Source organism: Chanodichthys erythropterus, chromosome 10 (assembly GCF_024489055.1).
Source record: "Chanodichthys erythropterus isolate Z2021 chromosome 10, ASM2448905v1, whole genome shotgun sequence".
Lineage (NCBI taxonomy): Eukaryota > Metazoa > Chordata > Actinopteri > Cypriniformes > Xenocyprididae > Chanodichthys > Chanodichthys erythropterus.
The window spans coordinates 22909837-23054015 of record NC_090230.1 but is presented as its reverse complement, the minus strand read 5'-3'; the positions used below and the strand labels follow the sequence as shown (position 1 = coordinate 23054015).

Genomic DNA, 144179 nt, shown 5'->3' with positions numbered 1-144179 from the left:
TTATACCCGGATGCCGGGGGAGGGGCCCGGCATGTAAATCTCACAGGCCAATTCCCATTGGCTTGTTTTGTATCCTTGGAGGTGATTGGGCTCCCTAGCGAGACCCCATTACGTCAGTATCGACGTAACGTCTCCGTTCCCTCCTTCTGGGAACGGGGGTTACATTAGTAACCTAGACGTTTCCCATCACTATCAACAACAGAAACACTGAAGCTGTTGTGATTCTTCTGCTGCTGGTCTGTAGTTTATAGAGTCCAGAATCTGTGGCTCTGATTTTCCTGATGTGATGGCTGTGCTTTGTTCGATTTTTCCCTCTCAGGTGAAGGGAACCAAGGCTATGAATCTGCAGGAACTCAGAGAACATGGTTATTTTTATTTTCTTGATTCAAAATATTACAAACATTTTGAAGTTGTCTTATGATATGTCTTATGAAAGGTTAAATGGTGAAGGTGAAGGTTAGATGGCATTATTTTCAAATAAATGTTTTTGTTTTTTTCTTTTCTTTCTTTTTTTTTTTTTTTTTGGTAGCTTGATATAGATGTATCAATTTCAAAAACAAAACAGCAAAAAAATTTTACAAGCTAAACTTGTGAATGACAGTATTAAATATTATCATCTGCAGATTAAAGAGTCTTTTTTTCCCATGAAGAAACTCCTTACCTAAACAAATTCACTAAACGCCCCTTCTCAAAAACCAAAAACCCACAACTGGTTTCAGTTTGACTAAGAAACTGCATTTCAGTAAAAAAAAGAAAAAAAGAAAAATGCATTTCACAGCAGACAGTTTTAACTTTGCACACAGGCTGCTTGTTATCAGTTAGACGTTCACTAAACAACATAAAATGTTTCACACGCTTGTTTTGTTTGTGCTATTGGCATCTGAACATTTCTGATTAATAAGATCCCGTTAATTTGTGGATCAAATTAAATTATTTTAATCTATTGTGTTCAAATCTGTATTGCTATACTCGAAATTCAGAGATGCAAATCCTACCCAAACAAATTTCTAAAAATAATAATTTTAAATACTGTGTATTGTATACTTTGGCAAGGCTTCATAATTAGATTTTTTACTATTTTTACAAAACGGTATAATTTTCTCAGGTTTGGTGTTGTCACGGTAGGAAATCCATTGTTTCCTCCGTGTCATGTTTTGTGTTGTTGTTGTACTCACGTAGTCTCCATGTGCTCGTTTGGTTGATTGTTGTCACCTGTGTGTTGATTGTCTCGCTCCAGCTGATCCTCATCTCCACTCAGCTACATATACTCACTCATCTCTCTGTCTGTTGTCAGATCCTCATTCATGTCTCCACTGCCTAGTTGGTTTACCGTCTTCCGTGTTCGTGTGCTGGATTGTATTCGTGTTGTCGTCTTCGTGTCAGTGTTCCGGTCTGTTCCTGGTTTCATCCATTGACCGTCTTCACCTTCACCTGCGACTTCACCATCCAGCTCTTCTCACGCCACCGTAGACCTTCGTTGCCATTGCCTACATTCTGGACTCTGATTTCAATAAACTTCTTCTGATTGCCTGCAATTGCTTCCTCCTCTTTTACCAGCCGTCACAGTAGGATCTGACCATCATGGAAGCAGCAGGCGATCGCTCCCCATCTCATCTAGAGGAGTTTTTGCAGAGAGCCGTTGATCGCATGGATCACCAAGACAAGGCGATAGATGAGATGGGTCGAGCTTTCCAAGCAATGGTGACGAAGGTGTCCGAGCTCGCTCTCCAGGCTCAGCGACAACAACAACCGCCACCCGCTGCGCCTCCCACGCCACCCACACCGCCGATCGTCTCCGGAGGGATTTCCCAGTCCGAACCACGCCTCCCCATCCCTGAGAAATATGCGGGTGAGCCAAAGTTTTGTCGATCATTTCTGTCTCATTGTTCTCTGCACTTCGCCCTGCAGCCCCGCACGTTTCACACCGAGGAAATGAAGGTGGCATTCGTCTTGTCACTACTGACGGGGAGGGCTGCCCTCTGGGGGACGGCGGTGTGGGAGAACCAAGACAGCTGCTGTGCCTCGTTCCACGCCCTTTCGGAGGAGATGAGACGGGTCTTCGACCGCTCCGTCGCCGGGAGGGAGGCGGCTAGACTTCTCACGGACCTACGTCAGGAAGACAGGTCCGTAGCCGACTATTCTATTGAGTTCCGCACCCTGGCGGCGGAGTGTAAGTGGAACGAAGAGGCGCAGTGGGATCACTTCCTGCATGGGTTGGCTGACCGCATCCAACAGGAGATCCGCGCCGTCGAGCTCCCCACTTCTCTCAATGGCCTGATCGACCTCACCATCAGAGTAGACAACCGACTCGACCAAGCCGCCAGACGGAGGGGGAGAGCAGTTCTCGCGACCAGACCGGAGGCTCAGCGTCAGCGCTCAGAGGTTGCGGTCAGCCCACCGGGAGATCTTGAACCCATGCAGGTGGGGCGAGCTCGGCTCTCCCGGGAGGAGAGGATCAGGCGGAGATCCCTGGGACTATGTTTATACTGCGGCAGCCAAGAACATCACATCCAGCGCTGTCCGGTAAAAGACCAAGCCCGATAGTAAAACGGAGGCTACTATCGGGTGGGATCTCTGCCAGGAAGACCTCATCTACATCGACACTCCTTCCGGTGAGTCTACGGTGGTCCACCCACGCACTTGATCATCACGCTTTGTTGGATTCTGGGGCAGAGGGTAGTTTTATGGACTGTAAGTTGGCTACTAAACTCAACATTCCTCTCACCTCCCTCAAACACCCCATTGCACCTTTTGCACTCAACGGACACAGACTGCCAGTCATCACACAGACCACTGTACCGGTTTCTCTCATCACATCTGGCAACCATACGGAGGAGATTTCATTTTACATCACGGACTCACCTCAATCCCCCATTGTTCTAGGTCACACCTGGCTCCAGAAACACAACCCCAGGATCGATTGGCGCCTCGGATCGGTGGTTAGCTGGAGCGAGGAGTGTCATTTGTCTTGTCTTTTGTCTGCTGGTGTTAATGTTTCTGAGTCTGTGTTTCAGGGGGAAGCAGTGGATTTGGCTAACGTGCCCGCGGAGTACCACGACCTGAAGGAGGTGTTCAGTAAGTCTCGGGCTGATTCTCTTCCTCCTCATCGTCCCTATGACTGTGCGATAGAGTTATTGCCAGGAACTTCTCCGCCTAAGGGCAAGTTATATTCTTTGTCTATTCCAGAGACGGCGGCCATGGAGAAATATATATCTAGTTCTCTAGCAACGGGGTTCATCCGCCCTTCTTCTTCTCCAGCGGGGGCGGGGTTCTTTTTTGTGGGAAAGAAGGACGGATCCTTGCGACCTTGCATTGACTACCGAGGGCTGAACAACATAACGGTAAAGAATACCTATCCTTTGCCGCTTATGTCTTCAGCTTTTGAGAGGTTGCAGGGAGCGTCCGTTTTCACTAAATTGGACTTACGTAATGCTTATCATTTGGTCCGTATCAGGGAGGGGGATGAGTGGAAGACTGCCTTTAACACCCCTAGAGGCCATTTTGAGTACTGCGTGATGCCTTTCGGGCTAACGAACTCGCCGGCAGTCTTCCAAGCACTCGTCAATGACGTGTTGCGAGACATGGTCGATCTGTTCATATATGTTTACCTGGATGACATATTGATTTTTTCTTCGTCTCTCCAGGAACACGTGCAACACGTACGACGAGTGCTTCTGCGGTTGCTAGAGAATGGATTGTTTGTCAAGGCGGAGAAATGCGTTTTTCATGCACAGTCTGTTTCCTTTCTAGGACACATCATTTCGACTGAGGGTGTTCGCATGGATCCTGAGAAGGTTAAGGCTGTGGTAGATTGGCCATCCCCAGAGTCTCGCAAGGCCCTGCAGAGATTTCTGGGGTTCGCCAATTTTTACCGGCGTTTCATTCGCAATTTCAGCCAACTAGCCGCTCCTCTGACCGCCTTGACCTCCCCTAGTTTGACGTTCAGGTGGTCAAGCGCAGCCGAGGCTGCGTTTGCCAAACTGAAAAGCTGCTTTGTTTCAGCTCCCATTCTCGTCACCCCTGATCGCTCACGTCAATTCATAGTGGAGGTCGACGCATCAGAGGTGGGGGTAGGAGCAGTGTTGTCCCAACACGCATCCTCAGACGGAAAGGTGCATCCTTGCGCGTATTATTCTCACCGTTTATCTCCTGCAGAGGTTAATTATGACATTGGCAATCGAGAGTTGTTGGCAGTCAAACTTGCACTGGAAGAATGGCGTCACTGGCTTGAAGGGTCGGGTGTACCTTTCATTGTATGGACGGACCATAAGAATCTCGAATACATTAGAACCGCCAAAAGACTTAACTCCAGGCAGGCTCGGTGGGCATTGTTTTTCGGTCGTTTCGATTTTACACTTTCTTACCGGCCGGGTTCCAAAAACATCAAACCCGATGCTTTATCCCGTCTTTTTGAGCGTTCCGATCATACTGCTACTCCCGAGCCCATTTTACCGGGGACCATCATTATCTCCGCACTCAGATGGGAGGTCGAATCGAAGGTGTTGACTGCCTTAGAAGGGGTAACGCCCCCGACTCGTTGCCCACCGAACCGATTGTTTGTGCCGGAGGGGTTACGGTCAGACGTTCTCCAGTGGGGTCATTGTTCCAGTGTTGCTTGTCACCCAGGGGTTAGTAGAACTAGGTTTCTAGTCAAGCAACGATTTTGGTGGCCTGGTATGGCTCGTGATGTCCACGACTTCGTCTTGGCTTGTTCAGTTTGCGCTATTGGTAAGACTTCCAATCGACCTCCAGATGGGTTACTCTTACCGCTGTCTGTCCCTTCGAGACCCTGGTCCCACATTTCGCTAGATTTCATTACCGCCCTCCCGCCCTCTAAGGGCAATACGGTGATTTTAACCGTAGTGGACCGGTTCTCGAAGGCGACTCATTTTATTCCCTTGCCCAAATTACCATCAGCCAAGGAAACAGCGGTAGCTGTCATTGACCACGTCTTCCGTATACATGGCCTTCCGACAGACGTGGTTTCTGACAGGGGTCCCCAATTTGTGTCCAAATTTTGGCGAGAATTTTGTAAATTGTTAGGAGCGACTGTTAGTCTTTCTTCCGGGTTCCATCCCCAGAGCAATGGTCAAACCGAGCGAGCCAATCAGGATGTCGAAAGGGTTTTGCGATGTTTGGCTTCCAATAATCCTTCGTCCTGGTGTCAGCAACTCTCAATTGTGGAGTACGCACACAATTCTTTACCAGTGTCATCTACGGGCATGTCTCCATTTAAGTGTAGTTTAGGGTACCAACCACCTAATTTTGTCAGTACGGAATCCGAGGTTTCGGTCCCCTCCGCACACGCACTAGTCCAGAGGTGTCACCGCACCTGGACCAGAGCTCGCAGAGCTCTGCTCCAGGCTAGGTCGCGCACCAAGGCTAAGGCCGATCGCCACCGGTCGAAGCCTCCCCGTTACGTCGTCGGTCAAAGAGTGTGGCTTTCTACCCAGAATATTCAGATGCGTTCCGTTTCGAATAAGCTTGCTCCCAAATTTATTGGCCCGTTTTCTGTTACCAAAATCATTAATCCGGTAACAGTGCGTATTAGCCTTCCTCCGGCGTACAGGAGGGTTCATCCCGTGTTCCATGTGTCCAAGATTAAACCGGTAATTTTTTCCCGTCTTAACCCGCCTGCCCCGGTTCCCCCCCCGCCTCGTATCGTTAATGGGGAAACCACATATTTGGTTAATCGTATTCTGGACTCTAGACGGAGGGGACGCGGATTTCAGTACTTGGTGGATTGGGAAGGTTACGGTCCGGAAGAGAGAAGGTGGGTTCCTGCTCGGGACATACTGGATCACCGCCTTATTGATGATTACAATCTACAGGTAAAGCAGGCTGGGAACGTCAGGTGACGTCCTAGGGGAGGGGGTACTGTCACGGTAGGAAATCCATTGTTTCCTCCGTGTCATGTTTTGTGTTGTTGTTGTACCCACGTAGTCTCCATGTGCTCGTTTGGTTGATTGTTGTCACCTGTGTGTTGATTGTCTCGCTCCAGCTGATCCTCATCTCCACTCAGCTACATATACTCACTCATCTCTCTGTCTGTTGTCAGATCCTCATTCATGTCTCCACTGCCTAGTTGGTTTACCGTCTTCCGTGTTCGTGTGCTGGATTGTATTCGTGTTGTCGTCTTCGTGTCAGTGTTCCGGTCTGTTCCTGGTTTCATCCATTGACCGTCTTCACCTTCACCTGCGACTTCACCATCCAGCTCTTCTCACGCCACCGTAGACCTTCGTTGCCATTGCCTACATTCTGGACTCTGATTTCAATAAACTTCTTCTGATTGCCTGCAATTGCTTCCTCCTCTTTTACCAGCCGTCACAGGTGTGTAATGTTTGAGAGAGAGAAATTATACTGTACTACAAATCTTACCTCTTTATTAAAGGGACAGATCACCCAAAAAATCATCATCATTTACTCACCCCCAATTTGTTCCAAACCTGTGTAATTTTTTTTTGTTCTGCTGAACACAAAGGAAGATATTTTGAAGAAAGTTTGTAACCAGGCCACTTTGAGACACCATTGACTTCCATAATAGGAAAAAAAAAATACTATGGAAGTCAATGGTGCCCCAGAGCTGTTCGGTTTCCCACATTCTTCAAAATATCTTCCTTTGTGTTCAACAGAACAAAGAAATTTACAAAGGTTTGGAACATCTTGGGGGAGAATAAATGATGACAGAATTTTTATTTTTGGGTGAACTATCTCTTTAATCTTGACTTGTGTGTTTTTATGGGCAAGTCAGAATGAACTGTGGCGATAAGAGACTCACACAAATGTGCCAAGGTCAGAATTTTCATTAAATACATTAAATTTCATATCGTATACCCCCAGAACAATGGGAATATACGACATGTGACCGATGTAACAGAATAAAAGGCATACAATACAGCATTAGAACAATAGTGAGTAAATAACAATTTTAATTTTAGGGTGAATTATCCATTTAGAATAGAATAGAATAGAAACTTTATTGTCATTATAAAAATATAATGAAATTTGTTTAGTAGCACTCAGAGACCAGCAGCCTCAGAAAAACAAAAACAGAAAGAAAAGTAGAATCCACATAGTATAAATAATTACAAAATAATATCACAGTATGCAAAGTATGCAGTGAAATTAAATAATGCAAACAACACAGTGCAAACAAGTTTAACCAAGTATCAGTACATTAGCAGCAACGCTTAAGTGTGTCACTGTTCAATCCAGTCTGCCACAGCTATGTGTATGTATGTATGAAACAGGTGTGATACACGCTACAGCTCTGGGAAAAAAAACTATTCCTCAGCCTGTTTGTGTGTGTTCTAATTGCTCTGTATCTTTTCCCTGAAGGAAGTGATTCAAACAGTCTATGACCTGAGTGAGTTGAAGTATTGATGATGTTGCTAGCCTTCTCATGCAGACGGCTGGCATTAACTGTGTCCAGATTGGGAAGCTGGATTCACACAATCCTTTGTGCAGTCTTGACTATCTGGGCCAAATCTCTTTGTTTCTGTGTATCCAGCTGGTGCAGTATCACACAGTAGGAAAGAATGCTTTCTATTGTACTCCTGTAGAAATCTGCCAAAAGCTGAGAAGGTACTGTGGCTTTCTTGAGTTTTCTCAGGAAGAAAATCCTCTGCTGAGCTTTCTTTATTACATAACATGTATTAACAGTCCATGTTAGATCGTTTCTTATAAACAGGCCCTGGAATTTGATGTTGCTTCCAGAGAGAGGGGAAGTTGACGTTTTCCTGGTTTTCCTGTAATCTATGACAATTTCCTTTGTTTTGGTGGTGCTCTAAACCAGGACACAGTATCTGAACACCACTCGACTGGATGTTGAACCTCTTCTCTATTTCTAATCAACATGATGACCGTTTAAGACTGTGATCAGATGGTTGGCCTTAGATAAAGGTCAAAAGATGAATCTTAAAACATTTCTAGAATAATCATTAGTTGATATTGATTGAACTGTTAAATGGCTCCATCTGGTGTGTTTTTGAAGAACTGCAGCTCAAACTGCTTCATCACTGTGAAATCAACAGAAAACAGACAATATTATACTGCTGGTGTTCTGACTGTATATGAAACCAATCTGCTACCGACACTATATATAGCCTACATGGTTTATGGCTAGAGTTATGGTCTACACTTTGATTTACACTTGTATGTTTTACAGTTTTCAATTTCATATTAAATTCAGTGTGTGAATTTGAATGTGTTTTAGAGTGAAAATGGAGCATTAATATGCAAGATGCACACCTTTTTTTTTTTTTTCTAGTGTACAATTATAAATGCTACTTAAATGTTATAAATGCCTTAAAGTGCGCTGGTTCCTTTCTGCATTCTGAGCTGCTGTACAAATTTCATCGACAATAAACTCAAGCTCATCAGCTGCATCCCACACATTTATATTAAATGTGATTAATAGTGAACATATGCGTAATTTATGGGCGGGACATATGAGACATGTCCCCACCAATTTTTAACAGGGTTGATAGCAAATACAAATAAAATATCTCTAGTTAAATGTGGTCGTTTAAGTAAGAGTTTATTCGATAATTCAGTATTAGCTTTATTATTTCTGATAACACACAAAAAAATTAGAGACACACAGATTCCAGCCAATATAAATGAATGATGTTTTTAATAACATTTATTATACAATGATTTTGCAAGTTTATTGCCTTTGTTTCAGAAAACAATTATGTAAGTTTTATTTCAAGGCACATTTCCCCTTGGCTAATATAAAATGTAAGGAAGACAGAAAAACAAATGTATAAAAATATTCTACCCAGAGTACAAAAAACAAAAAAAACAAACAAAAAAGAAAACACAATATTTGTCTTTAACAGCTTATTTTTATAATAATAAAATAATTAGTAAGAAACCTTTAGTGCAGGCTTTTAGCATATATTAGTTTTGACACATTTGACTTATTTAAAACATTTACCTAACATAAACTTCATGAGACACTCTATTGAGGCTATTTATATATTTATAATGAGCACCAGATGAAATATAAATCCAAAAATAAGAACAAGGACAAGCATAAGTCTGACTAGAAGGCCAAACAGAGTATTTAAATGAAGGCAATAAGATAATATAAGATAATAAGATAAGATAAGATAATATTCTACAAGACAAACACAATCACCAACATACAAAAATGCCATGAGTTTAAAAAGACAACAGCTGAACACTAAAACAGACACAAGACAGGTGACATGACAGGTCTTCATCTCCTCGCATGTCAACAAATAAAACTAATAAGCACCTCATAAAATGTCACAGATTTGTTCACAACTTCTGGTAAAAAGACTAAATGTTGCTATTTCCCTGCAAGTTATTTTTGCACATTTCAGCAGCAGATAAAGATATATATCCAACAAACATGTTAGGAACCACTATAAATGAATCACATTGTCAAGTATTAACACATTAAAGTGTTTTTCAGTTTTAACGCCAGAGTAACAACATTTAACACAGCCTGTATCACGTACAGAACAGAATAAATACTCAAACTTATTAAGGTAGGTTTTGTTCGGAGAGTGTTTTCTGATGAAGACGGAGTAGGAGTAGTGGCACAGTATGATCACAGTATAGTACAGACTGTCCTCCAGTATAAGACTGTGTTGAGTTTGAATTCTCTTCAGTGTCCCTTCAGTGTCATTTGTATTTTATCTTCTTTTTTTCATTTAGTAATTAATTTGTAAAATATAGTGCAGCGCGGGACACTCATAGGAAGATGCCATTTGGGACAAGGCCTAAAATGAATCGCAGGGCACAAGCATAGGCAGATTTTCTGTTTATGACATGTTTTTGCAGGATTGAGCAATGAAGCCAATAACACACATATCTGTTGATTTTTTTTTTTTTTTTTTACGCAATAGCCAATCAGAGGGGTTTAAGTTAGAATCCCCTCACTGTTCAAAAAGTTTTTCTTCAGTTCTGAACGTTGCATGCTGGCGAATCCTCGGATTATAACAAAGTGTAGTCAGTGGAGCTTTGTGAGATGAATTGAGATATCACCGTTTTAGAGATTACAAAGGGAGCGCTATCAGCATTTATGCAAGGATTTGTAGCTTGTAGCTCAGCGACGTATTCATAGATGACAGCTGTATGATACTGATGTGACACTGTCATATGTGAAAAAATCATTTTATACTTTATATTTGTTTAAAGGAGTATAAATGAGCGTTCTCACTGATATACTTGTTGTGTTTCATAGAGCTTTGACATGTTTTATAGACTCAGAATTGTTTCTTAATTATTTCTTAGTCAGTTCTTCCTTCTCCTTCCCTCAGCGACGGCACGTCAACGGAATACAATTGCCACTGTTAGCAGCATCAGCATCCTATTGTAGGAAAATACAGATTCACAGAAGGTTTAAAGAAATGAAGTGGATTGATAATAGAGAATTACAATTGTTTTTCCTGTTGGTTGAGTTTTTCTTTTACTAAATACTAAATATAACTTTATATTAAACAGCATCAAACGGTCATCTTCTATAATACAGTCATAGAAAATTTAAGTGTTACAATTTTACAATTGCATCTAAAATTCTTAAACTGTTTTATTGCTGTTTTCCAATAAGACACTTGCTCTCTGAAAGTTGCATTGTTTTTATATGAATTGTTACTAAGTTTATTAAAGGGTTAGTTCACCCAAAAATGAAAATAATGTCATTAATTACTCCCCCTCATGCTGTTCCACACCCGTAAGACCTTCATTAATCTTCAGAACACAAATTAAGATATTTTTGTTGAAATCTGATGGCTCAGTGAGCCCTCCATAGGGAGCAATGACATTTCCTCTCTCAAGATCCATAAAGGTACTAAAAACATATTTAAATCAGTTCATGTGAGTACAGTGGTTCAATATTAATATTATGAAGTGACAAGAATATTTTTGGTGCGCCAAAAAAAACAAAATAACGACTTATTTAGTGATGGTCGATTTCAAAACACTGCTTCAGAAAGAATCGGATCATAAATGAATCAGTGTGTCGAATCATGAATCGGATCGCTTGTCAAACTGCCAAACTGCTGAAATCACGTGACTTTGGCGCTCTGAACAGCAGATTCGACACACTGATTCATTTATGCTCTGAATCTTCATGAAGCAGTGTTTTGAAAATCGGCCATCACTAAATAAGTCGTTATTTTGTCGTTGTGCACAGCAAAAATATTCTCGTCGCTGTATAATATTAATGTTGAACCACTGTACTCACATGAACTGATTTAAATATGTTTTTAGTACCTTTATGGATCTTGAGAGAGGAAGTGTCATTGCTCCCTGAAGGCCTCACTCAGCCATCGGATTTCAACTAAAATATCTCAATTTGTGTACAGAAGGTTAACAAAGGTCTTACAGGTGTGGAACGACATGATGGTAAGTAATAAATGACAGGATTTTCATTTTTGGGTGAACTAACCCTTTAAGGAGTTATTTGTTTCTGATTGTTTTGATTCTGCCTGTTAACTCTGCTTCTGTATAGTGTTAAAATAAAGGATAAAAGTAAAGGACAAAAACATTTTGTAATTATGCGTAATTTTTATTTTTGCACAGTAAATCTCATAGATTGTGTTAAATCTGCTGTATGTAAAACTTACAGTCTGTGGTACTTCTGTATGGCTCCTGGAGCGACAGTAGTAAAACACAGCAGCTGCAAACACCAGCAGAACAACAGCAGCAACAACTATTCCTGCTACAGCACCTGAAGACAGACCTGAACCTGGAACAGCTAAAGACATCATTACTAGAAAGTGAATAATTATACACTCAGTACTTAACAATATTGACTTATAAATGTATATACATTGATGACTATTCATTTTACATTGCTCATCAGTTGTGTGATACTGGTTTAACTAATAAATGGCGCCATCTGGTGTTCTTAGCAACAGCAGCTAAAAGCATGGCAGCACTGTGAGATCAACAGAAAACAGCAAGTGAACACCTGAAAACTTGACTGTATGCATTTTTTATGCTAACATTAGTCAAAGTGTTATTGACCCTCTGGTGTTGTTTGGTCACTTTAGACTGGATAAAAAAAAAACGGATTAAACCCCCCCCTGCTATTTCATCAAAATGGTACAAAACTCTATGATGCTTATGGCAATCGCTGTGATCACAAGAATAAATCATGGGCTTGATTCAAAAAAGCAAAATGGTTGCAAGAAAATATTTGCATTTGTCGCATTCGTGTTGTTCATGGTTCTCCATATTGTGAATGTGCAACAGGAAAAATAAGAAAATACAGATAATTTGTATGATCCACAAATCAGCCATGATGCAGACAAGAGACTTTCTCTGTGTTCAGAATTGAAGAAAAGAATAGAATTAACAAGCCTCTTTACATAGAGCAATATAGGAATCTACATTACAGGTTTTTCTTTTTTAACTCCCACCAGATGGCGCTAATCTAACTTAAAAAAGTTTAATTTAAAGTCTCTATTTTACCATGAAAAACCGCTTTAGTTGAAAATGAAAAAAAAAAAAAGATTAGAAAAAAAAAATGTATTATTTCCACTGGAAATATTTTTTTTTTTTACAAACATATATCAACTTGATTTTACTGAAAATAAAGTCTGACTCCTAAGAAAATTTCCCAACTTTTATTGATTTAAAAATATTGAACTGTTTTTTATTTCTCAAAGGAAAATGCATTTAATGATTGAATTATTTACTCACCACCAGTGACAGTAACATTGAATCTCTTCACTGTAGTGATGCTGAAGCTGCTGCTGTTGATGATGATAATCAGTAGTTTATATTCTCCAGAGTCTGTGTTTCTGGTGTTTGTGTTGGTCAGAGATCCAGTCAGATGATCCAGCTTCAGTCTGTCTCTGAATCTCTCATCACACTGATCATCTGTACAGATCTTACTCTGATCTCCAGTGATTTCAGCGATGAGAATCTCATTAAAATACCACGTCATCTCATCATTTGGGTTGTTTATTACACCAGGACCTAAAGTGACAGATTCTCCCTCCTCCACTGTCTTCACTTCATCTCGTTCAGCAGCAGAAACACCTGAAACACAAATAAACATCTGCTTTAGGATCTTTTGCTGAAAACAAACAAAAACTGTAAGAACTGTGAAAATGAATGCGACTACACAAGCCCTTCTGAAAAGAACCATTTAAACAATTTAAATACTCATAAACACATTACATTTGATTTATTATCCTAATTTAAACAGATGATCAGATGGCATATATAACCTGTTTATAACTGTATGTGAATTCATATACAGTCAGGTACTGCATTCATTAATGGCTCACCACGGACAGTAACATTGAAGATCTTTCCACTGTTGCTGGTATCGCTGGTGATCAGTAGTTGATATTCTCCAGAGTCTGTGTTTCTGATGTTCATGATGGTCAGAGATCCAGTCCGATGATCCAGCTTCAGTCTGTCTCTGAATCTCTCAGTTCCTTCATTACACTGAACATCTGTACAGATATAACTGAGATCTCCACTGATCTTAGCGACGCGAGTGATGCTGAAATACCATTTAATCTCTTCTTGTTGGTTAGTCTGAACACCAGTGATTAGAGTGACTGAATCTCCCTCATTCACAGACACTGTATCAACACCAGACACACCTGAAGAAAGACATACTGTAAACCAAAAAATATACAATATTGCTGTAAAAATGCTACTGCAAACAAACAGCAGAAGAACATCACTGATTTACACCACTGACTCGGAAGAGAGATTGTAACAAATAAATGTCTTACCATGTTTGAGCAAAAAGATCACTGAGAAGAAAAGAATGAAAAGCTTCATTTTCACCACTTTCCATTCAGGAAAATGAGTGCAAATTCTGATCCATAAGAAAGTTCTGTTCTTCTGCTTCAATGGCGACAGAGTTGTTTCATGTCAAAGTAGAATATGCAAAACTCTCAAGGAGAGTGAGATGAAGAGAAGGGGTGTAGCGGTTTCTTTCGCAGGCAAGTTTTTCACTGTGTTCTGTTTGTACGTTGTCATTAGTGCTGATGCTGATTCGTAGCGTGGATTATATTGTCAAGAATTCGAAGACTACTAGAACCTTTATTTTTGCATGAACTAAATCTAAGTCTTTTGCGGAGAAACAACCCTACACTACCAAAGAACAACCAAATGACAGCCCGACTTATAGACCCAGCCCAAAAAATGATGCATCATAAATTTGCAGGCTACTCTGTACAAAAATATGTTGCCTCTAAATGTTAACTTACCTGTTGACCCAGATTCCATACATAAGAAATGAGGAAGAACAGAAACACAGAGAGATAATTCATCAACATTCACACAACAGCTTGGGTTAATCAATCAATCAATCAATCAGTCTGTCTGTCTGTCTATCATTATTATATGTAATTAAACCCTGGATTCATAGACACTGTTAGACCTTGCTGTAAAAAAATGACCAAATTCTGACAGTAACAAACCATTTTCCATTAAAACAGTAATATACTGTAGAAAACAATGCATTCTGGGTAATATCTATTTTCATGAAAATAGCCTACAGGAATATACTGTGAGTTAACATCGCTCAAAGTCGACACTCAGAGGCTGTGTTCAGATCACACCCTATACCCTCATTCACTATTCCCTACATTAGTTCACTAATATAGTCCACATGACAGAGTGAATGAAAAGAAGTGAGTGAATTCAGACACTGATGAACACCTGATTAGCAGAATCACTGAAGAACAGAGAAACAAGACCAAAAAAAAAGAGAAGAGACGAGCAGAAACACAAGAGCTACAACTGACTTCAGCCACACTGAGTGTGAAACCAGTTCACAAACCAGTTTGACATTATTTCTTTCATACATGTACAGAAGTTCTTGTTGAGAATTAACAGATTTGGATGTTGATGTTTTATTGAAAATAAAAATGTATTGAAGTTTGCAGTCACCATCATGGTGACTAGTGTCTGCTTTAGTTGGGCTCTTGACTCTTTAACATTATCTTTCTCTGGCAGCTGTAAAGCACATTTGTTATGGCAGGAAAAGCCAACATGAAGTTGGCTTTTGTGATGATGCTGTAAGTTTATACTATTTTTGTGATTCAACAGCGTAAGAACCAGTGACGTTTCAGTAATTCTTTATTTAGGAGAATATATAAATCCTATAATGCTTAAAATATTTTGTGCTCCTGCGTAACCTGCACATCAGAGACATTAACAATCAGAATATGAATCTCAACAATTTTGACATCCAAAAGTTTAATGTTGCAATGCATGCTGGGTGCCAGCATAGTACAAAACTCCCAGCATGCACTGCAGCATGAATAAATTATGCAGCTGAATGGTCCTTTTTTTATTGCCACCATTGTTGAGATTGATGTGCTGATTTGTATATCTGTGTGTGTCTAAATAATGCTGGAGCTGTTTTTTTTTCTGTTTATGGAACTCTTGCTGTAATACAATATTAGTCTGTTAATAATGTGTAAAAAAAACAAAGAAAAAAAGTATGTATTCAGTGAATCAAAATTGTGATGATCATGTCTTCATCAACATATAACACCATAACAAATGTGACTTGAAAAAACAGTTTAAGCAGCCAGAGAGAAAAAAACAACTGATGTATTAAAAAGTCAAGGGTCAAGAGCTCAACTAAAGCAAACGCTGATCTCCTCAATGGTGACATCAAACCAAACATTTTCAATAAAATATCAACATCTAAACTTCTGTTAATTCTCAATAAGATCTTTTGTAGAAATAAAGTTAAACTGGTCAGTAATAAGTGTAATAATGTGCAATGGCTGGAAGACAGTTGTAGTTCTGCTCGTAGTTGTAGTTTCTACTCGCATTTTTTCATTCTTGTTCCTCTTTTCAGTGGATCTGCTTGTTAACAGCAGGTGTTCATCATTAATGCTCAATCATCACTTACATATTAACTTAATTATCTCACTGCAACACAGCGTCAATGTTACTTTTACTCTGTAGTGTGGACACTAGAGGATGTTCCTGTGGGGTTGAAAGGGTTAAAGGTGTGAGATAAAAAGACACACCCACAAAATCTATTTTAACAGTAACAAACTGTAAGTTAAAAAACAGCATTGCCAGTAGTTTACTGTAAAATTGAGTTTTGTGGGTCACCATTGTGCTGAAGAGTAGAGCCCGTGCTTAGGTTCAGGAGAAGATCAAGAGACATTGATGATATGCTGCATGTTGTTTTATTTAACAGATGGTGATTGTGTAGTTGCTGATAAAATGAAAATCTCTTTATTTAAAATGTTTTTATTGAACTCTAAAGAAATAAGTTCGTAGTAATAATATGCTCACTTTATTAGCATATAATAAATATTAGTTTGTAAATTTAAATGGCAGCGGGACAATTTGAGGCAGTTGGTTTCTGCAAATGAAATGAGGTAACAAGTTTTAATTTATCTTTACAGTAACATACTGTAGATTACAGTAACTAACTGTACAATCAACAGTAAATTACTGGCAACAGTGTTGTGAGTATTTTAATGTAAAGAAGCCTGGCAAGGTCTAACAGTGAAGGCAGCCAGACAAATGTTTGAATATTTAAAGTTTTTTTTTCAAAGATAAACACAGGACAGACAACACTGTCTCAGATCAGATCATCTCACACACACATGCAAATAAAGAGATAATAATAATAATAATAATAATAATAATATTAAAATAACAACAATTAATAAGTTACATACTAATAATAATGATAATAATAAATGTTTAGTCCAGTGTCCAACTGTGTAAAAAGCTGCGACACAGTCAAGGTGCCCAGAGAGGATGTACAACTTCACTATAGGCTGATTGAGAGGCTGACTTGTCCAAATGTCAAAGAAATAAATCCTAGAAGAAAGCAGGAAAAAGGAAGGGGTTGAGGGTGACTTGCTGTTCTCAAGCACAAGCCTCTTAGCCACAATCAGACTGCAAGAGGTGCGCTGTGAGAAAGCAAAGATAACATGTTCTGCATCTGGTGGAAGAGGCCTGCTGTAAGCCTTATGGTATCAGTCAGCTATGCTAAGCAGAAAGCATGAGAAGTTGTATCCTCTACCACCTTGCACTAGTCACACATTGTTGAAACAGAGGGGAGAATTGTATGCAGTTTGGTTTCAGTTTAATGCAAGCGGTGAATAACCTTGAATTGGATCAGCTGGTGTTTGCAGTTTACTGAGCAGGCCTGTAGTGCAGCCAAACACTTCTCACCAGCCAGACAAATGTTTAGGTCAAGTGTATTACTGTTTTTTTTTTTTTTTTTTTTTTTTAACTTTTAATATGTGTGTTATCAAGAGACAGTTTGACATGCATCTTTTGAAACATTATTTCATTGTAAAGCTGTTCTTTGAGGGGCCAACTGAGCAAGCAAGACAGGAAGAAGCCATTGACCTACAAACTAAACCCACATGCATTCAATAGAAATTCTCACATTCAAGGTCAAACCACATTTCTGAAGAAAGCAGACCACTGCAGGTTTCAGTTTGACTCAGATGAGCTGCCAGTGTTACACCTCAATGAGATGGCAGCTTTATTTCTTTATTTGTTTCCATACTTGATCATTGATAAGTGACTTATAAAGACAGTTCAAAATCAGTTTTAAAATAAGCTCTAAGCATGAAATTTAGAAAGATTTTAGATTTTTGTCATCATTTACTCACCCTCATGTTGTTCCAAACCTGTATGTATTCCTACAGCTGACAGTAGCCAATAACATAGTATTTTCTTCCTACTATAGAAGTCAATGGCTAACATCAACTGTCTGGTTACCGACATTCTTCCATCTTCTTTTGTGTTCAGCAGAAGAAAAAATGTCATACAGGTTTAGAACAACATGAGGGTTGTAATTTTTTGTGTGTGAACTATCACTTTAAGAGCCAGAACAACATTTATGTTATACATAATGATAACACACAGTCAGTGAGTGTGGGTTTGTGAAGGAGGGTCAAACTCTGTGGTGGGAGGATTCACATGCATCATTAATAGGTTGAATGTTATCAGCATTATCAGATCAAACTTTTCACTGAATCATTGAAGAAAATGTTTCACATGCTTGTTTTGTTCAGTTCTGTTTTTTTTCTGTTGGTGGCATCTGATTGGTAAGTTATATATTTTTGGCTTAACAAAAGTAACGTTCTTCACAGATGTTAAAAATCATAGAAAATTATGAAAATTGCTATAGTGTTCTCAACTAACGATCCTCCATTGAGATACTTTCAAATCTCCATCAGTCAAATCGCCGTTTACATTATATATATATATATATATATATATATATATATATATATATATATATATATTTTTTTTTTTTTTTTTTATATTTTATTTCAAGAATCATGAATGCAAACACTCTCCAGCCATCTCTAAAAATGATAATCATGACCAACAACAAAAGTAATATAAAACTCAAATTTAATCAAAAGACGTTTAATGTACAGATTTAAATGAAGACTTTAAATGCAAAAGCCTCTCTGTCAAAAATGAGATAACAATATTGTGCGAATGCTCTTCACACATAGTATTCGTTCATCAAATACTTTCACTTCAAATCCCAGCCTCAGCCCATACAGAAGAAGTGATAAAAACAATCATTTAAACTAATTCAGAGGGACTTAGAGGACTTTTACATCTGAAGCCTTCAAATGTTCCCACGCACAAAAATATCAATGTGTTGAAAATATCTGGCTAAATTAAGCCTTTCATGCATTTATTTCGCTCTAGGGCAGATGACTTTATAACACCGTATTAGTTCACACACACCTCTACGTTGATGTATTTTCCCTTTTGTGTCTTTGCTGCTGTTATGATCTTTTTTTTTTTTTTTTTTTTTACATTTGGTTAGAAACTACTGCTGATTTCAGGCTTTATAGGTCAGCAGGAGACTTACATTGTGTAATTACTGTCCCTGTTCTCCAGGTGTGTTTGGTGATTCAGTGTCAGTGATGGAGGGAGATTCTGTCACTTTATACACTGATCTTACTGAAATACGTGAAGGTGAAGATTTACTGTGGAATTATGGAGCTGAAAACTCTCAAATAGCTAAAATGAAGAAAAAGCAGCAAATCTTTTTCATGTACAGTGATGTTCCTGATGGGAGATTCAGAGACAGACTGAAACTGGACGATCAAACTGGATCTCTGACCATCACAAACTCCAGACCTGAAAATGCTGGAAGTAAAGATAAGTGGAGGAACAATTACATCAAAAACATTCAGTGTTTCTGTCTATGGTGAGTAAAAAGCTAATTTGTTCAGTCCTTCAAGTATTCTTGGTCTGTTAAAGGAATATTTGCTACAAATTAGGCTTAATCAATAGTGTACAGAAACATTCAAAATTGTCAAATTGTCACTTCCTCTTATTCTCTGATGTTTTTCAGCTCGTCTGCCTGTTCCTGTCATCAGCAGAAACTCTTCACAATGTTCTTCATCATCATCAAATTGTTCATTGGTGTGTTCAGCTGTGAATGTGAGTCATGTGACTCTCTCCTGGTACAAAGGAAACAGTTTATTGTCCAGCATCAGTGTGTCTGATCTCAGCATCAGTCTCTCTCTACCTCTGGAGGTGGAATATCAGGATAAAAACACCTACAGCTGTGTGCTGAACAATCCCATCAGCAACCAGACTCAACATCTGGACATCACTCAACTCCAGGGGCGTAAATTTCATCGGACAGTAGGGGGGGACAATAAACATAACATTTCTCAAGATCAATTTTTGAAGGGGACACAAATAATACAGCCAAAATTTTACTTATAAAGGATGCAGGGGTTAAATTGGGCCGGGGCCGTCCGGGGATAAGCCCCGGCACATAGACTTATCAGGGCTCGACATTAACGCTTAATTTCTTGAAGGGGCAAGAGAAAGAGAGCTTTACTTGTCCTGATTAAAACAACAATAACAAAAGGGAATCACCAAAATGCAAGCATGATTCTATTACATTTAGTGTAAGTGGCGATTGACAATGGATAATATAAATATTTAATAATAAATATTTTATTAATGAATGATTCAGCATTTTGAACGAATCGGTTGAGTCAAGAATCAGTAAAAGCCTATTCCAAAACACCTGCCTCATTCTTGAATGAATCAGCCGTTTGAATGAATGACTAGGACAGTCTTTTGCCACCACCTACTGCCAGTTCAGTTTCATGTTTAAATTTTCCCAACATGTCTTATTTGTATATTCAAAAATATTTAAAGAATATCATAACATTAATTAATGCAGTTGTAATTTTTCAGTGTAAATTTTTTAATTTGATTCATAACAGTCCTGCTTTATTTTTCTTATTGAATTTATTGATCAAATGTAAAAAAAAAAAAAAAAAAAAAAAAAAAATGAAATAAAAGATGAAGCATGTTATAAGATTAGGGGAAAAAATGCCCTTGGGGTAAATATCACAAATATGCAGATATAAATATGCAAAAGCTGACGGAACACTGTTGAGAATATAGCTTCAGAATAAATTATATTTACACCAAAAAAAAAAAATCCAATTTTTTCCAGACAACTTTTTTGGTCAGACAAGTGACCAATTTACTTGTCCAAAGGACAATACCCTGTATTTTGTATTGATATGCTCTCCTTTAGGCCTTCAGAAAGACTTTGTTATCGGATGTAAGTTAGCTTTGCACACTGCCAGAATCTAGAATGATTTTGATCTGTATTTTAGTGTTCATAGCAGAGGGCTCTGTCGACTTATTTTTAGTTTGTCATTTGATAAGATTTTATAGGCTTTGCATACACATGTGCACTCCTCGAAAGCCTGATCATCTTGCTTTTTTTGTTATGACTAATTACTCAGCGTCGTCAGCATTAAAGCAAAAATAACCACTTCATCCGATGTTTTTGAATAAAATAGCCTAAACAGCCTACTTACTAGAGCTCCTCTCAACTACTGTCTGTCTTCTCTCCCGCCGGCGCCGCCCGATTTGTACACAAACGAGTGTGACGTGCGCGGTGGACCAAACCACTGTGAGGCAAGGGAGGGGTGACTCAAAATGTTTCTAAACTTAAAACGCCTGTTTGCGTTTGTATTGCTTTACTTCTTACACAATTATTTTAAGGATATATAATTTATTTACAATACTTAGAGTGGTTTTTAATTATATTTTTTTTGGGGGGACAGCACTCAGATAGGGGGGGTCATGTCCCCCCCGTCCCCCCCGCGATTTACGCCTCTGCTCACCTCTGTCACACATGTGCAGGTATGCTATGTTTCTGGTGATATTATTTGTATTTATTGAGCTTAGTTTAATAATCTTTTGTTATAGATCAGACTGATTCAATCACTTACATTAATGACTGTCTCTCTTTTATTCTCCTTCATCTCCTCCAGACTCTATAAATGACAGTGATAGCGTCTCTCTGATAGTGTTGATCTCTGCTGCTGCCGGCGGATCTCTGTTGATTGTAGTTGCATTCAGTATCTTCTGCATCTGCAGGAAGTGTAGAAAAGGTCAGGAGAGCGATCAATAATGTACATGTTGAAATATTTATCTTTATTAAAGCACAAATTGTGATGTGTAAACTTTTCCATGTTATCCCACCTGTGATTAATAATACAGTCCAGATTCAAAAGGAAAACAGAACTGATTCAGCACATTGTAAAGCACGGAAAATGGTAAGTCAGTCTGTCTGGTTGACATTTGCAGATTGAAGTTTTGATTGCAAACAGACGGACAGTGAGCAGATGTGGGTGGTCAGTCTTGGGCATTATTACCAAAAAAATACTGTTTAAAATGGTCAGGTAACCCTGCTGAGAAAAGCAGCATATGGTTACATGTTTAGAAGCATGGCAGCTGGTTTAAGCTGGTCCTAGTTGGTCTTAAGCTGATCCTAAGCAGCTAATGTACCAGCATAAACCAGCTGCCATGCTTCAAAACATACAAAACCTAACCAGCATGTTTTTTCATACCTGTAATTCATACCTGTATTCTATTACACTGTAATGGTCCAGCGGTTTGTAAAATGAATGGGTGCCATCTTCCTTGTCTGTTCTTCTGGACTCATACAGTGCATTATGGGTACTGTCTAGTGATTGAGTGTACATCAGTTGTACATCCATTTTTGCGGTGCATTGAGGGATTGAAAGACTCAATAACGTCTAATATAAATGGCTGTTTCCCTATGCATTAATTGTTTAAAGGTATGGGGACAGAGTCTATAGAAGTTTACCCAATTCTGATGACTTCCACTTCTGAGAAACCCGAAAATGTGAAAAGAATCCTTTGAAGAAATTAATGGCCAAATGGATCGACATAAAAGTTCACATTGTTATCGCAGACGAAATCAGATAACATGAAATAATAAGTATTTTTTTATCATGTTAAATTGATTATTAGTCACTCAAACCCCTTTATCTAAACATCTCTACTTCACAGTTGGTGACGCACATCTGCAATTTAACACTTTTTATGTGTGTTTTTAGTTCTGAACTGAATACTCCTCCAAAGTACAATGGATTGTGGGCAATATTAGCCATTATAATGTGCACAGAACCTCCCCAACCCCTGAACCCATCAATGTCATGACAATGAGTGGTGACAGGGGTTCAAACATTTATCTGCTGCCTGATGCAGTTACAGCAACACAGGCTATAGTTCTTTATCTTTGCTATTTTAAGCAAAAAAGTATTTTACAGACACTTTAATAAGGTATCATTTTAAAGGTTTGTCTGCAGTTTGCATCAGCAGATTACTGATTGAGTTTCTGTTTCCTTGCAGAGATCGAAGAAGGAGCCTGTGTATGAAAATGTCCACAAAAAACGATGATGAAATCCATATGGGTCCTGACTCAAACTTTTTTGTTCAGAGATTATTTCTCTGGCAGGATCTGTTTTGCTTTCACTCTTCATATCACAATGTTTGATCACATCTTTTTTTCTTTTTTTTAATTATAGTTATGATGTCTGAAATTTTGTTACTCTGTATTAGTACTTTTTAGTTTAATGTGAAAATTTACAAACTTTATTAAATGAACCCACTATGCTCTTTCATCTCTCTCTTTTCTTTTTGCATAAATAAAAAAAAAAAAACTTAAAATTAAATGTGTTGCATAGTGGTGTACATCAAGTAGCCTCAATATGTTCTTCTGGACATGTTGACAAATGCAGCAGCACTTCGTCGCTCTCTAGTGTCCAAGGCAGAAATTGCATCCCTCTGATAATAACATTTCTACTTTTGTGCTATAAATAGAGATTGTTGTTCTTACAGAGGAAGAGTTAAAATACAAATAATACAATTATTAATAATAATAATAAGTCACCATAAGGCTAATGCCTGTTGTTCATATTGTTTATCGGTGTGTACAGTGTTGTGACTCTCTCCTGGTACAAAGGAAACAGTTTATTGTCCAGCATCAGTGTGTCTGATCTCAGCATCAGTCTCTCTCTACCTCTGGAGGTGGAATATCAGGATAAAACACCTACAGCTGTGTGCTGAACAATCGATTCCTCGTCTGGGATCATGTAGAACACTTTGAAGCTGCACTGAAACTGTAATTTCGACCTTCAACCATTTGGAGGCCATTGTAATCCACTATAAGGAGAATAATCCTGGAATGTTTTCATCAAAAACCTTAATTTCTTTTCAACTGAAGAAAGAAGGACATGGACATCTTGGATGACATGGGGGTGAGTAAATTATCAGGAAATTTTAATCTGAAAGTGAACTAAACCAAAATTAATTTATGATAGACCTATATCCCATAAATAATACAACGAATGTGCAATAAATCTCATTTTCCTCACCTAAATCCTCACGTCTCTTTCCATGACAGTTTGTACACGGGCACTAAAATGTCATTGTCTCTTCTTTTCACTTCTAATCCCTATTTAACAGTAATGTTTCTAAAACAGGTAAATACAATTTATCTATCAAAATGACGGAAAACGCTTTAAAATATCATGCAATGCTGAAATTAATGAACAATTTTTATTAAGCCAACATAAATAAAACATTACCACAGTGATACCAGTCCATAATATGGATGTGGTAAGAGTCATGCATTAAGGATAATCCATGGTCTGTTAAAAGTACTTTGTTGAGGCTTTAACATTTTTAAATATCCTGTTAATATTCGTGGTTTAAGGGTGAGTGGAGAAATTATATTATGAATATATTGTTACTGTAAAAAACAATCACCATAATAACTGTTGGCAGTGTAAGAATTCAATGATTCAATATTAGCTTAATTATTTCTGATAGCACACAAAAATTTTAGAGAGACACAGATTTCAGCCATTATAAATGAATCATGTTTTTAATAACATTTATTACATAAACATGCAATGATTTTTCAAGTTTATTTCCTTGTTTCAGAAAACAAAACTGATTATGTGGGTTTTATTTCAAGGCACATTTCACCTGATATAAAATGTAAAGAAGACAGAAAGACAAATGGTTAAAACTATTCTACCCAGAGTGCAAAAAAACAACATCAACAACAAATACTTGTCTTAGCTTATTTTTATAATAATAATAATAAAATAATTGGTAAAAAGAAACCTTTGGTGCAGGCTTTTAGCATATTAGTTTTGACACATTTGACTTCTTTTAAAACATTTACCTAAAATAAACTTCATGAGACACTCTATTGAGGCTATTTATATATTTATAATGAGCACCAGATGAAATATAAATCCAAAAATAAGAACATGGAAAAGCATAATCTTGTGAAAAGACACAATCACTGACATACAAAAATGCCACGAGTTTAAAAAAAGACAACAGCTGAACACTAAAAGAGACACAAGATGGGGAAAAAAAGACAAATGACATGATATAGGTCTTCATCTCCTCGCATGTCAACAAATAAAACTAAAAAGCACCTCATAAAATGTCACAGATTTGTTCACAACTTCTTATAAAAAGACTAAATGTTTCTATTCCCTGGAAGTTATTTTTGCACATTTCAGCAGCAGATAAATATATATATATATATATATATATATATATATATATATATATATATATATCTAACAAACATATTAAGAACCATATAAATGAATCACATTGTTTTATCAAGTATTAACACATTTGTGTGTTTAATTGGCTGGAACAGTCCTTCATCAAGTGTTTTTCAGTTTTAACGCCAGAGTAACAACATTTAACACAGCCTGTATCACGTACGTCACAGAATAAATACTCAAACTTATTAAGGTAGGTTTTGTTCAGAGAGTGTTTTCTGAGAAAGATGGATGTCTAGTGTTGGTGTTAGTAGTGGCACAGTATGATCACAGTATAGTACAGACTTTCCTCCAGTATAAGACTGAGTTGAGGAGCATGGGCGACATTTGACTCTCGAGTTAGGGGGGGCAAGAATTTTTTTTTTTTTTTTTTGCAGGTAAATATCTTTTTGTACCTGCATCAGCAAATTATTCGCGGAAGTTTTAAGCAAACAAGTTTAAGTTTGCTTGTTCTTTTTTTTAACTTATTTATTTAATAATTCACTTAATTGTATTATCAAGGGAAATGACGCGGACGATATCTGGAATCAGAGTTCATCATTTTGCAAGCAACTGATGATAAAGAAAAATGTCACGTCGCAATATTGATAATAGGTATTACGATTTTAAACCATGAAGCCGAGCCAGTTGATATCACACAAACAATGAGAAAACTTTGCGTGAGAGTTATGCGGATGAAGTCTCACTAGAGAACAGCGGCTTCTTGCCATAAATATAGGTAGGGCAGATTCTGGGTGTTAACGCTAGTTTATTATAAACATTTTGCAAGCTTTATATTCTAATCGCTGAACACATCAGACACACTTTTGGCAGAATTCGAATGTCCTTGCGTTATTCAGCCTGAGGGTGGCGATCTAATGATGATTGACAGACTTTAGTACACACAACACACAAAATCTTAGAATTGTATTTATTGCTTCCGAATTTTGTTTGTAGAATATTGTTTTAGAATAGTTATGTAGGAATTCGAGAAATGAGCACGTTTAAATTAAAGGGTTTATACCCTCATTAATGTTATACGCTACTCCACATAGGAAGAACAGACATGCCAAACAGTTACTGACCTGATGCAGACACATATCTGAAGCGGACTGATATCGTCTTGGTCTGGAGCGAGGTGTACGTGAGGTGTGTTTAACGTGGAAATAAGCGGGGCAGCCAGAATTCTGCCACTATGGATCTCTATGAGAGGGTGCTGCAATTCCATTTTTCACCACAGATTTACATAGGAAAGTTGTGTGGCGCTGTAGAGCTGGGATGGGGCTTCCCCGCTTAGTATTATGAATACATGCCTGTCGAACCCATGCGCTACAATTTAATATATCCAGCTCACTTTACGACTTAAAGTAGTCTAGAAAATCTAAAAATTATTTGTTGCAGAATGCTGAACACATTTATAATGTATTATTAATTCAGTGTACATAGGGGTAGGCCTATATTTTAGGATTAATATTTTGGTAAGGCTCTGCCCCACCTGCCCATACAGAGCCGCGGCTGGTACAGAAACTGAAAGTAAAAACCATAAAACTGAGCTTTTGGCATCTGTCGGCGCATATCCTCTTAGAGACTATTAATTTATTTTCTTAATATTTCTCTTGTGTTCCATAGTGAGGAAAAAAATGTAAAATTTTGAACTAGTTGTTTTTTAAATGAGGAGTATCCAACTAATCTTTTATCCTCACTCACAGCGCATCGGTTATGCGGTGATGCGCTATGATATTGTGGGGCAAATTAATTACAATATTATCTGAATAATAAAAGTAGCATAATAATAATAAGAAGAATTTAATAGCCCTGCGTGCCCCGTCCAATATACGCCACTGTGAAGGGATAAACGGCGTTCGGGCACGGCATCAAAGCGATTAACTGTTTTATCCAAATCCACATGCATGGACCGTCCAATGTTCAGTACTGCAGGTCTCCTGTATCTGATGTTTATCATGTGTTTTCAGAAACGTTTACTAGACGGTGGACTAGCTTTTACTCTCTGAATAGTGGCCGCGTTTTTTGTGACCACGGTCTTTCCGCGCTCACGGGCAAAGGACTCGGAGTAGGCTATCTTTGAAAAGCTCGCGCTCAACTGTGCGCGAGAAGGAGCGATGGAGCTGTAGCCTACCCGAGAAATTATATATATATATATATATATATATATATATATATATATATATATATATATATATTAACCGCTCCAAATTGTAGTGGACGAGCTGACGGCTCACATCGGGAAAAATTATGCCCCCCCCCTAATGCCGCCCATGTTGAGGAGTAAAGTCTGGGTCATAACGCCTGTCTTGGTGAGGTATCAGTTATAAGAGCATGTAAATAGACTGATATGTCAAAGCAGATTATAGTGCACTGAATCTCTTGACACTGTTTCTGTCTGGGTCACTTCAGTACCTTTAATAAACTTTTAAAGACTGAAAAACATCAAGCATTTCCGCTGCGGGAAATGTGTTGCTATATTTCTTAATTTATTGCTCATATACTGTTTAAAGCTAAATGTCTTCATTTATCATTTAAATTACTAAAAAAAACAAAAACAAAAAGTAATCAGTTTTTGATGTCGTATTTAAACTTATAACTTTAAACTTATAAATTTGACTGGTAGTGGTGCCGACTATTAAAATCCTGTAATCATGACACTTTACTCTGTGAGTGACCTCTTCTTTCCAACATTTCCTAATTCTCTTTAGTGTCCCTTCAGTGTTATTTACATTTTATCTTTTATTTTTATAATTTAGTAATTTATTTGTAATAAACTTTAAGTGGGCTATAAAAAGTGTTATGTGTTGATTAACACTCAGAACGTGATATAATTTTGTGACCTTTGCGTAGAAAGAATTTGTCCACTATACTCGTGAGCACAAGGCCACTTTTGGTGTTCTGAAAAGTAGAGACCTGCACTTCTGGGGGACCCGAAGTGGTAGAGAGCAGCCATTTGATAGGCGAGTGTAGGTGTGGGGCGATAAGACACTCAAATGTGTGTGGGTTGTGGGAGAATGAGGCCCTGTCCCAAACAGCACACTTCATATGCACTTATGGTCTGGTGGATTTACAATGGCTGCTGCATGCATGTGTCAGTTAAGTCCACAAGACTGTAGAGTGTCCCATTTGTCATTTCAGGTTTCAGAAGGTTGCTTGTGAGTGCCCCTTTGTGGCTGCTATGTGTAATTATCCTGAGCACGAGCTTTGCAGCAGACTTCTTCCCGACAGTCAAAGCAGCATATCGTCACAAAAGTGCGGACTCGTAGGAAGACCCCAAGTGTCTAGGGTGATATTTGGGACAGGGCCTAAAACGATTCTCAGGGCACAAGCATGTACACAGAGTTTCTGTGTATAACGTATTTTTGCAGTGTAGCAATCGCAAACATCTGTTGATTTCTTAAAGGCAATGGCAAATCAGAGGGGTTTAAGTTAAAATCCACTCACTGCTAAAAACGGCAGAGTTTTTCTTCAGTTCTGAACGTTGCATGCTGTCAAATACTCGGATTATAACAAAGTGTAGATGTTATTAAAGATTCGTAGTGCAGTCAGTGGAGCTTTGTAAGATGAACTGAGATGTCACCTTTTTAGAGATTACAAAGGGAGCGCTTTGTTTATCAGCATTTATGCAAGGATTTTGTAGCTTGTAGTTAGGCGACGTGTATTGATAGGTGACAGTTGTATGATACTGATGTGACATTGTCATACATGAAAAAATCTTTTTATACTTTATATTTGTTTAAAGGTGCCATCGAATGTTTTTTTTTACAACATGTAATATAAGTCTAAGGTGTCTCCTGAATGTGTCTGTGAAGTTGCAGCTCAAAATACCCCATAGATTTTTTTTCATTCATTTTTTTAACTGCCTATTTTTAGGCATAATTAGAAATGCGCCAATTCAGGCTGCGGCCCCTTTAAATCGCGCGCTCCCCGCCCCCTCCCGAGCTCTCGACTCTATCACTGCATAAACAAAGTTCACATAGCTATAATATAACCCTCAAAATGGATCTTTACAAAGTGTTCGTCATGCAGCATGTCTAATCGCACAAGTATGGTATTTATTTGGATGTTTACATTTGATTCTGAATGAGTTTGATAGTGCTCCGTGGCTAACGGCTAATGCTACACTGTTGGAGAGATTTATAAAGAATGAAGATGTGTTTATGAATTATACAGACTGCAAGTGTTTAAAAATGAAAATAGTGACGGCTCTTGTCTCTGTGAATACAGTAATATACAATGGTAACTTTAACCACATTTAACAGTACATTAGCAACATGCTAACGAAACATTTAGAAAGACAATTTACAAATACCACTAAAAATATCATGTTATCATGGATCATGTCAGTTATTATTGCTCTATCTGCCATTTTTTGCTGTTGTCCTTGCTTGCTTACCTAGTCTGATGATTCAGCTGTGCACAGATCCAGACGTTAACTGGCTGCCCTTGTCTAATGCCTTGATCATGGGCTGGCATATGCAAATATTGGGGGCGTACATATTAATGATCCCGACTGTTACGTAACAGTTGGTGTTATGTTGAGATTCGCCTGTTCTTCAGAGGTCTTTTAAACAAATGAGATTTATATAAGAAGGAGGAAACAATGGAGTCTTAAACTGACTGTATGTCCATGTACTGAACTCTTGTTATTCAACTATGCCGAGGTAAATTCAATTTTCAATTCGATGGCACCTTTAAAGGAGTTTAAATGTTTGTTTGTAAGGAGTTTAAATAAGCGTTCTTACTGATACACTTGTGTTTCACAGAGTTTTGACATGTTTAATAGACAATTTATAGAGAATTGTTTCTTAATCATGTCTTAGTCAGATCTTCTTCCCCTTCCCTCCCCTCCACCTCGGCGACAGCTTCATCAACGGAATCTGTTTGCCACTGTCAGCAACATCATCCACCTGCAGGAAAATACAGATTCACAGAATTTTTGAATGAGGTGGATTGATACTAGAGAATTAGAATTGTGTTTTTCCTGTTGTTGGTGGAGTTTTTCTTTTACTAAATACTAAATTTAACACTTTGTTTTAAACAGCATCAAACAGTCATCTTCTATATTACAGTCATAGAAAATTGAAGTGTTACGATTTCACCATTGCATCTAAAATTCTTGAACCGTTTTATTGCTGTTTTCCAATAAGACACTTGCTCTCTGAAAGAAGTTGCATTGTTTTTATATAAATTTTTAAGGAGTTCTTGGTGTTTTTGATTGTTTTGACACTGTCTCACCTGTGAACTCTGCTTCTGTTGTGTTAATAGTGTTAAAATAAAGGATCAAATAAAGGGAAAGGACAGTGTGCATTTGTTACATCCAGCATTTTGTAATTAATTGTAATTATTTAATACTTTAAAAATGTATTCATATTGCTGTTAAGTATTTTTTGTACAGTAAATCTTATATATCGTGTTAAATCAGCTGAATTTAATACTTACATTCTGTGGTACTGGTGTATGGATCCTGTGGCGACAGTAAACCACACCAACAGCTGCAGCTGCAACTAGCAGGACAGCAGTAGCACATATTCCTATTACAGCAGCTGGTGACAGATCTGAACCTGGAACAGCTGAAGACAGACAGTTATTATTACTAGAGCAGTGGTTCTCAAACTTTTTTCCCAGTGGGCCGCACAATGGTCCAAGTGCAAGTCTCACGGTCCGCATATAATTTACATATGACGTCACCAATGCAAACCAATCAGATTTAATGTTATGGTATTAGCAGATTATATACTATTATTATACCAAGATGTTGCACACAATAAATAACAAATAAAAACTAACTTACTGACATTAGCTTTACAATAATAATCAGTAATGCTCAATGAACACACAAACTGTATATACATCACTTTAAGTTGCTATTTAATTCTGTATGACTGTATGACTCTTAATAAGCAAATTAAGATAAGATAATAAGATAATAAGCTTAATGACGCCTTAATAAGCAAATGTTACTCAGCTCTTTTTTACAAACAACATTGAGCGCACTGTAGGCTAATTACAATGACGATATCAAGCATTCTGTCATGTCGCAATCCCTCGCGCAGCATCGGATCCGCGAGCGCGCAGAGTTGGACTCATTCCAGCCGCGGGTGCGCTGATGCGGTTATTTTACTGATTTAAAATACATCAAACAAACACATCGAATTCACAGTTCAGTCTTTTGAAATTGTAGGTTTTGCTTGTCAAGTACTTTATTACAGAGCAAACAGGAAGGCTGCCCATCTCGCTCATTAGGCCTAACAGCAAACTGATTCTTCTTACCTTTACTGCTAATGCTGCGACTCTTCTTGTTTGCATGTGTTCCTTCATTTTATCTTCCACATTTAGCTTTTCTCCTTTAATAACAAATTTGACCATTTTGAGGCTTAAATTTACAAAATTAATGGCTACTGTTTGAATTCTATAAGCGCGCACTTGTGTTTGTTTCGTTAACTGAGTGATTGCATCATTAGCCTACATTGCCTGATGTATGAAAATAATAAACGCTCACCAAAATTATTTTGTATGACAAATAAAGCATTATAGCTCATTTATATTTATTTAATTCACTTTAATTTAAATTTTAAAACAAAAATAAATTGTATGCTAATTTTATTATTATTATTATTATTATTATTATTATTGTGGTCGGCATATCGCGGGCCGCATTTACATTTGTGACGGGCCGCAGGTTGAGAACCACTGCTCACGTAGCCTACCCATTCAAACGCTTACTGCAGTGAAGTACACGTCGCGTCGCGCCGCGCGACTCGTGTCCAATTACATCAAAAGTATATGCTCACTGGATGTCATGGCAACTGAATCACGGAGGAAAACTTTAAATATCTCGCCTTCGCTTTAATTTCGGACCATCTCCAAAAAGACATAAAACACTAAACAAATGATTTTGACATGCGTTTATCAAAGTAGGAAATCCAGATTTGTAATCCCTTACACACAATTACTGCTGTTGAAATACGAAATGGAGGCGGGTCCGGATTGAATTCCCTCCGGGTCCGGATCCGGACCGGAGTCCGGACTTTGAATGATTATACATCCCCTACTTAATATTGACATTCATCTTTTTACATTGCTCATCAGTTGTGCGATATTGGTTTAACTAATAAATGGCGCCATCTGGTGTTCTTAGCAACAGCAGCTAAAAGCATGGCAGCAATGTGAGATCAACAGGAAACAGGAAGTGCACACTGGAAAACTGACTGTATTTATTTATGTTAACATTGGTCAAAGTGTTATTGACCCTCTGGTGTTGTTTGGTCATTTAAGACTGGAGAATTATTATTATTATTATTATTATTATTATAAACTGCTACTTCAGAATAGTACAAAACTCTGTAACACTTGTGGTAGTCGCTGTGTGATCAAAAAAATCATGGGCTTGATTCAAAAAAGCTAAATGGCTGGAACATATTTGCATTCGTCACATTCGTGTTGTTCACGCGGTTTTCCATACAAAATTATACGATAATACAGAATTTGTATTATCTACAAATCAGCCACACACACACACACACACACACACACACACACACACACACACACACACACACACACACACACAAAATGACTCTCTGTGTTCAGAATTAAAGAAAATAATAGACCTAACAAGCCTCTTTATATAGAGCTATATAGGAATCTACAATATAATTATTTCTTAACTCCCACCAGATGGCGCTAAGAATTTGGATTTTAAAGGCATTATCTCTATTTTAACATGAAAACAGTTTTAATTTAAAATAAATTTAAAAAAAAATGAAAATTGAAAATGTTACGTCCACTGGAAATATTATTGCATGAATATTAATTAGCACCATAAATCTGAAAATACAAAATAAAAACAGAACGTTTTTATTGAACCAACATTACCTTGATTTCACTGAAATTATCAGATGGTTAACTTAAAGCTTGCTTTTATAAATAGTCAATATCCCGACTTTTATGGGGTTGATTTAAAAATATTGAACTTTTTTATTTCTCCTCAAAGGAAAATGCATTGAATGACTGAATTATTTACTCACCAGTGACAGTGACGTTGAATCTCTTCACTGTAGTGATGCTGAAGCTGCTGTTGTTGATGATCAGTAGTTTATATTCTCCAGAGTCTGTGTTTCTGGTGTTCATGATGGTCAGAGATCCAGTCAGATGATCCAGCTTCAGTCTGTCTCTGAATCTCTCAGTTCCTTCATTACACTGAACATCTGTACAGATAAAACTGAGATCTCCACTGATCTGAGCGATGCGAGTGCTGTTGAAATACCATTTAATCTCTTCTTGATGTTTTGTTTCAACACCAGTGTGTAGAGTGACTGAATCTCCCTCATTCACAGACATTCTGTCTGTAGCACCAGACACGACTGAAGAAAAAAAGTTAACCGATATTGTTGTAAAAATGCTAATGCAAACAAACAGCAGAAGAAACTGATTTACACCGCTTACCCGGAAGAGAGATTGTAGCAAATAAATGTCTTACCATGTTCGAGCAAATACAAGATCACTGAGAAGAAACAAATAAAAATCTTCATTTTCACCACTTTCCACTCAGAAAGATTAGTGCAAATTTTGATCCATAAAAAAGTTCTGTTCTTCTGCTTCAATGGCGACAGAGTTGTTTCATGTCAAAGTAAAATATGCGAAACTCCCAAATAGCGTGAGATGAAGAAGAGAAGGGGTGTGACGCTTTCTTTCGCTGACAGTTTTTTCGCTGTGTTCTGTTTGCATAATGTCATCAGTGCTGATACTTATTCGTAGCGTGGATTTTATTGCAGAGAATTCGAAGACTGCTGTTTGGTAAAGAGTTTGGAACATTACATTATTATTTTATTTTAATAAAAACAAGAGTTTGTTGTCTTGAGAACAACACAATCTGTATCATCTAAACTAGTAAATGTGTCATATAAGTTTAAAACATGCATGACGTTTCTGTAGTAGGTTATATCATACAGCTGTATATAAAACAATAAGTGGTGTCATTATAATATAAGCCTACATGTGTACATGTGTGCGCATGTGTGCGTGTTGCGTCAAGTAGGCTAAGTGCTTTGCAACGGTCGGATTGTCCGTTCAGTGTAGATAGCTTTTATCTTTTGCGGTGTAAGGTTGAACCAATGTAGTCACGTTGACTATTTTAACAATGTCTTTATGGATGCGGTAATTATGTTGCTTTCTATGGGGGATAAAAAAAAAATATCTCGGATTTCATAAAAAATATCTTAATTTGTGTTCTGAAGATGAACGAAGGTCGGGTTCGGAACGACATGAGGGTGAATAATAAATTACAGACATTTCATTTTTGGGTGAACTAACCCTTTAAAGGTGGGGTAAGTAGTTTTTCAAAAACATTGTTTGGAAGTTAGTCGGCTGACACCAAAAACAAACATGTAAGTTAACCAATCAGTATTAAGGCAGGAACACACCCGTTTTTGCTCGTCGGCCGACTAAGTTTTCTCAGTGTGTTTCTCACTAGTTCGTTGGCGTCGGCTTAGTGTGTTCCTGCCTTTAGGGGTCGTGTGACGGTCAAGAAGACAGAATGAGCAAGAAGGAGATTTGGTTTGGTGGTTAGGATTAGAGGGTGTGTTTTGGAGGTGGAGCAATTAGGACGGGGGTGGATTTGTTTGGGATGATTTCAAATATCAACAATGTTCAACAATGTTTTTGAAAAACATATTACCCCACCTTTAATCCTGCCTGTCAACCAAAGCTACACTTTAAGAATTAGTGATTGAGATAATAAGTCTAACCTAATGGCCTTTAACCAAGAAGGCAGAGTTCAGAGACAGAAAAAACAAAAACAAAGCAAAGACTAAGGGTATGCTTACACAGCAATAATGATGTACTAAAAACAGACAACATTGTCAAATCTACGCCTCGTAAATGTAAACTTACCTGTTGACCCAGATTCCATCACTGGTATCTGTGATGACGAGATAAGGAACAAGGAAGAACAGAAACACAGAAAGATAGTTCATCAACAGTCACACAACAGCCTGGGCTAATCAATCAATCAATCAATCAATCAATCAATCAATCAATCAATCAATCAGTCAGTCTGTCTGCCTCTCTATCATCATTATAAGTATTTTTTTATTTATTTATTTCAAGTTTTGTATTGTATACATTTTCATATGGGATTTGAATGCAATGATTTATTACAAAAATCCACAAAGGACCAACTTACCAATCACAAAAACTCTCACTCATCTATATACTGTTGTAGCTGTAAGCAGTAGTCCTGTATAGAGCTATTGTCATCTGGAATAACATTCCCATTTGAAGTTCGTCAGCTTTGTAATAAGATGTCATTTAAAAGTAGTCTAAGGTGTTATGTGTTGATGTAGGTTCTTATATGTCTTGATTAATGTAATTATAAATCATATTGTATTTATGTTTCATCCTGTTATGGCCCGAAACCAGATTGTATGTATGTATGAGTGTGTGTGTATGTGCATGTATGCATATATATGTAATGTTTATATGTGTATATTTTATGATGATTGAAATGATGTTGTTGTTGTAATGTTACATTTTAGAATGGACCCCAGGAAGACTAGCTGATTGCACAGACTTTCAGCTAATGGGATCCATGTAAATAAACAAATTACCAGCAAGACAAATGTTTGAATATTTTATTTTAAAGGTTTTTTCAAAGATAAACACAGAATAGAAAGACAACACTGTCTCAGATCACACACACACACACACACACACACACACACACACACAATTAAATAGATAAATAATAATATTAACATAAAAAAAATATAATGATAATAATAATAAAGGGGGTGAGGGTGACTTGCCGTTCTTAAGCACAAGCCTCTTAGCCACAATCATACCCAGACTGCTGCAAGAGGTGCGCTGTGAGAAAGCAAAGATAACATGTTCTGCATCTGGTGGAAGAGGCCTGATTGAAGACTTACAGTCTTACAGTATCGGTCAACTATGCTGGACAATAAAGGGAAAAACCAGAAAGCATGAGAAGTTGTATCCTCTGCCACCTTGCACCAGTCACACATTGGTGATACAGAGGGGAACATTTTATGCAGTTTGGTTTCAGTGTAATGCAAGCGGTGAATAACCTTGAATTGGATCAGTTGATGTTTACTGTTTACTGAGCAGGCCTGTATTTTAACTGTCAATATGTGTATGTTATCAAGAGACAGTTTGACATGTAACTCTGATTTGTTTGTTTGAAATATTATTTCATTGTAAAGCAGTTCTTTGAGGGGCCAACTGCAAGACAGGAAGAATCCATTGACCTACAAACTAAACCCACATGCATTCAATAGAAATTCTCACATTCAAGATGTTCATCTACTCAACAGGCCAAACCACATTTCTGAAGAAATCACCACTGCAGGTTTCAGTTCGACTCAGATGAGCTACCAGTGTCACACCTCAATGTGAGATGGAGGACTGTTTCAGCTTTTTGTATTTGTTTGTTTGTTTCCATACATGAAAATTGTGAATTATAAAGACATTTCAAAATGTTTTAGGATAAGCATGAAATTTAGAAAGATTTTAAATTTTTGTCATCATTTACTCACCCTCATGTTGTTGGAACATTAATTGTTACATTACAGCTGACAGTAGCCAATTACATAGTATCTTCCTTCTATAGAAGTCAATGGCTAACATCAACTGTCTGGTTACCGACATTCTTCCATCTTCTTTAGTGTTTAGCAGAAGAAAAAAGTCATACAGGTTTGGAACAACATTAGGGTTATCATTTAATGGGTGAACTATCCACTTTAAGAGCCAGAAAACATTTATGTTATACATAATCACTTCAGTGAGTGTGGGTTTGTGAAGGTGGGTCAAAATCTGTGGTGGGTAGGAGGATTCACATCCAACATTAATAGGTTGAATGCTATGTGCGTAAAGCATTATCTGATCAGACTTTTCACTGAATCGTTGAAGAAAATGTTTGTTTTGTTCTGTTCTATTTTTTTCTGTTGGCGCCATCTGATTGGTAAGTTATGTATTCTTGGCTTAATGAGAGCTTTATTCACAGATGTTAAAAATCATTGAAAATTTAAAATCTCCACTGAGATATCAAATCATTTTGAAATTTATTCAAATCAGCCAATAAGTCAAATTGCCATTTTTTTTTTTTATATATATATATATTTTAATTTCAAGAATTGAATGCAAATACAAGCCCAGCCATCTCTAAAAATGATAATCATGACCAAACAACAAAAGTAATATAAAACTCAAATTTAATTAAAAGACATGTTTTATGTATGGATCTAAATGAAGCCTTCCAATGCAAAAGCCTCTAAACACCACCTCCATCAAAAATAAGATAACAATATTGTGCGAATGCTCTTCACACATAGTATTCATTCATCAAATACTTTCACTTCAAACCTGCTAAATCCTCAGCCCACACAGAAGAAGCGATAAAAACAATCATTTTAAAGAAAAACATCAGACGGACTTAGAGGCTTTTACATTTGAAGCCTTCAAATGTTCCCACGCACAAAAATATCAATGTGTTGAAAAAAATCTGGATAAATTAAGCCTTTCATGTTGTAATTGCATTTGTAGCTTCATACTTATTTAGGGAAGATGACTTTATAACACAATATTAGTTTACATACATCTCTCCATCCATTGTTGTATTTTAGGTTCTCCAGGTGTGTTTGGTGATTCAGTGTCAGTGATGGAGGGAGATTCTGTCACTTTATACACTGATCTTACTGAAATACATGAAGATGAAGACATACTGTGGAGATATGGAGCTGAAAACTCTCTCCTAGCTAAAATTAAAAAAAGGAAGCAAATCTTCTCCACATATGATGATGTTTCTGATGGGAGATTCAGAGACAGACTGAAACTGGACGATCAAACTGGATCTCTGACCATCACAAACACCAGACCTGAAAATGCTGGACTCTATCAAGTAATGATGAGTGGAGGAACAATTACATCAAAAACATTCAGTGTTTCTGTCTATGGTGAGTAAAAAGCTAATTTGTTCAGTCCTTCAAATATTCTTGATCTATTAAAGGAATATTTGGTACAATTTAGGCTTAATCAATAGAATGTGTACAGAATTATTTACATTTAGTCATTTAGCAGACGCTTTTATCTAAAGCGCCTTACAAAGAACAATGTTCAGAACGACTTAAGAAGCACTCAGACCAACAAAATGGCAACAGTATACAAGTGCTGTAACGAGTCTCAGTTTGTCTAGCACAGTACAGACAAGTAGAAAAGAAAGTGCTAGTATTAATTAGTCAGGTGCTGATGAAAATGATGTGTCTTTAAATGTTTTTTAAAAATGGCCAAAGACTCAGCTGCTCTAATTGAGAATCTGTGAGTGAACACATCAGTTACCATAGTTGAAAACCAAAGAGCACCTCTTCAGGTCATTCCCCCAGCTTGGAAGTGTCCAGATAAGGGTCGTGAGAGTTATTTCATGCCTCTTTGGGATGGGATGAGCTGCCGTTCACTTGCAGAACACAAGCTTCTGGAGGGTGCATAAGTCTGAATTAGCGAGTTTAAGTACTTAGTTGCAGAGCCAGTGGTTGTCTTGTAGGCAGACATCTCAAAATCAGAATCATATTTAAAAACACACACAAACACAAAACTCAGTGTTATGGTGGGGCACTTATGTCAGTGGTATTTTTGAGATTTTAAAGCAGAAATCTGAAGCTTATTGTTTAATGAGTGAAGTTCCTAAATGTTATTTAGGGAGGAGTGAGCCCATCTAATCTTCCAATCAACAGCCAGAGTATATAAGCAGCTGCTTACCTTTAGTCTCAGCTGTTCCAGCATCCCTCCAACTCCCCAATCTCAGGTGCCTTGCCCTATGTAATCATATCCTACACTGTAAAAAATGGCCGTGATTTTAACAGTAAAAGACTGTAAAAATGCTGCGGTGAAAACTGTCAATTGGTTTACAGAAAGTTTCCATACTATATACAGTGAATAACTGTAATAGATCTAACGGTACATTTAATGTAATTTTACGGTAAAATACCATTAAATTCACAGTTTTTGGAAGTGAAAAATAACAATTCATTGTAAAATTTACAGTGAAAAACTGTAAATTGACATTCCCACAATTCCCTGCGTGACACTTCACATTTGATATATTTTCGTTGAAATAACTCTGTTTCTTCTTAGTTTTTCTCATTTTTTTAAATTAATCAGTTATGTACATTAGGGTTTTATGTTACATCTAATGTTGTTAAATTAATGTTTATTGCATTTTTAAAATTTCATGCATGTTACCATGATGGTGTTTAGTGTGTGTGTGTGTGTGTGTGTGTGTGTCTGTGTGTGTGTGTGTGTGAATGACACTGTGTGCACCTTCTATATTTTAGTGTTGTCCTCCTCAGCTTGTGGAAAAGCTGCTTGTGATGAACTTTGATTCATCATGTGACTCTTATCACCACTGTGTTTGGTGACTGTCAGTGTATTATATAGGTACAAAACAGATATTAGTACTTCATTAGGTTGGTAAATTAACATTATATCAGTTAATGAAATGCGTTATTTTGCCGTAAATTTAACAGATTTTTTTTACGTTGCTACTGTATTTTTTACGGTAAAGTTCTGGCAACCACAGCTGCCGTTTTTTTACCGTAAATTTTACTGGGATTTTTTTTACAGTGTATATTTATGCAAATTAGCTAACCTAATACCCTAAATATTATATGGGCAAACAAACTCGTTAAAGGCACTTAACATTTATTCTTCTGTTAAGATTTTTTAGTTGTAAAGCTGTTTATTTTTATCCATTTTCGGGTTTATGACATTATGATACCAATGTAACAGAGCTGTTAAATCATGTTCACACTCATTGATTTTGTCTAAAGCTGTAATATTGAAACAGTATTTTAGCGATTTCAAATCAGCCCCATTAACTTCCATTTTAAATGCCTCACAGAAACAGTGTCACATTCAGTTCTGTTTAGTTTCAGTTTGTTGTCATTGATCACGTGTTCCTTTGTTCCCGCCATGATCTGTCACCATGGACACTAATCATCATCATCAGCTGTTTGTCATTTAAGTTAATCGTCTGTGTCACTGTCACTGTCATGCACTCCTTGTCCGGTCACCGTAATAAGCAACAGTGGGGACGAATGGAAGTTATTTTTGTTGTGGTAATTAATATTATGCCACAAATGCTGTAGACTGAGCTTAACTTGAAATGTAATCAGACTACTCCTTTAAATCATTTTTGTAAAGTGAGATGACAAAAACACTCACTGACTATCACACCTTGAATACAAGACTGTTGACTAGATTTACATTATTTTCTATTCTCTGATGTTTTCAGCTCGTCTGTCTGTTCCTGTCATCAGCAGTAACTCTTCACAATGTTCTTCATCTTCATCAAATTGTTCATTGGTGTGTTCAGCTGTGAATGTGGGTCATGTGACTCTCTCCTGGTACAAAGGAAACAGTTTATTGTCCAGCATCAGTGTGTCTGATCTCAGCATCAGTCTCTCTCTACCTCTGGAGGTGGAATATCAGGATAAAAACACCTACAGCTGTGTGCTGAACAATCCCATCAGCAACCAGACTCAACATCTGGACATCACTCACCTCTGTCACACATGTGCATGTACGTCTGTTTATGGTAATATTATTATATTTTTATTTATTGAGCATTCACTTACAATAATGACTGTCTTTCTTTTACTCTCCTTCAGCTCCTCCAGACTCAGTTTCTATTTATGATAGAGATAGTGTCTCGGTCTCTCTGATAGTGTTGATCTCTGCTGCTGCCGGCGGATCTCTGTTGATTGTAGTGTCATTCAGTATCTTCTGCATCTGCAGGAAGTGTAGAAAAGGTCAGGAGAGTGATCAATAATGCACATGTTGAAATATATATCTGTTATTAAAGCACAAATTGTAATTAAAAACATTTCCATCTTAACCCATCTGTGATTACAGCCCAGATACAAAAGGAAAACGGAACTGATTCAACACTTTGTGGAGCATGGAAAATGGTAAGTCAGTCTGTCTGGTTGACATTTACAGATTGAAGTTTTGTTTGTAATCAGACGGTCAGTGAGCAGATGTGGGTGATCAGTCTTGGGCATTATTCCCTTTTATTATTACCAAGAAAATACTGTTTGCACCTGTAAATTAATTTGCACAAGTCAAAATGTATTAGCACTCAGAAACATACTGTATCTTTGAAAAAAATATTATTGATAAATTATTACATTTAATGATTAGTCCACTAAAAAAAAATTGCCAATTTACTCACCCTACTGTTTCAAAGCCACATAAGTTTCTTCTAGGCAGAAGTTTTAGTCACCATTCACTTCACTGCATCTTTTTTCCCTACAATAACTATAGTTATTATCATTCCATACATTCTAAATCATGTTCATCAAAAGAGTTTAATCTAGAAACTGGTTTAAAAGGTAGACTAGACGGTGTTTGACGTGGTCAGGGAACGAACCCTCTTGAAAAAAAACAGCATATGCTGATTAGGTTTTGTATGTTTAAAAGCATGGCAGCTGGTTTATGTTGGTCCTTAGCTGGTAGTCAAGTGCTGGTCCTAAGCTGATCCTGAGCAACTAGCTCCAGCTCAAGGACCAGCATAAACCAGCTGCCATGCTTCAAAACAGACATAAACAGTATATGCTGTTTTTTTTTTTTTTTTTTTTTTTCTTCAACAGAGAAGCCAGTGGTGCAGAGTCATGATGGGCTCATCCTTCTTTAATCACACTCTTTTATTTACCACCGATAACGACTTGGAAATAAGATGTGGTGTGTAGCAATGGAGCGAGTCGACATTTATTCCAGTGTTACGGTTTAACTGGTGTAGCCTAAAAAAAGAGGCATCTTCAATGGTTGCTCTCCGTCGTTTAATTTAATTTATAATTGTATGGACTCTTTTTATAGACTGTAATGACGCATTTTAACGGTCACCAGCATCATAAATATTGCAAGTTTTTTTTTTTATATATATATATTTTCATTTAATTTTTTATATATTTATAACTAGCCTAGGCTATACTTTGTATTTGTAGTGCTCAGGTTCAAGGAATACGACGAAGAAGATAACACAATGTTTAATACAAGAATTCAAATAGCAAGCCAACATGCGAGACAGAGCGCACAATACACAAACAATACAAGACACTGAACAGAGGAACTTAAATACACAGATGATTAACTCAAATGATGAACAGCTGTGATGATTAGCTATTGTCCATAGTGACCGATGAGTAGCGGGAAAATAGAACAAAGGAACACATGATGAATGAAAAACAAACTGAAGGTCCATGATAATGAAACTGAACTGAACAGACATGTAACAGCATTATATTACCTTTGCATGAAATTACTAAATAAAAATACACAATAAAAATATAAATTATGCTGAAAACTGTCAAAGGAAAATATGTATGAACCTTAATTAAACAATTTAATACTCCATTAAAAAGAAACTCATACCTGTATTCTATTACGCTGTAATGGTCCAGCGGTTTGTAAAATGAACAGGCGCCATCTTCATTGTCTGTTCTTCTGGTCTCATACAGTGCATTATGGGTACTCGCTAGCGATTGAGCATACATCAGTTGTACATCCATTTTTGCGGTGCATTGAGGGATTGAAAGACTCAATAACGTCCAATATAAATGGCTGTTTCCCTATAATAGTGCATTAATTGTTTAAAGGTATATGGGGACAGAGTCTATAGAAGTTTACCCAATTCTGATGACTTCCACTTCTGAGAAACCCGAAAATGTGAAAAGAATCCTTTGAAGAAATTAATGGCCAAATGGATTTACATAAAAGTTCACATTGTTATCACAGATGAAATCAGATGTGAATTTTTTTTTTTTTTTTATCACGTTAAATTGATTATTAGTCACTAAAACCCATTTATCTAAACATCTCTACTTCACAGTTGGTCACACATATCTGCAATTTAACACTTTTTATGCGCGTTTGTAGTTCTGAACTGAATCCTCCTCCAAAGCGAAAAGGATTTTATGCAATATTATCCATAATAATGTGCACAGAACCTCCCCAACCCCTGAACCCATCAATGTCATGACAATGAGTGATAACGGGTTCAAACATTTATCTGCTGCCTGATGCAATGAACAGTTACAGCAACACAGGCTATAGTTCTTTATCTTTGCTATTTTAAGCAAAAATGTATTTTACAGACACTTTAGTAAGATATCATTTTAAAGGTTGGTCTGCAGTTAACTTTCATTGTGGTCGCATCAGCAGATTATTGAATGAGTTTGTCTTTTCTTGCAGAGATCGAAGAAGGAGCCTGTGTATGAAAATATCCACAAAAAACGATGATGAAAAAGGCCTGTTGTATCTACAGGAACTATTGTTAAGAGCTACGGGTCCTGACTCAAAACTTATCCTCTGGCAAAATCTGTTTTGCTTTCATTGTTTGAATCACATTGTTTGATATCCTCTTTTTTTTAAGTTATGATGTCTGAAATTTTGTTGCTCTGTATTAGTACTTTAGTTTAACATGGACATTTACAAACTTTATTAAATGAACCCACTATGCCCTTTCATCTCTATCTTCTTTTTACATAAATAATAAAAAAAATGTAATATCAAATGTGTTGCAAAGTGGTGTACACTAACTGTGTGTTCACACCGCCGGCGGCGAGAGCGTCAAACTGACAGGAAGTCATTCATTTTCAATGAGAGCCCGGCGGCGAGCTCCCATAGACAGTAAAAGAAATGGACACAGCGACCCCATTGGAACTCAATTGAGTCAAGTGAAGCCCATTTTTAGCGATTTTTAGCACTTCCGTTTCTGATGCGCAGACTCACACTAAGCTTGATGACGTCAGCAACCTGTCTGACAGATGTAAATCTTCTAGTAGCTGTGCGTGAAAACTGCCATCGTTAATCTTGCAGAGACGGCGAGCTTGAGCGGGGAGTTCTTTGGCGTGAGTGAGCAGGAGTAAGTATTCTGATTAATTATTTTGTATAGTATTTTAAAATGTAACGGCAGTACGCCATATTAAGATAATCTCCCCGATTGCCTGCGAGCTTCTCCTCCTGTCTGTACGGTTATTTCTCTACTGTGCGACAGAGAGTCGAGTGGTTATGACACAATCGTTAGCCTATTTTTACAAAAATTGTTTCTACGGGGCCATAATGTAACATAGAAGGTAATGGAGCCCTTTACACATGGTCGTGTATCTTTGGAAATAAATAATGGACAAATGGAGTCTTTAAACGCCTCAGATGTAAAGTTATTCACTGTCAAAGTGACGCCAAAATGAATGGGAGTCAATGGGATGCTAACGCAAGTGAAGTTCTGCTACAAGATGGCGGCACGCGGCCGACATCAACTTCCGGTCGACTTCCTTGGACACTTGCGAGCTCCGGCGAGAGCGGCGCGGCGCGGTGCCTCTTAGACGGTGAGGCTGCATTCACACGGGGCGCCGGCATTAACGCTTCTCGTTTACTTTGAATGGGTGACGTCATGCGTTGCCGAACTGAATTGTGGGTTCCGTCGCGTCGCTTCACGCGCGTTGCAAGCGGCAGAAGTTGAAGATTTCTCAACTTTTCAAGCGCCAATGCAGGCGTCATCCAATCAGATCGCCCTATGCAAATATCCTAGAGATGTCGCAGCCAACTGCGTTCGTGCAACACCGGAAAGTAATGTGATTGGCTGTAATCACTATAACGGTTGCGTCAGCACAAGCTTCAGACACGCCCTCCGTCAAGCGTTGACGCTGACGCCCCATGTGAATGCAGAGTGAGAGCGGCGAGGAGAGTTGAAATCAGGTTAACTTTATGGTAATGAGCCATGACGCGGTTCGGCGGCAACCATTCGGAATGTAGATGTCCTCGCTTGAGAGGCTTCCGATAGGTTGACGCAACTTGTCATTTACTTTGACCCTCCCGCCGGCGGCAGTTTGAACGAATAGTACAGCGTTGTTGGCAGGGCGGCCAAGGCGACTGTTGACGCTCTCGCCGGCGGCGGTGTGAACGCACGGTAAGGGTGCTTCTCAATATCCCTCCTCGTTCCCTCGCTCCTCCGTCCTCCATCCTATGACCCGGAAACTGATCGAGCTCAGTCATCTTGAAGGACATCTCCATCGAGGAGTGAGGAGGCTTCCCGATGAGTCATGAGCGAGGACACACAGGTGCATCCTTTGCGGAAGTCTTTCTCAACGAGAAACGTGACGCACGCATAAATTCTCCTCCCCCTTCTTATCTGTCACAATAATTTAAATGTATGCTTTACTTTTACAGATTAAATAAACTTTATATCTCTTATATTTCAACTAGGCATCTTGCTTTATTAATATTTATTATATTTTTTTAAATAACCAAACTTTAACAACATGTGGGTAGATCCCTCGAGCGCAGCTGATGACGCTTTGAAGTGACGCTAAAGGGAGCAAGGATTTCTCATTTCACTTGATTCAATTCCTCCGTCCTCTCGTCTTTTCCTTGCGTCCTTCCCTGGCATCCTGGAGGGGTGGAGCTAAGACGCGAGGAAAGGAAGCAAGGAAAGGAAACGAGGATGCACAAATAAGAATTGAGAAGCACCCCCAGGTGCATCCTTTGCGGAAGTCTTTCTTTTCGAGAAATGTGACGGACGTATACATTGTACAACCAGAAGATCATTGCACATTTTCACAAACCCTTAAACCCTTGATGAATATCAACCCCTCAAAGGGCCAGGAAATGAATTTATTTCTAATGTATATTTTTCAGATTAACAGTTAGACTATTCCAGGATTATGTTAATGGAATCAATGTCTTTAGATTTTGCATGCAGGTTTGGACAAATCAATTTAAAAGAAAGTCTAAGATAATTAAAGACTGTATGCATGTAAGAGGAGCTGTACACCTTTTAAAATGTGTTTTAACCATTTACTACTACTATTACTAATTATAATGATAATAGTATTAACTTTTACATTAAACTCATGAATATCAGTGTTAAGTATGATAATTGTGTTTCTGTCTCTATGTCAAATACAGTTTCTCATGTTTCTGTAGATCAAAGTTCAAATCCATTTAGGACAGGAAAAAACTCGTCACCTACAAACGAACACACCTGCTCTGAATACACACTCTTACTTCAAGATGCTCGAACCACATTTCTGAAGAAAACCAACCACAGCAGGTTTCAGTTTGACTGAACGACAGTAAAACTAGCACAGAGAGATCAGACACGATTTTAACTTTACACTTTTTTTTTCAAACACTAAAACTGAGAACTGAATAAATATGCATTGTAAAATCGCAGTGGTTTATTTACATTGAAAAGAAGCCAATGACTTGAAAGAAGCCAAAAGTAATCAGATTACATTACTTTCATATTGTGGTGCTTGGACTACATTACTGGTTACTTTTTATTAAGTATTTGTAAGTGTGCAAATGCAGCGAGTGAACAGGAAGGTCAAACTCTTGTGGGAGGATTCACACCAGTTTGTGTTTTCAGCGGATAGTTTTATTAAAGCAGATGCTGATCGAATGAAGAAAATGCTTTGCAGGTTTATTTTGTTCTGTTTGTGCTGGATGAGTCTGACTGGTAAGTTAAAATATCTTATGGTTTAATTCGTTCTTTTTTTCTTTTCCATTTTAGAGCAATACAGTGACACCGGGGCGGCACACTTTCAAACTGTACTATATGAATTAAGGTACTAATACGTACACTTTAGATACTAATATACCTTAAAAATACTAAAATGAACCTTTAAGGGTAAATAAGGTACCCAAGTGCACCTTTTGAAACTGCTACTTTTTGTATCTTCTTTTCTGAGGAATCATGAATATTGTGAAATCCACTAACTTCAGTCTCTCTTCAGATTTTTTAATTGAAATTTCCAGGTCTGGAAATGAATGGAAATCTCTACAGTGAATGTAAACGTCTGTTTTTGCTGAGGCTCAGAAAGTCAAAACCATTCAATTGTTTTAAAATTTCAGGCCATTTTTAACATTCTTTAAAAATGACATATGCTTCTGCAGTAATCACAGACATCTATAAAAGTTATGGAAATGTATTAGTCAAAATGTGCATAAACCCTGAATCTGTCTGATTTAGTCTTTTTTATTTTGAAAATATCCAACACAATTAGACTTTCGATCACCAAGTATTTGTTAACTGTAATTTAATTTTAATCACTACATCAGATAACATTAAAACAAATATTTAATATACTCTTTATGCATAAGAAATATTTACATGCAATTCAATAGTGCTGGGGTGATGTTGTCTCTGTTTGATTCTAACAGTCTCTCTGTTAACGGTAGTTTATAAAGACAGTTGACATTTTACACATTTATCTCCTTTATCTGCAAGAGCTGCTTATGTCAGAGAGAAATTTTCCAGTAGTCAGTCAAAAAGGAAATTTAATATTAACATTATTGATGTTTAATTACAATTGTAAATCCATGGTGGCCAAAATGAACCATAGATGAGACTTTTAATTACAGACTCACAGGTTAGAATTATAACCCCTGATATGTTGATTTGTGTTTAAAATGAAGTGTTTGTCTTCTGGTACATCCCAACTGTCATTTAGTTTGTGTTTCTGCTGCTATTCTGGATATTCTCATCTTCACATGTAAACACAATCTACAGCTGATTTCAGGCTTTGTAAACCATCAGATTAATCTGTGTAAAATCTGTTCTTCAGGTGTGTTTGCTGCTGAAACAAATGAAATACAGTCAGTGCCAGTGATGGAGGGAGATTCTGTCACTTTACACATTGATGCTGCTGAAATACAGAAAGGAGACAATATACTGTGGAAATATGGAGCTGAAAAGCAGATTATAGCTGAAATCAGTAGAAATTATGGATTGTTCATTACATATGATGGTCCTGATGGGAGATTCAGAGACAGACTGAAGCTGGACAATCAAACTGGATCTCTGACCATCACAAACATCACAACTGAACATGCTGGAGATTATCAACTAGAGATAAGAGGAGTGGATCTGACATCAAAAACATTCAATGTTTCTGTCTATGGTGAGTAGAGATCATTTGTCCAACAACATATTCTTCTATTTTAACTATTTACATTTTAACCCTCTATGTATAAGGGACAGATTATGAAATCACAGTTAGAAAAAAATGAATGACTTTATATTTTACATATATTTAAAGCTAAAATCATTTTCCAAATTTAATTTTCTACATCTGACCTTTGACCTTTTTCCTGGGTGTTTTGTCATTTATAACTGACCTATTAAGGTAAATTATTTTTGGGAAATTGTCTGAAACATCAAATACATTCAAAATCATTTTCACTATCTGAAAATTAATGAAAAGGTCTTAGTGTTTCAAAAAAAAAAAAAAAAAAAAAAACATTAAAAAGCTTTATTAACATTCCATTTCATCTTGTGCTACTATATTTCATTTGGAACTCACATGTGAAAATGTCAAAAACTCAAAACACAACTTCGCTGCCTGGAAAATAGTCAAACCATGTCTTAGTGATTAAAAAAACAGAACAATCTTTAACATTTTTTCTTTCATGGAATTCCAAATTAATAATCGTAGCACAAGTGAAAATCAACAAGACTCTTCTTTTTCAGTGTTGAGTCTGTTGATCTGTTTAGTCATCATTTTTGGAGTATTTGCTTGTCAGTGTAGGAGGCCAATAGTGGCATCTTTCCCAACCTGCGGTTGTAGTAAGGTTGTACCAAACTGACTTCCACAACAATCTATGACATATTCTTCATCTCTTTTCACCATATTTTCTGATGCACTGCCACTGTCACTGTCACTATCATCAACACTTTCTGGAGCTTTTCCTCTGTCTTCTATAAAACTTACTAACATATACCTAAAAGGCTATTCTCCTGCCTGCCAGTATTGAACAATAGTGCAGCCATACAGAAAGAAATCTATCCCCCAAAAGGACTTCATGTCATTTATTCATTACACACAGATTTTTTTGGTATTTGAATTATTGAATTTACAAAATGTACATTAAAAATGACCCAAAACTTTAGAAAACACATTTGGGTGTACAATTACATTTTTAAAATGAATTTATATTTTCTCGTCTGAAATGAACTCAAAATGGAGCATAGACAGCATGTGAACTGATTCATGTCCTTGTTGCCAAAAATGTCAAGCACATGGCACACTGATTTATTAATTTTATTGGCTGAAGGGGATACTATTATGTAATTTGTTTTGATTGAATGTTTTTTATTGTATTTTAAATGCGATTCTTTTCTGCATCATTTACAAATGACATACACCAAGTAATTTAAGATGAGGTACAAGTGACAAACACAATTATAAACTGTCATATTTGGTCCACTGGACCAAATGCATGATGGATTATTTTTAAATGACAGTGAATCTGCAGCAAAATGATGCTGACATAACAGTAATTCACTGCTCTTGTTTTACTATGAATTCACATTATAAAGTTGTCTAAACTCTGAAACTGTAAGAAATGTAATTGTTTACCACTGTAATTATTCTGAAGTCACCATGATGGTGATTAGTGTTACCGGGGATCTTGGGCCTAATATTTCTATTTCAAATTTCTGAAGTCAGAAACAAAAAAGATTTGTTAAAATAATGACAAGCTAGAATATGGAATAAGCCAATTAGCTGATTTTAAGTTAGCCAAACTCACAAATGAATCTGAAGACATTATTTGAATGCTATTTAAGCACGAAAATGTATGAATAACTTATTTTATATTCATAACTGTTTGTAGATGGATCTTTCACAATAGTGAAGCAACTGATGAGATTCATCTTTGAAAGATCTAACGTCAAGATTTTTTCTAATAAGTATCACTTAATGCACAGATTATTCATTGCATGCTGAGTGCTGTTAATACACCTGCACTGTAAAAGAAAATGTATATTCTTTAAACTCGCAGAAAAACCAAGCTTTTTATAGTATAATTGTAAATACCTGATTAAAATCTCAGTTAAGTACTAAAGATTTTATAAGAAATGTCTGAGTGCAGTCAGAAACAAGAGAAGTACTGTGAAATTACTGTGAAAGTAATGCAAATTCCTGTCATGTCTGTGCAACCTGGTTGTGTTGCAGACAGTGACAAGAACCCTAACAAAACACAAAACTAAAGACAAATCAGTCAGGAAGAATAAGGAGAGAACAGTTGTCAATGGCCTCCACCAGTAAAATCATTCTCTTTTTGGGGGTTGTCTTGCTGTTGCCTCTCCTATTCTCACTTTTATTTGCACCAAAGCAGGTGAAACTTATGTGATCCTTTATAAGTCACTAGTGTTAAACCAGTCAGCTAGGAAGCCGAGGCACACATAGATTGTAAAACATGTGGTCCCATTTTATATATATATATATATATATATATATATATATATACACATTTTTTTTTACAGCAACTCAGCACATTAAACTAAGCATTTTTATTAGATTTCTCTGTATTCCTCTTATTCTCTGATGTTTTTCAGCTCGTCTGTCTGTTCCTGTCATCAGCAGTAACTCTTCACAATGTTCATCATCATCATCATCAAATTGTTCATTGGTGTGTTCAGCTGTGAATGTGGGTCATGTGACTCTCTCCTGGTACAAAGGAAACAGTTTATTGTCCAGCATCAGTGTGTCTGATCTCAGCATCAGTCTCTCTCTACCTCTGGAGGTGGAATATCAGGATAAAAACACCTACAGCTGTGTGCTGAACAATTCATTCACTAACCAGACGAGACACCTGAACATCACTCACCTCTGTCACACATGTGCAGGTACCACAGAGCTGATATATGTGATTATTTACTGATCTGATCTCTGTCTTCTGTTATAGATCAGACTGACAGATTCACTTACATTAACGTTAATCATTACAGGCTCAGTCTTACTGATAGTGTTGATCTTTACTGGATCTCTGTTGATGGCTGGATTTGGGATCTTCTGCATCTACAGGAAACACAGAAAATCTGAACAAGGCAAGTGTTACAGACCGACGTTAACAAGTATTTTTGTAGTTAACACCCTCGAGTTTCTATTTATGTAAAGAACAAAAAATATATGTAGTTATTGTGTTTGGCCATTTCTGTAGATTTCACTCATAATTAGTGTTGGGGGTAACACACTACAAGTAACGCAAGTTACATAATCATAGTTTTCATATTTTTTCAGGTAACTAGCAAAGTAACACATTACTTTTTAATTTTGCAGGAAAATATCCAACCCAATCTCACGGCAATTCGTACATATTTTACGAGGTGGCTAATTCGTACAAATTCATACGACCTCACTCGTACGTTTTTTGCTAAATTGTACGTATTTTACGAGTTGACAAATTTGCATGCATACGAATGACCTACCCCAAACCCTGCCGCTAAACCTACCTGTCACTGAGGTTTAGGCAAATCATACAAATTTGTACGAGTAAGGTCATACAAAGCCACCTCGTAAAATACATACAATTTGGTTATGAGATAGCGTTGAAATATCTGAGTTACTTTTTCAAATAAGTAACGCCAGTAACAAACACAATATTGAAGTGCATTACTTTTAAAAGTAACTTTCCCGCTGCGTAACATCATTGCGCCTGCTGCATTCTGCTCTCATGCCAGAATGAGAGTATAGTTCCTAGCCATATCGGCCTTTTAAATAGGAAAAATATTGAAACTCTTTGGTCATTTTTAAGCAAGATGCTAACTGTCTAATCAGATTCAATGAACTATGCTAAGCTATGATAAAAGTGGTACCGCCAGAACCGGAGATCGACTGAATGGATTCGAAAACGGTAAAACTCAACTGTTTAACTCTAGGGGAGTTGGAAAATAAGCCTATTTTCAAAAAAAAGTGGAGTGTTCCTTTAACATATACTAAACATGAGTGGAATTTGCACTCCCCCACAACTTGATGCTCATGACAAGAATAACATGTATAGTTATCTTTAAATCGCTGTCAACATGAATGAATATTTTTGCAATTTTACACATAATAATCCACAATGATCACATTACACAAAACGTCTCGGTTACGTATGTAACCCTCGTTCCCTGAAGGAGGGAACGGAGACGTACGTCAGTAGTGACCGACGAATTGGGATATTGCTTGAGAGCCCCTATCAGCTTCGAGAGAACTAAAACAAGCCAATGGAATTGGCGTGCGATATTTGCATAATGCGCACCTCCCCTAACAGGTGGATATAAAAAGGGGGGCAGATGCAATCGCACTCTGTTTTTCGCTGAGGAGACAACCGGTGTCCGCACTGCAGCGAGGGTACAGAAACTGTGGCGACGGGACGTACGTCTCCGTTCCCTCCTTCAGGGAACGAGGGTTACATACGTAACCGAGACCTTCCCTTTCAGTCGGTCACGTTCGACGTACGTCAGTAGTGACCGACGAATTGGGATCCCAACTAAAACGCCACAGTTACGAAACCCCTTCCAGTGCCCAGTGCAGGCTCTAGTCGCCCGTCGCACCAAGGGGACGGAGAAGGGGGCGAGCTTACGCCGGGAAGTCTACTGCTGTTCCGATATACCCACTAAGTAAACTAGACTACACTGGGGAAGCGAACCCGTAAGGAACGCTGCGGAAACCACTACCTACCCAGAGGGGAAGGAATTTACATGGAAAACATATGGACTGGCCCGCAGGGCAGAACGCATATGAGTCCCTGGGATGGCTCCACCTGAGTAGGGGGAGACTCATCTGACAGGAGAAAGCAGAAGCTCTGCTAAGGGAAAGACACGGGCTCACCGTAGGGAGTAACCGTGGACAATACACATATGGAATCACTCACGTAGAGGGATTGCAACATATGGAACCCAACCAACAGACAACATCGAAGATGGATGTTGGTCTGGTATCAGACACTCCGCAATGCCCGAGCCGAAGGTGGAGGTGGAGGAACTCGACAGGGTTCACCGAACGGGGAACACGACTGGAGTCAACAGATGCACATATCCGGCCCAGGGGGCGGGAGTGGCATTGCAAGCCGACACGAGCACAGGTTCAACGCGTCTACCGGCTGGTGGAAGCGAGTACACGGGAAGAACCAGCTTACACGTAAGCTAAAAACCCTAGCAAACGTGTTGGGCGTCGCCCAGCCCACAGCTCTACAATCTGTCAGCGAGGCGCCATGAGCCAGCGCCCAGGAAGAGGCCACTCCTCAGGTGGAGTGGGCTCTCAACCCGAACGGGCAAGGCACGCCCTGGGAACATAAGCCAGGGCGATGGCATCCACTAACCAGTGGGCCATCCTCTGCTTGGAGACAGCCTTTCCCTTCTGCTGGTCTCCATAACAGAAAAAGAGCTGATCTGAGGTCCTAAGCTTCAAGTTCTATCCACGTAAATACGCAGGGCGCGAACTGGATAGAGCGAAGCTAGGGCTGGGTCGGCCTCCTCCGAAGGCAGCGCTTGCAGGTTCACTACCTGTTCTCTGAAGGGAGTGGTAGGAACCTTGAGCACATATCCAGGCCGGGGTCTCAGGAAGACGTGAGAATCCCCAGGCCCAAATTCCAGGCACGATTCGTCGACCGAAAATGCGTGCAGGTCCCCTACCCTCTTAACATGAGGCCAATGCAACCAGGAGGACGGTCTAAGAGACAGTACTTTTAACTCGACTAATTGCAAAGGCTCAAGGGATGACGCCGAAGTTAGCTAAGAACTAAGGTGAGATCCCTAGAGGGTAAGGAGGGTGGGCGAGGAGGATTCAGTCCCCTCGCCCCCCTCAGGAACCTGATGATCAGACCGTGTTTCCCCAGGGCTTGCCATCAACTGCATGGAGATGTGCAGCGAAGCGGCAACATACACCTTGAGGGTGGAGGGAGACAGCCTTCGCTCCAAGCCCTCTTGCAGGAAGGAAAGCACAGATCTGACCGAGCATGATCGGGGGTCCTCTCGTCTTGCGAGAGGAGCACCATTCAACGAATAGGTTCCACTTCAACGCATAGAGGCTCCTCATGAAGGAGCTCTAGCGGAAGTGATGGTGTCTACGACCGCCTGCGGGAGATCACCCAGAACCTCCGCATCCCGTCCAGGGACCACACGTGGAGGTTCCACAGGTCGGGACGCGGGTGCCATTGGAAGCCCCATCTCTGAGTCAGGAGGTCCTTCCTCAGAGGAATCGGCCAAGGAGGGGCTGTTGTGAGGAGCATTAGGTCCGAACCCCGGGTCCGAGTGACTAATATGGAGCCACTAACAAGACCTGCTCCTCATCCTCCCTGACCTAGCACAGGAGCTGTGCGAGAAGGCTCACTGGGGGAGCAACCTCATATGGAGCAACCTGAGCGGCGTGAACGCGGCTGCAGATGCCACATGCCCCAGGAGCCTCTGAAGTCTTTCAGTGGGGCCGCCGTCCTGCGCTTGAGCGAACTCAGGCAGTTCAACACCGACGCGCTCCTCAGAGAGGCGCACAATCCGGGCGTCCGAGTCTAGCTCGAGACTGAGAAAAGAGATCCTCTGCCCGGGGGCGAGTTTGCTCTTGTCCCAGCTGACCCAAAGACCCAACAGGCTGAGGTGAGCTAAACCATCTCCCTTTGTACGCACAACTGCTTCGCGAGCTGGCCAGGAACAACCAGTCGTCGAGGCAGTCGAGAATGCGAACGCCCTGTTCCTTGAGGGGAACAATGGCCACCTCCGCAACCATGTAAGGCGTGGAGCGACAGGGCCAGCCCGAAGGGTAGGAGTTTGTACTGACATGCTCGACCCGAGCGCAGAATCGAGACATGAAAGTATGCATCCTTCAGGTCGAATGCTGCAAACCAAACCCCAGGACGGACGCACTCGAAAATGCGCTTCTGCATGAGCACCTTAAACGGCAGCCTGAAGGTACCGGTTCAAGACGCGCAGATCCAGGATTGGCCATAGCCCACCGCCCTTTAGGGTACAATGAAGTAGGGCTGAACCTGACTTCAAATCGGCTGGAGGGACCGGCTCGATTGTATCCCTCGCCAGGAGGACAGCAATCTCCACTCGGAGAACAGGTGCAATGTCCAACGACACCCAAGTGAAGTGGACACCCCTGGACGCCGGAGGACACCGGGCGAACTGAATCGCATAGCCTATCATAGTCTGATAGTACGAATGAGCCAGCGGAACGGGCTGGGGGCACTAACCAGGCCTCCAGACACCGAGCCAGCAGAACCAAACGCACCACAGACGTACCGGGGGTGGGGCAGCGAACCAGAGTACGGGGACCCAACTCGGGCGGCATGGTAGCGGCCCAGAGTGTGATCAGACTCTGCGAGGTAGCAGTGTGTATGGGAGACGGCACACGGGGCGCGGCCTGCACCAACACACTGACACCTGCTGGCGAGGTGAGAGGGGGCTGGGAGTAGCAACGCGGGGCGCTGCACACCGCCAGCCACACTCTTGGGACGTAGAGGATTGGAAAACAGTTCTTAGTGGGTACCGCTGGACTCCGGAGAGCCAGCGGTGGAACAGACCAATTCTCCACCCGGCTCTCCTCCGGGGGAGGGAGCGATGCGAGCATCGTCCCCCGAAAGAACCGTTTACGTCAGCTCCAGGTCGCCATATCACCAGGACCGTCTCCCGCTAGTCAGGTGACTGCGGGTTGAGCGGGCTGGGTTCAAGGCCAGTTTGTGAGATGAGCGCATCGAGAAAGCACACTTTGACGACGGCACATCCCAGCAAGACTCGCCAGGGGTGTTTCTGGACCACCATGGTGGACATTTTCTGGCCAGGGGCCTGCGCTATGATTTGCATCCTGCGTAGCTCAACCCCGACTCAGAACTACCCACATGCAATGAGTGCTTTGACCTACCGCAGACTTACCAGGGGCCAAGACTCATGCAGGGCAGAGGTGGTGTGCCCGTAGCACTGCCACCCCACCCTAGGGGGTAGTGAGAGAGAAAAAACTTGGCAGATTATGACCCTCTTGGCGTTCCATATTAACGCCAAAAAAGGCCACAAACTGCCAAGTTTTTTCATGCACATCCGGGCTAAGCCAGGGGGCGGGGCAAGGCGAGTACGCGTCGCACGACACCCCCAGGGGCCCGGGAAGCATGGTTGCCAAGTCTGAATCCGATTCGGCATGAGCACGCCACAACCGTGGGACGCTCAGCCTCATCTTCATGTTCAGAGCCCAACAATACTCTCTCCAATGTAGCAGTCAACATCTGATCCTCTGCTGGAGCCCTGACTAAGATGTTAGGTCCTCCATATTTATTTTAAGGAGGACCAGCAACACATGCAGAAGCTACCAGCCATGTTGGACAGTGAACGTGGCCGCCCAACTGGACGACACACGGCACCCTGGGCACCGACGTGGCCATGTTGTTCCTAAACATGATCCACCCACGAACATAGTCACAACATGTTTGCGATGCACTAGAGGAGTGGGGGGCCCACGGAGAATGACTCGGCGGGTATTGCCCCACTGTGATCCTCTGGTCACCCAGGCTTATTAACCAAAGTAGCACTTTTCTGATTCAGAAAAATAACTAGATCGGGGAATAAGTGAGGGGACTCCACCTCATTAAAGGCAGCCGAGTCTCGACCGTGCATCTAGAGCGCCAGACAGCGCGCAGGGTTGCCGTGGCAACGCGCGCTGTCAGCCGGCAATTCGACGGCACACGGCGCGCTGAGCGCTCAAGCCCTTACGAGAAAGGCGAGCAAACAACGCGCCGACGTGGACATATTTCCATAAGAAAATATGACCACCCACAAACACAGTCTCAGCACGCTAAGCAGACATGAGAGAAAATGATCGTGGCCATCAGAGAGGATAGGAAACGACCGCCTCCAGAAACGCACAGACAGAATGACATCTTGAAAAAGACGCAGTGTCTGTCTGTGAAGCTCTTTTAGAAGGGGAAACTTCAACTCTTTTGTGTCGAGACACACAGGGAGCGTCACGACGTGTTTAGAAAAACACAGGAGGAACCAGACCAAATCGCAGACCAACCAGTGGAATTACAGCGGAACGCTGGGAAAACAGTAGATGTTTCCACCCGGCTCACTCCAACTCGCGACCTCGCTGCAGGCGTCGTCACACCAACACAAGCGCCGAAACTTCTTCAGAGGCTTGAAGTTCTAACAGCCGCAGGACACCAGGTAGGCTCCGAAGCGAAAGACAGAGTGCGATTGCATCTGCCCCCCTTTTTATATCCACCTGTTAGGGGAGGTGCACATTATGCAAATATCGCACGCCAATTCCATTGGCTTGTTTTAGTTCTCTCGAAGCTGATAGGGGCTCTCTAGCAATATCCCAATTCGTCGGTCACTACTGACGTACGTCGAACGTGACTGACTGAAAGGGAACTGAAATTGCAAATCAGAATAACACATTGTCAAAATTGAGACATCCCAAAATTTCACAACTCATGCTTTCAGGGGAGCCGAGCTCCCCCTAGTTCCCCCATAGTTCGCACCTTAATGACAGTGCACCTTATATTAAGTTATTGTCTCTCAAAAGTAAGGGTCGACTCTGAATCAATTAAACGAGTCATTTGTAAAACAAATCTTAAGCAGTTTCGTTGTGACATCACAATGAAACATTAGCATATTGCCCACCCACTCATTGCCCGTGCAGACTGCAGGGAAAACATGAAAAATGTTATGTTTTTATAGAATTTTTTTATTGAAATGGTACGAAACTTGGTAGAGGTTTTGGTGAAAAAAAAAAGTCACACTTTTATTGTTCTCAGTCCAAAAATTAACACATTGGAAATAAATGGGAGTTGAATTTCATAGTGAAAACGTATACTGTGCTCAAACAAAATCTTAGCGAAAGCTAATTTTTTTTTTTAGATATCAGCCTCAAATTTGCAAAACAAGTTCTTTAGATGTATGTCTTTGCTTTTCTCACAGTTTTAAAGTAAATTCTGTTTTGGCAAATATATATTTCATATAAAATTTGAAAATGGTATTTTTTTATGACAAATGTAAAATTTGAGAACTTTTTTACTTCAACAATAATCTGACAATTAAGAAAGAGACCAAACTTAAGTTTTGTTCTAAAGCATTCAAGATTCATGAAAGCTGAAATGCTTTGACATAATAACACATATATTGTGAGGAACTAGATCTCGTTAGGATTGAGTTTTGTTGTTTTAACGCATCTATTGTTGTTGTTGAAACAGTTCAGACTCACGAAGATGAGATCATTTACACTGAGCCAACGTTCAACAAAAGAAATGCGCATAAATCAGTAAGACAATTAATTAATGTTTTGAGTGTCTTTGTATAAGTTCAGCAGTCAATCAGACGGCCATCACACACATAACAGCACCATATCATATATTTATAAACACCATAAGAGCATCATTCTATGCAAGAAAAAACTATACATCACATTACAAGCTTCAGGATGAACCTGCCACATGTATTATTATTATTTTCTTATGCATTTTTTTTTACAGAAAGCTGAAGAGGACGATAATGTGGATTATGCACCAATCACAAAGAGAAGATGATCAAACTTCAGTGTTTTAGCTGTGTGACCTGTGACTTTTTTTTTCTTTTTTTTTTTGTGGGAATTGGTCATACCGAGGGGTTTAAAGTGTGAAATGGTCTCTATTTATATCTCTGAGGTGTGGAAAGTGTCTGTGAGAATAGTGTGCGGTTGAAGGGCTTTTTCCATTCCTGCTCACATGAAACCATATTTCCATTCTGCTCTACACAAAACCTATATTTAACTTATCAATGCTGTTGTTTGACATAAACGTCTTGAATCATACAGAGTATTTACTGTGGAATATGAAAATATATATTTTGTGTGCATATGCATCTTGACCTTTTTAAGAATTTTAAGAATAATTGCAATGTGTGATTTACAGTTTATGATTGATGGTTGTTAATAATTAGTTTAAATCAGTTTTAAGGTGAAACTAACAAAAAGTAGTAGTGCTGATTATAATAATCTTTTGTTCCCTTTCAGTCGGTCACGTTCGACGTACGTCAGTAGTGACCGACGAATTGGGATATCGCTTAGAGAGCCCTATCATCTTCGTGTAAACTAAAACAAGCCAATGGAATTGGCGTGCGATATTTGCATAATGTGCACCGCCCCCGTCAGGTGTATATAAATAGGAAGCAGATGCAATCGCACTCTGTCTTTCGCTTCGGAGCCATTCACTGGTGTCCTGTTTAGAAGACTCCTTTCTTCGTTTGTTTATTCTAAAACTTTGCAAAAAAAAAAAAAATAAACAGAAGAGGATTTACAGCGAGCTTTCAGTGCTGGTGAAACGGCACGTTCAGCGAGGTCGCGAGTCTCAGAGGAGCTGAGCTATAAGCTCGAAAACTGCTGTTTTCACAGCAACACAAAGAGTGTGTGTGTGTAGCGATTTGGGCCGGTTCCTCGGTGTGTCAGGGAGTGGTGTACCTGACACATCGCGTCGCTCCCTGGGTGCTTCAGCACGAGTGAGTTGACTTCCCCTTCTAAAAGAGCTTTACAGACGAACCCTGACAGTATGTCATTTCGTCTGTGCGTTAATGGGTGCGGTCGTTCCCTGGTCCCTGCTGATGGGCACAATCGTTGCATCTCGTGTTTGGGCATTCTGCACGCTGAAGCAGCTTTTGTGGATGGTTCATGTTCCCATTGCAGGAACATGACTATCGCGGTGCTGAGGTCGAGGCTCTCCTTCCTGAAGTCTCAGGAAGTGGGGGTCCCCTCTCCTATGCCGCGTACGACCGTTTTTTCTGGCCCCGGGAACCGGAATGACGGTACGGCGCTGTATAGGAAGGGTGACCTGAGGATTACGGTCAGGGCTTCCCCGCCGAGCGGAAACGCTCCTCGGGCCCCTGCCGCCTCATCAGCACCGCAACCCATCGTGCCACCGTTGGTTTCCGCTGGGCCCTCTACGGACTGTCCAGCCGTTACCTTTGGTGTGCCGGCGGCGGATCGGATGTCGATCGCTGCATCGGAAGGTGAGCCTGAGTCCTCGGGGGAGGATTCGGACGCGCTGCCGCCCGGGACGGTAGCGTTGCCCGAGTCGGATCCCGAGCTCACGGCTGTGCTCTCCCGGGCCGCCTTGTGCGTCGGGCTTGAGTGGAACCCTCCACCCTGTCCCGGCCCATCTCGGTTGGACGATTGGTACTTGGGGGGGGGGGTCGCGCTGGTCAAATCCAGCGTTCCGCCCCAATGCCTTTCTTCCCGGAAGTACACAATGAGGTGACCAGGTCTTGGCAAGCTCCGCATGGGGCTCGTACAGGGCCTGGTCCCTCGTCCGCCTTCACCTCCCTGGACGGCGGGCTAGCCAGGGGGTACGCGAGGATCCCGCCAGTCGAGCGGTCTGTTGCGACGCAGTTGTGTCCAACGGCCGCTGGCTGGCGCGGTGAGCCGCGTCTCCCGTCCCAGGCCTGTAAATTCTCAGCCGGTCTGACTGAGAAAGCTTACAGTGCCTGTGGGCAGGCTGCCTCTGCCCTGCACGCGATGGCCCTTTTGCAGGTCTATCAGGCAAAAGCGCTGTTGCAGATGCCCCAGGAAGGTCCTGACCAACAGCTGCTTGGGGAGCTGCGCGCTGCCACTGACCTTGCCCTCCGGGCAACGAAGGTGACAGCGCGTTCTGTTGGCCAGGCGATGTCTACTCTGGTAGCCTAGAAACGCCACCTCTGGCTGACCTTGGCAGACATGAGGGAGACCGACAAACATCGGTTCCTGGATTCCCCCGTGTCTCCGGTCGGCCTTTTCGGCGACGCGGTGGAGAGCTGTGCCCAACAGTCCTCCGCTGCACAGAAGCAGGCTGAGGCTATCAGACATGTCATGCCACGGCGGTCCGCTGCTGCCTCCACCCAGCCGCCCGTGGCTCAGCCTCAGCCCGCTCGTCGCCGAGGGCGCCCGCCTGCGTCTTTCTCCGCCCCTGCTAAGTTGGCAAAGCAGCAGCCTACACCAGCCAAACAGCAGGGTACCGGTCGCAGACATGGTGCCCAGCCCGTCTCTGCCAGCCAGGTGGCAAGCGGTCGGGGAAAACTCGGCCCTGAGACGGGCGACCTGGAGCGGAAGGTTCCTGCCCTTTGGGAGAGTGTTCCATCTGCTCTCCCACCCCCGGAGGAGGGCCGGGGGGATTTTGTGGCGGCTGTCCATCTACCGCCACTGGCTCTCCGGAGTCCAGCGGTACCCACTTTGCCACAAAAAGAGCAGTTTCCTCAAACTCTAGGTCACAAGAGGGCGCGTTCGCCAGTGTGCCAGGCCCCGCCTCGCCACTCGCAACCCCGTCCCATTCCGCCAGTAGGCGGCAGTGTGATGGCGCAGACCGCGTCCCGTGCGCCGTCTCCCATTCGCACTGCTGCCTCGCAGAGTCCGACCTCACTCCGGGCCGCTCCCATGCCGTCCGAGTCGGGTCTCTCTCTGCCTTGCTGCCCCACCCCCGGTGCGTCTGTGGTGCCTTTGGTCCCGCTGGCTCAGAGTCTGGAGGCGTGGATCACGCTTCCCAGCCCGTCCCGCTGGCTCATTCGCACTATCAGACTCGGCTATGCGATTCAGTTCGCCCGGCGTCCCCCGGTTTTCAGGGGTGTCCACTTCACTCAGGTGTCGTTGGACAGTGCACCTGTTCTCCGGGCGGAGATTGCTGTCCTGCTGGCGAAGGATGCAATCGAGCCGGTCCCTCCAGCCGATATGAAGTCGGGGTCCTACAGCCCCTACTTCATTGTACCGAAAAAGGGCGGTGGGCTACGGCCAATCCTGGATCTGCGCGTCCTGAACCGGTACCTTCACAAGATGCCGTTCAAGATGCTCACGCAGAAGCGCATTTTCGAATGCGTCCGTCCCCGGGATTGGTTTGCAGCAATAGACCTGAAGGACGCGTACTTTCATGTCTCGATTCTGCCTCGACACAGACCCTTCCTCCGGTTTGCGTTCGAGGGTCGGGCATATCAGTACAAAGTCCTACCCTTCGGGCTGGCCCTGTCACCCCGCGTCTTTACGAAGGTTGCGGAGGCGGCCATTGTTCCCCTCAAGGAACAGGGCGTTCGTATTCTCAACTATCTCGACGACTGGCTGATCCTGGCCAGCTCGCGAGAGCAGTTGTGCGAACACAGGGACATGGTTTTAGCTCACCTCAGCCGGTTGGGTCTTCGGGTCAACTGGTACTAGAGCAAACTCGCCCCTGGGCAGAGGATCTCTTATCTCGGTCTCGAGCTAGACTCGGTTGCACGGACTGCGCGTCTCACTGAGGCGCGCGTCCAGTCGGTGTTGAACTGCCTGAGTTCGCTCAAGCGCAGGACAGCGGCTCCACTGAAAGATTTTCAGAGGCTCCTGGGGCATATGGCATTTGCAGCCGCGGTCACGCCGCTCGGATTGCTTCATATGAGACCACTTCAACACTGGCTCCGCGGCCGGGTCCCGAGATGGGCGTGGCAGTGCGGCACGCTCCGTGTCCCCGTGACACCGAGCTGCCGTCGCACCCTTGTCCGGTGGTCGGACCCTTTGTTCCTGCGGGCCGGAGTACCCCTCGAACAAGTGTCCAGGCATGCTGTGGTCTCCACAGATGCCTCTGCCACGGGATGGGGGGCCACGTACAACGGGCATGCAGTGGCAGGTCTTTGGACGGGGCCTCAGCTGCATTGGCATATCAATTGCCTCGAGTTGCTACCGGTACGTCTTGCGTTGGCCCGCTTCAAGAAGCTGTTGTCAGGCAAGCACGTTCTAGTCCGCTCAGACAGCACTGCGGCCGTTGCGAACATCAACCGTCAAGGTGGTCTACGCTCCCGTCGCATGTCGCAACTCGCCCGCCATCTCTTGTTGTGGAGTCAGAAGTATCTGAGGTCCCTTCGGGCCACTCATGTCCCAGGTGTGCTCAACCGTGCAGCCGACGAGCTGTCACGGCAGCCTCCACTTGCGGGCGAGTGGTGGCTCCACCCCCAGGCGGATCAGGCGGATCAGCTGATTTGGCAGCATTTCGGCGAGGCTCAGGTAGACCTGTTTGCCTCCGCAAGCGGTCGTAGACACCATCATTTCCGCTAGAGCTCCTTCCACTAGGAGTCTCTATGCGTTGAAGTGGAACCTGTTCGTCGATTGGTGCGCCTCTCGCGAGAGGACCCCCGATCATGTTCGGTCGGATCCGTGCTTTCCTTTCTGCAAGATGGGTTGGAGCGAAGGCTGTCTCCCTCCACCCTCAAGGTGTATGTTGCCGCTATTGCCGCACATCACCATGCAGTTGAGGGTAAGTCCCTGGGGAAACACGATCTGATCGTCAGATTCCTGAGGGGGGCCAGGAGACTCAATCCTCCTCGCCCTTCCTCCGTACCCTCTTGGGATTTGACCCTGGTTCTCACAGCTCTCCGGGGTCATCCCTTTGAACCTTTGCAATCAGTCGACCTGAAACTAATGTCTCTTAAGACGGTTCTTCTGGTTGCATTGGCTTCCCTGAAGAGGGTAGGGGATCTGCATGCATTTTCGGTCGACGAAACGTGCCTAGAATTCGGGCCCGGTGATTCTCACGTCATCCTGAGACCCCGGCCTGGATACGTGCCCAAGGTTCCTACCACTCCCTTCAGAAATCAGGTAGTGAACCTGCAAGCGCTGCCCTCGGAGGAGGCAGACCCAGCCCTGCTCTGTTCCGTCCGCGCTCTGCGCGTTTACGTGGATAGAACGCGAAGCTTCAGGACCTCAGATCAGCTCTTCATCTGTTACGGAGGCCAGCAGAAGGGAAAGGCTGTCTCCAAGCAGAGGATGGCCCACTGGATAGTGGATGCCATCGCCTTGGCGTACGAATCCCAGGGCGTGCCTTGCCCGCTCGGGTTGAGAGCCCACTCCACCAGAGGGGTGGCCTCTTCCTGGGCGCTGGCTCATGGCGCCTCGCTGATAGATATCTGTAGAGCTGCGGGCTGGGCGACACCAAACACGTTCGCTAGGTTTTATAGCCTACGTGTAGAGCCGGTATCCTCACGTGTACTCGCATCCACTAGTCGGTAGACGTGTTGTACCCACTCTAAGTGTCGGCTTGCAATGCCATTCCCGCCACTGGCCGGATACGTGCATACTTTCACTCCAGTCGTGTTCCCCGCTTGGCGAACCCTGTTGAGTTCCTCCGCCTCCCCCTTCGGCTCGGACATTGCAGAGTGTCTGTTGCCAGGCCTACATCCGTCGCTGACGCTGTCTGTTGGCTGGGGCCCATATGTCGTGACCCCTCTACGTGAGCGGTCCCATATGTGTATTTTCCACGGTTTAAAACTCCCTACGGGCAGAGTCCGTGTCTTTCCCTTAGCAGAGCCAGCTCTGCTGTCACCTGTCAGATGAGTCTCCCCCTACCAGGTGGAGCCATCCCAGGGACTCCATATGCGTACTGCCCCCCGGGCCAGTCCATGTGTGTATTTCCAACGTAAACTCCTCCCCCATTGGGTAGGTAGTGGTCTCCGCAGCGTCCCTTACAGGTTCGCTTCCCCAGTGTGTCTAGTTTACTTAGTGGGTAGTGGTTAGACAGCAGTAGACTCTCTCGGTGTAAGCTCGCCCCCTTCACCGCCAGCCGGTGCTATGGGCGGCTGAGCTTGCGCTAGGCACTGGAAGGGGTTTCGTAACTGTGGCGCTTTAGTTGGGATCCCAATTCGTCGGTCACTACTGACGTACGTCGAACGTGACCGACTGAAAGGGAACGTCTCGGTTACGTATGTAACCCTCGTTCCCTGAAGGAGGGAACGGAGACGTACGTCCCGTCGCCACAGTTTCTGTACCCTCGCTGTAGCGCGGACACCAGTTGTCTCCTCAGAGAAAAACAGAGTGCGATTGCATCTGCTTCCTATTTATATACACCTGACGGGGGCGGTGCGCATTATGCAAATATCGCACGCCAATTCCATTGGCTTGTTTTAGTTTACACGAAGATGATAGGGCTCTCTAAGCGATATCCCAATTCGTCGGTCACTACTGACGTACATCTCCGTTCCCTCCTTCAGGGAACGAGGGTTACATACGTAACCGAGACGTTTTCATCAGCATAACAGTGCTGCTGTCCAAAGTAAAATGTAAATTGTGAATTTATAGTGAAATAAATTTGAAATCAAATTACTATTAATTAATCAGTTTTTAAAAATTCAATACCAATTTTTTTTTTTTCTTGATTTCCAGTGTTGGTGGGGTTTAGGTTACTGTGTTTTGTCTTTTTAGGCATGTAGAGACACAGCTGATCCATAATGCCATGTGATGATCACTCTGTGTCAGACAGGGGAAAAACATTTCATTGTTACATTGTTTCAAGCAGTGGTGTAATGTAACAAAGTAATAATACTTCGTTACAGTCCTTAAGTATTTTTTGGGAGAATCTGTACTTTACTTTAGTTTTTATATTTCTGTCAACTTTTACTTTTACTCCACTACATTTCCTAAATAAAATGTATACTTTTACTCCGATACATTTCCCCAAAGCATTTTCGTTACTTACTACAAAATAAAGTAGGAAGAACACAGACTGCAAACAAGTGCTCACACAACCGCGGTTGATTTCATTTTCTGGGTTGCGTCCGTTGCTGGAGCACCTTAGAAGAGTGCGCTGTCATTATACAGTATGAGAGCGGCCTCTATAGGCGAAATAAAACTATCACTGATGCCTCGTAGAGTTTATTTTGACGTGACGTGAAGCTGCGCGCTGCACAGAGCGGGACACTTCAAAAACGGATTTAAAACATAAACAACGAAATAGTATGTTATACAGTGTACACTACAGTACATGTTTTCATATCATTATAAAGTAATTAGTTTGTTGAATAGATGCTGCATTAGTGGAGAACAGGAGTATGTTTGCCATCGAGGCTGAGAGGATGCTAACATTAGTACCTCAAGCATTTAAAACAATGTGACAAAAACACCAACTGTTTAATGTCACAATTGTTACCATTCATTTGCATTAGTTTATATCCATTTGTTCTCTGTTATTCATTCTTTATCCAGCGAAGTTGCATATTTAAACTGTATCCTCATCATGCAGTGACAGAAACATTTATCAGAAATGCGTTCGATTTCAGTTCTTTTATCGTCACTGAAACACATATTTTGATTAGATAATCATCAAGTTTTCTAAAATAGAGGCAAATAATGTGTGAAAGTAAGCTATACATATAATAGACCCATGCTATGCCTTTGTGTGTAAAGCTGGCAATTTTTAAGCACGACTGTTTGGATTTATATGAAATGATAACACTTTACAAAAAGAGTCCATTTGTAACATTAAATAAGGTTAATAAAAGTATTTTTCATTTCTAATTTCAACATTTACATTTTAAAATGGTCTCTTACATTAGTTATAATGCACTATGAATTAACATGAACGTGAATATTTAAAAATTACAATAAACATTTAGCCATTTTTTAATTCAAAGAAACAACATGTAAGAAAATTAAAACTGAACACAATCTTGCTGCTCAAACTGTGTATAGAACAATTTTTAATAATTTTTTGCTCCTTTTGTATTTTACATTTACTTGTACTTTTACTTTCAATACTTAAGTACGCTTAATACAAAAAAAAAATAATAATACTTTTTGTACTTGAGTACAAAAAATATCACATACTTTAAAACTTTTACTCAAGTAACATTATTAAAACTCAAGTAACAGTGACTTTAACTTCTACCAAAGTCATTTTCTGGTAAGACATCTATACTTTTACTCAAGTATGGTTTTCGAGTACTTTATACACCACTGGTTTCAAGCCTTCACAATGTCACCAGTGAAACATCTATAACACCAAAACAAATGTCAATCAATGTAGAAAGATTAGTTCCCATTCAGTCGGTCACGTTCGACGTACGTCGGACAGACCGACGAATAGGAATCTCGCTAGAGAGGCCAATCTACTTCGAGTGTAACTAAAACGAGCCAATGCACATTGGCATGCAATCATATGCATCAGCTTCCCCTCGCAGCGCGGGTATATAATGAGCAGCAGGTGCGTTGCATCTTCAGCTTTTCGCTTCGGAGCCGAACGGTGTTTGTTCCTGTTCTCTGCAAGCGAGTGTCTGCTAGAAGACGAGTCAAGCTTTTTGGTTGAACTTCTCTTTTTTTTCCGAGTGCGGGCGAACAGCACAGCAGCGGGGTCGAAGTCCTCTCTTTTTCTGTTTTTGTTTCGTTTGCCGTTTTTGAGCAAATAGCTGTTTGACAGCGTCAGAAGGCTGTTCTCACGGCCGGTACGGTGCGCTTTTGAGCGCTGAAAAGCCGTTTTTACGGCTGGTAAGAGTGAGCGCTTTCAAAGAGAGAGAAAGCACATGACAGGCTGCACACAATCCCTGTCTGTGTTGCGGTGGCCGTTCCCCTGCGTGCTTCAGCACTTCTAAAAGAGTAAAGTCCCTGAAAGAGCTTACACAAGTAGATTCGCGTCTTTTTAAAGACGACATCCTACTTTCTACCTACTGTTTCTGGATGCGGTCGTTCCTGTCCTCACTGACGGCCACGATCACCGTTTCACATGTCTGGGCGCGTGATGAAATGATGATCGTGGGTGTTCATGTTTTCATATGAGAACATGATCACGTCGACACGCTGGTCGTGACTCTTCTTTCTCTAGGAAGCTTGAGTCCCCTCTGTTGTTGGCCAGCTGCCGCTTGTGTGTAAAAGCACAGCCGCGGGTCTGCCCGACACTCTGGGAGACCGTGGAGATCAACGAGAGCAAACCTCTCGCTCCTCTGCGTGTCGTGTGCCGTCGAGCTGCCGGGCTGCAGCGCGGGTTGTCACGGCAACCCAGCACTCGCTCGGCGCTCTAGATGCGCGGTTCCCTTGCATAATCTCCATTGTAGCGCCCTCTCTGGTGCACCAGAAGAGGTCTACTTTGCTGATATGGCTTGGGTGACATGAGGTTGAGGGGTTCCTTCGGGGAACCAACCCCCTAGGGCCCCTCCCTCTCTAGCACATTGCAAGCTGTGCAGTCTCTGGATTGGATTGCTGGTCCTTTTCAATAGGGGAACCAAGCATTTCATTCAGAGCTCCAGCTGAGGGACAGACGTCGATTGCAGCATCGGAGAGAGTGCTGTTATGCTCTGGAAATGAGGGTGACGCTGCCCACTGTAATGGTGTGTGCTTATGCTGACTCAGATTCGGAGTTTACAGCCATGCTTTCCTGGGTCTTCCAGATGTGCATGGAAAACTTGGCAGTATGGGGTATATTGGTGCCATAAATATGGAATGCCATAGGTGCCAGAATCTGCATAAGTTTTTCCTCTCTCACTACCCTCTTGGATGGGGTGGCTGTACACAGACCACACCCACCCTGCATGTGAGGCCAAGGCACTCTTTTTGCATGAGGGTAGTTCTGTGCTAGGGTTGAGCTGCGCTTGTTGACTAACCATGATCAAAGTCACGGCGCAGGCCCTCAGCCAGACGATGTCCACCTCAGTGGTCCAGAAGTGCCCCCTGGCTTACCTTGTGAGGTGTGAGAGGTTGTCAAGCTAAATGCTTTCTCAATGCTCCCATCTTACGAGGTGGCCTTTTCGGTGACAATGTCGAGGACTGAGCCCAGCGGTTCTCTTCAGTTAGTAGCGAATCGGGGAGCTTCCCATGACAAACCATTGAGTTCCTCTTGGGCCGCCCCTCAGTCTGCTCGTCGCCAAGGGTGTCGTCCCCTGCAAGAAACTCCGGCCCAGCAGGCTCTGCTGTATCCATTGCGGGGAGATGACGCCTCCCGTCTCTGCAGCTGTTTAACTGGTTGGTGAGAATCACCCCTGAGACGGGCGACCCAGAGATGGGTGGGGCTGCTCTTCCACCCCTGGAGGAGGGCCAGGTGGTAAATCCTTTATTGGGTTTGTTTCTGTTCCGCCACTGACCCAAGAGGCAGCGGCCGATTTGAGGTTGGGGTTCTACAGCCCCTACTTCATTGTACCCAAGAAAAGCGGCGGGTTACGACCGATCTTGGACCTGCGAGTTTTGAATCGGAGCCTCCACAAGCTACCATTCAAAATGCTCACGCAGAAACGCATTTTCGAGTGCATCCGTCCCCGAAGCGGGTTGCAGCGATTGACCTGAAGGATGCGTACTTCCATGTTTCAATTCTTCCGCGACACAGGCCATTCCTGAGATTCGCGTTCGAAGGTCGAGCATATCAGTACAGAGTCCTACCCTTCGGGCTGGCCCTGTCTCCCCGCGTCTTCACGAAAGTCGTGGAGGGAGCCCTTGTTCCCATGAGAGAACAGGGTGTTCGCATTCTCAACTATCTCGACGACTGGCTCATTCTAGCACAGTCCCGGGATCAGTTGTGCAAACACAGGGATTTGGTGCTCAGACACCTCAGCCAGTTGGGGCTTCAGGTCAACTGGGAAAAGAGCAAACTCGCCCCGGTGCAGAGGATCTCTTTTCTCGGTATGGAGTTGGATTCGGTCGAGCAGATAACACGCCTCACAGAGGAACGTGCTCGGTCGGTGTTGAACTGCCTGAATACATTCAATGGCAGGACAGCGGTCCCACTGAAGTTCTTTCAGAGGCTCCTGGGGCATATGGCGGCTGCTGCGGCTGTAACACCGCTCGGTCTGCTTCATATGAGACACCACCGGCTGGGGTGCCACGTACAACGGGCATGCAGTCTCAGGGGTTTGGACGGGACCCCATCTGCATTGGCACATCAATTGCCTCAAGTTGCTGGCAGTACGCCTTGCTCTGAGCCGCCTCAAAGGCCTGCTTCCCGGCAAGCATGTACTGGTCCGTACGGACAACACTGCGACCGTTGCGTACATCAACCGTCAAGGTGGTCTACGCTCCCGTCGCATGTCGCAACTCGCCCGCCATCTCCTCCTGTGGAGTCGGAAGCATCTGAGGTCGCTTCGCGCCATTCATGTCCCCGGTGTGCTCAACCGTGTGGCCGACGAGCTATCACGATCTGCGCTGCCAGGAGAGTGGCGACTCCACCCCCAGGTGGTTCAGCTGATCTGGAGAGAATTCGGAGAGGCTCAGGTAGACCTGTTTGCCTCACCAGAAACCTCCCACTGCCAGTTGTTTTACTCTCTGACCGAGGGGACACTCAGGACAGATGCACTGGCTCACAGCTGGCCCCGGGGCCTGCGCAAATATGCGTTTCCCCCAGTGAGCCTACTTGCACAGGCCTTACTGGCCCAACCGGACCTGGTTCCCAGAACTCTCACTCCTCGCGACAGCCCCTCCCTGGCCCATCCCTCTGAGGAAAGACCTTCTTTCTCAGAGACGGGGCACTCTTTGGCACCCGCGTTCAGACCTCTGGAAACTCCATGTCTGGTCCCTGGACGGGACGCGGAGGTTGTAGGTGACTTACCCCCTGAGGTACTTAACACCATCACTTCGGCAATTGCACTGTTTACGAGACATGCTTATGCCTCGAAGTGGAACCTGTTCGTCGAGTGGTGCTCTTCTCGCTGAGAAGACCCCCGAAGATGCTCGATCGGAGTCGTGCTTTCCTTCTTGCAACAAGGGTTGGAGCGTAGGCTGTCCCCCTCCACCCTCAAAGTCCATACTGCTGCCATATCTGCTTACCACGACCACATAGATGGCAAATCTGTTGGTCAGCACGACCTGGTCATCAAGTTCCTTAGGGGGGCGAGACGGTTAAATCCTCCTCGTCCCCCCTCCATACCCTCTTGGGACCTTACTCTGGTGCTCAGAGCACTCCAGATTGCTCCCTTTGACCCTTTGCTGTCAGCAGACTTAAAGATTCTGTCTATGAAGACTTTGCTGCTGGTGGCATTGGCCTCCATCAAGAGGGTAGGGGACCTGCAGTCATTTTCGGTCGACGAATCGTGCCTAGAGTTCGGGCCGGGTGACAGCCACGTGGTACTGAGACCCCGGCCTGGCTATGTGCCCAAGGTTCCTACCACTCCCTTCAGGGACCATGTAGTGAGCCTGCAAGCGCTGCCCTCGGAGGAGGCAGACCCAGCCCTGGCTTTGCTCTGTCCAGTTCGCGCCTTGCGACTGTACATAGACAGAACTCGAAGCTTCAGGACCTCAGACCAGCTCTTTGTCTGTTACGGAGGCCAGCAGAAGGGAAAGGCTGTCTCCAAGCAGAGGATGGCCCACTGGATAGTGGATGCCATCGCCCTGGCTTACCAAGCTCAGGGCGTGCCCTGCCCGCTCAGATTGCATGCTCACTCCACGAGAGGTGTGGCATCCTCCTGGGCGCTGGCTCGTGGCGCCTCGCTAACAGACATTTGTAGAGCTGCGGGCTGGGCGACACCTAACACGTTCGCTAGATACTATAGCCTCCGTGTCGAGCCGGTCTCCTCCCGTGTTCTCGCCGCAGGTCAGAGACACGGAGAGGCCCCGGCTTAGTGTCGGCTTGCTGCGCTACATGCGCGTTCTATTCTCCAGAGAGTCCCTATGGGCAGACCCTGTTGAGTCCTCCGGTTACCCTTCGGCAGCCGACGTGGTGGAGCGTCTGGCGCCAGGCCTATACTCCGTTGTATCCTTGAGAACCGGATTTAGGCTGGGTTCCATATGTGTGGAAGTCACCCCAGTTCTTCCATATGTTGTACAACCTACAAGGTTAGTCCATTATGTACTTATCCATATAACTCCTTCGGGGAAGGATATGGCTTTCGCAGCGTTCCTTATCGCATATAAGGCTACGCTTTCCCAGCGTTATCCAATTGTCGCACTGAGTGGGTTTTGGGAACAACAGTGATCGACCCTCTCTGTGTGAGCCTGGTCCCACCATCCTTTGGCAAGGGGGTTCAGGTGGCTCACGACAGAGCGCTGGAAGAGGGCAGCTCCTGTGGCGCTTTGGTAGAACGACTGAAACTGTGCAGAAATGTTCACACACATAAGTAGGCCTACGTCTTTCAACTCAACTCAGAAAGTCACTATTTCCAGCCTTTACTAAGAGAAAAGCGACATAACGCCACTTAACTTCAGACGTAGGCCTACAACTCCAGCGAGAAGACCATGGGCGAGTGGAGCTCCACTCTCAAACAGGAAATATGTCACCTGCACTTGTGTTTTGCTAACGTCTACATCCACCCCAACCCAAACCTACCCTTACAATAATGCGGCCATAGAGGAGGTGACGTATTTCCACCCTTTAGTGGAGCTCAACTCGCCCCCTCAGGCTGCAGCCAGCCCCTATAGAGTACCTCAGGGATGACGTGTTTTTGTAGGCCAACCCGGAAGTTAGCGGCACACAGGTTCCCTCAATCAAAAGCAGGCCTATGCATTTTCCCATAGACTTTTGGAAAATCACAAAAAATAAGCTCTGTGTTTAACAAAGGGTTATGACACTTACACGTTTTGTCTATCAAGATAATCTTTACAAGTTAACACGTTTACACATTTTGAAGCCTAAATAAAGTGGTCAGATATAAAAGGCTAACAGTAGGCTATAAACGGACTACAGCACACCATGTTCGCGGATCAACGTCACCGCCACCAAGCTTCCTCACACTTTATTTAGAAAACAACTTTATTTATAAACATGCTCACTGATTATGATCTGGGCTGTTATGAATACTTATCCACCTTTTCATGAGAAATGCTGTCCAAATGTCCCGTTTTTAATGATGACTAAAGTCCCCGCCAAATGAAGTAGTCCCTTTTAGCAAATTGTTAGCAACCGCCATTTAAATGCACAATAAAGGTTTAAAAAAATCACAAGTGGGTTATAACTGGTGTGTTTTATGTCATAGATCAAAACGTTAAAATATTTAGAGGCTTTGTTAACCACAGACCTTATTTTAGGCAATTTAGCAAAAACCCATTGACTTCAGGCATTCCTAAAATGCTAACTCGCTTCCGGGTTTTGCCTACAAAAACGCATCATCATGGAAGTCAACTTCGATGCCACCGCTGCACCGCCCGCCAAGTTTATGACGTCAGGCGAAGACCAAATCATGTACACATTAAACATTAAGTTATAATCAAATAAAGTAAATAGTGTAACGTTCTTGCGCTACATGATCTTACTACTTTTACCCGATCTTTCTAAAGCAGAATAACGGTATGCAATTCCAAATTCAGCGTTATGCTGCGTTCACACCAAACACAAATAGAGCGTCAAATTCGCGTCTAGTTTGCCGCTTGAACATTTTGAATGCATTCGCGCGTCTAAAGCGAAATAGACGCGCGTAAAAAACAAGCGTCCAAGGCGAAATCCGCTTCTTGTGGGAGGGGCAAGTGCTAGGCGGTTGTCTGTTTGCAAGATGGCTGATGTTGATCGAGAGAGCTACTGCTTTGTATTTACTCTGGAGAGCAGAACAGCGGCGTAGGGGTCAGCGTCACGGGAAGGCCGCGGGTCGATAAACGTGTACGTGACTCAAAAGTGAAATGTGTATTTACAACTTACCAGGTAGCCCAATCTCCTCACCGACACTCTTCCAAGCGAGCTCCTTTTTATTCCTGTCTGAAGTATGAACTTGTCATAAATCTCTGGGTGACTGCTCACTGATAATATCAGTCGTTCCTCCATTTTGAATGAGTGACTCCGGGCGGGCCTGCCGCCACAGCAGCAAGCAGGCTCCTGATTGGTTAAAATTGGTTAAAAAGCGAATTTACGCCAAAGTTAAAATTTTTCAACTCGGGCATCAGGCGCGAATTCGCGTCAAATGCACAAAAAGCACCATTCGCGCGTAACGCTCAATTCGCGTCATTCGCGCGAACTAGACGCGCGAATGAGGCGAATTGCGTCTTCCGCGCCGCGCTAAACGCCTCATTCGCGCCGCGCCGTAAACGCGTCTGTACATTGACTTAACATTGAAATCATTCGCGCCAGACGCTCTATTCGCGTTTGGTGTGAACACAGCATTAGGCTATTTTGTGCTGATGAACAACTGCAAGCTGCGTATTGAGCCTATAGCTACATAAATTATATTTGCTATCCGGTAACAAATTTATTTGTATTTCCACCTAATGCTTCCATCTTTGGACAATCTCAAAGATTCTGGCAGTTCAGCGAGCTGTTGCTTTCAACTTCTAGAGAAAACTGAAATAAAAACCTCAGAAATTAAACTAACACTTTATTTGACCACTAGAGGGAGCAGACTCATATTCCCATAGGATAAATGCATAATTTGCTTTGTCAAACATGCTTATTGTATTTCAGTAAATAAATAAACAAATAAATGAACAGATGCATTGCTAATTAATGTAATCGACCATGATAATCATATTTCTCATTATTGTTCCCACAAAAATCATAATTTGAGATCCTCTTAAAAATAGTGTAAATACAAATTTTGTCATTTCTTTTTTTATGCAGCTGTACTGTAGTAGCAATCATCATATTAACTTTTATTTGCCGGCTGTTTCTCCCTATTTATTATTATTATTAATATTTTTTTTTTCTGCAAGAACAACAACTCACAGTGTGCCCTTGTTATAAATTGCCTGATATTTCATTAATACATCAAACTAAAGTGTGCACTACAAACAATATTAATCTGCATTAGCGCGCCATCTAGTGTCGTTACTCAACATTCAAAGAATCGTCTCGGTTTACGTTTGTAACCCTGGTTCCCTGAATAAGGGAACGAGACGCTGCGTAGTCGCTTTGGGAACGCCTCTGCGTGATTACGTCTTGAAGCACTTGTGTAATCGAACCAATAGTGTAACGGGACGTCAGAGCGGGTGACGTCACGGACCAGGAAACTATAAAGCACCCCTGAGAACAAAGAACGCTAGCTTCTGATACGGATGAAGCAAGCGCTCACAGGCGTGCAGGGAGTATGGCTAAGCTACGCAGCGTCTCGTTCCCTTATTCAGGGAACCAGGGTTACAAACGTAACCCGAGACGTTCCCTTTCATGGGAACATCGACGCTGCGTAGTCGCTTTGGGAACGCTATCCCAACTAGGCCATAAGACCAAATGCCTGTCTGAATCACCTTTTAGGATGACAGTACTGAGGACCCTGGAGTGGAGCCCAAGTCAAGGTTGTAGAATCTAACGAAGGTATGATGAGATGACCACCCAGCAGCATCGCAGATATCATTGAGGGGAACCCCGAAATCAGAGCCTTTGAGGCAGCCATACCCCTGGTAGAGTGTGCCCGGACGGCCAAAGGCGAGGGCTGTCCGGATGACTTATAAGCAAGAGAGATGGCCTCGACCACCCACTTGCTCATTCTCTGCTTAGACGCAGGACCTCCCTTGTTAGGGGACCCGTAACATATAAACAGCTGTTCTGTTTTTCGCCACAGGGCAGCTCTGTGGACATAGGTGTCTAAAGCCCTCACTGGGCAGAGCAGATTTAGTTTTTCCTGATCCTCATTCGTGAAAGGTGGAGGATAAAAGGCCTACAGTACAATAGGCCCTGGGACATGAGTAGGGACCTTGGGTATATACCCAGGTCTAGGATGCAAGAAAGCTTTGACCATTCCAGGCGCAAAGTCTAAGCATGAAGGAGCAACTGAAAGTGCCTGAAGGTCTCCAATTCTTTTAAGAGATGTAATAGCCAGCAGAAATACGGTTTTTAGCGTGAGGAACCTCTCATGTACTTCCTCCAAAGGTTCAAATGGAGCCGCAGACAGCCCTTCGAGTACAATAGCTAAGTCCCAGGATGGAGTTTTTGTACGTACAGCCGGCCTCAGCCTCTGGGTGCCACGGAGAAAACGTATGACTAGTGGGTTTCTTCCCACAGAAACACCCTCCAAAGGAGAGTGATAAGCGGAGATTGCTGCTATATAGACCTTTAATGTAGAAGGAGTTAGGCCATCCGAGAATTTTTCTTGGAGAAATTGCAGTATGTGACTGATAGAAGAGTGGAACGGGTCCACTTGAGACTGGCTACACCAAGTAGCGAACAGCTTCCACTTGTATGCATATAGTTTTCTCGTGGACGGAGCTCTGGAGTGGAGTATGGTCTCCGCAACCTCAGTTGGGAGACCAGATTCTATGAGCTCGGCCCCCTCAGAGGCCAAGCCCACAGTTTCCATAACTCTTGGTGGGGATGAATTATTGTGCCGCCCGCTTGAGACAGAAGGTCCTGCCTGATTGGAATCTCCATGGGGGAGCCGTCTAGAAGGGACACTAGGTCCGTGAACCATACTCGGGTTGGCCAGAACGGGGCTACCAATATGAGATGGGCCCCGTCCCGCCGAACCCTCTCCAGAACTCTGGGGAGCAGAGCAATCGGGGGAAAGGCGTACAGACGCAGCCTCGGCCACGTCTGTACCATGGCATCCAACCCCAGGGGGGATGGATGAGTTAGTGAGTACCACAGCGGGCAGTGAGACGTCTCTTTCGAGGCAAATAAGTCGACTTTTGCGCGACCGAATTCTTTCCATATCAACTCCACCGCCTCGGGGTGAAGTCTCCATTCCCCGGGCCTCGGCCCCTGCCTCGACAGGATGTCTGCCCCCACATTTTGATGCCCCGGGATGTAAGCTGCTCTCAGGGAGAGGAGCTTCCCCTGGGACCACAGGAGGATCCGAAGGACTAATTTGTACAACTGACGAGACCTCAGACCCCCCTGATGGTTGATATATGAGACCACCGACATGTTGTCTGTACGGACCAACACATGGTGGCCCCTCAGGTCTGGGAGGAAGTATTTGAGTGCTCGAAATACCGCCATCATTTCCAGCCGATTTATGTGCCAAGAACGATGATGGTCCTCCCAAAGACCCTGAGCTGAGCGACCACTCATGATCGCCCCCCAGCCTGTGAGAGATGCGTCCGTCGTTAGCATTACGCGACGACAAGAAGCTCCCAACACAGGACCCTGGGACAGGAACCAGGGCTTCTTCCACATGGATAAAGCACGAAGGCATCGCCGCGTGACTTTGATCATGCGGAGAGGATTTCCCCTCGGAGAAAACCCCCTGGTCCTGAGCCACCACTGTAAGGGACTCATGTGCAGCAGGCCAAAAGGTATCACGTTGGACGCCGCTGCCATCAGACCCAACAGTCTCTGAAACTGTTTTACAGTGAGTGACTGGCCTAATTTCACCCCTTTCACGGTTGAGAGAATGGAATTCACCCGAGCAGGAGACAGACGTGCCTGCATCGTAGTAGAATCCCAAACTACCTCTAGATAGTTGGTAGTCTGAGCTGGTAGAAGCACACTCTTCTTGGCATTGAGTCTCAACCCTAACCTTCTCATGTGTGACAGAACTACATCTCGATGTAGAACTGCCTGTTGCTCTGATTGAGCTAAAAAATCGTCGATATAATTCAGTATGCGGATGCCCTGGAGTCTCAGAGGAGCCAGGGCTGCATCCACGCACTTCGTGAAGGTGCGGGGTGAAAGGGATAGGCCAAAGGGAAGAACCTTGTATTGGTAAGCTTCGCCCCCGAAAGCAAACCTGAGGTACTTCCAATGTGAAGGATGGATTGACACATGAAAGTAAGCGTCTTTCAGATCTATTGTCACAAACCAGTCCTCGGACCTGATCTGAGTGGTGATCTGTTTGAGTGTTAGCATATTGAACTTGAGTTTTTGTACTGAGCGATTTAACATACGTAAATCTATTATGGGACGCAACCCTCCATCCTTCTTCGGAACGATGAAGTAACGGCTGTAAAACCCTGACTGTTTGCTGGGAGGAGGAACCCTTTCTATAGCTCCTTTTTGCAAAAGTGTCGTAACTTCTTGTTCCATAACCAGAGACTGCTGGGGGCCCACCACTGTAGGGAGGACCCCATTGAACCGGGACGGGCGAAACCCGAATTGTATTTTGTAACCCTTTTCTATCATACGCAGTACCCATTGAGAAATGTTGGGAAGACGTTTCCATTCCTCCAGAAATTTCACTAAGGGAACCAGCCTCTCGAGACTGGCCTCTGGTGTTTTTTGAGCACTTGGCTCGGTGCCCTGAAGCGGCGTACCGGCAGGGAGCAGCCGAAACAAGCGCTGGCCGACCCCCCTCAGAGGGTCGGTGGGGACCGCTGCGCCCTGAAGCACACGGGGTGGCAGGGTTGGCAGAACGGCCCCTTGAGGGTGCCGGAGAGGAGTTTTTATAATTCAATTTTTATAATTTTATAGATTTTAATACAGGACCCTCTCCGGAGGGGGCTACCCTCGGAAGTCCTGGGCACTGTGTTGCCCGTCCCGGTCCCCAAGCTCTTTGCGGGGGAGCACGGGCAGCAACACTCTGTTTTTGTTGCGCTCTCTGCGCGGATGAGGAGCTGCTAGACGCCCGAGGCTGCTCCCGCTCAGCAGCCTCGGACGGGAGAGAGCGGCGAGGGAGGAACTTCTGGAAGGCCGCTGACTGCTTTTTTGCCTCCTGGAACCTCTCGACGACCGAAGTGACAGAGTCGCCGAAGAGGCCCAGGGGAGACAGCGGCACATCCAATAAGACGCTCTTATCTCTTTCTCTGATGTCTGATAAGTTTAGCCATAAATGCCTCTCCGTTGCCACCAGGGCTGCCATAGAGCGACCGATTGTTTTTGCCGTCTCCTTGGTGGCACGGAGAGATAGATCAGTGGCTTTACGAAGTTCCTGAATCACATCAAAGCTATCTCATCGATCTCCCCCAGCAGGTCAGCCTGATATGCTTGAAGGACAGACATTGTGTGTAAACACGCTGCGGCCTGACCTGCTGAGGCATATGCTTTGCCCACCAGAGCTGATGTTGTTCTTAGTGGTCTGGTGGGCAGCGTCGGGGATTTTAGGGACGACGCAGACTCGGGCGAGAGATAGCTCGCGAGCGTCTCTTCGACCCGAGGCATCGCCCCATAGCCATGTTGTTTAAGCCCCAATATATTGGAATATATAGATGTTTGAGGGTTATATACACGATATTGTGCTGGCTTTTTCCACGACCTCGTCACCTCGGTGTGGAGGTCGGGAAAGAATGGTAATCCCCGACACTGAGGCTGTGACCGGGCAGGGAGAAAGCGCTCATCCAGTTTGCTTTTGTGACGCGCTTCGCTTTTTTCTGCTGGCCATTCGATATTAAGTTTTGCCACTGCCCTAGTCACAACCTCCAGCAGCTCCTCATATGCTGGAGATGAGGATGGCGAGTCCTCCTCTCCAGCTTCAACGCTCACCACATCCAACTCCTCAGAGCTAGACAGGTGAAGCGCTGGTGCCTCTCCTCTGGGGGAAGAAACCGCAGCGCGTGCTTCCGCAACCAAAGGAGAGACACTGGGTCTGGCGGGTGAGGGCCGAGATAGGGCTGGGCCCGTCTCTAACCCCTCCACCAGATCCATCTGTGAACCCCAGGAATGCAGCCGCCGCTGTGCCTCAGCAGCAGCGGGACCCGATCCCTGGGGAACACTCGCCGCGGCGCCCTCTTTATCTTTCTCGAAGAACGCTGTAGGGTCTGCACAGTCTCAAGGATGAGCAGGTCCCACCATAAACTGTGTTTAAGCCTCAATTCACGGAACTTTGGTTTGTAAATCTTACATCGATTCCGGCCCGGCAGACACTAATGGATCACGAGACCTTCTTTTTATGACTATTTCGATAAGTCCCAAACCTCTCCTCTGTGACTTCAAAGGAGATGCGAACGCCACGGATCGGGTTTCGAAAGACAGGCCCGAATTCCAAACGGTCATAAAAAGAGAAAATACACGCACGCACCCACAGACACACACTCACATACAAAGACTGTATACACAAATATTATACCTGCAAATATGAATGTACCTGCCATTGTAGTGCTCGCTGCATGTATGTGTTACTAGTGTAGAATCGTAGAATTGACTGTAGTAGGTTAGTTTTCATGTTAAACGATAGTAATAGAGTGTAAAGTGTATCTTCTTTATATGACGAGAGACACCTGTCGAGTTTGATCTCTCCGTAAAGCTGTGAATCCGAGCTATTCACTCATGTACGTTACATTTCTGCCAAATGCATCGTTCAATGTTTAATAATACTATGAAGGAAATGCACTGATTCAACATACCATAAATTTATTCGGGAGACAGGACAAAGGAATGTGGAAACCCGCCAAATCGCAACGCTAGCATTGGAGGACGTTATCAAGAAGGCGTTCTGGTCTGTTGTCTTTAAAACACCATGACACGCGTCTTTTGGTGGCACAAGTTTTCTGCACGAGTTCCTGCCGTCAAGACGGACTCTCTTCTTTATTTTCCGGTCATATTACAACAGTTAAACCTTCGTTTGAAACTTCGCCGAAACAACCTCCGGAAGAAGAAGCAACTATCAAACCGAGCGCTCCAAAACTCCAAGCACCCTGACTAACCTATGCAAGTATAACGTTTTTACGATCTTAAATACTGAGTTTCCTTGCTGGCTCTTAAAGGTGAACTGTTGCAATTTGACCTGCTTTGATCATCTCTTTCGTTTCTGCCTTTCCCTCTACTTTGTATGTATTTGTATTTACTTGTGTCCATTTAGCCGTATAACCTGTGTATTACCCGTTTCGTATATTAAACTCATTTTATCCATGCTTTTTGTTCACTTGCTCATTTTAGCAACAACCGAGTCACTTTAACGTTCTGATTCTAATATCCTTGCTCTATATTTGAAGGCTATGATAGAAAGTTAGTCTCCCGGCCCGAGAATAACATTTCTGTCATGATAATCTGTGGATAATTGTCCGTTTCGGTGGACGAACTGATAGTTTTCCACATAATTATTCAACCAGAACTAATCATATATGTGATTGATTATAATTCGTTGTAGTTAATTCACCATATATGTTTAATTCCCCGTTGGGTCGATATATGAACGTCATAAAGCTTTCTGAATTATGATATTCATATTTCATCCATAAATTGATTAATAACTGTACATCGCTACAACGCCCGGCGTGAACGGAGTGTACGGAGCGTTAACTTTTCGCAATGCACACAGACAGCTCCCTCAAGAGCTGCCTGGGCATGCTCCACTCCCAAACAGGCTACACATAACTCGTGTGTATCCCCGCCCGTGATGAAGCGAGGGCAGGGAGAAGCACACTGAATGAACTGCTGCTTGCCTGTTTGTCCTGCCGCCATATTTCCTTCTATAAACGTGTCTTTCAATATATATATATATAAGTGCTTGGTGGACTGAAAATACTCTTGCCCTCGGACTAAGAGATATTTTCGAACTGTATAACGGACAGACAACACCAAATAAGACACACAATACACAGAGCGCTTGCTGAAGACGCAGAAGCTAGCGTTCTTTGTTCTCAGGGGTGCTTTATAGTTTCCTGGTCCGTGACGTCACCCGCTCTGACGTCCAGTTACACTATTGGATCGATTACACAAGTGCTTCAAGACGTAATCACGCAGAGGCGTTCCCAAAGCGACTACGCAGCGTCGATGTTCCCATGAAAGGGAACCAGTTATTATGAATCAGATGTTTTAATGCTATTTATCACATGAACATACATATACCTTTCAAGTTATTTTCAAATAAATCAAAGTTAAATAAATCAAGTTAAAATGAATCTGGATTTTCTGATTACTTCAGCTTTTTACTCAAATCATTAAGTTTATATATTTATATGTTTTCAGATGTCTGTCTAGTTTTCTTTCCTCTTATATCTAACACACTAACTTTGGCCCAAGTGTCACATAAATACACAATCTTTGAAGTTCCTTGTTTCAGAAAAGAAAAAACTGTTGTGAGTTTTACTTTAAGACCCTTGAAGTTAACAAGAAAATGAGCACCAGATGGAAGAAAAACTCTAAAATTTGAATGAAGAAACAAGAATGCTGCTAAAAGTTCTTTAATAAAGGCAGTCATCTTCAAACAGTGATAATAATACACAAGACAAACATATCAGCAAAATACAAAAATACTTGACAATCACAGCTGAAGAGACGTGAGATGGAAGACAAGTGACACAACAGTCTTCATCTCCTCAAATACCAACAAATAACATGAAAAGAACTAATCAGCAACTCATAAAATGTCACAGATGTTTTGTTCAATAAAGATGAATATCTTCCAAATGTATGAAGACTTAAAACAGTCTCACTATTATAGTAAACACACTCTCAAAAATGCTGGGTTGTTTCAACCAAAATTTGGGTCAAACATGTTTGGTTAAAATTTGAATAAAAATTTAACCCAACTGTTAAAACAACCCAGTATTTTTGAGAGTTTATACATGTGTAGAAATTCTGCTGTAACATTCCTGCAGACAAACAATACATTAAATATTTCTCATGTTTAATTCCAAAGTAGGTCAAAATCTTTTTGCACTTTTTTGACCATTCTGCAATTTCACCATCATTTTCTTTAAAATAATGTCTTATGTTAGTTGCATAGTGACCACTGAACAGACATTTAGAATGCAACATTTTAAAATGAGTACTGAAAACAATAATAATAAAAAAAAAAACTCTTGAATTTTTTTTTGCAACACTATCAGTGTGTCCCATCAGGTAATCAAAAGTTTTACACACACTTGCAGTCTTTACAACTACTTGAGCCAAATACAGGAAATACGTCATGTAAGTAGACAAGTGGTCAAGTGCAAAGACTGCGAGTGTGAGTATTTGGACAGGGCTAATGGGTGCTCTTCCAGTTGCCGGCCACACCAATAGATGTGTATTATATGCCATTTTATTTCTTTATTTTTACTGTTTTTTTTTTTTTTTGTTTTGTTTTTTTTGTTTACATTCAAGAAATATAGTTGAGAATGTCTATTTCATAAATATGTTTATTTGCACTACCGTTCACTTGCACTACTCTCATTGTGACTTATTTGCACTACCGTTTCTGACTACTATCTCCTTATATCATGTATATGCCATTTTATATCTGTATTTTTAGCTTCTTTAATTTTATTAATATCATGTTTTTACAAAAAACGTGTATGAGGCTTCAACCACAATAACTGTTAAAAAGCACTAAAACTCATTTCCTTTGTAAGGGGCAGTTTACACAACACTGTTTTCAACTAAAAACGTAAAACTTTTTATGCTTTTCAGCTGTCATTTACACAACAACAGCATTTTGGGGGTCTGGATATGCAAGCTTTTGAAAACGGCAAAGTGCAAGGTTTTGAAAATGATGGCTTTATCACCTCCATGTAAACAAAATAGTTATTTTTGCATTTTTCAGAGCGATTTCTGTCTTCCGGTTTGAAAAGCTGTCGGAGTCGGAGCAACGTCACAAAATCTGACGTAATCGTGTACTTTCGGTCCAAGTATGGGCATGGTCGAACATGCTGACGTAGACCGTTTCTAGTGATTCTCAACATATATTCATGACATAAAGCTCATTTAATCCAATCCCAGTGCTGTAGTATGCATAAGATTATTATTGCAGTATTATTCATGAGGAAGCATCACTTTTCTCAGAAAATATGTTCGCGTGAGATCGCATTACAGCAGAGAATTCAAAAATGTCACAAAAGTGCTGTTCATTCACCTCTGCCTGCTCTAGCTGCGTTCAAACACGCGAGCCATAGGCTGTTTCCCTCAGCACAGCACGTGTTGTTTGTATTTTGCTCGCGATGCTGGAGTTTGAATACAAACACATAAAAAAAACGATTGTTATTATGATATAGACGCGGAGCGTGCGATCGGTTTCAGCGCGGAGCTCCGTGATGAGTTTAATAACACTAGCCACGTGACACATAACTCATATACAGAATAAAGTTTTTATTTCACACATTCTCCTGCACCAAACATTAACCAGCACGGTGTAGTTATGCACACATATTTCATCAAGTCTTCTTCATATGAATTATATGTGCAAACTGGACACTCATACAGTGGTGTTGCCTATCTGAGCGCGACGACACGATTATTCTAATGGAAAGACTGATTTTGAGACTGCAGTGCTCGTAAACATAATCAAAGTAGCCTATTATTAGCCCTATTAAATATTCTTTCGCATTTCTCCCTTGTGCTTGGGAGTTTGTTGTCATTCTCTTCGTGCTCATATATTAATATTCATTATTGTGTATAATGAGTGTGTTGTATGTCTGCGTTTCATTGGATGTTCTCTCCCCTCTTTTCCCCCTCTAAACTCCCACTTTTCCAGAGCTTTACACGCCCATTTTTACAGAGTTTTTGCAGCTCAGAGGTGTGAACGAACAGGGTAAAACAGGGGGGTTTCATGACCCTTTAAACATACTGCTGCACTGAAATCTTGCCTTTTCATTTTCCATAATTGCAATATTGTAACATTCTTAATTCAAGATATGTTAATTTGAGAATGAAATTTAAAGATGTAAAAAATAAAGATAAAAACTTGTCAAAATTAAATTAGTTTATGATAAAAATCGATATTTCAAGCCAGATCAGTGCATTAAGTTTATATAGTGCAAAATAAATGAAACAGAGATGATGATGTGTCACTGTTTCTGTCTGAGTCACTTTAGCAGCTTTAAAATACATCAAGCACTCGCTGATTTATTGCTGCCGTGTTGCTTATTATTTCTCATACACTGTTTAAGGTTAAATGTCAAAATCAGTTTTTGATGTCATATTTAAACTGGTTTCAGTGTTTGTTTTTTACTGGTATTGGTACTGACTACTGAAATCTTAGGATTACTCTTGAAGAGGGTTTCAACTGATCCTCTTCTCTACATCACTTCCTAATTCCCTTTGTGTCCCTTTCGATCAAAGTATCAAAATTATAAATGATGTTAGATTGTTTTACTCGGCCTGAGGCTGATTTTAGGATGTGTCCTGCTTCAAAGGAATGCCATTTGGATCAGGTGGTGAGTTACCATCATCATCCTCCTGTAAGAAAACACATTCACAAAAGTTAAAAGTAGTGATGGAATTGATGTTTAACACACACACACATACACACACACACACACACACACACAAATAAACTCAGCAAAAACAGAAATGTACCTTTTTCACAATAATGCATTTTAAACAATTTTGTAAAAATCCAAATAAGCTTTACAGATCTTTTATTGGAAAGTGTTTAAAATGTATTTTCCTGCTTATTTAATGAACCATAAAAAATTTTTTGCACACACAGCTTTAAAACAGCTCTTAAGACACTAACAGTTTACAGGTGGAAGAAAATGAACGTCACAGTAACCAAAGAGAGCTTTCTACTAAAACACCATGTACAGATGCTCTGGTCTCTGATCAGCCGTGTGAAGATGCCACAGACCTGCTGCAGGACTGCAGATGTGAACAGAGCAATAAACTGCAGTGTCTGTCATGAAAGACACCTAAAACAGATCTACAGGAGACAGAGAGACAGCTGATGTGACCATATGAACTATCAGATGTGCTCGAGAAAGTGCCCTGGTAGAAGAATGGAGTAACATCTCAAAGCAAGTCGGCACATCTTCCTCAGTCCATCAGGATGAAATGTGCTGTAATGGTGCCTTCCCATCACAGCATCAAAACTCCACTCAGTGCTGCTGGCAACGCTACAACGCTTCACTTTGGGTCGTGAATGTAAGTATGTTTAATCTGTGTTTATTTCAACACACAAACAATATAATCAACAGAGATTCACACGATTACATCTGGGAAATGCTTTGTTTCCTAATGTTCTATGTAATGATATCCTATTAATTTTCTAAATTTCTGTAAACCCAGAACCAGTGCGATCACAATGAAAACATCCACCTGCAATTTACTATATATATATCGTTACGTCCCGTAGCGTTCTCTCTCTCTCTCTCTCTCTCTCTCTCTCTCTCTCTCTCCTTCACTGTCACTTGTTACAGGTCCCGTAATTGGATGACGTCGCGGCCAGTCATCGGAGTCTCGCGACATCTCGAGAACCAATGAGACGCTAGTGGGCGCGTATAAAGACCCGGATGCGACACGAGCGGGAGAGAAGCGTTTGCTCGGTTTTGTTTGCTCTCCTGCGTTTTACTGTCGTATTTTTGCTCTTGTTTAGTTTGATTTGTTTATTGTGTATTTTCTTCACTTGAAACTGTGTTCATCATGCCCTACTACTGATACTGTGATTATGGCGTGACTCGACTCTTGATTTGTCAGAGTTTGTTCAAGTCCTTCTCCGATACATAGTGATGGGACCAGGTTAGTATGTCACGTGACTTACACCTCGCAACACGTAAAGTTGTTTAAACACACTAGTTTAGGAGCGGGTGCCAATTTATGTATTTATGTTTGTTAGTTAGTGTAGATAGCGGTGTTCTACACTGAAGATGTTATTTTCCTTGCTTTCTTTTGATTAGTTTAGAATTTGTTGGGGTTTAGTTAACTTGTTTTGTTTTACTGATTTCTTTGTTTTAGCACCGCTCTCGTCCCTCGCTTTGTTATCGTTTATTTTACTTTTGTATATAATTTGTAAATGGGTATTTGTTTGTTTTGGTTGTATGTTTGGTTCACTGCTTATTGTATCATTGGTGTTTTGTTACATTGAATTTTCCCTTACTAAAAGCAACTATAAATTCAGTTTTCTTCTCTGCCTGTTTCTTCATCGCACACAACACATCTCCTTAATAAATGAGTCCATTCTTTTAACAGCATTTTAATAGTTAACCTTTTCTCATGTTACGTCTCCATACCCTCTAGACGCCAGGGGGACGTAACATATATATATATATATATATATATATATATATATATATATATATATATATATATATATATATATATATATATAAATAAATAAATAAATAAAGTAATATAATACTATATAGATATAGTAAGGTATGTTGCTATGGGAAGAAGGGAGTGGGAACCGGTGAACGTTCAAACAGAGTTAATATATAAAATAAATACAAAATTAAAGTAAATGCCGGCAGAGTCAGACCCTCACGGACATCTGCCAGCCAGCGTGATTCTGACTTATTTACACTGTTAAAGAGTTGGATTCTCATGCTTAACATGGCCAAAGTTTCAAAACACGAGATGGATGTATGACGGAATATTTCTGTGCCAAAAATACTCTTTCAAATCCTCATGAACTTCTGGGTCTGTTTTTCGAGTATGTGCCTGTGTGACAACAGAATGGTTGGAATCGTTGTACGGCACTTCTCCCGGAAGAGCGAGTGCACACGTTGCACACGCAGATGGAGAGTAAAACTGCTTCAAATGTCTGTTTTGTTGGCAAAAGGTGCCTGAGTGCATATAATGTAAACAACATAAACATAGAGAATTCATAAATTCGATATTTATCATTCATACGCTATATTCATTATAGTGATTCAAAAGTTACCCATGGATAAAGCAATGGTGTATTGTGTGTATTTAAATACAGTTGTTTAGCTGACCAATGATAGCTTGCAGCCAATCTCTAAACAAAAGCTGCACATGCTTGTCCTCCAGGAGCTCGGCTGTTTTTTCGCAAAATACTCATTACAGTGTATGTATCTTTTATAAATCTGATAAAACTAAAGACTTTTCGGCTATATGAAGGATGCACTACTACTCTATAGGTAATCAAGATCAACATGAGAAGTTCATTTGGGAGCTGTTTGTGTTTTTGATTGTTTTGAATATCTGCTTTTGTAGTGTTAAAAGTAAAAGGACAAAAAAAGACTATTCACGGTTTGCATATTTGTTTCAGCCAATGATAAAAAAAGAATTTGAAGTATATGATAATAATAAATAATATAAAATATGTATTCACTGTTCTTTTAAAGGTTTTGTGTGAACAGTAAATCTCATATCTTGTTAAATGATCTGCAACACTTACAGTCTGTGGTACTGCTGTATGGATCCTGCGGTGACAGTAAACCACAGCAACAGCGGAAGTTGCAAACACCAACAGAACAGCAACAACTATTCCTGCAACAGCACCTGAAGACAGACCTGAACCTGGAACAGCTGGAGACAGACAGTTATTATTACTAGAGAGTGAATGATTATACATCCAATATTTCACAATATCTTTGACAATTACACATTTATACTTTGTATGACATTGATTTAAAGGATTTGTCCACTTTTAAAAAAAAACTTTTCCTGATAATGTACTCACCCCCATATCATCCAAGATGTTCATGTCTTTCTTTCGTCAGTCGAAAAGAAATGAAGGTTTTTGATGAAAACATTCCAGGATTATTCTCCTTATAGTGGACTTCAGTGGCCTCCAAACAGTTCAAAATGACAGTTTCAGTGCAGCTTCAAAGGGCTTTAAACGATACCAGACGAGGAATAAGGTTCTTATCTAGAGAAACGATCAGCCATTTTTGAAAAAAATGTAAAAGTATATGCTTTATATAAACAAATGTTCACCTTTGTAATGTCTGCACAGGATCAGGAGCAGCAATACAACTTTAAAGTCAAGAATGCTTTTAACATCTGACCCCTCCGTATATCTCACGGACCACAGCTCTGGCTGTTCTGGGAGAAACTATGACTTTGGCATCTTTGTTGCCCATCTAAAGCTAAACAGAAGACCCCATCACCAGCTCCGGGGACTTCAAAAGAGTCACACCATGTGGGTTAATGGCCAGGTACCCCAATACACACCACACACACACACACACACACACACACACACACACACGGAGATTGTATGTACATTTATCCACAAAACATGACTGTGCCCAAGTGTACCCGTTGTTGTATTTCAAGTTGCATGTATGTATCCCTAGTATGTAAGCTTAGCTATAACTGTAAATTGTGTTAGTTTCATTTTAAACGATAAAACTCCAAGTATAAACTGTATCTCCCCTTTTATGTCTTTGCCATCTGACAAGTTTGGTCTCATTGTAAACCTCTCTGAATGTTCTAATTAACAATGTATGTTACATTACTGTAAATTGCATTTTTCTATTTTTAATGGTACTTCGAAGAAAATGTACTCAGATCTGACTATAAAACTAGGTCAATAGGTCTGTCACAAATTAGGTCATAAATGGAGACAAAGAAAAAGTTTGCCCGCCAAAATTGCACCCTCACCATTGGCTGGCGCACCCAAGGAGGCGTTCTGGTTTGTTGTTCTTAAAACACAATGACACGTGTCACTTCGTCGCACAATTTTTTTCTTTTGTCAAGCCTTCTTCATCCTTCCTCACCTAGGAAACGGACTCTCTCTTCTTTATTTTCTGGTTATCTTACTCTTAAGTTGAAACCTTGTTTGAAAATCCCACCGAAGAGCTGAACGGACCACTCGCTCCAAACCACGTGCACTGAAACTCTGACAGAAAGGCGAGCATGTTAACCACAGCACCTGAACTTATGCAAGTACAGGACAATTTCTTTCCATGCGCTTTAAGCTCTGTGTAAACTGAGTTTTCTTGCTGGCTCTCAAAGGTTTTAACTGCTTGTAATTTGCCATTTCTTTGATCACCTCTATTTTCTTTACTTTCGCTTTCTATATATATATATATGTGTATTATTTGTGTATATTTAGTCGTATAGCCCATGTATTCGTAGTTTCATATATTAAATACATTATATTCATGCTTGATTGTTTCTGTAGCTCATTCAGAAAATCAAGTCACTTCTATGTGTCGATTCTACAAACTGCTTTACAATTTAAAGCTAAAATAGGAAGTTATTTCTCATGGCCAGAGATTAACCTCCTTTTATAATAGTGCTTTCTCCAAAACCAAATTTCCATATTCTCCAAAAAGTTTATGCTGTATGTCCTACGCCTTCCCTATTCAACTTACAGAACAAACAGTTTTTCCGTAAGTAGAATAGGGAAGGTGTAGGACATACAGCGTAGACTTTTTGGAGAATATGGAAATTCGGTTTTGGCAAAAGCACTTAGAAGGTGAACATTTGTTTATATAAAGCATATACATTTACATTTTTTTCTAAATTGACAATCTTTTTCGCTAGATAAGACCCTTATTCCTCGTCTGGTATCATTTAAAGCCCTTTGAAGCTGCACAGAAACTGTAATTTTGACCTTCAACCATCTGGAGGCCAGTGAAGTCCTTTATAATCCTGGAATGTTTTCATAAAAAACCTTAATTTCTTTTCGACTGAAAAAAAAAATACATGAACATCTTAGATGACATGGGGGTAAATCATTAGAAAATGTTTATTTGAAAGTGAACTAATCCTTTAACTGATAAACGGCAGCTTCTGTTGTTGTTAAAACAGCATCAGCACTTTGAGCTCAACTGAATCAGTGGCGCTATCAGGAAATCTGTCTGATATTATGCAATATAATAATGTTAATAACATTAGTCAAAGTGTTATTTTCCACAACCCAACACATATTGTGTTTATTTAAAATATTGAAATGTTTTTTTTTTAATTCCTCAAAGGAAAACTCATTGAATGACTGAATTATTTACTCACCAGTGACAGTAACATTGACTCTCTTCACTCTGCTGATGCTGAAGCTGCTGCTGCTGATGATGATCAATAGTTTATATTCTCCAGAGTCTGTGTTTCTGGTGTTCATGATGGTCAGAGATCCAGTCAGATGATCCAGCTTCAGTCTGTCTCTGAATCTCTCATCACACTGATCATCTGTACAGATCTTACTCTGATCTCCAGTGATTTCAGTGATGAGAATCTCATTAAAATACCATCTGATCACATCATTTGGGTTTCTTATTACGCCAGGATCTAAGGTAACAGATTCTTCCTCATTCACTGACTTTCTCTTCACTTCATCTTGTTCAGCAGAAGAAACTCCTGAAACACAAACCAACAGATGATGGATGTTTTTGTGGTAAAAACTACACAACATGAAAGAACTGTGAACACGACTGCCACAGAACAAGCCCTTGACACTGTCACCTCTGTCAAAACAGTTTGCCAATATAATTTAGTTTTAAATCAAAACTAACTGTTTAATGATGTAAAGTGAGATGATTCTACAAACTTAACAGTAAAGAGACTATCTATACTGTAAATGAATTAATATACAGGTAAAGAAAACTCTGAATATCATTGTAAAAAAAATCAAACACATTAACAATGTGTTTTAAACATATAAACAAAATGTAAACATTCATTTATGGCTCACCATTGACAGTAACATTGAAGATCTTTTGACTGTCGCTGCTGCTGAAGATGATCTTTAGTTTATATTCTCCAGAGTCTGTGTTTCTGGTGTTCATGATGGTCAGAGATCCAGTCTGATGATCCAGCTTCAGTCTGTCTCTGAATCTCTCAGTACCTTCATTACACTGAACATCTGTACAGATCTTACTGAGATCTCCACTGATCTGAGCGATGCGAGTGCTGTTGAAATACCATTTAATATCTTCTTGATGTTTTGTTTGAACATTTGTGTTCAGAGTGACTGAATCTCCCTCATTCACAGACACTTCATCTGAAGCACCTAAGCAAAATACACAATAGAGCATGTTTTTCTACAGATCATTATGGAGCCCCAGACATGATATGCAGGAAAAAATAGTAGGCTAAATTGTGCGCACGATTTACTATTTCGTTCCCTTGATTTATAAAGCATGTGCATGTTTAACCCTTTAACTGCCCCACCAAGAAAAAGGCATTTGAAAATTGTTTTTGTTTGCATTTCTTATCTCCTTATGTCGCTAGTATTTTTTTTCAACATTTTTTTTAAATATCGGCCTCTACCAAATGGTTGATATGTCACTTTAAGGTAAAATAACTGAATTCATGAAAATCAGAAAATATGAACTATAATATTAATTTATTTAAAACTTAATCAAAATAAAAGTTTTATTTATTGAAGTATTCCATAAAATATTTCAGATTTTCATTTTAACACAGCAAATTACATGTTTCTTGTTTTTTTAACAATAACAAAAATAACACAAATAACTAAAAGTAACAAAACTAAAGCTTTTTTAGACTTTTGTGATTTAAGAAACACGCCATCAAGTGTGCAGTGCAACAGGATTTTTCTTTTTCTTTCTTTTTTTTAGACATGTGAACATTTCTCTTCATTGTAACACATGCAAACAAACAGCATAAGAATATCATTAATTTACACACTCACTCAGCTGACAAACTAATGAATGATCTTACAGGCCTACAACAAAAAAAATCTATATCCTGATTCATATTTTTAACCCCCTTTCTCTATACATATATTTACACATTGCAATCAAACATTTTGATAAACTCATAATAAACATTACATATTTGAATAGTAGCCTACCTATAGAAATACTTAAAATAATTATTTTCCACCGCATTGAAGTGCCGTGTTTTCTACATTTGATACATTTTAGTCCTAAACAACTCGCGTAAATAACGGGTTTAGGCCACATTTAGGCCTACATTTTATGAATTTGGCAGAAGCTTTTAACCAAAGCTACATTGGATCAATTTATGCACTACACTGATCCAATGTTTACACCTAGTCACGTGACCTATATAAAAAGGCCTTTGTCCATTTCAATTGCGTTAGTGGCGTTTTTATCGTTAAAATGTGTTTTACTGATCATCGATTCTGTGAAGTTGTTGTTCTCAACCTAACATATACTCTAGTCCAACTATCACCACAGCACCAAATATGCGGATATGCCTAATAGGCTAGGCCACCGAAATAAACTTGACACCGGAAAAGAGATCTTTACACGCGGAAAAGATCTTACCGTGTCCGAATAAAAACAAAACCACTACAAAAACATCAAAGAAAAGCTTCATTCTTTTGATTCAGTTTCCACTATAAAGTGAAAGTAAACTGGGAGTATCCCTATCGTGGGCGGGTTGGCCATCTGGAACTGCCAGAATGGCCGGACCAGTTGTGGGGAACGTTGATCCGTTGTCCTGTAGAGTTTAACTCGAACCCTGAAAAAACACCCACCGGCCTGTAACTTTAGTAATCCTTAAGATCTTGATTAGCTTAATGTGTGTTTAGTTAGGGTTGGTGCTGAACTCTGAAGGACAATGGCTCCAGGATCAACGTTCCCCACCCCTGCATTAAAATTTGGGTCAGTCCGGTCAGTTCATGACGTAGCAAGTCCTTCCGCAAATGCAAAAATGCATTTCGCTTTGTTCCGTTCGAAAAAAAATGTCGTATAATTATCCTTTTATCGCATTAGTGTATTATATTGCTCATTCTTGACCGTCAGTCTGGATTTGATTATTTTAATTAATTTGAAGACAAGCCTACTTTTGAGTTTAAATGACGGAGTTATTTTAATAACAGCTAGGCTACAACAAGGTAGAAATAAGAAAAAGTTTATCTGTAGGCTACATATTATGTTAATGTAGGAACAATCTTGTGGGAAAATGCATAGGCTTCATTACATATAAAGTAAGATATTTCATATCCAGCTCCAGAACAATTATCTATTATGATGTGATGTGACAAACATTATCTAGTATATATTATCAGCCCAACTATTATTACTGAAATTAAACATTACACATTTCACAGTCATCAACATCACAAATCTAGTAAAGTTTTTAATATTTTCCTTTTTTTTTATTTTTTTTATTTTTATGAATACACATGTATATAAAACTGCAACACCCTGCTGCGAAGGTAATGGCAAATTTGATTGTGAATATTTCTCTTTTCTGGCTGCTGTAATCAATCTCTCTATTTTCCCCTGTTTTGGAAAGTCGTGGAAACGCATGTATATATATATATAATTGATGTAGGCTACCTAAATGTAGGTTTGATGTAGGTTTTACCCTTGTAGATGTAGATGTTACCCTTGATAGGTTTACCTAAAACTTTTACTTCAGACCTTTTTTTTTTACAGACTTTTTTTTTTACAACTAACTTTCTTAGAATAAAAAGTTATGCATTCACTTTAATTTATAGTGTTATTGAGCCTACTGACCTTTAACCCACTGACTCAGGAAGGTAAAGCTCAGGTGAAGAAGAACAGGAAATAATCTTTTCTAATCCTACTAGGCTAGCACCTGCCGGTAGATTTGGTAACTGCACATTCAGACTGCAATAATGTTTTTTTTCTCTTGCCAGGGCTATGGTAGTATCACTTTTGAATAAATAAATAAAAATGTTACAGTTCCTGGTAAATGACAGAGAAGTCAGTTTGTTGTTTCATGGGTTACATGATTTGACTAACCGGTCCAACAGACTGTCTTGTTTATCAAAAGCAAAACAAAGCAGAAGCATAACAACTGCTTTATCCCTTGAACTTGTTTCCATTGTTAGATTATATTCACTTCGAATGAAGTAAAGGCATCTTTAAGTACATATAAGTTGTAGCTGAGCACTTTACCAGGTATGCTCAAATGTATCCAACCAAGAAGTCATCTAGAACAGGGGTTTTCAACCTTTTAGGGCACACGCGTGTTTATCTAATTTTACTCTCGACTTTCGCGGGAACAGAATGAGGCATCAGTTTACTGTCGGGGGTTTTGTGTGTTGCATCGCATTTATAACCTCTGGTATTCTTGATTTTTTTTTAAGTCACCAGTCCATTTTGTTTTTACCGGTAGTTGTTTTTGCTCTAATTCAGTTGCGACAAACATGGTGTAACCACAGCCAATGATTAACTGGGAGAATAGTCAAATTGCCCTTTTAGTCAAACTAAAGATTTGCTAATAAAATCTCACATTTACAGCCGTTTCACTCAAAAATTTTACTGTTTCACTTCTGAATTAACAGGTGCTGGCGCCCCACAGGTTGAAAACCCCTAGAAGAACAGCAACAGAAACAATATTCAATTATTTAATTCCATTGGATTCTTTTGGATTCTTCAGTTCAGTTGAAGATCAGATTCATTACGCCAGCGAATTGAGACACAGCTATGGAGACAAAGTTGGGGGAGGTGTGATGCACAAAAGATAAAATTGTATCTTAGGTGTCATAGAAACTGCAATACTTCATCTTTAAATCAACTAAAATGACAGACTGTACAGAAAATGATCCATCAAGAATTGAAACTCTGCAGAGAAATCTGCTTCATCTTGTAAATGACTTACCTTCACTGTTATCTGAGATGCCCACTGCAGCAGGAAAGATGAAGACCACAAAGACTGGATCTAAAACAGAAAAAAGGTACTTCAGTGAACAGTGAAACAACTGATTCAGCAGAAGAAATGACAGTCAAGGAAAGCTGTGCAAGAGTTTGGACCAAGCATTTGTTTACGTTTGTTATTATTAATTCAGTCATTATCATTATAAGCATGAATTTTTTCAACCTGTTTAATAATACTGTTGTTGAAGATTTCTTTGGATTTGAATGCTATATTTCATTAAAAGACAACACAGAAAAAACTATCTCTGTCTATAACTGCTTACAGCTATCAGCCAAGTAAATGTCTAAGTCTAGTTTATTATTTAAACTTCTGAGTCAGATTTGAACTTTTTAATAGATACAATATTTTATTTGACTGTAAAGCTGTTTTGAGGTTTATAAGAAGACAGGAAGAAACTTCTTCACCTATAAGATGTTTGTCCAGATCCAACCACATCTCTGAAGAAAACCACAGAAGCTTTCATTCTGACTGCAGAAGATGAGCTGCAACAATTTGAGATGGAAGATATTACATTTTTGTTGTGTTTTTACCATACTTTTGAAAAATGTCCAGTGTTGAATAATAATAGTGCTTAAAAATGCTTTTGACTACTAGAATTTATATAACTATAAATTATTTGTAAAGAGTCTGTAAAGTGACTACATGGTTAAAACTCTATTGTGGGAGGATTCACACTTCAGCTCAAGTGCTTTCGGCTGATGGTTTCAATAGATCAGACATCTCAAAAAATGTTTCATGTCTTTGTTCTGTTCTGTTTGTGCTGGGGGCTTCAGACTGGTAAGTAAGTCGTAAATATATATTTTGTCTTAATATCAGTAACATTCTTCACAGATGTAAAATATCAAGGTGATTTAAACTTTTCATGACATAATTGACTTTGTAGGTTCATACATTGTGCTCTGGATAGAAGACAAAACTCTTAGAAGCCTAAATCTGTAAAAATAGTCTGTTCTCCAGGTGTGTTTGATGATTCAGTGTCAGTGATGGAGGGAGATTCTGTCACTCTAAACACTGATCGTACTGAAATACGTGAAGGCTACGACATACTGTGGAAATTTGGAGCTGAAAACTCTCTGATAGCTAAAATGAAGAAAAATAAGCAAATGTTCTACACATATAATGTTCCTGATGGGAGATTCAGAGACAGACTGAAGCTGGACAATCAAACTGGATCTCTGACCATCACAAACACCAGAACTGAACATGCTGGAGTTTATCAACTAGAGATAAGTGGAGCACATCTGACAACAAAAACATTCAATGTTTCTGTCTATGGTGAGTAGATATATATTTGTCTTGTGCTTCAAATGTTTTTATTAAAGGAATCAACAGCATTGTGGCATAACAAAAGTTGAGTTCATTAAGCCCTCGTCTAGCAATGCCAAAGCTCCAAATGCTAATTGTCTCATTGTATCATTGCAAAGAGCAACATTCCAGGTTTGTGAATATTTATTCATAGCAAATTCTTGATGGCATGAGTCCAAACCAGTGAATGTGACTTTAAAGCCCATGCTGATGAAAACAAAATGATCATGTTTACTGACAGTTCTGAAGCTTGCACATAAAGACTCGTCGTTCAGAGAGTGCTTATGTTTGGTTAACTAATCTGATGAATAACATTATATTAGATCCGTGCAGTACATTAGGTCATAGGTTTGTCTCAATGTTAATCAAACAATAAAAGAAAAGATCACTTGCTGCTTTTGGTTGAACTAGCTTTAATAATCAATTTATTTGTAATAAACACACTAAAGTGATGTTTATCTGCATCTTTTGTCTTATTTTTACTAATAAAATTAAAATAAAATAAAATAGCGACAGTATCTCACAGAAGTGAGTACACCCCTCAAATTTTTGTAAATATTATATCTTTTCATGTGACAACACTGAAGAAATTACATTTTGCTACAATGTAAAGTAGTGAGTGTACAGCTTGTATAACAGTGTCAATTTGCTGTCCCCTCAAAATAACTCAACACACAGCCCTTAATGTCTGAACCGCTGGGCACAAAAGTGAGTACACCCCTAAGAGAAAATGTCTAAATTGGGCCCAAAGTGTCAATATTAACATTTACATTTAGTCATTTAGCAGATGCTTTTCTCCAAAGCGACTTACAAATGAGAATAGTAGAATCAATCAAATCAAAATGAGAACAACAGTATGTAAGTGCTGTGTGAAGTCACAGTTCCATCAGTAAAATGCTCGTAGCAAGGATTTTAATTTAAATTGGAAGTGGATTCAAGTGAGGTGGGAGCGGGTGCAGTTCTTATTCAGGAGGATGCTGCGGGAATTGATCACCCAATGGTAAATCGTATGGTCTGAGCACTGACAGGCTGACCCCCCACCCCTTCAACATCTGCAGCAATGCTGGTGGCACTGCTGCAGAGCTCTGAATATGACGCTGAGCATGTGCACTCAACTTCTTTGGTCGACCATGGCGAGGCCTATTCTGAGTGGATCCTGTCCTGTTAAACCGCTGTATAACCCAGTTTCAGGGTCTTGGCAATCTTCTTATAGCCTTGGCCATCTTTACGTAGAGCAACAATTCTTTTTTTTCAGAGGGTTCTTTGCCATGAGGTGCCATGTTGAACTTCCAATGACCAGTATGAGAGAGTGAGAGCGATAACACCAAATTTAACACACCTGCTCCCCATTCACACCTGAGACCTTGTAACACTAACGAGTCACATGACACCAGGGAGATTAAATGGCTAATTGGGCCGTTTACTCAGGGGGTGTGTTTACTTCTGTGAGATATTGTGTGTATATATACACACTCTAAAAAATGCTGGGTTGTTTCAACCCAAGTTTGGGTCAAAAATGGACAAACCCAACCGTTGGGTTAAATTTTTAAATGCATTTTTTAACCCAACGGTTGGGTTTGTCCCAAATTTGGGTTGAAACAACCCAGCATTTTTTAGAGTGTATATTAACATATTGATATATTTAACATTTTAATTTTCAATTATAAGTCTGTCCCTTAACACATTCTCAGAACACAAAAGGTACAAACCTTTTCAAAAAGGTACAGTGCATATTAGATATTAGCTACATATTGGTACCAAAAGTGTACATATTACTAACTGGTACATATTAGAACCTTTTTAAATAGTATTGTTGCAGAATATTACTGTAACTGTTTATATATTCAAATGTTTAATTATTTTGTATTTTGAGATGATGGAAACACTCACAGACTATCAACACACTCAACGCATTTAACTAGAAACAAGAGTGCTGCTTAGATTTATCCATATTCCTTTCATTCTCTGATGTTTTTCAGCTCGTCTGCCTGTTCCTGTCATCAGCAGTAACTCTTCACAATGTTCTTCATCATCATCATCATCATCTTCATCAAATTGTTCATTGGTGTGTTCAGCTGTGAATGTGAGTCATGTGACTCTCTCCTGGTACAAAGGAAACAGTTTATTGTCCAGCATCAGTGTGTCTGATCTCAGCATCAGTCTCTCTCTACCTCTGGAGGTGGAATATCAGGATAAAAACACCTACAGCTGTGTGCTGAACAATCCCATCAGCAACCAGACTCAACATCTGGACATCACTCACCTCTGTCACACATGTGCAGGTACGGCAGTGCTGATATAAAGTGTAATTATTTACTGATCTGATCTCTGTCTTCTGTTGTAGATCAGACTGATTCACTTACATTTATGACTGTCTCTCTTTTTACTCTCCTTCAGCTCCTCCAGTCTCTCTGATAGTGTTGATCTCTGCTGTTAGTGGTGGTGGTGGTTTTCTGTTGTTTGTAACTGCTGTTGGGATCTTCTGCATTTACAGGAAATGCAAAAAAGCAGGTCAGCAGATCAAAAAATGTATGCAATTGTCAAAGTATTTGTCTTTTATAAGTCACAAATTTTGATGTAAGATTGAAAACTTTGTTTTAACATGTACTATTGTTAATGCAGTCCAGACCCAGGAGAAAAACAAAACTGATTCAGCATTGTCCAAACCTACAACACGAAAAATGGTAATATCATTATTACTTATTTTGTCACATTACATCACTTTATTACTTTTTACACATTATTATTACACATTATTACTTTTATATTTACTATTTTACATATTTAAATTATTACTATTATATTAGGCTACTTTACACATTATTATTATTATTATTGCTATTATTAATATATTAAATAATTATATCGCCCAAAAATACCCTTCTGAAAAATAATGTTTTACTACGAATAATAATTAAAAAAATATTTTTTTTTTAATACAATTTTGGTGAGGATTTTATATATATATATATATATATATATATATATATTTTTTTTTTTTTTTACTCACCGTTACAATCCTGCACTACAATCCTGAGTTTCTTTTAGGCAGTTCACCATTCACTTCTATTGCATATTTTTTTCCACACAATAAAATTGAACTGTAACTGCCAGTCCTCAACTTTCTGCACACCTTTAGTGTTTGCCGGAAGAAAGCGGGTAACTCTTTATTATTGCGGGTTATAAGCTAACGGTAGACTTCCGTTTTTGTAGAGGTCGGAGAGACGTGATGAGAAAGTGGTAGTCTACCCTGTTTTATTTACCTCAGAGAACAGATTTCTCATCTCAGAAATATGTCTAGAACATGTGCGAAGGAACAACAGGTTTTGTTTATCTGGTGACGTTAGTGATGTTACACTGAAGCTTCAAAGCGTGTATCGAGTATGCAGCACAATTTCTCAGAAAGCTCGAGAGGGGGTTCGGCGAAAAATCGGCAGCTGTCAGCAGGAAGTGGCTGCTACTGGCAGCAGACAGCATAGCCATAAAAAATGTATTTATTATGTCTATGGCAGACAGTACCTGCCACTAAAAGCGGCAGGAAAACCGGTAGCAGCACATTTATAGCCTTTTTTCACAGCAGCTGAACTAATTAAACTTATCATTTTGATGGCGGATTGTAATCCAGAAAGATCCAAATGACAATCATCAGTGACAACTGGAGATTCACCCGTAAATCTACAAGTAACACTAATACAATGCTGATGTTGTTAACATTAACGATTTGAGAACAAAGTATAACAGTAATAATAATTTGCACGGTTTAGCATGATCCGAGCTAAGCGATCATTAGATTTAATCATCATCGGCAGCGCGATTTATTGTAGGCCTAATGCTTTTTTCCTCAGTTGGTCAGAACAAAAGTGGCAGACATGTTACTTACTTGTTCAGATGATATTTTCCAGTGAAAATTCTTATATTGGTCATACTTTCAAGACGCAGAATCTGTGATTCTGAAGTTCAGTATCCATACCGGTGCGGTGACTGACAGCAAACATTAGATTCATCCGCGCTGACGAGCTGTGCCGACGCACAACGCACGTATATATATTAGTTGTTCCACATACGACTGCAATTGCAGGTTTCAAAGAAGAGATGGCGACAAAGAGGAAAAATCACGGACTGCAGCTTTAAATTCCAGCTGAATGTTTATGTATAAATGTATATATGTGTGTGTACATCGATGTTTGTGTGAAATACTGAAAAATATGCCCACACACACACACACACACACACACACACACACACACACGTAGCTGTTATATATATATATAAGTAGCCAAAGACAAAGTCAGTGCTATACAATGTAAACAGTATAAAATACATCCAGTAAGTAAGTAGACAAACATGTAAATCAGAATCACTAACAACAATCCTGAGGTATTTACAAGACTTTCTTTGTATTGGGCATTTTGCACCATTCACAGCAAAACCCTGGATGGGTGTTTTCTGAGTAAGCCTTGCATCTCTCCTCATTTCCCTCTTCCAACAGCCAAGAGGATTCATAAGAAAATGGTGACATTAATATCTAAATTACCTTATTAATAGTAGACATGCATGCACAGCCGTTACAGCTATTATATTTTGTCATCAAGTACCTAGCAGTGATCACATTTTCATGCATAATGTGCACACCTAGTAAGCAGTTCTTGTAAACCTCATTGTGGTGTCTACAGGGCTGCAGTGTGTACATTTTGTAAAATTCCTGGCATGGCTCAGACTTTGTTCTCCATTTTGTTACTAAAATGAGGAGCAAAAAACATAGCATTATTACAAAGATAAAAATTCAGACATGGCAACTGAGAAATTGAATGGTATAGCACCATTCAAAAGATCTTTAATCAAATATGTAAAAGAAATACTGTCTAGCCAGCAGAAGTGTGCCCTCTTTCGAAATGAGTCCGTATCCACCAGACTTCTGAATTTGGAACAAACCAAAGACAGATTTAACAATGCAGCATCACCCTCCTCCAGGACCACATGAAGAAGAATTTCCATCAGGACAGAACTATTAGGTATTATAAACAAACCAAAAAATTACTGCAATTTCCAAACATCACAGCCTAACCTTCCTTAAACAGTTCACCCAAAAATGAAAATTCTGTCATTAATTACTCACCCTCATGCCGTTCCACACCCGTAAGACCTTCGTTCATCTTCAGAACACAAATTAAGATATTTTAGCTGAAATCCAATGGCTCCATACCCAGCAATGACATTTGCAATGATCCATTAATTTACTAAAAACATATTTAAATCAGTTCATGCGAGTACAGTGGTTCAATATTAATATTATAAAGCAACTAGAATATTTTTGGTGAATCAGCTTGTCGAATCAGCGGTTCGGAGCGCCAAAGTCACATGATTTCAGCCGTTTAGCAGTTTGACACGCGATCTGAATCATGATTCAACACGCTGATTCATTTGTGCTCCAGTGCTTTCTGAAGCAGTGTTTTGAAATCGGCTATAACTAAATAAGTCGTTATTTTGTTTTTTTGGCGCACCAAAAATATTCTCGTCGCTTTATAATATTAATATTGAATCACTGTACTCACATGAACTGATTTAAATATGTTTTTAGTACATTAATGGATCTTGAGAGAGGAAATGTCATTGCTGGCTATGGAGGCCTCACTGAGCCATCAGATTTCAACAAAAATATCTTAATTTGTGGTCTGAAGATGAACGAAGGTCTTACGGGTGTGGAATGACATGAGGGTAAGTAATAAATGACAGAATTTTCATTTTTAGGCGAACCAACCCTTTAAACAGAATGGGAGCACGTAATTCTTAAAACATTTATATGCAATCCACATTTAAGTCATCCGCAATCCAGGGGCGGATGTACTGGAGTAGCATGTGGCAACTGCCACTCCAAGAAAAAGCTTTGCCACCCCAGAATTATCACAGAATAAAATATAAAGTTTTCAGCAGTGGTGCTTCAATGTGATGACCTAAAAAAGACAAAAAACTGTTGCATCAGCAGGTTCCTGACTGACAGTATTTTGTATTTTTCCTTGCAGAAATCAAAGAAGGAGCCTGTGTATGCAAATGTCACCAAAACACGGTGATCAAAACAGAAAGGAGAGCTGATATGGGGCCTGACTCACACCTTTTAGTACATATTTATTCTCTGCTACTCAAGTAGTAGACCTACTCAAAATATAGAACATCCAGATTCATGTTCTATTGTTAGCACATTGGAAATGTACTAAACTTATTAATATTGATCCCACCCTTCAATGTTCTCTCTACTCCTATTTAAATGGGCAAATTCAGCACAAGGACATCATCGCTCTCTAGTGGCCAAAGCAGAAAATCCCCTTTCTCTAAGAATAGCACTGCTTTTACACGATAGGGTGCGCTATGATGCTGCTGTTCTCACAGTCACTGCTCTGATGTTTATAATAATAAAAACAAACTCAATTAATCACAGATTACTTTGGTTTATTAGAATAAAAAAATCTTTATACTGTCATTGCTTGAGTGGCACCATCTGGTGTTTTCAGGGTCATGTGACAATAAGTAATGTGAAAATTGTGTCACTAAACTGTGGTGCCACTTGATGTGCATGTGAAAGGGATAGATGAAATTCATTATATTTTAATGCGGAGTCAAAGCTCACTTTTTCATTTATTGTATAATTGATATTTTGATTATATAATTGATATATTGATATTGTATAACATACCCATTTGGTTGCAACTGCTTCCATTTATTTTCGATCACAAGAATGCACAAATCAACTCACACATTTACAAAAATAGTGTTAAAATAGCATATGTTTACATCACATTTCTATTAATTTTCCTCAAAATTAATTTTCCTCGAAACAGAGGGAGCTCACAAGCAGAAAACAGAAGTTATGAGGAGTGTAACAGGAGTGTGACAGATATGCGGATGCTTTAGTCTGGTCTCAACAAAGGCACAGGAAACTTCAGAAATCTACCCATATACCCTTAAATATGGCACTATTTGAGGGGACAGCCATTTGTAGTGGTGTCCGAAACCACACTGAACATTACCAAGTGCACTCATTCAATCCCAGAATGCACCACAATAACGAATGCACTGTGAGAGTCGCGCCACATACCGAATACATTTCCGCTTCTGACCAGAGGATGCCGACTGCAGCTGAAACTTCCATCCATCCACTTCCCAATGTGGCTACAGTATATCATATCATAGAGATAAATACATTTTTACTTCATTATTAAATGTTTTATTTAAGATTTATATATTCTAGTTTCCATGACAGAACTCAAGATCATTTTTTTCATTACTGCTGGAGCTGGCAGTTTGCTAAGCTTCAAATGATTATCAAACAGCAAGCCCAAACTTTGCAAAGCAGCAGTCCTTCTGGCGCACTCAGTGTCCGAATTAGTTCACTGGTTTTTATTCATTCCTTCAAGTGGACTATATTAGTGGACTCATGTAGGGAATAGTGAATGAGGGTATAGGGGCAATTTTAAACATTGTTCACCTGCTGAATGTTAAATGGATCCAATCCATCTTCATTAGAAATTATTTGATGATGCAGCAATAAACTAGCTAGTATAATTTAATGCATTTTTTTTTCTTTTCTTTTTTTTTTTTTTAAACTTTGCTGATTTGAAATATGATCAAAACACTATCCATCTTAATGACAAATGTTAATGACAAAAATAAGAGAGCAAGTGACAAATATCTGTATCAAAATTGGTCAATATTGTTTGTTAAAATCACATGCTCTGAATGCCCAGTGTCACCAACATATGTATCTATTTTCCACCCAATAGATCAAATCGTTTAGAAAACCAACCACAGCAGGTTTCAGTTTGACTCAGTTTGAAGATGAACCTCGGTAAACACACACACACACACACACACACACACACACACGTGGGCCTGCCACAAAGCATGTTTGAATCAAATTTGACCATGATTGTAAACAAAAAGCAGATATGAAGGGGTGAGACCTAACACACACACACACACACACACACACACACACACGTGATTTATTTACATATTTTTTTAAAAATTTCTTAATCTTAAGTCAAAAATGGTTTACATTTGGTTTATTGAAACAAATATTTTGTAAATACAATCGGAGTCTTTTTTGTGGCATTTTAGTTATATTTTTGTACATATATGTTATTATTGCAAACATAGGCACTTCAGAACTCCCCAAACTACAAATTCTAAACTTTTACAAAATACTTATTTTAATTTTATTTTTAATACTAATTTTAACTTTAATACTAAATTTGTTTTGATGAGTTGGCCACATCCAGAAAAATGAATGGATCTCTATGGCCCTCTGCTGGATATATACGGTCAAAACACCTCTAAAACTTTTTTTACCAACATTTTTTTTTCTAGCCAGCAGATGGCAGAATTCTGCAACTTATATTTAATTCAAATCATTATTAATGTAATTTTTTTTTCAGGAAAAAAAATAATATTTCATATACACACTAATGGTGTAGCTGAGTAATTGTGCAGTAAAAAAAGTACCACATATCCCCCAAAACACAGAATAAATGTATATTTGAGAAGTTATATATATATATATATATGTATATATATATATATATATATATATATAGATCAAAACAAGTTCATCAAAGTTGTGATGTGTATATATATATATATATATATATATATATATATATATATATATATATAAAATTTGAATTGAAGATTTAAAAATAATTTTTACACAATTGCTCTGTAAATGTGTGGAGTCCAAATTGACCCCAAAGAACCTGAGTGTATAAGGGGAAATGAGGGCCATATGAGGGTTAACTGTGTACTCTGGTTTTTCCAAATTTAGAAAAAATAAGCAATTTTATAATCACTAGAGTTATGCTTCATTTCACCATGAAATGTAGTTCATCCACAATTCACACAATATTCTTCTAGAACCCCAATTCCAGAAAAGTTTGGACATTTTGTAAAATGTAATAACATCAAGAATCTGTGATTTGTTAATTCTCTTAAAATTTTATTTAACTGACCAAAGTACAGAGAAAAGAAGTTTTCCCTAACCAATTCAATTGTATTTTAGAAATATAAACACATTTTGATTTTGATGGCTGCAACACACTCCAGAAAAGTTAAGACATAGCTATGTTTATCACTGTGTCACATCACCTTTCCTTTTAATTACAGTTCTTAACTGTTCAGGAATGGATGATACTAATTGTTACAGTTTTGCAAGTGGAATTTTTGCCCAATCTCACCTGATACAAGACATCTGCTCAACAGTCTGTGGTCATTGTTGTCTGATTGCCTGTAGAATTTCAATAAGAGTCAGATCTGGACTGTAGGCAGGCAGTCAAGCACATCCCTTCTACGGTGTAGAGTGTCTAGAAACCACTCTGATGTTGCACGTGCAGAATGAGGCCTGGCTTTGTCTTGCTTCTTAGGAAAGATGTCATCTTGATGGCAGCGTGTGTCTCTATATGCATCCATGTCAATGGTACCTTCACACAAATGCAAGTCATCTATTCCATTTGACTGATGCTCCCTCATACCATGACAGATGTTTGCTTTTGCACCTGTCACTGATGAAAATCTGGATAGTTCCTTTCATCTTTGGGACTGAGAACTCGATGTCGGACCCAGCGAATTTGGCAGCATCTCTGCATTGAACAGATGTATAGATTTCTCCTTGTGTAAAAGAGATTCGAGTTGCATTTCTTGATGCAGTGTCAGACTGTTAAGTGACATTGGTATTCCAAAGTACTTCCAAGTCCATGAGGCCGTATTTAACACAATAGCATGACGGTTTCTAATGCACGCAAAGGTCACACACATTCAACGGAGGTCTCCTGCCTTGACCTACACGGACTGAGATTTCTCTGGATTCCCTGAATCTTTCCACAATTTATATTTGGTAGATGGAGAAAGACATCAATATTTTGCAATCTTGCACTGACAAACGTAATTTTTGAATTGTTTGAGAATTCTCTCATGAAGTTTGGCACAAAGTGGAGAGCCATGACTCATCTTTCTTTGCAAAGACCAAGTCTTTGGTGGATGCTCCTTTTATACCCAAACATGATACACTCACCAATTCACCTGGTTATTGTGGACTGTTTCAAAACCGTTTAACTTGGATATTCTATATTCTGTATCTTTTTACATTTTTTTTTCTGCCTCTGTCCCAGCTTTTTTTTTTTTTTTGAGTGTGTTGCAGCCATCAAAATAAAAATTTGTTTATATCTACATAATACAATTAAAGGATTAGTTCACTTCCAAATTAAAATTTCCTGATAATTTACTCACCCCCATGTCATCCAAGATGTTCATGTCTTTCTTTCTTCAGTCAAAATATAATTAAGGTTTTTGAGGAAAACATTCCAGGATTTTTCTCCATATAGTAGACTTAAATGGCCTCCAAACGGTTGAAGGTCAAAATGACAGTTTCAGTGCAGCTTCAAAACGTTCTACACAATCCCAGACGAGGAATAAGAGTCTTATCTAGAGAAACCATCGCTCATTTTCTAAAACAAAAATTAAAATCATATAAGTTTTAACCATAAATGCCCATCTTGAACTAGCTGTCTTCTTATTACTGCCCTCCACAGGTTAAAGTTTGTTATATACTAATTGTTATATACTTGCACAAGCATATTGTATATGACAATTTAGTTCAAACTGTCATAAGGTTGTAGAAAATGACTGATGGTTTCTCTAGATAAGACCCTTATTCCTCATCTGGGATTGTGTAGAACTCTTTGAAGCTACACTGAAACTGTCATTTTGACCTTCAACTGTTTGGTGCCCATTGAAGTCCACTATAAGGAGAATAATCCTGGAATGTTTTCATCAAAAACCTTCATTTCTTTTCGACTGAAGAAAGAAGGACATGAACATCTTGGAAGACATGGGGGTGAGTAAATTATCAGGAAATTTTAATTTGAAAATGAACTAATCCTTTAAGTTGGTCGGTGAAAACAATGAAAACCTTTTCTTTGCACAATTGTCAGTTAAATAAAGGTTCAAGACAATAAACAAATCACAGATTCTTAATTTTATTGCATTTTACAAAATGTCCCAAATTTTCTGGAATTGGGGTTGTACTTTTAGCCATTTGAAACAGTCAGGTATCATCAGTCTCAGAAGAAAAGCTGTCACTGGTGCAGTACCCTTTTGAAAGGCACTAAAGGAGGTACTAATATGAGCCCCTAATCTTTTGATAAAAAATTATGAATATTTATTGATTAAGAACAGTTAAAGTCTTTAATAATGGCCAGATGAACCTTATATCATATGCAAATGCAGCGCTTGAACTAGGAGTGTCAAACTCTGTCATGGGAGGATTCACTCGACACTTCAAAAGTTCTGCCGTTAGATCACACACTGAACCACTGAGAAAATGTGTCACAGGCTGGTTTTGTTCTGTTTGTGCTGCTGGAGCCTGACTGGTGAGTTAAAAAACATTTTCATAGCTTGTTTTAGTAATAACTCTGCTGCTACTGTTCAAATTAGATTATTTTCATCTGCTGTTATGTACCAAATGAATTATGAATATTGTATGAATATAATACAAGATCTACAAACTTTTTTTAATAAATCAGCTAGATATTTCCACTACCCGTCTGAAAAATGATTGGAAAGAGTAACTAGATGTTCAGGTCTCAGAGGAAAAATGTCTTAAAAATATATACACCTGTTCTATTAATGCTAGGCACCCGCTTTATTCAGTATAAAGTGTTGCACAGATTGCATTTCTCTAGGGTTATACTTTCTCTCCTACTATCTCGTCTCTCTGCAATAAGTGTGAATTTGCGGCGGGCTCTCTTGGCCATCTTTTCTGGGCATGCCCAACACTTGGTGAATTCTGGTCAGAAGTTTTTCAATTTCTTTCTGAAGCTTATACATGCAAGCTTCCCGTTGACCCTGCGACTGCCATTCTTGGCTGGTCAACTTCCCTGCAGTGCCTTAATCATGCTACTTGACTGCCTATACAGTATGGCATGATGTTCGCCAAAAGAAGAAAAATTCGAAGCCACTATTCAAGATCTGGTTGTCAGAACTTTCCTCCACTCTGCATGTGGAAAAACTGAGATATAGTATCTCTGGAAATATAGATAAATTTGAAGCTTCTTGGAGGCCTCTTTTCAATCACCTGTTAAAAACCAACAATGATGAAACAATTTAAAATGTATTTTTTTTTATTATTGTCATTTTTGTTAACTTCTGTCTTCAATTTGAAATCTAATTGTTCTCTTTTATTATTATCAGTTTTCATAGTAAATTTGCCTATGCATTTTTTTTTTCTTTCTTTGCCTATTCTATATCTCATTTGGTCCTTTTGTATATATATATATATATATATATATATATATATACAGCTATGGAAAAAATTAAGAGACCACTTAACATTGATTTCTGAACTTTGAGTGGTCTCTTAATTTTTTCCATAGCTGTATATATATATATATATATATATATATATATATATATATATATATATATATATGAATTTAAAATATCCAGCACAATTAAAACTGTATTAAATCTGTATTTTCAATCTGCAATAATTAGCATGTATTTATTGTCAATAAATGATGAAACTTTAAACACTGATTGTTTCCTACACTTTAAAACAAATGAAAGATTAAGGATGTGTTGCGCCAGTAAGGATCAAGCTTTAATCTAGATTAAATCAAGATTTCTCCAATAATTCTGCCAAAATTTAAAATGTAAAATAAGCAGACTTAAATTTAAACCATCATTTTGATCCTAGTGTTAATTAACATTTAAAACAGATCAACTTTAACCCTGTTACTTTAAATTAAATTAAAAGTTGTTGCTGTTTTAGGAAACCTGTTTGCTTTGAGTTCATATCTGGGGTTAATGCATTTATGTGTTTAATACATTAATATTTAGTGTCAATATCCAGTGTATTACTGTGTGTTGGGTTTAAAGTTGACATTTGTGAAATGGATAATAATAATTTTTATGGTATAAAACACTGTGGCATTAAGCTACTATGTGCATTGTGACATTTTGTTATTTGTGGTTATCTGTATTTTTTCATAAATTATGCTGCCATATTACTCCATTAACTGCTACCTGAAATATATATCTCCAAGCAATCTGTAAGCGCTGCGGCAATATTTTCTCTTTCTGCTTAATTCTAACAGTCACTCTGTCACAGTAAAAGTAAAGTAAAAGTTCATAAAGACCATTGATATTTTGCATCACCATATTTTACATTTCTCCAGGTGTGTTTGGTGATTCAGTGTCAGTGATGGAGGGAGATTCTGTCACTTTATACACTGATCTTACTGAAATACATGAAGATGACGACATACTGTGGAAATATGGAGCTGAAAACTCTCTCATAGCTAAAATAAAGAAAAAGAACCAAACCTTTAACACATCTGTTGTTACTGATGGGAGATTCAGAGACAGACTGAAGCTGGACGATCAAACTGGATCTCTGACCATCACAAACATCACAACTGAACATGCTGGAGATTATCAACTGGATATAAGTGGAGCGAAAGAATCAACAAAAACATTCAGTGTTTCTGTCTATGGTGAGTGTCCAAACATTTACATATTCTATTTATATATTCAAATGTTTAATCATTTTAGTGTTTGAGATGATCATATTCCTGTTTATTCTCTCATGTTTCTCAGCTCATCTGCCTGTTCCTGTCATCAGCAGTAACTCTTCACAATGTTCTTCATCATCATCATCAAATTGTTCATTGGTGTGTTCAGCTGTGAATGTGAGTCATGTGACTCTCTCCTGGTACAAAGGAAACAGTTTATTGTCCAGCATCAGTGTGTCTGATCTCAGCATCAGTCTCTCTCTACCTCTGGAGGTGGAATATCAGGATAAAAACACCTACAGCTGTGTGCTGAACAATCCCATCAGCAACCAGACTCAACATCTGGACATCACTCACCTCTGTCACACATGTGCAGGTACAGCTGAACTGATATATGTGATTATTTACTGAGCTGATCTCTGTCTTCTGTTGTAGATCAGACTGATTCACTTACATTAATCACTATCTCTCTTTTACTCTTCTTCAGTTCCTCCAGTGTCTCTGATAGTTCTGATCTCTGCTGCTGCTGGATCTCTGTTGATTGTTGCTGCCGTCGGGATCTTCTGCATCTGCAGGAAATGTAGAAAAAATGATAAAGAAGGCAAGTGTTCTCTTATCCTTTTAAACAAGTAATAAAAGAAATAAATCTTTTTTTTAAAAAATGCTGATAGCCCTGTTTTATCATTTAATTAAAATTATTCTCACAACACTCACATCATAATGTCTATTTGCATATAATGACACTGAACGTTGCTGTTTACTCAACTCACACACAAAAAAAATCAGACTGCATTCTTAAACTGCATCAATGCTGAAAATTCAAAAACATAAATGTTTATTTTTAATTCAGAAATAAAATAGCTTTCTCCATTTTATGAACATAATCTTACATGCAGCTGCTGCTCAAATCAAAATCTATATAAATGATGACATTTGTTAAACCTGAATGCTCATTAAATAAAAAGAATGTAAAATACTTTTTAAACATCCCATTTCTGTTTGATTTATGTGTAAATATATGTGTGATTTATGTGCCTCTCTAAATGTAATGCTAAACACTCTTTTAGGAACTTTTTGCATGTGGAAAAAGTAACAGTCCTAATGGCAAATTATATTTGTTGATGTGTGTTTTAAAAACTTTGAGTGTTTCTTTGGTGTTAAATTTGAAAGCTCTAATAGTAACACACAGTTAAGAGTGAGTTTTGTGGTTTTAAAGCATCTATTGCTGTTGAAACAGTTGAGACTCGTGAAGACGAGATCACTTACGCTGAGACGAAATTCTACAAGAGAAACTCACAGAAAACGGTGAGACAATTTACTGTTCATTTGTTCAATATTTGTATCATTTCAGCAGAGAGTCATATGTAGATCAGTGTGCACTTCTGATAATATTTTAGTCCATTTTTAGCACTTAAGAAGAAAAAATATGCTCTGGTAAATCGTAACACAAAAAGTCAAACTTTAAAAAACAAAATTATGAGGTTAAAAACTCATAATTACAACTTAAAATGTTGAAAATATTGCATACAAAAAAAAGAGAAAATGAGATTAAAAATGAGATTAAAAACTGAAATTAAGACATTAATTTTGATTTGTGTATATCATAATCTGATTTAAGGACAGTTTGGAATTTATAATCTCATAATCTGGACTTTGTATGTCACTTTTTTATGATTTACCATGATTAGCTTTATTTCTTTTTTCTTATGTGGTGGTCAGACCTGTCTTGATAACTACTTTGTTGGCCAATATACTGTCCCAGAGAAAATTGTGATAAACGATATTATTGTGATTTTAATACTGTTTTTTATACCACTTAATTATATATTAAGATATATAATGATAATATAACGGCATAATAATGCATGCACAAGATGCTGCAAAAGACGGTCAAACATTCATCTAATACACGTTTACATAGAAATGAAACAATGAAAAAAAAACCCCAGCACAAATGGAATGTAAAAAAATGCATTCTCTCTCGTGAAACCCACTTAACTCTAGCTGTGAGAGAGCAGCATTTTGCGTTTTTACATTTATATATGCATCAGTGAATTGTGGCTTTGAGTCTATTTGGATTTATTCTTTCATACTGGAGTTATCAGGAAAACACTATAAGGCCTCAAACGATGCTCTCTTTTTACCTGTCGGTGTCCGATATTATATTGCGTGACAAGTTGATATATTGATTATTGCAACAGGCAATAATCAGGCACAATGATCTATCACATAAATCTCACACACAACCACACCATGTGTTTATAAAAGAATTGTTACTTGATTATTATTGTATCTTGTGTATGCATTTTCACAGAAAGTTAAAGAGGATGATCATGTGGAATATGCACCAATCGCATTCAGAAGATGACCAAAACTTCAAGGTTTTTCTGAGTACAAAACCCTTATTTGATCATTTTCATTGGGAACCTCCTGCAACGACCTCCGACTCTGAGTCTATGGTTAAGATTTGGGATTGTGAGAATCACCATGTTACATCAGGAGATAGATAAGACATACAGCAGGGATCAGATCATGTAAATCATGTGGCCCGTAAGAGCATTTTCATGTTTGCAAAACATAGTTGCTAAACTAATCATCAAAGGGTGACAAAGTGAACCGTGCCGTGGGCTCGTTTATATATATCTGAACACAACTGTGGTTTGATCCGTTGGGTAGATAAACAGCTTGTGCATGAGAATGAGTCTGCTGCTGGATGTTTGCATTTGATGTCAGAAGGTGTCAATAAAGTAAGCGTGTGTCTGAGGCGTCAATAACCCGTCTGTTCGTGTGTGTGACTGAGGTGTCAACAGTGTGTCAGTGCGAGTGTGTCTGAGGTGTCAGTCTGTGTGGACAGAGAGTCGTTGCAAGGATTTTTGCATTTTACTCACATGAAACTGTTGATTTCTGCTCTACAGGGAAGCCATTTTACTACATAATACTGAACTCATTAGTGTTGATGTTTGACAAAAAGGTCTCTCAAGTCAAACATGAATGCTGATCTTATGCAGTGATTCAGCAGTGCTACACTCTCAGGTACACCATTGTACCTTATTTACCCCTTATTAGTACCTGAATGTTTGAGAAAGTCCCTTCAGTGACACCTGAGAGTGTAGTTTCAGTAGTTATTTCCAGCTCTAGTGTTCTTTCTAAGAACTATTCTTGATACCTGTTTTTTTTTTCTTTGTAATAAAGGTTATATCATGCACTGGCACACTGGGTTATTTTAAGAATAAATGCAATTATTTACAATTCATGATTTGTGTTTAAAGGTTTTCAAAAAGTTATTTTGTTTTATAATAACAGGCTCCTGTCTGTAGGTAAAACAATGGTTGAAATTTAATGTAAGATCAATAACATAATCAGACAGAAAATCTCACCTTAAGTTTCCACTGATAATGGTGAAGATCAGACACAAATACATGAGGACTGCTCAAGATATCCGTTCCTGCTCCATCTCCAGCTTTGTAAAGCCACCTGAGGATCAGGGAACAAAACATGAGGAATGAGGAGAAAGAGTGTGATTCAACAGACTTGTTTTTGTTTTTTAAGAAGAAAAAAAAGCATTATCAAAGATGTGGTTAATGAAGTGTTTAGGAAGATTGTAGTAGCTATGCTAGTGTGCTCAGAGTGGGTGTTTACTGGTCAGAAGAGCCTCATCTCTGACATCTGTGATGATAAAGTCTCGAGTCCCTCCTTCAGTGTGGGTCTGAGGGACTTTTCACGAATAAAGTCTGATCTGTAATAACAGCACACCTCCTCAGTAACACAGAATGAGGAATCATTCATGTCTGAAACACAGGACTCAAACATTATTGGTAAAGTTTACAAGCTGAAGTTCAACAGCTCGTGCGCTAGTTTATGAAAACATTCAAATAAAGAGCATCAAATGAGTCGAGGTTCTCAAGCTACATGATAATAAAACATTAATACACGTGTGCAGTGACAGTAAATGACCCTCTGTTGTTTATAATACACCCGCAACACGAATACTAGCACTAGCTAGCGATATATTTGTGTTGAGTTGATCTGTTTCCTTTTATGTAAATTTCATCCCGCATCAAATGTATGTCTCCACCTAATGCTTCTGTATTGTACACCTAAAAACAGGACTATATGTATAGGAACTCACAGAAAATAAACCCCCTTAAAAGTGAAACTAATACAGCGTTTGGCCACTAGAGGACAGGAGTCATATTTCGGCTTGTTCTTCTTCTATGATTTGGCGGTTGGTAAACAACGACCTGGTGCAGTACCGCCACCAACTGGTATGGAGTGAGGACAAGCCCACTTAAATTAGTATCTGTAAGGTATTGCAACAATAAATTATAACGCCTATCTTTTGACTTCTTTCGTAAAAAATATATTTTAAATCACAGCGTTTTCAGCTTTCATAGGTCTTTTGTAAATATGTTGCATCATTTTAATTATCCTGCATTAAAATACTAGATACTGTAATTTATCTAATTATGGCTGTTTTTTACTGTTATTATGAAGACTGCTGTTCATATTGCTGTCAGAGCTTTGGTGAATACATAAATTATTGCAGTTTGTGTTGATCTAGCCTATCCTTTAATAAAGGATCATGTACGTCAATCTTTCATGTGTACATGCATCACTTCACTGGATCAATATGTATTGTACTGGACATTTATGAAAAATGGTAGGAGACCACAATGCTTTTTTTGCTGTCATCACTTGAAAAATAACAATGATTAATACATTGTGTTACAGTCATGGTTCAGTATGAATAAGGGCTTTTTAAAATGCTAAAATCAGTACAGACAATAAAATATATCAGCAGACAATATTCACCTAATTTGTAAATTCTTTTCACCAATCAAGTCACTTACCAGCCTGCAAAATGTTCTTGACATGTTTGTTCTTTAAGAAGGATAGATAGACAAGAGAGATAAAATAGATCTTTATGATACATTTCCGGAGTAACAAGCATGTCCACTGGTCACATTGAAGGCAAAGTGTACAACTGTTAATTAGTGGAAATGACAAGTAACTTGTTGAATTGTAATGATGATGGTTTCAGTGGAGCTCTGGTTATTTGGAGCATGTTATTATCTGGTAGGCCTACCTATAATTGTTATTCAGTTAGGTACTGAATAGACATTTTTTACACTGGAAATTTTCTGCCAGGACATTACCTGCAATGCATAATTTAAAACACAGGTTAAAAACCTGTGAAAAATTAATATGAATAATTCCTTCATATTGTGCCCTATTTTTACTGAATTTTAGAGTATAGCACACGACTAACAAATGCACTGCTTAAAACTAGAATTGCTCAATCTGTAGTTTAGTAAAATTAATAATAAGAAAACATATAAAATGTAATTGTTCAAAAATGTGTAACTGTTCAATAATTCAACTGAATTTAAAATACAAATATCTGATCATAAACATGTTTGTTACTTTTGCAAATAATTTTTTTATGAACAAATCTAAATGAACTTTATTATTTTTTTATGTGTATACTACGCAGAAACACACTCAGCAAACATGCAATGCAACCCCCAAGTACACGTATAAATTGCCTGATATATCATTAATGCATCAAATTAAAGTGTGCACTACAACAAGTAGGCATATTCTGCATCAGCGTGCCATCTAGTGTCAAAAGTCATCATTCAAAGAATCCAGTTATCATGAATCAGATGTTTTTAATGTCTAGTTCCCTTTCAGTCGGTCACGTTCGACGTACGTCAGTAGTGACCGATGAATTGGGATATCGCTTAGAGAGCCCTATCATCTTCGTGTAAACTAAAACAAGCCAATGGAATTGGCGTGCGATATTTGCATAATGTGCACCGCCCCCGACAGGTGTATATAAATAGGAAGCAGATGCAATCACACTCTGTCTTTCGCTTCGGAGCCATTCACTGGTGTCCTGTTCAGAAGACTCCTTTCTTCGTTTGTTTTATTCTAAAACATTGCCTCAGAAGAGGATCTGCAGCGAGCTTTCAGTGCTGGTGAAGAGGGCACGTTCAGCGAGGTCGCGAGTGTCCGAGGAGCTGAGCTATAAGCTCTAAAACTGCTGTTTTCACAGCAACACAAAGAGTGTGTGTGTGTAGCGATTTGGGCCGGTTCCTCGGTGTGTCAGGGAGTGGTGTACCTGACACATCGCGTCGCTCCCTGGGTGCTTCAGCACGAGTGAGTTGACTTCCCCTTCTAAAAGAGCTTTACAGACGAACCTTGACAGTATGTCATTTCGTCTGTGCGTTACTGGGTGCGGTCGTTCCCTGGTCCCTGCTGATGGGCACAATCGTTGCATCTCGTGTTTGGGCATTCTGCACGCTGAAGCAGCTTTTGTGGATGGTTCATGTTCCCATTGCGGGAACATGACCATCGCGGTGCTGAGGTCGAGGCTCTCCTTCCTGAAGTCTCAGGAAGCGGGGGTCCCCTCTCGCGTACGACCGTTTTTTCCGGCCCCGGGAACCGGAATGACGGTACGGCGCTGTATAGGGAGGGCGACCTGAGGATAACGGTCAGGGCTCCCCCGCCGAGCGGAAACGCTCCTCGGGCCCCTGCCGCCTCATCAGCACCGCAACCCATCGTGCCACCGTTGGTTTCCGCTGGGCCCTCTACGGACTGTCCAGCCGTTATCTTTGGTGTGCCGGCGGAAGATCGGATGTCGATCGCTGCATCGGAAGGTGAGCCTGAGTCCTCGGGGGAGGAAGATTCGGACGCGCTGCCGCCCGGGACGGTAGCGTTGCCCGAGTCGGATCCCGAGCTCACGGCTGTGCTCTCCCGGGCCGCCTTGTGCGTCGGGCTTGAGTGGAACCCTCCACCTGTCCCGGCCCATCTCGGTTGGACGATTGGTACTTGGGGGGGGGGTCGCGCTGGTCAAATCCAGCGTCCCGCCCCAATGCCTTTCTTCCCGGAAGTACACGATGAGGTGACCAGGTCTTGGCAAGCTCCGTATGGGGCTCGTACAGGGCCTGGTCCCTCGTCCGCCTTCACCTCCCTGGACGGCGGGGAAGCCAGGGGATACGCGAGGATCCCGCCAGTCGAGCGGTCTGTTGCGATGCAGCTGTGTCCAACGGCCGCTGGCTGGCGCGGTGAGCCGCGTCTCCCGTCCCAGGCCTGTGAATTCTCAGCCGGTCTGACTGAGAAAGATTACAGTGCCTGTGGGCAGGCTGCCTCTGCCCTGCACGCGATGGCCCTTTTGCAGGTCTGTCAGGCGAAAGCGCTGTCGCAGATGCCCCAGGAAGGTCCTGACCAACAGCTGCTTGGGGAGCTGCGCGCTGCCACTGACCTTGCCCTCCGGGCAACGAAGGTGACAGCGCGTTCTGTTGGCCAGGCGATGTCTACTCTGGTAGTCCAGCAACGCCACCTCTGGCTGACCTTGGCAGACATGAGGGAGACCGACAAACATCGGTTCCTGGATTCCCCCGTGTCCCAGGTCGGCCTTTTTCGGCGACGCGGTGGAGAGCTGTGCCCAACAGTTCTCCGCTGCACAGAAGCAGGCTGAGGTTATCAGACATGTCATGCCACGGCGGTCCGCTGCTGCCTCCACCCAGCCGCCCGTGGCTCAGCCTCAGCCCGCTCGTCACCAAGGGCGCCCGCCTGCGTCTTCCTCCGCCCCTGCTAAGTCGGCAAAGCAGCAGCCTACACCAGCCAAACAGCAGGGTGCCGGTCGCGGACGTGGTGCCCAGCCCGTCTCTGCCTACCCAGGTGGCAAGCGGTCGGGGAAAACTCGGCCCTGAGACGGGCGACCTGGAGCGGAAGGTTCCTGCCCTTTGGGAGAGTATTCCATCTGCTCTCCCAACCCCGGAGGAGGGCCGGGGGGATTTTGTGGCGGCTGTCCATCTACCGCCGCTGGCTCTCCGGAGTCCAGCGGTACCCACTTTGCCACAAAAAGAGCAGTTTCCTCAAACTCCAGGTCACAACTAGGTGTGTCTGCCAGTGTGCCAGGCCCCGCCTGGCTGCTGGCAGCTCCCTCCCCATTCGCCAGTAGGCGGCAGTGTGATGGCGCAGACCGCGTCCCGTGCGCCGTCTCCCATGCACACTGCTGCCTCGCAGAGTCCGACCCCACTCCGGGCCGCTCCCAAGCCGTCCGAGTCGGGTCCCTCTCTGCCTTGCTGCCCCATCCCCGGTGCGTCTGTGGTGCCTTTGGTCCCGCTGGCTCAGTGTCTGGAAGCGTGGATAGCGCTCCCCAGCCTGTCCAGTTGGCTCATTCGTACTATCAGACTCGGCTATGCGATTCAGTTCGCCCGGCGTCCCCCGGTCTTCAGGGCTGTCCACTTCACTCCGGTGTCGTTGGACAGTGCAACTGTTCTCCGGGTGGAGATTGCTGTCCTCCTGGCAAAGGATACAATCAAGCCGGTCCCTCCAGCCGATATGAAGTCGGGGTTCTACAGCCCCTACTTCATTGTACCGAAAAAGGGCGGTGGGCTACGGCCAATCCTGGACCGTCCCCAGGGTTGGTTTGCAGCAATAGACCTGAAGGACGCGTGCTTTCATGTCTCGATTCTGCCTTGACGCAGACCCTTCCTCCGGTCTGCGTTCGAGGGTCGGGCATGCCAGTACAAAGTCCTACCCGACATGGTTGTAGCTCCCAGCCGGTGGGGTCTTCAGGTCAACTGGGACAAGAGCAAACTCGCCCCCGGGCAGAGGATCTCTTATCTCGGTCGCGAGCTAGACTCGGTCGCACGGACTGCGCGTCTCACCGAGGCGCGCGTCCAGTCGGTGTTGAACTGCCTGAGCTCGCTCAAGCGCAGGAAAGCGGCTCCACTGAAAGATTTTCAGAGGCTCCTGGGGCATATGGCATCTGCAGCCGCGGTAACGCCGCTCGGATTGCTTCATATGAGACCGCTTCAACACTGGCTCCGCGGCCGGGTCCCGAGATGGGCGTGGCAGTGTCCCCGTGACACCGAGCTGCCGTCGCACCCTTGTCCGGTGGTTGGACCTTTCATTCCTGTGGACCGGAGTACCCCTCGAACGAGTGTCCAGGCACGCTGTGGTCTCCACAGATGCCTCTGCCACGGGATGGGGGGCCACGTACAACGGGCATGCAGTGACAGGTCTTTGGACGGGGCCTCAGCTGCATTGGCATATCAATTGCCTCTAGTTGGTAGCTACAAGAAGCCCGCTTCAAGAAGCTGTTGTCAGGCAAGCACGTTCTAGTCCGCTCACACAGCACTGCGGCCGTTGCGTACATCAACCGTCAAGGTGGTCTACGCTTCCGTCGCATGTTGCAACTCGCCCGCCATCTCTTGTTGTGGAGTCAGAAGGATCTGAGGTCCCTTCGGGCCACTCGTGTCTCAGGTGTGCTCTACCGTGCAGCCAACGAGCTGTCACGGCAGCCTCCACTTGCGGCCGAGTGGCGGCTCCACCCCCAGGCGGTCCAGCTGATTTGGCAGCATTTCGGCGAGGCCCAGGTAGACCTGTTTGCCTCCCCGGAAACTGCCCACTGCCAGTGGTTTTATTCCCTGACCGGCGGCACGCTCGGCATGGATGCCCTGGCACACAGCTGGCCCCCGGGTCTGCGCAAATATGCGTTTCCCCCAGTGAGCCTTCTCGCACAACTCATATGCAAGGTCAGGGAGGACGGGGAGCAGGTTCTGTTAGTGGCTCCGTACTGGCCCACTCGGACCTGGTTCTCAGACCTCATTCTCCTCGCGACAGCCCCTCCCTGGCCGATTCCTCTGAGGAAGGACCCCCTGACTCAGAGACGGGGCACCCTGTGGCACCCGCGTCCCGATCTATGGAACCTCCACGTGTGGTCCCCGGACGGGATGCGGAGGTTCTGAGTGATCTCCCGCAAGCGGTCGTAGACACCATCACTTCCGCTAGAGCTCCTTCCACTAGGAGTCTCTATGCCTTGAAGTGGAACCTGTTCGTCGAATGGTGCGCCTCTCGCCGAGAGGACCCCCGATCATGTTCGGTCGGATCCGTGCTTTCCTTTCTGCAAGAAGGGTTGGAGCGAAGGCTGTCTCCCTCCACCCTGAAGGTGTATGTCGCTGCTGTCGCTGCACATCACCACACAGTTGAGGGTAAGTCCCTGGGGAAACACGATCTGATCGTCAGATTCCTGAGGGGGGCGAGGAGACTAAATCCTCCTCGCCCTTCCTCCGTACCCTCTTGGGATCTGACCCTGGTTCTCACAGCTCTCCGGGGTCATCCCTTTGAGCCTTTGCGATCAGTTGACCTAAAATTAATGTCTCTCAAGACGGTTCTTCTGGTTGCATTGGCTTCCCTGAAGAGGGTAGGGGATCTGCATGCATTTTCGGTCGACGAAACGTGCCTAGAATTCGGGCCCGGTGATTCTCACGTCATCCTGAGACCCCGGCCTGGATACGTGCCCAAGGTTCCTACCACTCCCTTCAGAGTTCAGGTAGTGAACCTGCAAGCGCTGCCCTCGGAGGAGGCAGACCCAGCCCTAGCTTTGCTCTGTCCCGTCCGCGCTCTGCGCGTTTACGTGGACAGAACGCGAAGCTTCAGGACCTCAGATCAGCTCTTCATCTGTTACGGAGGCCAGCAGAAGGGAAAGGCTGTCTCCAAGCAGAGGATGGCCCACTGGATAGTGGATGCCATCGCCTTGGCGTACGAATCCCAGGGCGTGCCTTGCCCACTCGGGTTGAGAGCCCACTCCACCAGAGGGGTGGCCTCTTCCTGGGCGCTGGCTCATGGTGCCTCGCTGACAGATATCTGTAGAGCTGCGGGCTGGGCGACACCAAACACGTTCGCTAGGTTTTATAGCCTACGTGTAGAGCCGGTATCCTCACGTGTACTCGCATCCACTAGTCGGTAGACGTGTTGTACCCACTCTAAGTGTCGGCTTGCAATGCCATTCCCGCCACTGGCCGGATACGTGCATACTTTCACTCCAGTCGTGTTCCCCGCTTGGCGAACCCTGTCGAGTTCCTCCGCCTCCCCCTTCGGCTCGGACATTGCGGAGTGTCTGATGCCAGGCCTACATCCGTCGCTGACGCTGTCTGTTGGCTGGGGCCCATATGTCGTGACCCCTCTACGTGAGCGGTCCCATATGTGTAATTTCCACGGTTTAAAACTCCCTACGGGCCGAGTCCGTGTCTTTCCCTTAGCAGAGCCAGCTCTGCTGTCACCTGTCAGATGAGTCTCCCCCTACCAGGTGGAGCCATCCCAGGGACTCCATATGCGTACTGCCCCCCGGGCCAGTCAATGTGTGTATTTCCCACGTAAACTCCTCCCCCATTGGGTAGGTAGTGGTCTCCGCAGCGTCCCTTTCGGGTTCGCTTCCCCAGTGTGTCCAGTTTACTTAGTGGGTATTGGTTAGACAGCAGTAGACTCTCCCAGTGTAAGCTCGCACCCTTCACCGCCAGCCGGTGCTATGGGCGGCTGAGCTTGCGCTGGGCACTGGAAGGGGTTTCGTAACTGTGGCGCTTTAGTTGGGATCCCAATTCGTCGGTCACTACTGACGTACGTCGAACGTGACCGACTGAAAGGGAACGTCTCGGTTACGTATGTAACCCTCGTTCCCTGAAGGAGGGAAGGGAGACGTACGTCCCGTCGCCACAGTTTCTGTACCCTCGCTGTAGCGCGGACACCAGTTGTCTCCTCAGCGAAAAACAGAGTGCGATTGCATCTGCTTCCTATTTATATACACCTGTCGGGGGCGGTGCGCATTATGCAAATATCGCACGCCAATTCCATTGGCTTGTTTTAGTTTACACTAAGATGATAGGGCTCTCTAAGCGATATCCCAATTCCTCGGTCACTACTGACGTACGTCTTCGTTCCCTCCTTCAGGGAACGAGGGTTACATACGTAACCGAGACGTTTTCTTTCCTCTTATTCAACATACTCACTTTCACCCCAGTGTCACATAAACATCACATAAATACATTTCTCTGAAGATTCTTGCTTCAGAAAAGAAAATTGTGTTGCGAGCTTTACTTCTAGACACTTGTAGTTAACAGAAAATAAAAGAAAATGAGCACCAGATGAAAGAAAAATCTAAAAATGGGAACAACAAAACAATAATGCGGTCAAAAGCAGAGTTCCTTAGTAAAGGCAATCGACATCAAACAGTGATGATATTCAAACACAATCAAGAAAATACAATAATTAAAAACAATACACAACAATCACAGCTGAACACAACTGAAAGAGACGTGAGATGGAAGACAAGTGACACAACAGTCTTCATCTCCTCACAAACCAACAAATAACATGAAAATCTAATCAGCACATCATAAAATGTCACAGATGTTTTGTTCAATGAAGATAAATATCTTCCACATGTATGAAGACTTAAAACAGTCTCACTATTATAGAAAACACACTCAAAAATGCTGGGTTGTTTCAACCGAGATTTGGGTCAAACATGGACAAACACAAGAGCTGGGTTAAAAATTTAACTCAACTGTTGAAACAACCCAGTATTTTTGAGATTTCATACACATGTAAAAATACTGCTGTAACATTCCTGCAGACACACAATACATTAACTATTTCTCAGGTTTAATGACAAAGTTGTGCATCCTTAAAGTCTTTTGCACTTTTTTGACCATTCTGCCTGTGTTAACACTCTAGAAAAATGCTGGAACACAACTTTAGAAATGTTTAGAAATTAATTTCATAAACTAAAACTGAGTTCACTCCAATCCCAATCAAACAGCAAGTTGGAGCTGACCTCAGGAGGAAAACGGCCCTCCAGGAGAAGTTTTGACATCCTGGCTCTATAACTTTCTGTGGCATTTTAACTTTTTCCTCTTCATCAGTGATCTGCCAAGGGTCTTCTTTAAAATGAGACCAAACTTGCATCTCTGAGAATATCGTTTTGACAGTGTCTTCTGTTTTTAGTACATCGTTGTCATGTAAACATATCCTAAATTGCCAGTATTGGCTGTAAATGGTCTTTTCCATATGATGTAAGTGGTTACATGCTTGCTAAAGAGAAAATAATATTTTTTACGCATTGCTATAAAGGCCTTAAAGCACTGCTTGCAGCTATAATTTAAATTAATGCACAAGGGTTTTAGTAGTGGTGTACATATAAAAAGTAATGCTATTCATAGTTAGTCGTCCAGTGTTTTCTGTTGAAGATGGATGACCGAGGGTTTGTGTTAGTGGTTGATTCATAAACATTAGCAACATAATCGAGTGTAGTGTTAGTTCTGGCAGGTCATGTCAGTCAAGCTTTCAGCATCTGATTCTCAACTGATCCTCTTCCCTACATCACTTCCTAATTCCCTTTATGTCCCTTTCGATCAAAGTATCAAAATTATAAATGATGTTAGATTGTTTTACTAGCAGTCTCAACCTGAGGCTGATTTTAGGATGTGTCCTCCTTCAAAGGAATGTCATTTGGATCAGGTGGTGAGTTACCATCATCATCCTCCTGTAAGAAAACACAAAAGTTAAAATAATGAGGAGGATTGATGTTTAAGTTGCACATAAAAAATAAACTCAGCAAATAAAGAAATGTACCTTTTTTACAATAATGCATTTTAAGCCGGGCACACATTTAACGACTAGTTAAAACATTGTAAGACTGAGCTCAACATACAAACGATTGTTTCCTGCGACTGAAGCAGATTTAAATACTGATGTAATCGCAGACTGAACGCAACTGGCTCTGACTGGATGCGTTTGAGCGCGATCAGTCATAAGTATCAATTTACATTCATGATCGGCCTTACAATCGTTAAGTGTGTGCGCGGCTTTAGAGATAATTTTGTAAAATCCAAATAAGCTTTACAGATCATTTATTGGAAAGTGTTTAAAATGTATTTTCCTGCTTATTTAATGAACCATAAACAATTTTTGCACACACAGCTTTAAAACAGCTCTTAAGACACTAACAGTTTACAGGTGGAAGAAAATGAACGTCAGTAACCAAAGAGAGCTTTCTACTAAAAACACCAAGTACAGATGCTCTGGTCTCTGATCAGCCGTGTGAAAATGCCACAGATCTGCTGCAGAAATAATAACTGCAGAAATAAACTGCAGTGTCTGTCATGAAAGACACCTAAAACTACAGGAGACAGAGTGCTCGAGAAAGTGCCCTGGTAGAAGAATGGAGTAACATCTCAAAGCAAGTCGGCACATCTTCCTCAGTCCATCAGGATGAAATGTGCTGTAATGGTGCCTTCCCATCACAGCATCAAAACTCCACTCAGTGCTGCTGGCAACGCTACAACGCTTCACTTTGGGTCGTGAATGTAAATGTGTTTAATCTGTGTTTATTTCAACACACAAACAATATAATCAACAGAGATGTACGCAATTACTCCTGGGAAGTGCTTTGTTTCCTAATGTTCCGTGTAATGATATCCTATTAATTTTCTAAATTTCTGTAAACCCAGAACCAGTGCGATCACAATGAAAACATCCACCTGCAATATTTAATATATAACAACGGCAAAGCATCCAGTGTGCAAAATGCACCATACGAGCGTGAAGCTCTACTCCCATAGGAATGAACAGAAACACACCCTACACTTAAAGCAGCTGCTGGACACTTACTAATATTTAACATGACTCCTTAAACTGCATGAAACTGTCATCTTCTTTAATATAAACATGAAGAATTGTTATTTGAATTTCACATCTAAAATTGTTTTCACATCTAAAAAACTGTAATGTATTGGTCTTTTCCATTAAGACAGTTGCATTTGTGACTAAAGTTGCACTTTATGTTTAATATGTTAATTGTTATTTAGTTCATTTGGGAGTTATTTGTGTTTTTGATTGTTTTGACACGTCTCACTGCTGAATATCTGCTTCTGTAGTGTTAAAAGTAAAGGACAAAAATGTCTATTCACAGTTTGCATTTTTGTTTCAGCCAACAATAAAAAAATAATTAGAATTATATAATAAATAATAATAATAATAATAATAATAATATACAAAAATTAATTTATACCACTGTTCTTTTAAAGGATTTGTGCACAGTAAATCTCATATATCTTGTTAAATAAGCTGTATATAAAACTTACATTCTAGAGTTCTTGTGTTATGACAGCAAACCACAGCAGCAGCGAACACCAATCGCTATTCCTGCAACAGCACCTGAAGACAGACCTGAACCTGGAACAGCTGGAGAGAGACAGTCATTATTACTAAAGAGTGAATGATGATCATACAGCCAGTATTTCACAATATCTCTGACTAAAAATTACACATTTATACTTTTGTCATCAGGTGAATGGCATTGATTTAACTGATAAATGGCAGCTTCTGTTGTTGTTGAAACAGCATCAGCAATTTGAGCTCAACTGGAATCAGTGCTATCAGGAAATCTGGCTGATATTATGCATTTTTCATGTTAATAACATTAGTCAAAGTGTTATTTTCCTCAACCCAAAACATATTGAAATGTTTTGTAAATTCCTCAAAGGAAAACTCATTGAATGACTGAATTATTTACTCACCAGTGACAGTAACATTGAATCTCTTCACTCTGCTGATGCTGAAGCTGCTGTTGTTGATGATAATCTTTAGTGTATATTCTCCAGAGTCTGTGTTTCTGGTGTTTGTGTTGGTCAGAGATCCAGTCAGATGATCCAGCTTCAGTCTGTCTCTGAATCTCTCATCACACTGAACATCTGTACAGATCTTACTCTGATCTCCAGTGATTTCAGCGATGAGAGTGTCATTAAAATACAACATCATCTCATCATGTGGGTTGTTTATTACACCAGGATCTAAGGTAACAGATTCTCCCTCCTCCACTGTCTTTCTCGTCACTTCATCTCGTTCAGCAACAGAAACACCTGAAACACAAACCAACAGATGATTGGAGGATATTTTTGTGGTTAAAAAAAAAAACAACAACATGAAAGAACTGTGAACACGACTGCCACAGAACAAGCCCTTGACGCTCAACTGCAGCTTAAAAAATTAGCTTAAAACAGTTTGCCAATATAACTTATGTATTCACTTTAATTTATAGTGTTATTGAGCCTACTGACCTTTAACCCAGGAAGGCCACCCTGAACAAAAGTGAGTACACCCTAAGTGAACATGTCAAAACTGTGTCCAAAGTGTGAGCACCACTGTTATCTAGCACTGCCTTAATCCTCCTGGGCATGGAATTCACCAGAGCTGCACAGGTTGTTGCTGGGATCCTCTTTAACTCCTCCATAAGGACATCATGGAGCTGCTGGATGGTAGACACATGGTGCTCAATAGGGTTCAGATCAGGAGACATACTTGGCCACTCCATCACCTTCAGCTTCCTCAGCAAGGCAGTTGTCATCTTGGTGGTGTGTTTGGGATCATTATCATGTTTGAAAACTGCCGTCCGGGCCAGTTTCTGAAGGGAGGGCATCATGTTCTGCTTCAGTATGTCACAGTACATGTTGGAATCCATGTTTCCCTCAATGAAGTGCAGTTCCCCAGTACCAGCAGCACTCATGCAGCCCCAGACCAGACTATGATGCTACCACCACCATGCTTGACTGAAGACACAATTTTCTTGGTACTCCTCACCAGGGCGTCGCCACACATGCTGGACACCATCTGAGTCAAACGAGTTTAGTCTCATCAGACCACAGGACATGGTTCCAGTAATTCATGCTCTTGGACAGGTTGTCTTCAGCAAACTGTTTACTGTTCACAAATCAACTAAAATGACAGACTGTATATAAAATGATGCATGAAGAATTGATATTCTGCAGAGAAATCTGTTTCATCTTGTAAATCACTTACCATCTCTGTTATCTGAGATGCCAACTGCAGCAGGAAAGATGAAGACCACAAAGACAGGATCTAAAACAGAAAAAGGTACTTCAGTGAACAGTGAAACAACTGATTCAGAAGAAGAAATGACAGTCAAGGAAAGCTGTGCAAGAGTTTGGACCAAGCATTTGTTTATGTTTATGTTTGTTATTATTAATTCAGTCATTATCATTATGAGCATGTATATTTTCAACCTGTTAAATAATACTGTTGCTGAAGATGTCTTTGGATTTGAATGCAATATTTCATTAAAAGACAACACACATAAAACCGATTGTCTTTCTCTGTCTTTTACGGCTTTAAGCTCTCAGCCAGAGAAATGTCTAAGTCTGGTGTTTTATTTAACTTTCTAACTCAGATTTGACCATTTTTTAATGGATATGCAGTATTTTATTTGACTGTAAATCTTTTTTGAGGTTTATAAGAAGACAGGAAGAAACTTCTCCACCTACGAGATGTTTGTCCAGATCAAACCGCATACACAAAGAAAACCACAGAAGCTTTCATTCTGACTGCAGAAGATGAGCTGCAACAATGTGATGGAAGATATTAACTTTTGTTGTGTTTTTACCATAGTTTTGAAAAATGTTCAGTGTCAAATAATAGAATGAAAATGCGTTTGACTATTAAGTCTTAGTAAGAGCCAGAATAGAATTTATATTCAACTATAAATCATTTGTGGAGAGCCTATGTGGTTAAAGCTCTGTCGTGGGAGGATTCACACTTCAGCTCAAGTGCTTTCAGCAGACAACTTTATTAGATCAGACTTTTCAAAAAATGTCTCATGACCTTGCTTTGTTCTGTTTGTTCTGGTGGCATTTGACTGGTAAGTCATGAATATATTTTTGTCTGAATATCAGTAACATTCTTCACATGTTAAATATCAAGGTAATTTGACGTAATTTGGCACTTATCATGATGTAACTGACTTTGTAGCTTCATACATTGTGCTCTGGATAGAAGACAAAACTCTTAGAAGCTTTAATCTGTTTGTTCTCCAGGTGTGTTTGGTGATTCAGTGTCAGTGATGGAGGGAGATTCTGTCACTTTATACACTGAAGTTACCGAAATACGTGAAGGCGAAGACATACTGTGGAAATATGGAGCTGAAAACTCTCTGATAGCTAAAATAAAGAAAAAGAACCAAACCTTCCTTACATTTGATGGTCCTGATGGGAGATTCAGAGACAGACTGAAACTGGACGATCAAACTGGATCTCTGACCATCACAAACATCACAACTGAACATGCTGGAGTTTATCGACTAGATATAAGTGGAGCGAAAGAATCAACAAAAACATTCAATGTTTCTGTCTATGGTGAGTAGAGATAATTTGTCTTGTGCTTCAAAAGTGCTTGTTTATTCAGGAATATTCAGTACAAAGCTCAATCAACAGCATGTGTGGTATAATGCTGATTACCAAAAACATATTTACTTTTAGTTTTTTATGGTGAAGGACTTTTCTGAAATTTTTGGAGGACTTATTTAATTGATCATTTATGCAGTGCAGACTATTTGTGACCCATGCTAGCAAAATGAGTCAGAATGCACACATACTCTTTTTTTTTTTTTTTTTTTTTTAAAGTGAAATGACAGTTTTGGTTGAATTTGAGGTTTCCACAAAAATGAGTTCATTAGGCCCCCGTCTAGCAATGCCAAAACTCCAAACTGTAATTGTACATGACACAGTATCAATGCAAAGCGCAGCATTCCAGCTTTGTGAATATTTATTCATAGCAAATTCTCAATGGCATGGGTCTGAACCAGTGAATGTGATTTTAAAACCCATGCTAATGAAAAGGAAATGATCGTTCCGAAGTTTGTGCATGAAGACTCATCGTTCAGGGAGTGCACAATCCCGATATATACATATACACAGAGTGTTGCAAGATATCTGTCTTGGTGAGTATTCATGCAAACGTTATCTGTTATATATGTAATGTTTGGATAACTAATCTGATGTGTAACATTATATTAGATCTGTGCACTTCAGTAGGTCATAATATAGGTCTGTCTCAATGTTAATCAAACAATAAAAGACAGAATCAGTCACTGCTCTTGATAGAACTAGCTTTAAAGGGTTAGTTCACTTTCAAATGAAAATGAACCCAAGCTTTACTCACCCTTAAGCCATCCTAGGTGTATATAACTTTCTTGTTCATGGTGAACATAATTGAAGAAATATGAATAAATATCCTGACACATCAGAGCTTTATAATGGCAGTGAATGGGACCAATGAGTACGAGCTGAAGAAAAAGCTTCCATCCACATCCATCCATCATAAATTTGTGCTCCACACAGCTCCGGAGGGTTAATAAAGGTCTTCTGAAGTGAAGCGATGGGTTTGTGTAAAATAATATCAATATTTAATAAAGTTATGAAGTCAAATATCCAGCTTCTGCCAGACCGCCTTCTGTATTCAACATACGCAGGTCAAATTTGAAGTCGCAGCGTTGATATGGCAAAATTGTACTTTTGTATCACATGTACTAGAAATGATGCAACATTTTCATCATTCACTTTTAAAAAGGTGTTTATATTAGCAGGTGATAAAAAAGTAATATTGTAAAGACAATTCTACATAAAAAGGTGTGATACCAAATAAAATATGATTGCTATAAACACTCACAGGTGCACTTGTGGCAGTTGCGGTTCAATGCCCACTAAGCCAGGAACGGCACATCTGCATGGCATCACAATCTAACTGTAAACAGCTACTTCTTCAGAACCACTTACTGCATGTCGACTGAACACCTGTGGGCATGAGAACGATCCGATGATGCAAAATTAGGCATGGTTGTCTTGCACTGGAGGCGGTCATATGCAAACGACTGGGGCTAGGTGACGTCACCTTGCCCAATAGGATCCACAACGAGCCATATTTGGAGACTGATTAAATAAAAGATTTGTTTATAATGAGGAAGAGGACGTCTTAAAGGGATAGTTTACCCCAAAATGAAAATTTTGTCGTCATCTACACACCCTCAAGTTGTTCCAAAACTGTATACATTTCTTTGTACTGCTAAAAGCAAAATAAGATATTTGGAAAATCGTTTGTTACCAGGTCGCTTTGGGCCACCATTGACTTCCATAGGGAAAAAAAAAAATACTGTGGAAGTCAATGGTGGGCCAAAACAGCCTGAATACAATCTTTCTTCAAAATATCTTCCTTCGTTTTCAACAGAACAAAGAAATTTATACCGATTTGGAACAACCTAAGGGTTAGTAAATGATTTTTCATTTTTGGGTGAACTATCCCTCTAAGCTATGAAACTTACAGGAAGTTTTAATGGTACAAAAACCTCTTATATGCCAAAAGATCAAGGCAAATTTGGTTTCTCATGTCATCACTCCTTTAATGGAGAAGGTGAGAATTAGAAAATTTGCTCTTTATGACTCATTTTGCCAGCACAAGTCACACATTTAAAATGTATATATATCTATAAATATATATATATATATATATAGATATATAGATATATATATATATATAGTATATTTAGGATGCACTGATCGGATGTTTTGGGGCCACTAACGATATGAACAAACAATTACTGGCCAATTCCGATACCGATATTTGTCACTTCCTCTCTTATTTGAAATTTTGATCATGTTTTAATTCAGCAAAGTTCAAAAACACCTGCATAAATTATACAAGCAGGTTTATTGCTGCATCATCAAATAATTTCTAATGAAGATGGACTGGATCCATTTAACATTCAGCAGACCTACATAAATACAACAGAACAAAGATTAAATAAACAATGCTTTTTAGGTAGGTTTAATAGTTTTCAGGTACAGAAATAAAGTACCTGTAAATAAATGTAAAATAACACTGCATATTCATACATTAAATACATACTAATCCTTTATTGTAACAGATTTTATCATGATTAATCTTCTAATTTGTTTTTGTATACATTTTTATATTTATTGTAAGTTAAATATGAATGAGATCTTCACTATCTCCTTTACTAAGGCGGAACTCTTATTTTGACGGGTGTTCTGGTCTACGGAGCTACAGATTTAAACATTTGTCAGTTTATTAACCACCCCTGAAAAGGCATAAGATCTGTATGTATTTATTTACTGTTAGTTGTAATAAGTGTTTTACTTCTCTGTATGTTTACTTTAGAGAGTGTGCACTTCTTGTACTATGTTTTGTTAAGCTCTTATGGTGATTTTTTTTTTTTTTTTTTGGAGTGAAAACAGACGCAATAAACTTAATAAAATATGAGTAAAGTTTTGGTCATCATTCGGATGGGTTCCGCTACACTTAATAAATAACAAAAGTTATTTATTCAAGAACAGTGTACAAACTTTTGTAATTTAATTTGCATTAAAGTGCAGACAGCAGCGCTAGGATTACACAACAGACATTATACAGCTCAGTGCCATCACACAGTTAATTAATAAAACATCTGTTTGTTATATCTGCCTTTATCAGACATAAGATACTTGTGTAAAGTTGGTTTTATATTCGCACATTCGGACATCCGTATTCAATATCCTTGTTAATCACACTACATTGGACATTCAGTGGACATTCACAAGTAAATATGCCATTAAAACAATACTTGCCTATTTTGATCGACTGTGAAAAATGTTGTAAGTTGACAATCGTTGGTTGTTAATATCATGTTGCTGCTTAAAATTCGCAAACATTAATTTATTGCACATTTATTGGAAAGTCGGAATTTATCAGAAGTCCGAATGTGTGAATATAAAACCAACTTTACACAAGTACATTAGATTATGAGCATGGACAGGCACATGGAGAGCGAAGGCTGACCCGTGTGGCCCAACAGACGAGCTATAGCTCAAGAAGTTAATGCTGGTTCTGATAGAAAATTAGAACCTTTTTTTTTTTTTTTTTTTAAATAGTATTGTCCCAGAATATTCCTATATCTATTTAAATGTTTAATCATTTTATATTTTGAGATGATGAAAACACTTAATGACCGTCAACGCACTCAACGCATGTAACTAGAAAACAAGAGTGCTGCTTAGATTTATCCATATTCCTTTTTATTCTGTTTTTCAGCTCATCTGCCTGTTCCTGTCATCAGCAGTAACTCTTCACAATGTTCATCATCATCATCATCAAATTGTTCATTGGTGTGTTCAGCTGTGAATGTGGGTCATGTGACTCTCTCCTGGTACAAAGGAAACAGTTTATTGTCCAGCATCAGTGTGTCTGATCTCAGCATCAGTCTCTCTCTACCTCTGGAGGTGGAATATCAGGATAAAAACACCTACAGCTGTGTGCTGAACAATCCCATCAGCAACCAGACTCAACATCTGGACATCACTCACCTCTGTCACACATGTGCAGGTACAACAGAGATGATATATGTGATTATTTACTGAGCTGATCTCTGTCTTCTGCTGTAGATTGGACTGACAGATTCACTTACATTAATGATTGACTCTCTTTTCCTCTCCTTCAGCTCCTCCAGACTCAGTCTCTCTAATAGTGTTGATCTCTGCTGCTGTTGCTGGTGGTTTTCTGTTGATTGTAGCTTCTGTCATTGGGATCTTCTGCATCTACAGGAAACACAAAAATTCAGGTCAGGAGATCAAAAAATGTATGCAAATGTCAAAATATTTATCTTTTATAAGCCACCGATTTTGATGTAAGATTGTAAACTTTGTTTTAACATGTATGATTATTGTTAATGCAGTTCAGACCCAGGGGAAAAACGAAACTGACTCAGCATTGTCCAAACCAACAACACGAAAATTGGTAATATCATTATTACTTATTATTTTGTCACATTATATCACTTTCGGTGCACGTCACTCACGAATTGAATGAACGAACTCGTGTCACATGGCTTCCGCGAATGAAGATAAAATTATTATTATCATTGCTATTATTATTATTATTGAATCGCCCAAAAATACCCATATGAAAAATAACAGTTTTACTACGAAAAAAAACAACGTTTTTGTAGTTATTCCAACCACAGATTAACCAATATTTGGGTATTCGTGTGGACATGTTAAACAATTAATAATAATAATAATAAAACATGGTATAAAAATGGTTAATTTTCTTGAGGATAAAATAATAATATTTTACTCACCCTTACAATCCTGAACGAGTTTCTTGCAGATTGACAGCCTCAGTCATCATTCACTATTATTGCATCATTTTTCATACAACAAAATTAAGCTGTAACTGCAGTCCTCAACTTTCTGCACAACACCTTTAGTGTTTGCCGGAAGAAAGCGGGTAACACTTTATTATTGCGGGTTATAAGCAAACGGTAGACTTCCGTTTTTGTCGTGGTCGGAGAGACTTGATGAGAAAGTGGTACCTGTTTTATTTACCTCAGAGAACAGATTTCTAAACTCAGAAACATGTCTACATTTAACATGTGCGCTCTGCGCAGGAACAAGAGGGTTAGTAGACATTACACCCGTTTATCTGGTGACGTTAGTGATGTTACTTATGACACTGAAACTTCAAAGCGTGTCTCGAGTATGCAGCACAATTTCTCAGAAAGCTCCGCGCCGAAGCGCGCACTGTTTTCAGAGAAATGAAGCCTCGAGTCACGTGACTGCTTTACTTGGTATGTTTGAATCCAATCCACTACTCTACACTACTCTGACCTGCCACAAGATGGCAAAATCTTTTGTCAAATAATTAAAGGTGCCCTAGATTCAAAAATTGAATTTATCTTGGCATCGTTGAATAACAAGAGTTCAGTCCATAGAAAAGACATACTGTGAGTCTCAAACTCCATTTTTTACTCCTTCTTATATAAATCTCATTTGTTTAAAAGACCTCCGAAGAACAGGCGAATCTCAACATAACACCGAATGTTACGTAACAGTCGGGGTGTACGCCCCAAAATTTGCATAATGCCAGCCCATGATGTTCCCAACATTATAAAAAGGCATTAGAAAAGGGCAGCCAGTATTAACGTCTGGAGCTGCACACAGCTGAATCATCAGACTACGTAAGCAAGAACAACAGCGAAAAATGGCAGATGGAGCAATAATAACTTACATAATCCATGATAGCATGATATTTTTACTGATTTGTAAATTGTCTTTCTAAAAGTTTCGTTAGCATGTTGCTAATGTACTGTTAAATGTGGTTAAAGTTACCATCGTTTCTTACTGTATTCACGGAGACAAGAGAGCCGTCGCTATTTTCATTTTTAAACACTTGCAGTCTGTATAATTCATAAACACAACTTCATTTTTTATAAATCTCTCCAACAGTGTAGCATTAGCCGTTAGCCACGGAGGACAGCCTCAAATTCACTCAGAATAAAACTTTTAAACATCAAAATAAATACTTTACTCACATAATTTGAAGCATGCATGCATGCAGCATGCATGACGGACATCTAGTAAAGATCCATTTGAGGGTTATATTAGCAGTGTGAACTTTGTAAATGCGCTGTAATGTAGTCGACAGCTCGTGTGGCAGGAAGCTCGCGTCTTAAAGGGGCGGCGCCGAGTGTAAATCAGTGCATAGTTAATGATGTCCCAAAATAGGCAGTTAAAAAAATTAATTTAAAAAAATCTATGGGGTATTTTGAGCTGAAACTTCACAGACACATTCAGGAGACACCTTAGACTTATATTACGTCTTGTGAAAGAACGTTCTTGGGCACCTTTAAAAAGTATGACCAGTCACAGAAGTGATTTAATAGAATGTTTTGTTGTTGGTTTATTTTGGTATGTGTGTGTTATTAAACTGTTCCTGACTGACAGTATTTTGTATTTTTCTTGCAGAAATCAAAGAAGGAGCCTGTGTATGAAAATGTCACCAAAATACGATGATCAAAACAGAATGAGCTGATACAGGCCCTGACTCACATCTTTTAGTTCATTTTTATTCTCTGCTACTACTCAAGACCTACTCAAATTATACAGTGGAACATCCAGATTCTAGCTCAACATGCATGGAAATTTTACATCATCGCTCTCTAGTGGCCAAAGCAGAAAATCACCTTTCTCTATACACTACTATATATAGCACTACTTTTACACGATAGGGTGCGCTATGATGCTTCTGTTCTCGCAGTCAATGTGGAGGGCCAAACATGCAAAAACAATAAATAAATAAATGTAAAATAAATAAATATACAATGAAACGTGAAAAAATAAATAAATTAGTATTTATACTTTTATGTATAATTATATTTTTTTAATTATGCATTTATTTATTTCTACATTTATTTATTTCCATATTTATTTATTATAGAGGGTATTCAGCAATGTCACTTTCCCGACGTCCCACTTTCTCAAGTTCCCTCAGCTGGACTGAGTGGCAGAAGAGCCTGCTGCATGACTGGATTTAATAAGGGAAACTGTGAAAACACGAGTAAAACAAACGATTACACTAAAGGTTGGGCTTCAAAGTGTTCATTATTACATGACAAAGAAACCTAATCCATGGATACTGACATGCAGCCTGGAGTCGTGATTCCAGATATATATGTGCCTGCTTTCAACGCCGAGGAAATACATAAAGCAAATATTCCTGTAAATATTTTATACAATATATAAATCAGAGTGATGACTTAATGTTATATATATAGTCCAACACTAAAACTTGTATAGTTTTCGACATGTTTATTTAAAAACACCCAATTATGCAGAATATAAGATGGTAGAAATATTTAATTGATGAGTTAAAAAATATAATACAATATATATGGTATGATTTTACCACAAAATCCAACATTTTGACACAAAATGATAACTGCATCTGTTTCTCTGCCTGGAGTCCAGCTGTTTCTGTGAATTGCAGTGATCCATTTGCTTCTTTTTTTTCTGTAGCTTTTGGCAGTCTGTAAAAAAATAAATAAAAAAAAGGTATTAACTTTCACAGCATTCACGCTGAAAACCACTGGTGCCACAGTCATAACGGCCAATGATGACATCATGTGCATACTCTCAATATACTACAGCCCAGAATACACTGCACGATTTTAGCAATCCGATAAGATCAATGCAAATCACACTGTGCAACATGGATCTATTAAACTTGGGTATGATGCATGTAGACTATACGGTGATGACACTTGTTGACTCGTATGCTACGATGCAAGTTTCTATAGAAGAATAAAACATTATAAGCATGCTCTAGTGGTTAGCAAAAAGACCATGTTGAATCACACTTTGGCAGTTGTAGTTTTTATGTGTGCTGAAAAAAAGGAAGCGGCGAAAGAAGAAAGGAAAAGATAAGCAGTTTTAAGTTTTAGCACCATGTCGCATTGATTTCATGTCGCATTTTCATTTGCTGGTCAGTAGACGTAGGTCGTAGAGCACATACACTATGCGTTGATCATGCTGAATTTCTGACACTGTCAGAAAATGATAGGCTGTCTTTGGTCGCAAGCCTGGGAAAATGAACCTCTCTCACTGTACGACATAGGACCACCGATTAAGAGCCACGATCACAGAAATCGCCACGATTGTTTCACGATGGCAATCTTTCGTCTAGGACAGCCCAAAAATCGTGCAGTGTATCCCGGGCTTAACTGTATAGTGTTACCATCTTTATTCCAGACATGGCCGGAAAAACATTGCCCAGTCGGGATTTCTAAAATGTCTTCCTTCAACAAACCTGATAACAGATAGACATGGAAGCATGTGAAATGATCCGCTATTAATCACATTTCATGTAAATGTGCTGGATGGGGCTGATAAGAGCTTGAGTTTATTGTCGATGAGATTCGCACACCAGCTCAGTACATGGAGAGAGATCAGCACACATTATACTTAAGTCTATGCAAGCATATTGATTAGGGATGGGCGATACCACTTATTTTGTTTTCGATACAATACTGATACTTTCAAGGCCAAAATCACCGATACGATACCTCTAATCTGAATTTAAGTTATTAAATTATTAATAATTTAAGTCCTTAAATTATTGAATTACTTTGAGTAAAATGCGTAATGGTACCCACTTAACATTCTATTTGAAAGGTATAACATTCAATACGCCTTAATTGCAATTTATTAGATTATATTTTTGTTTACACATGGTTAAAATGTTTATTTGTAGTGGTAACCATGGAAATCTACAAATACTATAGGCTTAGCTGTACTATGGTGACTGCAGTAATGGTTCAGTTTCAAAAGGGACTGCCAGTGACAGGCTGTTGCACACATAAAATGCAAACTTTGTATTCTGACAGTGTAGTTACAGAACAGAACATCAATACAAACTTTTAATGTTCGATTTAAATAAATGTAATTGCAAAAACTATGTAGGCTACTATTTCATTTTGTTTTTTGTGAAATAACTCAAACATATCATGTTGTTCTGTCTGCTGTTAAGCATTGTTCAGGGCTGAGTTTCCCAAAAGCATCAATGGTTTCTTACAATGTTAAATGCATACAGCTGTTTGAATATAGTGTCGGCAGTGAGCAAACGCTCTCTGTGATTGATTGGTTCTGACTTGCAGCATTTGTGTGTTCAGATGAGCAGGAAAATACTTCTACTACACAATTATTTGCTAACATAGTTTATTTGTCCAATTCAATGCATATTGTAGGCTATGCATTAAATTTATTGTTAATTAATCAAAATCACTGGTAAAAAAAAAACACCTTAGTACACATCGATATTTTTATCTGAGTATCGATACTTTCGATACTCAATGTCAGTATCGATATATCGATACTCCATATCGATATGCCCATCCCTAATATTGATCAATGCGGCTGCTGAACTGATAACATCTACAATTACTTAAACATAGATTCACAGTTAAATTTTAGACATGTTGCACTAGTGATTTGGCACTATGATTATCTATCCCAGGTAACTTGGCCAGCAGTAGGTCACAAGACTGTTTAAGTGATGTGGTAACCTTTAAAACCTTTTTTTTAATAGATGATGCAAATTTAATAAGGTTTGAGGGTCAGTCAATGGCGTCACTAGCCACATTTCCACTGTCGGGCCAGTGCGAGCCAGGGCTAACAACGTGCCGTGCTGGGCCAATAGCCCAAAGTTGCATTTCCATTGTCGGGCCAGTAGCCCCAAAGCACTTACCCAAAACACCCTTAACACACCTCCACAGAACGATGTCACATGACCTAACCATTTCACAAGCTGATAGAAAACTAGCTAGATCACAAAATGAGCATGACTGAAGCAAACGTTTGGGCTTTACTTAAAGATTTAACATCGATATGTGACCAGTGTTCTACAATAAAAAAATGTTACAGTAATTTATTCATTTGTCAGGAGTGCACATCAATCATGCTAAATCTAACTGATATTTCCCATTTGACAAAAAGAGAACACACTTATTCGGTTGCACTTGCTTCCATTTATTTACAATCACAAGAATGCACAAAACAACTCCATAACTCCAAGTTTTTTAGGTTCAAAACCATACACATTTAAAAAAAATATATTGATAAAATATCAAATGTTTACATCACATTTCTTAAAGGAGGACTCAGCAGTATTTCAAAAACACTGTTCGGAAGTTAGTCGGCCGACACCAACAACAAACGTCTAACCAATCAGCATTTCAGAGAGCCAAGTGGGAAGATGCAGAGGCTTTGTTCGTACAACTCATGTGAGTACGCTGGGTTTTGATTGTCTGGAGCTGCTGTTCTGTTGGTGTTGTCTGGCTATCACCAGACAAAGCTCAATTTAAAACTGAACATTGGTCTGGGGAGTCTGTATGTAGTTTCTCCTGCACAAGAGGCGTGATCAACGAGCATTATTCACGCAATTGGATAGTCCTTCAACCAATCAGATCAACGTTCCGGGTGACATACTTTGCAGAGCGACACGAAAACTCCAGACAGGTTTAGTTTGTGTTGGTTTGTAGCGTTGATCAGCGGTTTCCAGAAGCAGCAATGGCATCAAGCGATTTTTGCAGGTTGTGCAAAAAAAAACAACAACATGAAAGTGAGTGGTATTTACACCCACTCGAGCGATTTGTTTGCTAAACTAAAGAAGTCATTCAGCATTGACGAGAGGTTAAAATCTGCTTGCCCTCGCTTCTCTATCGTCATCGTGTTATACCTGCCAATAGGGAGCAAGGTGGATAAGCCAGTCTGTGATTGGTTCCTGCAAAAGTGTAACAAAAGCAGTAGAAATGAATGTACGGGTTTCCAGACTGAGTTGCCGGGTGAAATCAAATCGCCGGCAGATCAGGCTGGGTTTACCCAGTCTACAGTTGACGATTAACAATGAACACTTTGTATTTTCTTTTGTGTAGAGTACATCCATTTTTTTGTGCTTACTTGTGATTCATTCATCAACTGCGTTTTATTTTTCGTGAATCATTTAGTTGTGTGTAAGCTGTGATAAACACACATCCACTCGCACTGCGTGTATAACAGTGGCCGGATAGTGAGAATTTTGCAATGAGGTGTTTAGCATCTTTGTTAATGCACTCGCCTTGCATGCCAGCAGCGATCGGGCTGGGGTTCGAGACCAAGTCTCAGCAGGGTGGTTAGAATTGAAGAGTGAGTTTTGGAGGCAGACCAATGAAGGGAGGGGTGGGTTTGTTTGGGTTGATTTCAAATATCAACAGTGTCCAACAGCGTTGTTCAAATAATTCTTACAGCACCTTTAACATTTCTATAAATTTTCCTCTAAATTGTGCGATCTCTCTGTCTCTCTATACTGTTATTCTTTCAGCCAGAGTAACAGAGGGAGCTCATGAGACGAAAACAGGAATTATGAGTTATACGAGTTAACCGGAGTGTGTGACAGATATACAGATGTATTAGTCCGGTATCAAAAAAACACACAAGAAGCTGGCGGCAGTGCTGACCATATCCTGACTCAGGTAATTTCCACCTATGTTCATGGCCACTTCTCAAGCCTGAGCTGGCCCGCTTTGCACCAAAGTAAAACCCTGGCCGTTGGCACTGAGAAAACCCCGATGAGGCTGATCAAGCCCCGGAAGAGACAGTGGAAACTGTTCTGAATGGCTCTGTGTGAATGAAGCTGAATCTTCCATCCAACACAGAAACATGATTCATCACTAGATTTAAACAAAAACCTCCTTTAGCTGATTTATAAGCCTTTTTAATGAGTGAGGACCAGTCAGTGTCCGCACTAGTAGGTTGTGAAAAAATCTCATAATATAAGTGAGGACATTTGGTCCTTACAAGTAGTCAAAACAAGTACACACACACACACAAACACACACACATTTGCATGCACAAAAAAACACAGTTCTGTTCATTTCTACTTATTGCTATTGGATTTATTTAAAAAAAAAATAATATTCTAAAGTCAATGATGTTTTACATTTGGTTTAATAATATTTTGTAAATACAATCTGAGTCTTAAGGATTTTTAGTGGTATTTTGTTGTTAAATATGTATTTATTATAGCGCCATAGAGTGTCAACATTTTTTCTAACCAGCAGATGGCAGATTTCTGCAAGCAAATCCTAGATCAATTTCCAGAAACAACTTGAATTTTGATCATCATTAATACAGCCATTTGTATTAATTTAAAAAAAAAATATTTTTTACACAATTGCTCTGTAAATGTGTGGCATCGAACTGACCCCAAAGAACCTGAGTTTATAAGGGGAAATGAGGGTTAACTCCGTACTCTGGTTTTTACAAATTCAGAATAAATAAGCCATATTAAAATTAGTTATGAGTTATGCTTCATTTCACCATAAAATGTAGTTCATACACAATATTATTCTATAACCTCAATTCCAGAAAAAATTGGTAAAATGTAATAACATCTGTGATTTGTTCATTCTCTTTAACCTCTATTTAACTGACAAAAGTGCAACAAAAAGATTTTCAATGTTTTCACTGACCAATTTAAATGTATTTTAGAAATGTAAACAAATTTTGATTTTGATGGCTGTAACACACTCCAAAAAAGTTGGGACAGAACTATGTTTACCACTGTATCACATCACAATTCCTTTTCATTACAGTTCTTAATTGTTCGGGAACTGAGGATACTAATTGTTGCAGTTTTTGCCCAATCTCACCTGATACATGACATCTGCTCAACAGTCTGTGGTCATTGTTGTCTGATTGCCTGTACAATTTCAATAAGAGTCAGATCTGGACTGTAGGCAGGCAGTCAAGCACATCCCTTCTACGGTGTAGAGTGTCTAGAAACCACTCTGTTGAATGAGGCCTGGCTTTGTCTTGCTACCCAGGAGAGATGTCATCTTGATGGCAGTATATGTCTGTACAATCCAGATATATGCCTCCATGTCAATGGTACCTTCACACAAATGCAAGTCACCTATTCCATTTGACTGATGCTCCCTCATACCATGTTTGCTTTTGCACCTGTCGCTGATGAAAGTTTGTATGCTTCCTTTCATCTTTGGGACTGAGAGCTCAATGCCAGTTTTTCCCAAAAACAAGCTGAAAAATGGACTCATGTGACCACAGCACACATTTCCACTGTCTTTTAGACAATTTGAGATGAGCTCGGCAGCATCTCTTCACTGAATCGAACAGAGATTTGAGTTGCATTTCTTGATGCAGCATCAGACTGTGTTAAGTGACAACGGTTTTCAAAGTACTCCAGAGTCCATGTGGCTGGATTTAACACAGTAGCATGACGGTTTCTAATGCAATGCCGTCTGACAGCTATCAAATCAAAATTTGTTTATATTTACAAAATACAATTAAGTTGGTAAGTTAAAACATTGAAAATATTTTCGTTGTACATTTGTCAGTTAAATAAAAGTTAAAGAGAATAAAAATAAAAAAAATAAAAAAATCACAGATTTTTGATTTTATTGCATTTTAAATGTCCCAACTTTTCTGGAATTGGGGTTGTACTTTTATCCATTTGAAACAGTCAGGTAGCTACACTCTCAGAAGAAAAGCTGTCACTGGTGCGGTACCCTTTTGAAAGGCACTAAAGGAGGTACTGATATGAGCCCCTAACCTTTTGATAAAAAATATGAATGTTCTTATCAATTAATAACAGTTAAAGTCTTTAATAAGGGCCAGATGAACCTTATATCATATGCAAATGCAGCGCTTGAACTAGGAGTGTCAAACTCTGTCATCAGAGGATTCACTCGACACTTCAACAGTTCTGCCGTTAGATCACACACTGAACCACTGAGAAAATGTGTCACAGGCTGGTTTTGTTCTGTTTGTGCTGCTGGAGCCTGACTGGTGAGTTATAAAAACATTTTTATGGCTTGTTTTAAATTTCAGAGTAATAAATCTACAGCTACTGTTCAAATTAGATTATTTAATCTGCTGTTATGTACCAAATGAATTATGAATATAATACAAGATCTACTAACTTTGAATTCAGGTCTCCGTTAGGGTTAGGAAGTTTACACTGGAATTTCCAGGTCTGGAAAAAATGTCATGAAAATGAAGGAAATCTCTGCAGAAAGTGTAAACTTTCCGTTGAGCTGTTTTTAAATATCATGTCATTTCCATTGCATTTTTCCATATTTTTTTAGTGTGTGTGTGTGTGTGTGTGTGTGTGTGAGTATATTTAAAAATACTTCTGCAGTGATCATAAACATCTACAAATGTCATGGAAATTCACTGATCAAAATGTGCAGGAACGTTATAGTTCACATGAGACTATCCAGCGATCTAATGATTTAAATCGCTCAATTATATATATATATATATATATATATATATATATATATATATATATATATATACATATATATATATATGTCTTTTTAGATAACTGGTATCAATCACAGACAAAATAATTTGCCAGGTCTATGGAAACCTTACTTAGAGGTTGTTCCACATTATTAAGCAAATCACAGTTTTCATGCAATATGGGGAGGAAGAAAGATCTTTCTGGAGATGAAAAGCATGAAATGGTGCAATGTTGTGCAAAAGGCATGAAAACAACTAATATTGTGTGAAACTGAATGGAGATTATCAAATTATCATAAGATTTGTGAGTGATTTAGAGCACAGCAGAACTCGGTCAGATAAAGGCTTATTGAGGAAAGTTTCTGTCAAAAAAAAATGTATTGTATTAAAAGGGCAGCTATAAAAAAAGCCAGTATTGAGCAGCAAACAGGTGTTTGAAGCTGCTGGTGTCTCTGGAGTCTTGAGATGCTCTCCATGCAGGCTGGCAGTTGTGTGTAAAAATGCATTTTAGACACCACAAACCAAACCTAACAAAGAAAAACATTTTCTTAGAAAAACTAAAATCTGAACGTTTATTCTACTGGAAATCTTACTGATATGTCAATTGCATAATAATTTGGAATGCAGTGCATATATATATATATATATATATATATATATATATATATATATATATATATATATATATTTAAAATATCCAATACAATTAAAACTTTTTTTTACTTTTTTTTTTTTTTACTTTTTAAATCTTCAATAATTATGTATTTATTGTCAATAAATTATGAAACTTTGAACACGGATTGTCCTCTAACAAATTAAAGATTAAAGATTAAGGATGCGTTCTACTAAAGCCAAAACAATCTGTCCATTCTCTTTCCTACTGTCACTGTGAAGCTGCTTTGAAACGATCTGTATTAAGCACTATATAAATGAAGATGACTTGACTTAATAAGAATTAAGCTTCAATCTAGATGAAATCAAGTTCTATCTAATAATTCTGAAATAAGCAGACTTACATTAAAACCATAATTTTGAACCTGGTCTTACTTATTTAAAACAGATCAACTTTAACCTGTTACTTTATTTAAATTAAATTAAAAGTTGTTGCTGTTTTAGGAAACCTGTTTGCTTTGAGTTCATATCTGAGGTTAATGCATTTATGTGTTTAATCCATTAAAATATTTAGTGTGAATATCCAGTGTATTACTGTGTGTTGGGTTTAAAGTTGACAGTTGTGAAATGGATTATAATAATTCTTGTGGTAGAAAACACTGTGGCATTAAGCTGCGATGAAGGGGGCCTGAAGGTTGTGACATTTTATTATATGTGGTTATCTGTCTTTTTCATAAATTATGCTGCCATATTACTCCATTCATTTCTACTTTAAATATATTTCCAAGCCATCTGTAAGAGCTGCGGTATTGTTTTCTCTTTCTGCTTAATTCTAACAGTTTCTCTTTACAGTGGCAGTTTATAAAGTCCATTGATATTTTACATTTTGTTTTGTGTTTTTGCTGCTGATCTCAACTTTACATGTAATTGAAGATGATTTCAGTCTTTGTAAACCATCAGAGGCTTTAATCTGTCTGTTCTCCAGGTGTGTTTGGTGATTCAGTGTCAGTGATGGAGGGAGATTCTGTCACTTTATACACTGATCTTACTGAAATACATGAACACGATGACATAACGTGGACATTTGGAGTTGGAAACTCTACCATAGCTAAAATAAAGAAAAAGAAGCAAACCTTCAACACATCTGATGTTCCTGATGGGAGATTCAGAGACAGACTGAAGCTGGACAATCAAACTGGATCTCTGACCATCACAAACATCACAACTGAACATGCTGGAGTTTATCAACTAGAGATAAGTGGAGCAGATCTGACAACCAAAATATTCAACATTTCTGTCTATGGTGAGTAGAGATAATTTTCTCCAAACATTTACATATTCTATTTACAAATTCTAATGTTTAATCATTTTAGAGTTTGAGATAACAGTCAACACGGATTCACTACAATTCATTACACCAAATACAAGCCAATTATCGTGTTCATATTCCTATTTATTCTCTGATTTTTTTCAGCTCGTCTGTCTGTTCCTGTCATCAGCAGTAACTCTTCACAATGTTCCTCATCATCTTCATCATCAAATTGTTCATTGGTGTGTTCAGCTGTGAATGTGAGTCATGTGACTCTCTCCTGGTACAAAGGAAACAGTTTATTGTCCAGCATCAGTGTGTCTGATCTCAGCATCAGTCTCTCTCTACCTCTGGAGGTGGAATATCAGGATAAAAACACCTACAGCTGTGTGCTGAACAATCCCATCAGCAACCAGACTCAACATCTGGACATCACTCACCTCTGTCACACATGTGCAGGTACAACAGAGCTGATATATGTGATTATTTACTGATCTGATCTCTGTCTTCTGTTGTAGATCAAACAGATTCACTTACATTAATGACTGTCTCTCTTTCACTCTCCCTCAGTTCCTCCAGTCTCTCTGATAGCTCTGATCTCTGCTGCTGCTGGATCTCTGTTGATTGTTGCTGCCGTCGGGATCTTCTGCATCTGCAGGAAATGTAGAAAAATTGATAAAGAAGGCAAGTGTTATCTTTTCCTTTTAAACAAGTAATAAAAGAGATAATTCTTTAAAAAAACTATGTTGATAGCCCTATTTTATCATTTAATTAAAATTATTCTCACAACACTCACATC

At 40.2% G+C, this 144179-nt stretch overlaps 4 protein-coding genes and 2 long non-coding RNA genes across 7 annotated transcripts; 3 read left to right on the top strand and 3 right to left on the bottom strand.

The window, feature by feature from the left end:
- Window positions 1-10205: 10205 nt before the first annotated feature.
- LOC137029262 (carcinoembryonic antigen-related cell adhesion molecule 1-like) lies at window positions 10206-33424 on the bottom strand. Its single transcript, XM_067398835.1, has 7 exons — window positions 33388-33424; window positions 32984-33271; window positions 21422-21451; window positions 13278-13601; window positions 12688-13026; window positions 11604-11725; window positions 10206-10345 (listed from the first exon to the last, which is right to left on the bottom strand). The coding sequence occupies exons 2-7, from the start codon at window positions 33246-33248 to the stop codon at window positions 10292-10294; spliced, it is 1134 nt and encodes a 377-aa protein (XP_067254936.1). The 5' UTR covers window positions 33249-33271; window positions 33388-33424; the 3' UTR covers window positions 10206-10291.
- Window positions 33425-81353: 47929 nt separating this feature from the next.
- LOC137027953 (uncharacterized) lies at window positions 81354-92046 on the bottom strand. 2 transcript variants are annotated; one of them, XM_067396589.1, is made up of 5 exons: window positions 91961-92046; window positions 90397-90714; window positions 89721-90062; window positions 87154-87284; window positions 81354-84251 (listed from the first exon to the last, which is right to left on the bottom strand). In XM_067396589.1, exons 1-5 carry the CDS (start codon window positions 92010-92012, stop codon window positions 84186-84188), a joined length of 909 nt encoding a protein of 302 aa, XP_067252690.1. In that variant the 5' UTR covers window positions 92013-92046; the 3' UTR covers window positions 81354-84185. The 2 variants fall into 2 exon arrangements, with proteins under 2 accessions (XP_067252690.1, XP_067252689.1); XM_067396588.1 differs by lacking the exon at window positions 91961-92046 and adding an exon at window positions 91522-91941.
- Window positions 92047-93966: 1920 nt separating this feature from the next.
- Window positions 93967-98925, bottom strand: LOC137027954 (uncharacterized). The gene is made up of 6 exons (XR_010896116.1): window positions 98644-98925; window positions 98242-98300; window positions 97997-98115; window positions 94733-94810; window positions 94272-94331; window positions 93967-94094 (listed from the first exon to the last, which is right to left on the bottom strand). It is a non-coding gene; the product is annotated as an uncharacterized lncRNA (long non-coding RNA).
- LOC137027955 (uncharacterized) lies at window positions 98056-102572 on the top strand. Its single transcript, XR_010896117.1, has 3 exons — window positions 98056-98144; window positions 98256-98317; window positions 101654-102572. It is a non-coding gene; the product is annotated as an uncharacterized lncRNA (long non-coding RNA).
- Window positions 102573-108479: 5907 nt separating this feature from the next.
- LOC137028192 (SLAM family member 5-like) lies at window positions 108480-111557 on the top strand. The gene is made up of 5 exons (XM_067396962.1): window positions 108480-109171; window positions 109275-109565; window positions 109677-109790; window positions 110427-110494; window positions 111504-111557. The coding sequence occupies exons 1-5, from the start codon at window positions 108880-108882 to the stop codon at window positions 111555-111557; spliced, it is 819 nt and encodes a 272-aa protein (XP_067253063.1). The 5' UTR covers window positions 108480-108879.
- Window positions 111558-125856: 14299 nt separating this feature from the next.
- LOC137028191 (T-lymphocyte surface antigen Ly-9-like) lies at window positions 125857-143911 on the top strand. The gene is made up of 5 exons (XM_067396961.1): window positions 125857-125914; window positions 126871-127188; window positions 131322-131441; window positions 143045-143374; window positions 143546-143911. Exons 1-5 carry the CDS (start codon window positions 125857-125859, stop codon window positions 143872-143874), a joined length of 1155 nt encoding a protein of 384 aa, XP_067253062.1. The 3' UTR covers window positions 143875-143911.
- The last annotated feature ends 268 nt before the right edge of the window (window positions 143912-144179 follow it).

Excerpts from the sequence above, each read along its gene's own strand:
- LOC137029262 (XM_067398835.1), bottom strand. The coding sequence starts at position 33,248 with ATGTCTGTGAATGAGGGAGATTCAGTCACTCTACACACTGGTGTTGAA. Across the intron at positions 13,027-13,277 it reads CTTCAATGTTACTGTCCGTG|GTGTTTCTGCTGCTGAACGA; the intron begins GTGAGCCATTAA and ends TTTGTGTTTCAG. Across the intron at positions 11,726-12,687 it reads ATTCAATGTTACTGTCACTG|GTTCAGGTCTGTCTTCAGGT; the intron begins GTGGTGAGTAAA and ends TAGCTGTTCCAG.
- LOC137027953 (XM_067396588.1), bottom strand. The coding sequence starts at position 91,633 with ATGTGGCCTAAACCCGTTATTTACGCGAGTTGTTTAGGACTAAAATGT. Across the intron at positions 90,063-90,396 it reads CTTCAATGTTACTGTCAATG|GAGTTTCTTCTGCTGAACAA; the intron begins GTGAGCCATAAA and ends TTTGTGTTTCAG. Across the intron at positions 87,285-89,720 it reads AGTCAATGTTACTGTCACTG|CTGTTCCAGGTTCAGGTCTG; the intron begins GTGAGTAAATAA and ends GTCTGTCTCCAG.
- LOC137028191 (XM_067396961.1), top strand. The coding sequence starts at position 125,857 with ATGCCAACTGCAGCAGGAAAGATGAAGACCACAAAGACAGGATCTAAA. Across the intron at positions 125,915-126,870 it reads AGGATCTAAAACAGAAAAAG|GTGTGTTTGGTGATTCAGTG; the intron begins GTACTTCAGTGA and ends TTTGTTCTCCAG. Across the intron at positions 131,442-143,044 it reads CAGGAAACACAAAAATTCAG|TCTGTTCTCCAGGTGTGTTT; the intron begins GTCAGGAGATCA and ends GGCTTTAATCTG.
- LOC137028192 (XM_067396962.1), top strand. The coding sequence starts at position 108,880 with ATGGAGGGAGATTCTGTCACTTTATACACTGATCTTACTGAAATACAT. Across the intron at positions 109,172-109,274 it reads ATTCAGTGTTTCTGTCTATG|CTCATCTGCCTGTTCCTGTC; the intron begins GTGAGTGTCCAA and ends CATGTTTCTCAG. Across the intron at positions 109,566-109,676 it reads CCTCTGTCACACATGTGCAG|TTCCTCCAGTGTCTCTGATA; the intron begins GTACAGCTGAAC and ends ACTCTTCTTCAG.